This window comes from Podarcis pityusensis (genome assembly GCF_964106645.2).
Source record: "Podarcis pityusensis genome assembly, chromosome: 17".
Taxonomy (NCBI): domain Eukaryota; kingdom Metazoa; phylum Chordata; class Lepidosauria; order Squamata; family Lacertidae; genus Podarcis; species Podarcis pityusensis.
This window is the reverse complement of record NC_138042.1, coordinates 26,223,232-26,351,008: the sequence shown is the minus strand read 5'-3', so window position 1 is coordinate 26,351,008 and position 127,777 is coordinate 26,223,232. Positions and strand designations below refer to the sequence as shown.

The following is a 127,777-nucleotide window of genomic DNA, read 5'->3' as shown; positions in this document are numbered from 1 at the left end:
CCCACCTTTCCCAGATTTTACACACATGCACACATATTTTAATATATCTCTACACAAACACGTACATGCACACGTGTGTGTGTGTAGACACACGCATACATATACTCATGGGAGTAGCCAGGGGTCGGGAGGGGTCAGCTGCGCCCCTGAATCAAGTAGATAAATAAAAATACTTGTGGAAAGATTTGGGCAGATTTTTCTGGGCACTTGGGGTCAAAAGCGTATGGAATCAATACAAATCTGAGGTCCCCCCCCCCCACAGAAAGCCTGGCCCTCTCTAATAAAAATCCTGGCCATGCCCCCCCCCACACATGTATTTTATATATATACCCACACAAACACATTCTCTTGATGGCTGTAGTAACACAACCCTCTCTGTTGTAGCAAGAGAGCAAAGAGCAAAAGGAAGTACCTGTGCCATTCCAGAAATTAACAGAAATCCCACAAATCAATTAAAGGAGAAACCTCATATAGCACTGTAAAAAGTCTTGAAGGGGGCAGACAGAAAGGTGAGTTGGTGGGTAGTTTTTAAAGCAGGAAACCCCACACCACACATGCAAATCCCTCATTATGTCCTCTGTAAGGGAACCCTTTCCAGCGCAGAGCCTCCGACAAAGAAAAAGTGGATTGTTTGCTGTAGCAAAACTCATGGTGTTGCAATGGCACATTTAAGCTTAGTGATTAATATGGGTGAGATGCTTTTCTGGAACTCCTCCTTCTTCAAAAGATGTGGCAAATGGGATAGGATGGTAGATAAACCTGGTGAACTTAAGACAAGCCTGCTGGCTTTGGTCAATGGCTTGTCTGGTTCAGTTCCCCCATACATCAGGCTGTGAGGGGTGTATGTGGATTAGGTGTCCTTTCATCCAGCTTAGCCAATCTCCTGCTGGCTGCCAGACATGCAGGCAGAAGGCCCACTGGTGCAGTGATTGCTTCCAGATAGGGTTTGACCCTACTGCCATCTTGTCTTTTTTTGCCATGGCTGCCATGAGCAGCAGGCGAGTGGATGGAGAAGTGTTTTTTCCAGCAAGAATGGGAGTTAGAATCGCTTCCTTGGTCATGCTTAGCGCAGACCCACTGAAATCAATGGAACTTAAGACTGAAACCCTAAGCCCACTCACTAGAGAGAAAGTTCCACAGAAGACATGCCTAGGATTGTGCTATAAATCAGTCATTCTAAGCATAACGGTAAGTCTAGATTCAACCCGCTGAACCCAAGCTGTTTCCTTATCATTGCGTTTCAAAATCAAAATTTGTCTGAAATATCCTTTGTGGTTGAAACAGAGAGGAAGTACATCATGAGTTTCAGACTCCCACGTTAGGCAATAGCTTGCTTCTAAAAGGACAGAAGAGAAGAAAGCCACACAAGTTTCATTCAACAGCAGCCAGCTTCTGGAACACATTGAGTTAGCAGAGTAAGACTGAAAGTCCTATCCCATTCTTGTTGCATCCTCTAAAAGGATTGCTCCAAAGGAGTCAGGAGCCTTTATGTATATGCTTCCACCACCACTACTATGACTGTTGTTAACAATATACTGTAGTAAGAAGCGGGAAGTTTCCTTGTACAAAGCAGTTATATATCTCCAGTTTCAAACTGTAACCCCTTCTCTGAACTCCAGTGCTGCTTTTTTTCCATTTGCTTCCCACTTTCAGCTCAAGAAATTTAGACAGCAGCTTTGGAATTTTGCAGGGACCATTTCTAAAATGGAAATGGCATTATCAGAAAGATGGGAGAAGGAGGGGCCAGGGAATTGTGAGTTCTGAGGATTGAGTATGATGACTGTGGAGGAGCAGGAAGAATGTTGGTAGGATGGTTCACAAAAAACCTTATCAAGACAATAATTTTGAGGAAGAACTTGAAAAGGAAGAGGAGGTCTGAAAGATAAGAGATTGGCTGTTGCAAGCAGGAGGAGCACCAGAACAGAAAAAGGAGTTGGCATAGAAAGAGGAAGCAGAGTTCCAATTATAGATGGGGGGAAAGAGCAAAACAAAGGCAAATTAGAAAACTACAAGCCAAGAGAAAATTCAGAAAAGGGGCAACCAAAATGATTAACAGGCTGGAGCAACTCACCTGTCAGGAAAGGTTGCAAATAGGAATGGGCAACTCTGTTATTTTTAGTTTCTCTCAGTTTCTTGTTTCTCCTATCTTAAAAGTTCAGTTCTCCACACTACCACAGCTGTATGATTCTTCTAAAGTCCTTACAAAAATGAACCAGGATTTCAGTGTAAGTGCCTCCTAAGGTATTGTATGCATTTTTGCCCAATATACACATTTTTGCACAGCTTATTTTCCCTAATATTTACATTTCCCATAGTAAAATGCATTTCTGCACATGATTTTCACTAACATATATGCATTCTATGCACACTTTACCTTAGTATGTTTTGGTACATATTGGCTGGAGAAATGTATTGCAGAATTTGGAAAACTACTAATTTTGAACAATGGTTGTGTTTTGGTTTGCATTTGTTTCAGAAGGTGTGGATTGGGTAGACTGACCTTTAGTTGTGAACTGAATCAAATCTCTCCCCCCCCCCCCGGCAATCCATAGCTGCAACATGTGGGACTTTTTGTTTAGAGAAAAGGGAAGAAAGAGGGGACATGGAAGTGGTATATAAAACTATGCACTGTGTAGAGAAAACAGATAGGGAAAGGTTTCTCTCCTTCTCCCATAATACTCGAAATTAGGGACATCCAGTGTTGGAAAATTCGGGACAAACAAAACAAAGCAGTTTTTCACAAAGTGCACAGTTGAACAATTCACTCCTATAAGACATAGTAATGACCACCAACATGGATGGCTTTAAACGAAGATTAGACATATTCGTGAAGACATATTCGCTTTAAAAGAAGATTAGACATATTCGTGAAGCCACAATGGCTATGTTCTACTTCCACTGTCTGAGGCAGCAAGCACAATAAAGCACAAGACTCTTAATCTCAGGGTTATGGGTTCGAGACCCAGGCTGGGCAAAAAGATTCCTGCATTTCAGGGGGCTGGACTAGGGGATCCTTGTGACCCCTTTCAACTCTACAATGCTATGATTCTATGCTGGAAATGGCAAGTGGGGAGGGTGCTGTGGCACTCAGGTCATGCTTTTGGGCTTCCCATAGGGATCTGGTTGGCTATCTAACATCATTTATACTCCAGAAATCAATTATAAAACTTATAAAGAAAGAAATTAAAAAGACTTCCAATTAATCTCACTGTATTTTATATATAGTCATACTAATTTTGTTGTTTCTTATATTGTGGTTGTTTGTTTGACTTCATTATTTGTTTGTTTGTTGCTTGCTTGTCAGTTTTCCCATAAATGTATTTATTTTAAATCAATAAAGATATACTTTAAAAGGGGGGGGGGGGATCTGGTTGGCTATCATGAGAACACGATGCTGGCTCGATCCAGCAGGGCTCTTTTTATGTTTTTAAGAGAGGAGAAGCAGTTCTGGGCTGGGGAACTTTGTTCACTCTTGATGGGAAATCTAAAGCCAGTGTCACAGATATATCAGGAATAGCCACCGACTTACTGATATATCCGAATTGCATGTCCAACTGCATACCATTTTTGTGACTGTGACAGATGCCAATCTGTAGCTGGTAGAGACGTCTTAAAATAGAACACTCTTTGTGCCTCATGTTGTTACCAAGCTGACGTACTGCTTCATAAAATAGCCGCCTTCTAGGCCTGTCCTGCTGCATGGCTCAAGGAAGGGTCACCTGACCACCAACCCTTATGGATGAATCCATGCAATCCAGATCTCAGGTGGGGGGCTGGACGAGAAGGCATGTTATTGCCAACTCAAGCAAGCCAGCAAGCCAATGTATTTCACTACGCAAAGCAGACCCCTCTGCCTATCTAGGATGAATTAATTCGTAAATCATCTAGAATGCAATTCTTTCCATCAATGAATACCAGCATCACTTTATTTGTATGCTACCTTTTCCACACACACAAAAATTAGGCTCAAGTGGCTTACAACACTGAGACCGATACATCACAAAATCTGCCGTGAATAATTTCATAGTAACAGCAGTAATAAGCAGCGATATATTCAAAATGTAACAGCATACAACAACATTTCAAGACTAAAATGTAGCAACGTTATACCTCCTGGCAGTAGCAAAAATAATAAGGGAGGTTCAGCAGTTGTACCTGAGTCCTAAACATCCTAGTGTATACAGTCTACAAGCCTTCTGAGCACAGTCAAAATCCATCAAGCCTTTTCTTCTTCTTCTTCTTCTTCTTCTTCTTCTTCTTCTTCTTCTTCTTCATCATTTAGTATATTTGCATCTTATCTAAAATTGTTTCAAAAATGAAAAGGGAGACAAAGTATCCTTAAAAGCAGCTAGCTCACTATAATTTATTCACAAACTAGTTCAAGAGTGTTTTGGTCTTCTTAGCTAATTTTGTTTTTAGTTCAAAAGGGGAGAGAGGGAGATAACACCCCCCCTTTCACCATCTTTGTCCTCCTGGCAGTAGGGGCACTCATACTTCCCATTTCTACTGGGTGCTAATTCCCCCACCCCCCTTATTTTTATATGGAAGATGCAACAATGAGGGTGGGAAACACTGAAGGCATCTTCTGGGTAAATACATAAATAAAAAGAAAAATAGCAGTAGCAGCTAACATGATGGATGCAAACGCTTTGCTCCTATTCACATTCACACATGAAACATTGTCTGTTGGTGGTAAGTGTGGTGAAGTGTGTGTTTGTGGCAGGCGGAGGTTGAAAGCAATTTTTAAAAGGCAGGGTGATCTTCCCTGCTTTGAAGGGCCCCAGACAGAGGCATTTGCCAATGATCAAAACTGTTCACATTAAGAGAAAAGTTTGAATGCCAGGAAACATAATGTGCAGAAGTAATTCCACTATATTTTGTGTTGCATTTGCAGAGCACTTAGATCAGTGAAGATTCAGAGACTGGAAAGCAGGAAAGAGCCTGAGAACTAGAGTATTTGTTTTCAGGTCCATATACATATTTAAAATATGAATGCAGTGCATTCATATTTGCAAACACAATGCACTCTTCAGAGATCCAGAATTAATTGCAGTTCTCTGTAAAAACTTGCTGCTATATCATGTAGGAAACTGCCCTCGATTGTTCAAACTTGGGGCTTTCCAAACAAAGATAATTTTTCTAGAGATCATTATGTTTTCTCATTTTACTGATAGCACCATATAATGGAATTCTTTTGTCCCTACATAACAGAGGAGGATGAATATTTTAGACGAAAGCCTCATGTTTTACAAGATTGTAGATGGCATCAGGTTATGGTGAGCATAAGACAAGGTTAGGCAATATGGTGCCCTCCATACATGGTTGAACTACAACTTCCATCAGCCCCAATCCAATCAGCATAGCAAATGGTCAGAAAAGATAGGAATTGTAGTCCATTGACATGTGGAAGGCACCAGCTTGGCAGATCTATGGGGAAAAGTGGGGAAAGGAAGGACAAAAGAGCTTATCATTTCAGAACCATTCACATTGGTGTGGGGAGGGCAAGGGTTACTTTACAGTGATGGGTAGATTAGAAATATTTTTTACCTTGCTTCCCTCTGTTCAAAATGCCTTGCAAATGGATAAAAAGCCAAGATAGGTATGCAAGTTAGCAACAAAAAATGGCAGTGCATGGTGTTGATTGGCTGGCTCCTGCTTCTTCATCAATACACCCCTACCCAATCCATAACAGCATAGGCTCCAACTGCCCCTTGCAGGACCAGGCATTGGACTTTCCATAGCCCAACCCAAATACAGTCATACCTCATGGTACATCCACTTCATGTTACGTTCTTTCAGGTTACGTCCCGTGGCGACCCGGAAGTACAGGAAAGGGTCACGCATGCACAGACGCACAAACACACGCATGCGCAGAAGCGGAGAATCGCAACCCGCGCATGCGCAGATGCGCCATTGTGGGTTGTGTTCTTTTCATGTTGTGAATGGGCCTCCGGAACGGATCCCATTTGCAACCAGAGGTACCACTGTAACAAGAGACCAATAAGACTGGTTTTGGGTCAAAACAGGCCACAACTTTATTGAATACAGATGAAAGAGGTTTGGCTTGGGCATGGGGCACTCCCGCCCGCCGGAAGTGACGCATGGTCAATCCAGGTGGGGGTTCCTAAGACCCAATAGGGAGACCCCCGCAGGGACCGCCATCTGGGGGAGTGCCTTTGGCCCTGGCCCCCCTGGGCATGCGGACATGGCCACTCCCCCAGGATCCCTTTAACGGGATACCCCAGCGTTTTGAGGGGTAGGCGGAGACTACAACCTCCCCTCCGTCCAAAACAAAGGATTACCCCAATGCCCAGCCGCCAACCGAGCAAATGCTTGACAGGCTGGGCCCCAGGTGCTGGCTGCTTAAATAGGCAAGGGGTGAATCTGAGGGAAGTCCACCGTCAGCTCCGTCGGCTCCGCCCCTGGCACAGCCCAAGCCCCGGCCTGCACCCCCATTTGCCAAAGCAGGGAGCAGGCCAGGATATGGTTCCTGATACGCCAATCAGGAAGGGCACAGCCCAGGGTGGATAAAAATAATGATTTTTAAAATAAAAAAAAATTGGATTTTTAAAATTTAAATCGGATTTTAAAAACATATAAATCAGATTTTTAAAATAAAATGCTTTTGGAGGAAAAATAAAGATAGTTTTCTATTTTGGTTACAGTATAGTCCAAAGGCTATTCATCAGGAAATAAGGATTTGTTTTAAGTTTTTCATGTGTGCTAAAACTCAGTCTAAGGTTGTTGGGTTTTTTTTTTTAAAAAAAAACCCGTTTAACCACATCAGATAGATCTGCTATAATGTTATTGTTTTATTTAAATAAATGGTTTACATTATTATTAAGGAAATGATTATTTTTCTCCTTCCAATAAAGTACAGCAGAAAAGTTGTGCAAATACAAACAGTTAACTTCTTAAACATTGCAATAATTTCATAATTATCTGTCAATGTATTTCTAATTGTATAATCAAATCAGTTATTTTTTATATAACTGTAAAAACTACTCTGAAAATTTATTATTCCAAAAATGAAACCTTCATCTGGTTGTAAATATTAAGATTATACCAGCAAGAATGAGTCTTTCTGTAAAAAAAAAAAAAAAAAGATTTAAATCAAGTCTTACTGACTAGTGATTTAAGTCTTACTGACTAGTGATTTAAATTGATTTGTTTTAAATCTAATCCACCCTGGCACAGCCAGTTTGAATTCCCTCATCAGGGCCCCAGTGAAGCCTCCTCCGTCCTGCAATGCCGCCCGCATGAAAAAGGTGAGCTGGCTTCTTGCATTTCCTGATCCTTCATCCCTGGCTAAACCACTGTCCTTGTTTTACCCCTATTTTGTCTCTTTGGAAAAGACTTAGGGGAAAAGATGTGTGGCCACTACACTAGAGCAGTGTTTCCCAAACTTAAGTCTCCAGATGTTTTGGACTACAACACCCATTAGCCAGGGATGGTGGGAATTGTAGTCCAAAAACAGCTGGAGACCCAAGTTTAGGAAGCCCTGCTCTACAGCTCACTTGCTTCCCTTTCATCATCATCCCATAACCACCTGTCAAGACAGGAAACATTGCTGAGCTTGTGAGCTATAGCTATTCTGTAATAGCACAGGTTCAGTCTCTAGCCTAGCATCTTCAGTTAAAAGGAGCAGCCGATGGGAAACTGTGGCTCAGACCCTGGACAATAACTGCCAGAGTTGACAGAGCTGGACTAGATGGGCATCATTTGACCTGGTTTAAGTCACCTTCCTATGTTCCCTTTGCATCGTTGGTGGTGGGGCAATGACATTACTTCACACAATGTTTATGTCTAAGGGAGGGAACATAGAGAGAACATATATGGCACAACAGCAGCTTTCTGCTTCTGATAGGAACTAGTTTAGCTCTGAGTTAGCAGCCTGAGTAAACTTGCGGGGTGATGTCATCTTAATGGTTCAGTGGCAGCTATGCAATCCGTCCAAAGAAAATACAGTTTCTGGAAAGGCTCTTAGACCTTCCTCCCAACCTTATTTTTGAATTAACTGGGTAGTAGAGATGGGAAAGCGTTTTTCATTCTGAATGTGTTTGAGTAGTTCACAAACTAGTCGCAGATTATGCAAAACCCTGACTTTGATTATTTATAAACACCTTGGTCTTATTAAAAAGAATTCCGTTTTTGCTCTTAGTTTGAATAACTAAACATTTGAAATTAATGGGGGGGGGGTGGAATCAAAGAAAGATGTAGATAAGTTTTGAGATTACCTTTTCCTAAAAAAGCATGCTAATGGGAATGAAGGTTCTCGTTCATCAAAATTGTGCACGCAGGGGAAAAATAAATACTAAACACAAGTGTATGCAAGACCCTCCTTCCTCCTCTGCAATCCCCACCTGTAATAGTTGTACAGGACCGTGATAATATAAAAGCAAATGTATAGTCTTTCTAAAAACCAAATGCAGCACATCCAGTACATTTGATTTCGAAATCTGACTCTACTCTTGTTTTCACCCTTTCTGATTTATGAAATGCTTTTTGTTACGGCCTTTCGAGAATCAAATTCATATAAATATATTGAGTTTCCAGTGGAAAAATCTAACCACAAACTCTTAATGCCTTTCCTTTCTCAAAGTCTGCCTAGCAGTTCTAAAAGGCAACAAACGCTCGCTCAGTTTCCACCTAACTCTCCAACGGTTTCTACTCATCAACAGCACAGTTAGGAGGAAGTGTGAGATCACCTCAGGAAAAAATAAGTGCCACAACAATACAAAAAATGATGCTCTGAGCCCCGATGCCCACTTTCTTTCCAGAGCTTTTGTTTTAGTGCACAGCTTCTAGAGTTAGCATACCCGTGTGAGTGTGTGGAAATGCCATGCAGGTATCACGGCTGAGGTATGGAAAAGCTCAAACCAGAGGAGATTCTTAGAACAAAAATACTTAGATATTGCCTCTGCTATGAAGTATGATGTCATGTGGTTGGTCAAAAGGTAATGTTATCTTAGGTAACATTATCTTAGAGAAAAATGAATAGCTTTGTGGGACACACTTTATCTTATGGGCAGGAAAACTGTTGCCCTCCAGAGCTTGTTATAAAAGGTAAAGGTAAAGGACCCTTGGATGGTGAAGTCCAGTCAAAGGCGACTATGGGATTGCGGCTCTCATCTTGCTTTCAGGCCAAAGGAGCTGGCTTTTGTCCACAGACAGCTTTCCGGGCCATGTGGCCAGCATGACTAAACCTCTTCTGGCACAATGGGACACCGTGATGGAAACCAGAGCGCACGGAAACGCCGTTTATCTTCCCGCCGCAGCGGTACCTATTTATCTACTTGCACTGGCGTGTTTTCGAACTGCTAGGGTGGTAGGAGCTGGGACAGAGCAACGGGAGCTCAGTCAGTTGCGGGGATTTGAACCACCAGCCTTCTGATCAGCAAGCCCAAGGGGCTCAGTGGTTTAGACCATAGCGCCACCCGCTTTGTTATATTACAATTCCCATCGCCCTTGACTATTGGTCATGCTGGCTGAGTCTGACAGTGTGGAAAGGGAGGGCTTCTGCTAGAAATCACACACACACACAGAGAGAGAGAGAGAGAGAGAGAGAGAGAGAGAGAGAGAGAACACTTGATCCTTTCAATAGATTTGCATATCAACACCTGTGGTCCGGAGAACTGAAATTTCAGAAAGTTTTGAGTAAGTGGTAACTTTCCACTGTGTATCTGTGATGCAAAGGAAATGTTACTTCACTTTATATATAAAAAAGACACAACTTGATGATGCTAATCTCATCACATCCATTAGAATGTCAAATCTGATGTGTAAACCTGAGACCTGCTCTCAATCACCGGTGTGACTCACAACTAAGATGGCGCTATTTCTTCATCAGGTTGGCTTTGCATTGCACACCTGGTTCTCTCTCTCTTTAAGTTCTGCTCGTGTGTTGAGTAACATAGATTTCTCCTTTGATATATATGTGCCTTTCAAACTTTGAGATTTTCATAGAAACGTATTGTAATTGTACAATCACAGCACGTAGATGACAAACCAAGGCTGTGTCCACATTAAGGTGATAATGTGTATGTGGGTCAATTTTTCATGTGCACCTTTGTGCGCTACTTTTATGCCTCCGAAATCTATTTCAATGTTTCCTGTCCACACTAGTGTTCGCACTGTGTCTTACTGTCCCCTCTCGTCAGTTAGTACTTCTTCATCCGCTGGAAGTTCTAGAAAACCAATCTCCTTCATGAGCCTGTACCAAGATATTTGTTTACCTGTGCACGTGCACCCTTTTTAAAAAAATGTCAATGGATTTGCACAACAGTGAACTTCAAACAAAGCAAACATTTCAAGAATGTTTCAAGGTGTACAAAACAGTGGATTTTTTCCTCTTTTTTTAACAAACATGTTTTTCAGTTTGCTGGTTCCATACAAAACAACAGTTTCAAACGTAAGACTCTGTGTTACAGCTGGCTGAACAGCAACAGAGAGGCAAAGAACAACCAGTCAAGAGTAGGCGTGACTCCAATTTCTACACACTCACCCAGCACCAACAGCTTAGAGAAGAAAATCAAAAGTACATTTCTGTCAGGGACTGGGCAGAGGAGGAATGGTGGAGACCACCTCCACATCCTGACGCTTCCAGGGAGGAGGAAGAGGAAGACAGGACAGTGGTACCTCGGGTTAAGTACTTAATTCGTTCCGGAGGTCCGTTCTTAACCTGAAACTGTTCTTAACCTGAAGCACCACTTTAGCTAATGGGGCCTCCCGCTGCTGAGCGCCGCCGGAGCACGATTTCTGTTCTTATCCTGAAGCAAAGTTCTTAACCTTAAGCACTATTTAGCGGAGTCTGTAACCTGAAGCGTATGTAACCCGAGGTACCACTGTATATATTTACAACAGGGGTCATAGCTCACGGGCAGATGAGGGGGAAAGTTGGGAAATAATGGGAGAGGAGGAGAAGGAGGGGTGACAGCTGACAGATATGGTGTCTTTAGATAGCATTTCAGACCTTCCTCCCCCAGAACCTGGCAAGCCTTGGAAGTAGGAAAAGCAAAGAGCTCAAAGACAGAGGGCATGTAGCAGCACCCGTAGAAGTGACGAATGAGGAAGTGGGAGAGACGGAGGGGGTGGAGATTCACGTGGGACAAGGCCATTATTCCAAGAGGCTGTATCCCCAAGCCTCTCTCTGTAAATAATGAAATAAACAGAGGACAGTAAGAAACCTTCCCTTGTCTTTATACTTTCCTGGGCAACCAGCCGGGAGCCACTGACAGCATCCTGACAATTTCTCACATAGCACGCATGTCCAAGGCAGGACAGGGAGAGCAAATGAGATGGGGGAACAGGGGCATGAGAGAGAGTTTCTTTTCCCACCTCCTATACCAGCTGATTCTTCCTGAAGTGTCAGTTTTATTTCCCGACTAATTGAAACTGGAATTAGGGGGCGTGGTGATAGACAATACCCAATGAAAGACTGCCACATGTAAAAAAAAGAAAAAGACGGCCCACACAATGTGCTTCAGTGATACGAGATTTGAAAGGGGCTCTCTGTAGCTAGCGATCAGGTGATTGGTAGTCACAGGGGTCCTTCTTGACGGTGTGCCCCCAGTGCCAACCAGCTTATTGGTGCTGAAAGCATATCTGCAAAGGAGGTTGCTGTAACCTCGGTGGAACTTTGCCAGGTATCAGTCACTTGGTGTGATTGACAAGCCAGGGGTCCCACCCAGTGGAGTCACAACGGGGAGGCAGTGCGCCCCAGGTGCCATGTCTGGGGGGTGACAAGAAGGCACCCCGCAGGGGCTCACGGTGGCGCAAGCAGCCACCGCAGCCGCATGTGGAGGATCCTCCATTCGCAGCTGCAGTCACGAGCAGAGGATCCTGGCCCCAGCGGCCAACCGCTATGTACAGCAAGTGTGACGTCACATGCATGTGCTGTATGTAATGATGCCACACATGTGCTGTACATAGCGGTTTGCTGGCAGTGCCACTCGAGTGCCGAACAGACAGCAGTGGGATCCCTCCGTCGTCGCTACAGCCACATGTAGAGGATCCTCCGTTTGCAGCTGTAACGGCGACCGAGGGATCCTGGCATCGTCCGCACAGCGCTGGAGCAGCACCACCCGCAAACCATTATGTACAGCGCATGTGCAGCGTCACTACGTACGGTGCATGCATTGTACGTAGCGCCACAGCACATGCGCCCTACGTAGCGATGCCCTGCCCCGGGTGTCATGATGCCTTTGTTCGCCCCTGGTCCCACCCATCTGTCAACTGTGGGAGGTAGAGAAGATAAGTGTCTCACCACTAGATTAGGCAGAATGAGGCAGCTGCCTTAGGCGGCAGATGCCGGGAGGAGGAAGTGCAAGCGTAGGCTGGAGTGCGGAACTGCCCAGCCTCTGGTGTGTCTCCAAAGCTTGACGCCTGCTCTCAGATTTTGTGGAAGATACTGTTCTCTCCCCATTGTTTAATTCAGAATTAATTCCAGTCTAATTTACTTAAGGACATGGAACGTGAGAAAGTGATATCCTGTACTTTGCCTCGGGCAGCAGAGTGCCCGAGCTGGCTGGCCCTGAATTTCCTTTCAACTTTCTCAGAGCGTAAGGAAAGCCATGGTGGATCAAACCAAAGGCCCACCATGGTCCAACATTCTGTTCTCATTAGGTGCCTATAGGAAGCCTCTAAGCAGGACCTGAGTGCAACAGAATCTGGTATTCAGAGACATACCACCTCCAACTGTGAAGCTAGAGCAAAGCCAGCAAGGTTGTGTGCATGTGCAAGAGACTGCACACTGGTCATGACCCCGAGCTGAAAATGGTTTCGTTTAGCTTCCTTAATTTCCCTTGTGGAGCTTTCCTGCTTCACTGAAATAACTCCACGGCTTCATTCTTGGTCCTTTTGGAGTTTCGCACTATCCCTTTTTGTTTTAACTATCCTGAACAATTCATTATCCGGAGCACACTTAGCCAGCTCACTGCTCAGCCCTAACTCTAGGCCATTTATGAATCACACCCCAAAATAGCAATAGTTTGGAAGTGCCCTGAAAGCCAATAAAAGGAATCATCTTGGTTCTTTTGTCCTCCTTATTCCCTGGAGCCAAACACATGGAAAAGGTCACTCGACTTATTGCTTCTTGCTGCTCTTTTCCGGGAGCAAACTGCAATGAACACCTTAATTAAAGTGTCTTGACTGATGGCTCCTTAATTAAGCTGCTATATTAAGACTTAATTGTATAGGTAGGTAACTCACAATTTCAGAAAGTCCTCTATGCCTGGCAGTATGCATGACTTTGAATGCAACATTAATGTTACACGGTGTGAAACGTTAATTGAAATCCAGTGTTCTTTATAGTACATTCCAGTGTACACATCATGCAATCAGGTCTTTATATATGCATACAACTGGTGCACATATTGGAGTGGCCCTGTTCTGTGTGCCAGCTAGCCAGCCAGCGGCCAGCCAGCCAAGCCTTCTTTCAAGATACTCCATTGCATTCCTTTTCTCCCCGTAGTTTTCCAGGTCCCCCCCCCCCCATTGAAGACTCAGCGTTCTTTGGCCACTGAACAAATTCAGCTCTTATTAGACTGCTTTTTGGGGGCTGGAGTTGCTCCCTTGGGTTGTTTTTTTTTTTTACTCAAACTTTTCAACTACTGCAGGTAGAATGGCTTTGACTCGTCCCCCAGGACAGAATGTAGCAGTTGCAGGTGGGAGAAACAGCAGTCTGTCCCACCCTTGCAACCAGAGCTTGACACTGCAAACAATGGACCGTCTCATTCTCACGCAGGGATAGGGAACTTGTGGCCCTATGGAAGCGCTTGGACTCCAATTCCCATCCTCTCTGGCCAGCATGGCCAATGGTGAGGGATGATGGGAGTTGGAGTCAAACAGCATCTAGGGCCACAGGTTCTTCTAAGATGAGGTGGGCAACCTTTTCTCGGCACACAGCCAGGCTATTTCAATTCTCAGTCACAAATCAAATTTAAGAAGCCTAACTGGAAGCAAGATTCTAGCCAAATAATGTACAGTGGTACCTCAGGTTACATATGCTTCAGGTTACATACGCTTCAGGTTACAGACTCTGCTAACCCAGAAATAGTACTTCAGGTTAAGAACTTTGCTTCAGGATGAGAACAGAAATCGTGCTCCGGCAGCGCAGCAGCAGCTGGAGGCCCCATTAGCTAAAGTGGTGCTTCAGGTTAAGAACAGTTTCAGGCTAAGAACGGACCTCTGGAACGAATTAAGTACTTAACCCAAGGTACCACTGAACAGAAATTATGGAAATATACCAGGAAGGATGTTTGACAATCATGTGATTTGCATAACACGCTGATCTGAAGCCTATTTGCTCAGAAGTGTCTCATTGTTTTCAGTAGAATTTCCACATGAGTGCTCTTGGAGTCACTGTGTTTCATTGCTGACATAAGCAATGAATAAGTCTCCATGGGACATAAGCAACACACATCGAGTGCATCAAGTTAGACGAGAGCCAAGTATTTCAGACTGTATCTGTTAGTGTCAAAGATTGAAAGCAATCACGGGCACATGTTACAACAGCGATGGATAACACACAATCGATTCCCATCACGAGGACATGCAAAAGCATCGCGAGGAGGAGAAATTAAAAACTGACTATGCTAAAACACGGACTTGGATGCATCAGGCAAACAGGGATGCCTGTAAGGGTTTGGGCTGGTTGCTCTTGTATCTTTTAATCTATCACAACAGCAATCTAGTTCACTTCCTGCCCAAGGCAGAACTGTGTTAGCCACAGGCTCCTCCCGCCATCAGCTGCTTGCCATCCAAACCGCTACATCCCATAAGGGAAGAGCAGGAGCTTTGCAGAAGGATCTCTCCCAGAGCAAATGGCTCACAGTATTTAAAGTACCGTAACTGCTTTTCCTTATTGGGATGTCCCCATATGCCACCATCCGCTTTCAGGCATGATAGCGCCCCCCCCCCCCCATCTAGCTGCACCACTCTGAATTTTTTTCTTGGCTTGTGCTTGTTTCAGCTACATTCTCCAGTGCTCAAACATATGTGTCCCCATAGTTTTAAGTGAAGTTCTGGGTTTTAAGGGGGGGGGGCTGGAATATCTGAGCACATCTCTCATCTTACTTCTTTTTCAGCCTTGAATACAGTTCAGAACTAGGAATTGATTCCAGTTGTCTCCTGTACTGTTCTGTTCAGCAGGTGCTACTGCCCAGCTGATTTGTTGCAGGGTAGCAGTAGTTGTCTGCTGCAAATTTGTAAATGTAACTCACAGTATATACATAAAACTATTGCAAGGGGGCTGGGGTGGATAGAGGAATATTGGCAGCACAATATTCACACCCAGAGGTACCATTCGGCCAGGGCAGGATTTGTTAATTATTTAGTCATACTATTGAAATCAACAGACTTATCTATCAGTATTAGTGGGTGTACTCTGAGCACAACTGCCTGTAGTACCACAGAGTTTGGGGGGGGGGCGTAATCTCCAAGCCTGATGCAGCAACAGGCTATTTCCACAATGGCTAAGGCCACTCGGGAGAGGTCATGTTTCCTGCCTTGGACATCCTGCCTTCCTCGCACCCCGTTCCAGATGTTTGGGGAGGTAGGTGTCGCTCAGCCTGTGAAGGAAGGACACTTTGCATATCCTGAGATCCCCATTCTCAAAACACATTCCAGTCACATTCTGTTGGGAGCCGCCCAGAGTGGCTGGGGAAACCCAGCCAGATGGGTAAGGTATGTATAAACAAACAAACAAACAAATTTGTTGTTGTTGTTGTTTAGTCGTCTAGTCATGTCTGACTCTTCATGACCCCATGGACCAGAGCACGCCAGGCACTCCTGTCTTCCACTGCCTCCCGCAGTTTAGTCAAACTCATGCTTGTAGCTTTGAGAACACTGTCCAGCCATCTCGTCCTCTGTCGTCCCCTTCTCCTTGTGCCCTCCATCTTTCCCAACATCAGGGTCTTTTCCAGGGAGTCTTTTCTTCTCATGAGGTGGCCAAAGTATTGGAGTCTCAGCTTCAGGATCTGTCCTTCCAGTGAGCACTCAGGGCTGATTTCCTTAAGAATGGAGAGGTATGTATAAACAAACAAACAAATACTAGAACCAAATTCCAGTGAGGAACTCCAGAACAAAGTAATTACCGTATTTTTCGCTCTATAACACGCACCAGACCATAACACGCACGTAGTTTTTAGAGGAGGAAAACAAGAAAAAAAATATTCTAAATGAAACAGTGGGTGTATGATTTTTGTGGTTCATGCTGTGGCCGCAGACATGTGATCTGACAGTGAGTTTGGAGTAGCCCAATGCAAAAATCCTGAGGATCCATGTGGATCCATGCTTTGTAACCACGTTTTTGCACCATTGCAGCCCCAGGCAACAGTGGGTGCGTGATTTTTTTGGTACAGACTGTAGCCATGGACATGTAATGTGATCTGATGGTGAATTTGGGGTGACCCAATGCAAAAATCCTGAGAATCCATGTGGATCCGTGCTTTGTCACCACGTTTTAAATGGGGAGGGAAGGAAAGCAAAAGCCCCCACCCCACCCACCCACCCAAGCCAGACAGGATATACGAAGTATGATTTCTTTTTTATTTACGGTATTTCTTTTTTGGCCACCTCTGTCACTGCAACCTTTGCTCTGTGCTTGCACACTTTTGGGCAATAGGGCATGTAACACACTTTTTTTCATCTGCCAAGATGTAGAAAATCAATTTTAATGTCCCTATATAAAATGCCTAGTGAAGCAGAAGGGTATTACATCAGCCACTGTATTAAGGCTAAACGTCTGAAGAACAGCTCTCTATGGGGGGGGGGGGGGAGACTAAATTCCATTTTCAATCAATTGTTATTGTGGCAGCAATTATCAGTGTATAGCGCACAATGAGGAAAAGAACTTTAAAAAATATATATAAAAAACATTCTCACGTTATACTTCTTCAAAGAATAATGAAGGGGAGAGGAGAGATGCTGTAATCCTCCTGGCTCAGGAGATTCTGATTTACCAGCCGCGTGTAGAAAGTATAGATTAAGATATTTGATATACAGCATATAAATCCAGAGATTTCCATGTCTCACTCTGCAATCCAGCCTGCTGTTACTTACCAGCAGGGAAGCAGGGTTTCTCTTCCAAACAAGCATACTGTCTCCCTCCAGCAGTACATTGCTTGGAGAAGCTGTAATTTGGAGGGGGCCTGGGGGCAGGGCTCTCTGCTTTTGGAAAAGAAATGAGAAACCTACCATTGTAAAGCAAAAGTTCCCCCCCCACCCACCCAAGCCAGCCCTCTCTCTGTCTCTCTCTCCCACCTGCATGCTTTTGCTTTTCGGCTGCCTGCGAGTCCCTAGAGCATGGAGAGGAGGAAGTGGTGGGCTGGAGCCTGCACGCAGTGTGACTAGGAAAGAATTAGAAGGGAGGACTCGATCCTTTCCTTAACCCTCTGCTTGCCAGGAGGGCAGGGGATTCCCTGCTCTTTGTTGAGTTTGAGCAAACGCAGCAACAGAAGCCGGTGGGCAGTAAGACCCTGAGGCAGAATGCAGGAAAGCTTCCGCCTTCCCCCTTCCCTCCGCCCGCCCGATCTTATTTTTGCTTGATTTTTGCCTATTTTGCCCCTGCGCTCCGGCAAGTGAGCTCCAGGGACCACACATTCGCTCAATAACACGCACAGACATTTCACCTTACTTTTTAGGAGAAAAAATCTGCGTGTTATAGAGCGAAATTTACGGTAAGCCCTTCTTCCTGTCTCTTTCCGATTCATCCCTTGCTGCACCTTGCAACATCGGCTTCTGAAATAATAGTGTGCTTTGGAAAGCAAACCCTCTGTTAAATGAGCACATGAAACAGGAATGATTGCACAAGGGAGGGGAGTTTTGCAGCATCCTTCCCGTACGTGATACTTCATACCCTGATGCACCAGAAGGCTTTTGGAAACAGTTGTTGCAAGAGTCTTAAGTCACTTTGTGTATCTAAGAGTGAGTTGTACAGACTTGTTCAAAATACCAGAGATGACAATTACGATTGTCCTGTCTCTGGAAGCAGCACAAACACAAACATTGATTCAACACTAGGATGTGTCTAATCTAATGAAACATGAGTGCTCCTCCGCATGGTGCAAGGAAGCTTGTTGTCTTGACCCCTGCTGCCGGACGAAGAACTCGGACTCCTGTACTCCCCCCCAACCCCAACCCCCCAAAAACAACAACCCCAGAGTCCTTTCTGTTGGGGATAATTCAAATGGAAATTCCCAGGTGTCTAAAAAGGTTATTTATGCATGCCACTACTGCGGCCCGAGTTTCGTTAGCCCCCAAATGGAAAACGAGTGAGGTCCCAAGTAAAGAAGAATGGCAACTTAAGCTGATGGAATATGTGCAGTCTGTGGACTTACCATTTAGAATAAGGGGGGAGGACATTCATTTAAAGGAGATTGGAAAATGTTTATTGTATATATGGGGGGGACTGTGTACACTTGAAAACGTTGGCAGAATTAAGTTAAATTCAACAGTGTAAATAGGTCTTGATGGATATAATAATGGAATACCGAATGGTTTAGTTTATGTAAAATATGCAGGGATTTATGATATGCAAAATGAACCATAGAAGAAGAAGGGAAGTCATTGATATTTTAAGGATGTTTAAATGAATATTCTAAATTGTAAAACAGAAAATTTAATTTGAGAGAGAGAGAGAGACAGAGACAGAGAGAGGGAGAGAATGAACTCGGACTCCCAGTTTGGTTTCTGCCCAAGCCTTTAATGCCCAAATCATATCAGTACATAGACAAGGTGCAAGTTACAAGGTGCAGCAGATACCATACGTAAGAAGCACAATTTCCCCAGGGCAGACATTAAGCTTGGTAATTTCCCTGGGTCCCATGAAAAAAAAATGGTGCTATTCTGGCTATTTTCCATCCATGCCATCAGGACCTAGTGTATTGTCAGTATTTATTTTATCTATCAGGCCTAGAATTTCATCTCCTGTCACCACTATGGTTCATCAGACTCCCTTTCTGCAAATGTTAGTTCGGCCCCTGGGATCTGCCTTGTATCTTCTACTGTGAACAAAGATGCAGATAATTCATTCAGCTTCTCTGCAATCTCCTTATCCTCCTTTAGCATACCTTTGACTCCCTTGTCATCTAAGGGTTCCACAGCCTCCCCAGATGATCTCCTGCTACTAAGATATTTGAAGAACTTCTTAGAATCACAGAGTTGGAAGGGACCCTGAGGATCATCTTGCCCAACCCCCTTCAATGCAGGAATATGCTGCTGCCCCATATGGAGATCAAACCCACAACCTTGATGTTATCAGCACCACACTTTAACCAACTGAGCTTGTCGTTGGTCTTAATGTTTTTAGCAATTTGCTCCTCAAATTCTGTTTTAGCATCTCTCATTACCCTGCAGTGTGTCCATTTGAAACAGATGTAGGTGGCTCAGGCAATGTCAGGTGTATCCACACCTGCCCAATAACACTGCAGGTGGACATACGGTATACCAGGACCCCAATGACCACGCCCTTATTCATTCCCCCTGGGTATGTGCAGGGAGAGAAAGGCATGGATAGCCTAATCGAGGGGAGGGTTTTCACACACATATCAAGTACCCGCACCCATCCTTGTGGACAGCAGGATCCAGTATCAATCTAGATTGAAAGTAGCATGTTGAGAACAATCATGGGTGATTCCAGATTGAGAAAGGCTACATTTTTGTGCTACAAATGAATTAGTGTGTATGCAGCCCCGGACCCCAAAGCTATTAAGTCCTTCTGTACCTCAGTTGGTCATCATTCTTTGTCTAAAGATATAGAGAGCTTAAGCATTTGTGGCAGGACACGTTGCAGTGTCTATATAATATGGATTAAAATCAAGGCTGAGGATCAGGCTGGGCCTCTAATGAGATTGAAGTAACAAGCGTCTAGTTTTCACTGAAGAGGCAAACATGCCTCTCCATAGTCCCACTTCAGATTGAAGGTATAAATAAGTATATACGAATATTTAGCAGGGGGAAGGGGTAGGGAGCAGCCCCCATATATTCTGTAAACTGCCCAGAGTGGCTGTGGAAACCCAGCCAGATGGGCAGGGTATTCTTCTTCTTCATCATCATCATAATCATCACCACTGAGCTACAGTCCCCCACAACAGATTCAATTTAATATTTGGGTCTGATCTGTCTATTCCCCCATCCGCCGCAAAAAAAGTTTAGAGTGCTGTAGTCTGAAAACCACAACCAAGATATGGAATCTATTTCCCAGAAAGTACACTGTGAGCATTGTGAGACTTTGCAAAGATCTACCAGTCAGCCACTGCAAGTGCTTAGGAAGTAGGCGGCTGAATTTTGAAACGGCCGATGTTATCTCACAGCTGGAAGTGTGTTATTTAAGTAAACAAACAACTGAATTGTCACAACCAAGTTTGAATCCCGAAAGATTGTTCACTACTTCCCAGCCCCCTAAAGACTGACTACGATTTGGGGGAGGGTGTGTGTTCTTCCTGGCATGATTTATCTAAGAACTAGTTAAGAAAAGAATAAATAGGCTCGCTACATCAGACAAAAGATCCACACCCTCCAACATTCTGCTTTCTGTAGGTCTTGGAAAAATGCCTCTAGTGGTTCGCAAGCAGCGAATGAAGGCAGTAGCTCTTCCTGCTTTTAAATCTCAAGCACCTGCCAATCAGATGAATAAGTGAGACCTGCAATGAAACATTGTGAGTCTCTGTGACGGACCACCTGAATCAATCTTAGGGACCACTAGTGGTCCATGGACCACACTTTGGAAACCCCTGTCTTTAATCACACCAAAAGCTTTGAAGTCCACTCGAATTCCTCACCATGCTGGATGCTAAGCAAAGTGGGAAGGGAGAATATCTGCACTAGTCAAAAACTCATTTTTGTTTTATAGTTTTAGAAGGGGGTGGCTGTGGGGATGTGGCTATGGGAACTGTCATGAAAAGCACCTACACAACCAAATTTACTACCATTTCTTGTAATGCATTTGCCTGAAGGACAGGTATATTTATGCAGGGTACTGACAGCTGCATTTTGGACTAACTGTAGTTTCCGGGTCACCTTCAAATGTAGCCCCACATAAAGCACATTGCAGTAGTCCAAGCGGGAGATAACCAGAGCATGCACTACTCTGGCGAGACAGTCCATGGGCAAGTAGGGTCTCAGCCTGCGTACCAGTTGGAGCTGATAGACAGCTGCCCTGGACACAGAATTAACCTGCGCCTCCATGTACAGCTGTGAGTTCAAAACGACTCCCAGGCTAAGCTTGTAAACCACCTTACAAACAAGAAAGATGAGTGAGAAGAGTTTTAAAGTAAATAAGCATGAAAACAAACATTTTCTGTGCAGGTTGAGGTTCACATCTTTTAAACTCCCTCTTGTATCTTTCATTGACCTCATTTATTACATTTTGATCTCTCTGGACATGGTTTAGGCTTGAGGGGATAGCTGCAGATCTTGGCTGCAATCCTGCAATGCTGAGGCTGGAGTACAATTAGGTGCTCTCATAGCTATCAATGGGACGCGGGTGGCGCTGTGGTCTAAACCACTGAGCCCCTTGGGCTAGCTGATCAGAAGGCTGGCGGTTCAAATCCCCGCAACTGAGCTCCCGTTGCTCTATCTCAGCTCCTGCCAACCTAGCAGTTCAAAAGCACCCCAATGCAAGTAGATAAATAGGTACCGCTGCGGCAGGAAGATAAATGGCATTTCCGTGAGCTCTGGTTTCCGTCATGGTGTCCCATTGTGCCAGAAGCGGTTTAGTCATGCTGGCCACATGACCCGGAAAGCTGTCTGCAGACAAAAGCCGGCTCCCTCGGCATGAAAGCAAGATGAGAGCTGCAACGCTATAGTCGCCTTTGACTGGACTTCACCATCCAGGGGTCCTTTACCTTTTATAACAAGCTCTGGAGGGCAACAGTTTTCCTGCCCATAAGATAAAGTGTGTCCCACAAAGCTATTCATTGATCTCTAAGATAATGTTACCTGTTTAAGAGAACGTTACCTTTGGACCAACCACATGACATCATACTTCATAGCAGAGGCATTATCTAAGTATTTTTGTTCTAAGAATCTCCTCTGGTTTGAGCTTTTCCATACCTCTGCCGTGATACCTGCATGGCATTTCCACACACTCACACGGGTATGCTAACTCTAGAAGCTGTGCACTAAAACAAAAGCTCTGTTAAGAAAGTGGGCATCGGGGCTCAGAGCATCATTTTTGGTGTTGTTGTGGCAGTTATTTTTTCCTGGGATGATCTCACACTTCCTCCTAACTGTGCTGTTGATGAGTAGAAACCGTTGGAGAGTTAGGTGGAAACTGAGCGAGCGTTTGTTGCCTTTTATAACTGCTAGGCAGACTTTGAGAAAGGAAAGGCATTAAGAGTTTGTGGTTTAGATTTTTCCACTGGAAACTCAATATATTTATATGAATTTGATTCTCGAAAGGCCGTAACAAAAAGCATTTCAAAAATCAGAAAGGGTGAAAACAAGAGTAGAGTCAGATTTCGAAATCAAATGTACTGGATGTGCTGCATTTGGTTTTTAGAAAGACTATACATTTGCTTTGATATTATCACAGCCCTGTACAACTATTACAGGTGGGGGTTGCAGAGGAGGAAGGAGGGTCTTGCATACACATGTGTTTAATATTTATTTTTCCCCTGCATGCACAATTTTGATGAATGAGAAGCTTTATTCCCATTAGCATGCTTTTTTAGGACAAACACCAGCTCCCTCAGCCTGAAGAGAGATGGGTGTCACAGCCCCATAGTCACCTTTGACTGGATTTAACTGTCCAGGGGTCCTTTACCTTTTTTATAGCTATCAATGAATCCCATGCCATACCTCTCCATCTTATTATAAAGCACATGCATGCACAGCGAACTAAGGCATTTCATTCCTACATTTGGGACAGTTCCCAAGCTTCTGCATAGTGATAGCAGCAGTAGGCACTATATTTTCACTTATTTAATCAATTTATAGACTGCTTGATATTAAAAATCCAAGAACCTTGAACTTGGTTATCCACAGCACCTCTAGCAGCACAACAGGAGGGTACCGACCCGCAAAAAGCATAAAACTTCTCTTCTCCTTTTGCAAAGATCATTTCACTGAGACGAAACCACAAGGCATGCCTCAAATAAACATTCAGCTTGAGCACCTCAAGACAAACTCTGTTCGCTCCAAACGCTGTTTAGCTTTCTCCTTGCGAAGTCATAACAAAGAACTTCACAAAATGCAGCCTTTCCCTGTGTGCACGAAAAAGTGCTCGTAACTGAGTGATGGATATGGCTGGAGGTTTATAAGCAAGCAACGCGCCTGCTTTTAAATGGGATTAACGTCGACAGATTTGCAAACACACCATTCTCCCAAACCTTTATTGCCTTTTAAGCTTTTTTGGCATGTCAGCCTCCGATTCCTATTTCCTAACCATGACAGCTGAGGAGTCCTTCCCAATCTTACATTCATGATGAATTCTTCACTTAGTGGCTGAGAGGTGAGATAGGATCAGGTGCCTTTAGCACTGCAATTAAGGGAACATTCATCATCTCATCTGGGCAGCAAGTCTTTGACTTCCTATCTACAACTAAGGCTGCAGTCAGCTGTGCATGAGTGAACTCCCCGAAACACCCTGGAACTGACTCCTTTCTGTCTCAACATGCATAGGACTGCACTGCAAGACTGCAATCTTATGCACTTACTTAAGAGTAAGTTCCATTGAAGATAGTGGGGCTTGTTTTAGAGTAAAACGATACACAGGACAGAATTCAACTAATCTGTTGCCTATGTTGTAAATAAAAATATGCCCTTTTCCCTTATGGGGTATCCAAGAGCCCATATAGAGTCCTTACATAGGTTCCCTATTGGTAGGAGAGAATACCAGAGGCCAACCAGAGAATATTGAGAAGCAAAGCAGCTAGTAAGCTTGATCTTTATTGATCTGTTGCAACAGGGTGCTCCCCTCACATGCAGGAAAGGAGGAGGACCCAGAAAAATGCTGTGCAAGGGCTTATAAAGACTTTTGAAATTCCCATCCTATAGATCAAGACCACCCCCAGAAACCTCATATATACATCACAGCAAAGGTGCTCTAAAGCAGAAATTTGAATATCTCTTTGTTTATCTCTTGTCTGGCAGGTTACTTGATTGGATTGCCTGCGGAGCCTGGCCAGTCTTTTGTAATGACCAAAACTTAGTTCCTGAGCCAGGTCACAGGCTCACACCCTTATTCAAACACAGACATACCCTTAAGACAGGATTTGTGAAGGAGAAGACAATGGGGAGGCTTTTCCATTTTGACCTTGCAGAGAAAACATCTGGTCAGTTTAGGAATCAAAATGGCTCCAGGTTGGTCTTCCTGTGCTGATCTATGTATGTGCGGTTATGAACATTACCATATATCTAAGACCATAAAATTCCTATCACACCTACATGGAGCAAGCTCAACTCGACCAACAGAACTGTTGCCTCCCTCTCTTCCTCCCGCACCCCCTAAATCTGTCCTGCAAGGCTAGAGGAACCTCCTGAACGGGTCTAGGGGCACATGTAATAATAATATATAATAATGTAATAATATGTAATAATAATATATTATTTATACCCCACCCATCTGGCTAGGTTTCCCCAGCCACTCTGGGCGGCTTCCAACCAAATATTTAAAACAATACAGTATCAACCATTAAAAACTTCCCTAAACAGGGCCACCTTCTTTTAAAATAGTTGCTTATTGCCTTGACATCTGCTGGGAGGGCGTTCCACAGGGCAGGTGCCACTACCGAATGTTGGGAAATTTCCATTCCACCTTTAGTTGCAGACATGGAACTGTTGCATGTCACATGTCTGTTTACATACCAGCACAGCTTGCTGGGAACTTCTGTTGTGTGTATAGCTTTTGCTTTAGACTCACTCTCTGAAGAGACGGCAGTGAGAGACGACATGTTTTCTTTGTCCTGATTTATGCTTAATAAATCTTTAGCTGTTAGTGTGTTTTCGCAAGCGTCACGCCTGTTGTTTGCGCAGGATGCTCTGATAAGGTAGCGTGCTCAGGCTTTTAGAGCCGGAGTCGCTGATTTACATCACACCAGAGATCGGGGGATCATCATGGCTGGAAGGGCAGGATCCAGCTGGGGCTAGCCAGCTGGCATCTCAACCCCCGAAGGATGCCGACACCGAGAAGGCCCTCTGCCTGGTTTCCTGTAACCTCACTTCTCGCAGCAAGGGAACCGCCAGAAGGCCCTCGGCGCTGGACCTCGGTGTCCGGGCTGGACGATGGGGGTGAAGATGCCCCTTCAGGTATACAGGGGGAGGAAAGCCCTGTTGCACCAGCGGACCTCATTCCCCACACAGATACCTCACAGAAATATGCTGAATTCCACCCATAGGATTGGTCTGCACATACCAGAGAGTAATTGTGGACGATATTTAAAAGGAATCTTGAGTTCCGCACCCTTGCTACTCCCACATGTGAAGTTTTATTCAACGTTATGCCAAGCAGGTAATCTTGTGGTTTTATTGCTCTATTCTATTTGAATGTACCTGCTGTTGGGAAGAGTTATAAATTACAGTCCACCATCCAATTACAGGCACCAGCCCATCAAAGTTAAGCGTTTCAAAATCCCATTGATTTAAAGGAAGGGTTTAGGGCTAAACTACACATGACATGCGAATACATTTAAGAAAGTCCTTCCAAAGGGAAGGGGTGCTTAACCCTCTGCTGCCAGCCATTTTCTCACTCGCCCCTCCAGCTATTTCCCTCCCCCTTGACAATTACCCTTTTAACCCTCCAGATGCAGGGTTACTTTTGAAAACACCTGAAATGGTGTGGGGTGGTGGTGAAGGCAACTTGGAAAGTGCAAGTGAAGTCATCCCTCTCACCCATCAATAATCTCTTAATAATAATAATAAAATTTATTTATACCCCGCCCTCTCCGGCCAGAGCCGGGCTCAGGGTGGCTAGCACCAGTAAAATTACAGTAAAAACATAATGGGGGGGGGACCCCAATTGAAAATACAGGTTAAAATGCAATTTAAAATGCAGCCTCATTTTAAAAGTAGGCCATAGATTAAAACCATAAGGGGAGGGAAACGTAAGGGTCAGACTGAGTCCAAAACAAAGGCCAAGCGGAACAGGTTGCTTTTCATATATATATATATATATATATATATATATATATATGTGTATATCCATCCTTATGGAGCTTTGCGTGTTAAAATGTTGGTTTGCCCCAAAGCAACGTAGCAATTCCCCCAGTGCAGTGAAAGGTGCTGAAATATGTCAGCTTTATGAACAATAGTAGTTGTGCCAAAGACTAATACCTGCTCAGACACTCCCCCTATTTTCACACAGGGTGTTTGCTGTGCCAAAAAGCTTGAAGGGGGAATTTTCTAGCTATTCCTAGAAAACACAAGATATAATTAAATCTATTTATTTAAAAACACCCGGGGCTTCAGGTGTTGCTGGATCCAAGCTCTCATCAGCCCCACTAGCCGGGACAGTAGTCAGGATGATCAGAGTTGTAGTCTAGAAACATCTAGAGGGCCACAGATTCTGCATCCGGCATGTATAACGTCACTTCATCTGGAATTATTGACTACCCTGCAGTGCAATTTGATTTTCCTTACTAAAATTACCCCTGGCAGCATAATCCTCGTCCCTTCCAACTCTCCGATTCCATGACTCATTAAGCCTCAGGTGCCCTTCTTATACAACTTCAGTTTTAACTGCAAGTGTTAAAAATGTTCTTCAGTCTTCAATGTAAAAAAAGAGAAATTCAGTTTTTAAAATATGTGGATGACACCTGAAATATCTGTGTAGCTTTTGTTTGTTTGTTTCAATTGGTCTCTGTGACTATATTCAGGTTGGCTCCTATTGGAGGGCAACAATCATTCACTACGAAATATGTTCTCATTGAGACAAGCAAGGCCAGATTATGTCACGCCTGTGTTATTCGAGGTCATTCACTCCTCCTAACTGGGAAAAGCTCCCATTTCACTCTGACAGAGCTTCCTTCAGATATGCAAATAGGAGACACACCAAAGCATCTAACGCTGGGTGGATCAGCAACTCTAAGATTATTTCCAAGCTACACTGTGGTAATTTAATTAGGAAATGCCGGGACTGAACCTGATATTTTTTGCACACAAGGTGCATTGTATAGCCCCTCTCCAAGTTCTCCTTAGTCACATTCATGCCACTATTCTTTGCCTAACCTGCCAGCAGACCCAGCCCAGCCATTAGGCAAGGTGAAGCTGCTGCTTCAGGCAGCAGAAGCCCCCCCCCCCATGTGCTCCACCACTGGCGGAAAAGTACTGCTGCAATTGACACTGATTTGGAGCAAGATCGCATCCATTCTGGGCAAGATCTCAGCCCAAATTGGGACGACCTTCCCCCAAATGGTGGTGCTGCTTCTCTGACTGCAGTGGATGCAGCACGGCATGCAGCTGTGGCAGAGCAGGCGGTGGCGGGAGCAGGCAGTGGGAGCAGTGGCAGGGCAAAGCCACAGTTCTCGTTTTGCCTCAAGTGGCAAAACAGGATGCATGACCCAGGTGGGGCTGTTCTGAAGGCGAGATGAGATAACACCCTGTATGTCACCCTGCGCTCTTTGGAGAATGGGCAGGATACAAATTTAATAAACAATCTTCCATTACATGTTGACAATCCACACGTTCCTAGCGCATCAAAGAGAACACTTTAGTGCAAGAACCTTTTGCAGACCAGCGGCTGCATCCCTGCCTGAGCAACTGTCTGGGGGCTTCATGCCAATGTAGTGGTTTGCAATGGAATACTGTTTATTCAATTTGTATCCTGCTCTTTTCTCCTAAGAGCTCAAAGTTAAGTACAGTGGTACCTCGTGTTACATACGCTTCAGGTTACATACGCTTCAGGTTACAGACTCCGCTAACCCAGAAATAGTGCCTCAGGTAAGAACTTTGCTTCAGGATGAGAACAGAAATCGTGCTCCGGCAGCAGGAGGCCCCATTAGCTAAAGTGGTGCTTCAGGTTAAGAACAGTTTCAAGTTAAGAACGGACCTCCGGAATGAATTAAGTACTTAACCCGAGATACCACTGTACATGGGATCATGCAGCTCATCTTCAGAACAACCATCTCGGGCAGGCAGGGGCAGTGCATTCCATTTTGCTGCTGGAGGAGAAATGAAAAGTGTCACTTTGCACTTTGCTCTTGCTGCCACCATGCACTTTGCCGTGCTCATAGGCCCACCTGGAGAGGCCTTGAGGGACGCATGTGGCCCTCGTGCCTGAGGTTCCACACCTCTGTCTAGTGCAACCCTTCGCCCCGGATGTTCTGCTTTACTACGTGTCAGGAGTTTCTTACAAAGAAAATATGGCAGGCAGCCCGTTTACTTGCATCATGAAGTGGTACAAGAAGAATTCTACCATCACCCCCTTGATTTCTGAAGTTCAGAGAGAAGTTCCATTACTTATGTATGACTAAAATGGGAACACCCGTGAGGAAGATCTCAGAGAGCAAGAGGGAAACCACTAGGTTTGCAGAAGTACAATCTGAGAAGGAGCAGTCAAATGAATCCTGAGCATGCTCAGTGTCGCCAGGAAGTTGACCAACTGGGGGACAGGGAATAGAAAACGAGATGGGCTGGGGAATTCAACCAAGTTTTGGAGAGAAAAGCATGGATTGCTAGCTGCCTGGCATAGGGAAGAGCAGCCAGGTCTCAGTTGCCCTATTCTATTACAGTGGTACCTCGGGTTAAGTACTTAATTCGTTCCGGAGGTCTGTACTTAACCTGAAACTGTTCTTAACCTGAAGCACCACTTTAGCTAATGGGGCGTCCTGCTGCTGCTGTGCCGCCGGAGCCCGATTTCTGTTCTCATCCTGAAGCAAAGTTCTTAACCTGAAGCACTATTTCTCAGTTAGCGAAGCCTGTAACCTGAAGCGTATGTAACCTGAAGTGTATGTAACCCGAGGTACCACTGTACCTGATTCCACAAAATGTGTGGAGTTGCTCAGCTATTGTCTAAGACTGTTTACAACCTACCAGGGATTTTGAAGCAGAACAGTAAAACTGTTGCTGCTCTTAAGAAACACGTCTGTTATTTCTTCCCCTAGCAGTGCCTGTTTTTATCTGACTCCCCAACTAGGGTGTTGTTGTTGGTTTTTTTTAAAAAAAGAAAAGCAAGTCTGACAAAGCAAGAAGCCTCACCTGCAACCTGGAAAGAGGGCACCGCATAAGAGAATTTCTGCAAAATGGATGTAGGAAGGAGGAAGACAGGTTTGGGAGCATAAAAGGAGAGGGAGTGAGAATGGGAGTCTGGCTGTTGTTGGAGATTATTATCAAATATTTGCCCTAAATAAAAACGAGACCAGCTTGGTGCCCATCCCAACTCAAATAAACCCATCCCAGTGTTATTTGATTATAGGTCTCAGTGGGTGGCAACCCCACACATCCACCCCTGGCTTCAAGCCAATAGTTAAAAGTTGTGGGTGAATCAAAGCAGCCTCCCCCCCCCCATCACAATTTAGTCTTGCATTGTCCCTACATGATGAATATCCATGTGTTTCTATGCCAGTGGTTTTCAACCAGTGTGCCATGGCACCCTGGGATGCCTTAAATGATGGCCAGAGGTGCCACGGGCAACACTGGCTTCTGTCCCTCTTTCCTTCCCTCCCTCCTCTGATGCCTTCTCATGCCTCTGCTTCCCAAAGGTTTGCACAGCAGCCCTGGCTATAAGGGCTGCGGGGGGCAGCTCAGAGCCCAGGGATGGCAGCAGCAGCTGCCCAGAGACTCTTCAGGAGGGGAGAAGAGGCTGAGGGAACAATCCACAAGGATGGGTGTTTGAGGGTGAGGGCCTGCTGGCTCTGTAGGCAAGGGCTGACATAACTGGGCTCCTGAGCCCCACAGGGGTGCTGCAGAAAGAATGTAGTTGGTTAAAACCTCTGATCTATGCCCATTCAAACTGCCAGTCATTTCATGAATGGCAACTTCGAGACTGTCAGTATTTCACAGGGCAGATTCAACCTTATGCCAGGAAATTAGGTTTGCACAGTTAAGGTGGGTTAAAGTGTTCTGTTGCCCCAGCTCAGTCAGTAGAGCATGATACTCTTAACCTATGATTTAAATCCACTTTTTTAAAAAAAAGAAACTGACTTTTTGCTGTTAGGAAAGTGACAGGAACATGCATTGAAAAGTGTTGAATGTAGTAATGGTTAATGGCAAGACTTATAAAAACCATGCAAGCAAATCAGGATGAATGCTCATTGTTGCATGGCCACCCTGCAAATTTATCAGAACAAATGGACATTTGTTCAAGCAAATCAGGATGATATGCAGGCTGTCTGTAGAAGCCCTATCAATGTTTTTAATGCGTCTGCAAACACAAGTTGTCCCAAACATGTATAGAACCAGCGTCTAGATCTTGGAGACACCTGCACATCCACCTTGGAACTCTAAAATGGTTATCTCACACAGGAGATGTCTTGTTCATAACTAGTGATATCAACTAGAAAAAGTGGAGCCGGAACTCACCATGAATGCCTCCCTTGTTCTCTTATAATGGCAATGGCACCCACCTGAGAGGTGCCGGAACTGAGTCCCGATGAGTTCCGGCTGGGGGGTGGGGGGAAGCCCTGGATATCAATACATCCCCATAACACTTGCACAACTATAGGACTAGCAGCACAACAAAGGAGATAGCTGCAAAGAGCATTTGATTTTCCCAGGGACAACATGCAGTTTTGCATACAGTGGTACCTCGGGTTAAGTACTTAATTCGTTCTGGAGGTCCGTTCTTAACCTGAAACTGTTCTTAACCTGAAGCACCACTTTAGCTAATGGGGCCTCCTGCTGCTGCCGCGCCCGCCAGAGCACGATTTCTGTTCTTATCCTGAAGCAAAGTTCTTAACCTGAAGCACTATTTCTGGGTTAGTGCAGTCTGTAACCTGAAGCGTATGTAACTTGAAGCGTATGTAACCTGAGGTACCACTGTATTGTGAAAACACCAGAAAGACTTCCTTGATGATGAAAGTTATTGAGTGAGTAAGGGACTAGATAACTTAGGACAGGCGTCCCTTCAAGTCTGGCGTGCTCACCTGCTCCTAAGTCTGTCCCTGAAATCTGGGACATACTGGTAGCTGTCATTCATCACTCTGTCCCAACCAGCAACATGGGACCCACTTGCCGCCTCCTTTATCTGTGTGTTTCCCCTTCCTTCCTTCCTTCCTTCCTTCCTTCCTTCATTTCCATCGTTCTCTTTTTCTCATTCTCTTTAAAAAAATTAACAAAAATGAAAACAGTGATCATAGGCGCCAACTCTCTGGTGCCCTGGGTGCCCCAGCCCCCACAAAATTCCCCATGAAGGGGCCAGGCAACCACAAATTTTCGTGCCAGGGCCATGCACAAGGCATGGCACCCACGGCCTTGGGTACCCACTGTTGCGGGGCCAAGTTGGCACTCTTGACAGTGATGGTGCAGTTAGCATGATACCACCACATGTCAGAAGCTGACCCACTCTGCTGCTATTCCATTGGAGCTGGGTGTTACGTGTGCACAAAACATTCCATCCAGAAGTTTCCTTAAAAGGCAAGTGCAGGTTTCCTGGTGGGTGATCCTGATCTCCCAGCAGCATTTCTGATCAAGTCATGTGGCCTTGTCTATCTATGTTTGCCTGTATTATATCATAACGAGCATCAAATGCTTGTCTCATCTGAGCTTCCCAAATCTTGCACACCTTTCCCCAACTGCTAATTATACAATGTGCCTTTAAAAATGTTCTTTAAAGAAGACTGATAAATCTTTGGTTGCCTGGGCGTGCATGTGTGTGACGTTTATTCTGTTACGCTATGTTCAGTTGCAAAATAAAATGAAAGCCTTGTGCATTACTCACATCCATTTGATGAAAAGGCATTCTCCTCAGCATTTCAAAGTTTCTCAGGCTCTTATGTAAGAATTGATCGCAGGAACTGGAAATTAAGTGCCAAGCCTTAGTCAAACACAACAGACTGGGTGAAATGACTGCTTTGCCTTTCAGAGCATTGAAGGAAGCACGTAATTGTCCACTCCCTTTCCCCACAGTAAACTACAGGTAGGAAAGGACATTAGTTGACATGTCTCTTCTTGCCTGGTGATCAGGAGGCGGGGGATGGACGGACCCATAGCGTCTCAAGTTCTTGCTCAACAAACATAATGGAATTCCATTCATTTCCACAACAAGTTACAATCTCACACCCACTCACCTGGAAGTAAGTCCCATTAAATTCCATGGGATTCACACTTGAATAGATATGCATGGGATTTTCTCTCCTGTCTCTCCCCCCACCCCAGCTTCCTTTATATTTTATGCAACTGCTTCCTTCTCATTTCAAATGACTCAACTGCCTTTTGCCTTGTATTCTTTTCCTTTTCATTCTTTCCATGTTCCTTTATGGTTTTGCTTTTCTTTTTGCTTTTGCGTTCTTCTAGCCCTCTTCCTTAGGGACGCAGGCGGTGCTATGCGTTAAACCACAGAGGCTAGGACTTGTCGATCAGAAGGTCAGCGGTTCGAATCCCCACAACAGGGTGAGCTCCTGTTGCTCGGTCCCCGCTCCTGCCAACCTAGCAGTTCGAAAGCACATCAAAGTGCAAGTAGATAAATAGGTACCACTCCGGCGGGAAAGTACCGGTAAACGGCATTTCCGTGCGCTGCTCTGGTTCGCCAGAAGCGGCTTAGTCATGCTGGCCACATGACCCAGAAGCTGTACGCCGGCTCCCTCGGCCAATAAAGTGAGATGAGTGCCGCAACCCCAGAGTCGGTTACGACTGTACCTAATGGTCAGGAGTCCCTTTACCTTTAGCCCTCTTCCTTATTTGTAGCTCATTCTCACCCATTTCCTCTGGAACAAGCCCTGTGGTATGGTCTCCCACCTGATATTTAGAGGATTCCCCTTAAGAATGGAGAAGAACTGAGAAAATAAGAGGCACATAAGTGGTGCAGCCTAATTCCATTACATATCAATTTTGCATGCATTCAAATAAAACCCATGTTGTTCCTGTTTTTGTGAAAAACTTACATTTAAATAGCATGCACTGTTGTACACATTTCCTCCTAAAATACCTCCTAAAATTGGTAGAAATTTCTCTGTAACACATGTATTTTTGAACTGAAACTGAATCACAAAATTTGGCAAAGCTGACTGTGAGCTGCATTCTGACCCACATATACATCGAATTAGGTTGGTTCACTTTAAAGTGTGGACAAAATGAAATTCTCCTCTATTAAGCAATCAAGATGTTCTCAAACTACAATGCAAAGTAATACTTTCCTCCTCCACTTTCCATTTCACCTTCCCTGCCTCTTTATTGTTTTGGTCTCATGTTTTGTAGACCGTACTTGGTGCCAGATTTACGTATAAGCTAAACAAGCTGTAGCTTAGGGCCCCACTCTCTTTGGGACCCCCCCAAAAAACAAAGAAAAAAATGGGTGTACATTTCCAAAATATAAGATAAAAAACAAAATAAAACCTACATACAGCAACAGTGTTTTGTGTTGTGTAGGCTCCTATTTTGTTATGTGCAAATGGCTTTAGATACCTATAACGTCCATAAATTACCATAAAGCATATGTTCAACACAAAAAACAGCAACAATTTGTTGACAACATAGGGCAGCTGGACATATAAATGTCCCCATTACCTTCAGTAGCTTAGGGCCTCATCAAACCTAAATCCGGCCCTGACCATAATAGGCCTGCAGCTGGCCTTTGCCCCTAGTTTGGCTAAGGAGCCCATCCATCAGACAGCATGGAACTTCTTAGGCTTGTTGAAAACAGCTCACCTTCAAGGGATCAAGTCTGAAGGAAGACCCAGTTAGGTGTGGGGGGTTTTTTTGTCCAGGTCAAGTCGCCTTACCTTCACAGTAGGGCTCAACAACTTTGAGTCTCATTTCACCTCAAAAAACTTCTAGAAACATGGCAACCCTAACTTTATTATTTATACTCTGCCCATCTGGCAAGATTGGCCAATCTCAGGCAGGCGTGGAGGCAGGGTCCCCCCTGGGGGTGGGCCTGACAGAGCAGGGTAAGGTTTCCTTACCCTGGCCCTGGCTCCTGGTTTCTTCCTTGTTAGCAGAACCCAGACCCGGGCGAGGAAGGAGGAAAATCATGCAGTATGATGACGGATCCTGCTAATGAACGGCTGCGTGATTCAGCACCCAAATATCACTTTTGAGAAAGAGACTCTTTTCAGGCCCAACAGCATCCTTCTCTCAGCACAAGGAAATGGAAGGAGGCAAGTTCAAAGCAGTGGCTCATGAAAAACATAAGTATCTTCTTAGGGCAACTACATGTAAGGCAGGTATGGAGAACTTGTGATCTTCCAAATGATGTTGGAGTACAATTCCCACCATCCCAATGGCCACACTGTCTGTGGATCATGGGACTTTATGTCCAACAGCATCAGGAAAGTCACAGGTTCCACATCCCTTGTTTAAAATGTCTCTAAGTCAGGAGAAACTCAATAATTCAACCATGTGATGGATTTGATACCATGTATACAACTGGCCAGGGACGCGGGTGGTGCTGTGGGTAAAACCTCAGTGCCTAGGGCTTGCCGATCGCATGGTCGGCGGTTCAAATCCCCGTGGCGGGGTGAGCTCCCGTCTTTCGGTCCCAGCTCCTGCCCACCTAGCAGTTCGAAAGCACCCTTAAGTGCAAGTAGATAAATAGGTACCGTTTTATAGCGGGAAGGTAAACGGCGTTTCCGTGTGCTGCGCTGGTGCTGGCTCGCCAGAGCAGCTTCATCATGCTGGCCATGTGACCCGGAAGTGTCTCCGGACAGCGCTGGCCCCCGGCCTCTTAAGTGAGATGGGCGCACAACCCCAGAGTCGGACACGACTGGCCCGTGTCCTTTACCTTTACCTTTATACAACTGGTCATCCTCTTGCTGGATCAACAAAGCTGGATGGTGTGCTCCAATATCAAGCACAGATCCAGCCTACATTAGCAAATGATATCACCTAATTTGCCCTAAACCAGATGAATGTGCAAGAAGATTTGAGTGCACAGAGACTAACCTGATGGATAAGGGCTATAGTAAGGATAATGGTGTACAAGCCAACCTTTTTGTGCAATGGCGTGCAGATTTAATGATGGAAAAGAAAAAGGAATGCCTCATATTCACATTTCACAAATAGAAGACATTTGAAAGGTGTCAAATAAATGACTTGTGCTGTGACCCAAGAAGATCCAACACTGTGAGAGTAATAAAAATCCTTGAAAATAAAAGGATTTCCTTTGAAATAATGATAATGAAAAAACCTGACCTGCTAACTTTTCAGAGGATGGAGCAGAATTACAGGAATTTGTGAACAGGAAATCACACGAATATATAATTGTGAGGTTTCACAAAACAAATAATTCCATCCTGTTTCATTTCTTAAGAACTTGGACAAGTACATTTACCTTGACTTTTGTTTCCTTACTTATCAACTGCATACTGATGTAAAATCTGTTTCCTAGCTTTGATCACCATGACATTTAAACTAGTGGTTAAAAATAGCTGCTTTGAACCTTCCTTCAACCCTTTTTTCCTAACAATATTTCTTAACTTTATTTTTGGATTGCTCTAGTCTAAACTGCAATCAAATTCCTTAACCTGGACCTTCGCACTTTTATTCATCCTGTCCGGAAAAAGGTGAAAACAAGAGGAGAGGAAAGGATTTTCTAATGAATTGCAGCCTTGCTTATGAGCTCCAGAAACAGGCTGCTAATTATAAATGTGTTTGATTATTTAACAACATTATATACTGCTTGTTTGAAATAATTCCTCAAAGCGGTTAAATGAAAAGATAACAGTATCAGTAAAAACAGTTAAAAGCAAGTATTTAAAACATTTAAAAATAATTAAAACAGACCCTCCAAATGTCCCTATTTTCAAGGGATGTCATTGATTTACAGAAGCCGTCCTATTTCTGATTTGATCCCGGAATTTCTTACTTTTACTTAGGATGTCCCTATTTTCATAGGAAAAATGTTGGAGGGTATGAAGTTATCCGACCCCCGAGCAGTCTGAAGGCAGTCCTGTATAGGGAAATTTTTTTCAATGTTTAATGTTTTGTTATGTTTTTATATATGTTGGAAGTTGCCCAGTGTGGCTGGGGCAACCCAGTAAACTGTGTAGGGTATAAATAGCAAAATTATCATAATGGATAATGGATGTCCCTATTTTCATCGGACAAATGTTGAAGAGTATGATAAAATAGACTGAGAAGGGGAATGGCCTGTGCAGAATCCAGATGGCCAAATAGGCTTGAAAGGTGGCATTCAGACACTAGGCTTGAGTTTCTACATCCCTGCTTTAGATATTAATATACCCCATTATTTCAAAATGGGGTAAGGCAGCCCTGGCACAGCTCTGGACCTCTGCTCCAAAGTCCTATCTAACTGCCCCACAGGTTTGGAAGAGACTTGTTAATAGTACAACCGAAAGATGGGGGAAAGAAGACTGGGTAAGGTCCAAGTCTTTTTGAAATTTTGCATATTAAATACAGTCGTACCTCAAAAGTCAAACGGAATCTGTTCTGGAAGTCTGGAAACCAAACGGTGGCTTCGGATAGGCTGCAGAAAGCTCCTGCAGCCAATCGGAAGCCGTGGAAGCCCTGTTGGACATTCGGGTTCCAAAGAACGTTTGCAAACCAGAACACCCACTTCCGGGTTTGCGGCAATCGGGAGCCAAAATGTTCTACTTGCAAGGCGTTTGGGATCCAAGGCACGACTGTAAATAAACCCCAGCACATTTAAGAGCATTTATTTTGATGTGATAGTAGCCCACAAGAATTACAACCGAGTAGCACCACAAAGATAGACATCTTTTTCTTCTTCTTTTCTGTTATAAAAGGAAGGATTTCTGTCTTTGGCCAAGACGCATACCTTGCATGTAACCCTACATCATTAAAACAAGAGCCACTCGGGGCCACACGAAAAAGTTCCGCGACAAACGATGCCTGTGATGAGAGTCTCCCTTTTCATAAGCAAGCAAACAAAAACGAATCCAGCGGTTGCTTTTAAGATGGGGAAGGGAATATGACTCTCCAAGGACCCAGGAAAATGCAGGGAAAGCATTCCAAGGCAGAGAATACTTTAGCATCAGCAAGGATTTGAAGTCAAGCCTACAGAATCTTTCACGGCTGCCTGACCAGGTTCGGCTTGTGCGTTGGAACGACTCCATTTTCTGATAGGTTAGCACTGCAAGAAAAACATGGAAATTCTGGATTGATGAGGGTCTGACAGGAATGGATCCTAAACAGGGAGAAAGCTGAGGTATCAGAATACTCGGGTTTGCTGAAGTCTCTGTGTTTATATAAAACCGAATGGGCAATCCCCCTCTCCCAGAAAAAAGGAAAGAAAGAAAAAATCAGTCCAATAAGGACTGAGCATTTTCAATAGCTATAGACTTTCCAAGTGTCCCTATTTTCCAGGAAAGGTCCCAGATTTACAGAAGCCGTCCTGATTTGATCCCGAAATGTCCCGCTTTTCCTTAGGATGTCCCTATTTTCACTGGAGAAATGTTGAAGGGTATGGAGTTATGCAACCCTCAAGCCAAGTTTCTTAATACAACCCTGAAGCCTCTGAAGGAAGCCCTGTATGGGGAAGTTTCTTAATGTTTAATGTTTTATTAAGTTTTTATATGCTGGAAGCCTCCCAGAGTGTCTGGGGCAACCTAGTCGGGGGGGGGGGGGGATGTATAAAAAAATAAGATGATGATGATGATGCTACTGATGATGATGATGATGGAACAGGATGTCCCTATCTTCATCAGAGAAATGTTAGAAGGTATGTAGCTGCAGAATGTCAAATAACAACTGGGATGGGATGGAGAACGGGACTGACCTTTTAAGGCCCAGGATGGGAACATTTGGCAAGGGCCATCAATGCCACTTACGGAGAGAGACAGAAAGAGAAAGCGCATGTGTAGGATTGCCCCCCCCCCCTTAAAGATCAAGGTAAAAGTGAGATCCAGCAGAATTAATCTGAGCCTGGAGAAGCTCTGTGCACTTCTGAAGGGAGATAAAGGTCACAACCTTCAGCATCTCATGACAATGGCCACAATGAGGAGGAGCGGGGCTCAGAGTCTTCATGGACACCACCAGGGAGATACCCCAAGGGCAATGTCGTGCCCTTGGGCGGCAAATTGGGACCCCTGCCTTATGGAACAGAATATCCTGGAGGAGGCAATGGCTGGCTGGCTGGCTGGCTGGCTTGGAACCCTGAACATGAACATTGGAAACAGCCTTATATTGAGTCAAAGCCGGCTGTCTACACTTTCTACACTGAATGGCAGTGATTCTTCATGGTTCAGGCAGGAGACATTCCCAGCCCTAGCTGGAGATACCAGGGATTGAAGTTGAGACCTTCTTCCACTGACTTATGACCCTGTTAGGCGTGATAGTGCACTGCAGGGGGTTTTTTTGCTGTAGGTCCCACCTGTGGATTTTTAAACATTACAGAGTTGAGCTCTGGGAGTTTTGAGTCCTTTTCTCTGGAGCCCTTTCCTCAGTCTAAACTGGGGTGTGGACTCTGTGGCCCTCTAGGTGTTTGCTGGACTCCAACTCCCATCAGCTCCAGCCAACAGAGCCACAGATTGTCATCAGGGATGATGGGAGTTGTAGTCTATCAACACTTTGATGGCTTCAGGTTCCTCACTTCTGATCTAAACCCTCCACCTCCCACCAGCTACTATTTAGGGAGGGAGAGAGGCACAAACACATCTCAGTGCGTAAGAATAATAATTAACACATAAGATTGTTTGACATCAGAACTGACATAGTGGAATATGATTTTTTTGGAGTTTTCGTTTCAAGATGTACCAGAACACTTGTTGCTGACAAACAATTATTCATGCCCATTATTTTTAGTGAGCAGGGCACTAAACATTCTGAAGAGGGAACATTTATGAACCTACCATTAAATTTATAGATATTTAGCACCTTAATTATGGCAGAACAAATGGAAAGATTGAGGTGAAAGTGGTGCTGTGGTTTTGTAGGCAGTTATCATGCTCAAGTATAATCATGTGGTGCTCTTACGCACAAATATAATTGAAAGTGCTCATTGGCCGACACAAAACACTTTTAAAAGCATGCTGGGGAATATGTTAAAAGGATGTTGCCAAGTGAGATACCCTAAGATGGGCTTCCATGGAAATTAAATTATGAGATGCAAAGATGAGAAGGTTAAGTGGTGTAGTTTCTTGTGCTTAATTTAGGTCAGGAGTCAGGTCAACCACTTTGGGCCTATGGGCACATTTGGGAATTTGAGAGGATGCTATTTGGGTGCGTCCCCGCCTCTGGTTGCTTCTTTCTCCCCGCCCAGAGCCACTCTCTGTCCCCAAGACAAGAGAGAAGTGAGTGAAGATGATGGAGTTTATGGATCTGGCTGATCTCACCGGGAGAATCCGTGACCAGAAAGAAGAGGAACATCAAGAAGACTGGAAGAAATTTAAAGACTATTTGAATAAATATTGTAATATTAAAGATATGTAACCACTTGAAAGAAACAATTGGGCCTAGGATTAAACTGGAATTAAATTTATAAATAAGAAAATGTACGATAAGGAAAGTTATGTAATATGATTAGGACTGTGATATGGTCTTTTGAAACACTGATATTGGAAACTGCTACATATAATTACTAAGAAATTCGGATGGAAGAGATTCGAGGAAGTCAAATACTATGTTTATGAAGATGGAAGGTACTTAATTTTAATTAATTAAATGGTAATATGCTGTATGTATCTTTTTTTCTTTTTTCTCTTTTTCTTTTATTCTTTGTTTGTTTTTATTATTGTTAATCTTTTTTTTACTATGTTTATCTACTGAAAATAATAAATATTATTTGAAAAAAAGAAAAGAAAAGAGAGAAGTGAGTGTGTGTGAGGGAGAACATGCACACCTTTGCTTTGGATAAAGGTTGGGCAAAGTAGAATTAAAATGCATCCTGCACCCTGTCTTTACACAAGGTTCCCCGCCCCCCCAAAAAACCTGCCACCATCAAATCAAAATTTATATTGGTAGATGGCACAGAAAAATCACAACCCCAGTGCCTGCCACCATCACAATAACATTAATGCAAGTCATAGATCTTCAGGGATCTTCCACACAAGCTGGCTGGCACCTGCCTGTCTCGGGAGACAATGGATGAGTTGTTGGGACTCCAGCTCCCATCAGCTGCAGCCAACATGACCACGTCAAAAGAAAGTTGGAAGCTGAAGTTCAACAACATCTGAAGGGCACCAGCTGAGCAACCCCTGGAATGAAAGCTGAAACAGACATGTTTTAACCATTATAGCAATCAGATAGCACGCACACTTATCCAGGAAATACGACCTTTTAAAAATAATAATAATAATAAAAGAATTGTAAACTTGTTCTAAATCAGTTATTTAAACTGGTGCTCTTTCTGGCAATCTAAATTAAATAGCAGTTAACCACACAGTAAATGGAGTTTCTCGTATCTACTAAACAACATACCCGTTTCAGAAACACTGTTTTTATTAGCAGACTCTGAAGATACCCCATTAAGCATTCTTTTTTTTAAAAAAAGGGAAATAAAGGCCCTCTCCCACTCTTCCTTATTTACATCCTTCCACAAAGTGAGCTGTTTTTTAACCAAGGACAATAGTGGCTTAGTCCTAGCTTTAATACTAGGTTTCAGAGGATCAACAGGTACTGCAAGCAGCGTGACTTTGCGTAATAACTTGCTCTTATCCGACTTGTTTGTAAAGGTTCTCAGATTGATAAGATCCAGACAGCTAGCATTATTCCATGGGCAGTCCCACACAACCTTCAAAATATAGTCCCCGATCCTGGTCAAGGAAGGGCCAGCATACACATGTCATTAAATATGTTTTTGTAGCTAATATGTAGGTTTTTTAAAAAATGCACATAGCATCAGCTGGCGGAACTGACAATTAATGGAATCAGAGCAGGCCTGGAGAGAGAATATTTCCAAACGTGGAGTTTTTCTCAGCTACTCTGGAGGAAAAGGTTTAATCCCTCCACCACACCTACTCTGGTTTTATTAATTATCACGCACCTCTCGCTTGACGCATAAAAACATTGGCACATCGAAAATAATATTTAAAAACCTGTGCATTAGATGCAAACCCATATTTCTATATTCCTGTCAAGATTGACCCTGAGACTTCTGCTTAGAGGCAATGTATCTTAAAAACATTTGAGCATAATTAAGCCATATTAACTTTTGTGAATAGGGAATCAAGAGATAAAAGGAACAACTGGCAAGTTTGGCCTTGGAGTTCAAAACGAAGCAGGGCAAAGGCTAATAGAGTTCTGCCAAGAGAACAAGCCGGTCATCACAAACACTCTTTTCCAACAACACGAGAGACGACTCTACACATGGACATCACCAGATGGGCAGCATTGAAATCAGATTGATTATATTCTCTGCAGCCAAAGATGGAGAAGCTCTATACAGTCAGCAAAAACAAGACCTGGAGCTGACTGTGGCTCAGATCATCAGCTTCTTATAGCAAAATTCAAGTTTAAACTGAAGAAAGTAGGAAAAACCACTGGGCCGGTAAGATACAATCTAAGTCAAATCCCTTATGAATACACAGTGGAAGTGAGGAACAGGTTTAAGGATTTAGATTTGGTGGACAGAGTGCCTGAAGAACTATTGATGGAGGCTCGTAACATTATACAAGAGGCAGCAACTAAAACCATCCCAGTGAAAAGGAAATGCAAGAAAGCAAAGTGGCTGTCCAACGAGGCCTTACAAATAGCGGGGGAGAGAAAGCAAGCAAAATGCGAGGGAGATAGTGAAAGATATAGGAAATGGAATGCAGATTTTCAAAAAATAGCAAGGAGAGACAAGAAGGTCTTCTTAAACGAGCAATGCAAAGAAATAGAGGAAAACAATAGAATGGGAAAAACCAGAGATCTGTTCAAGAAAATTGGAGATATGAAAGGAACATTTCGTACAAAGATTACCATAATAAAGGACAAAAGTGGTAAGGACCTAACAGAAGCAGAAGACATCAAGAAGAGGTGGCAAGAATACACAGAGGAATTATACCAGAAAGATATGGATGGCTCGTACACCCCAGGTAGTGTGGTTGCTGACCTTGAGCCAGACATCCTGGAGAGTGAAGTCAAATGGGCCTTAGAAAGCATTGCTAATAACAAGGCCAGTGGAAGTAATGATATTCCAGCTGAACTATTTAAAATTTTAAAAGATGATGCTGTCAAGGTGCTACACTCAATATGCCAGCAAATTTGGAAAACTCAGCAGTGGCCAGAGGATTGGAGAAGATCAGTCTACATCCCAATCCCAAAGAAGGGAAGTGCCAAAGAATGCTCCAACTACCGCACAATTGCACTCATTTCACACGCTAGCAAGGTTATGTTAAAATTCTACAAGGCAGGCTTAAGCAGTGTGTGGACCGAGAACTCCCAGAAGTGCAAGCTGGATTTAGAAGAGGCAGAGGAACCAGAGACGAAATTGCAAACATGCACTGGATTATGGAGAAAGCTAGAGAGTTCCAGAAAGACATCTACTTCTGCTTCATTGACTATGCAAAAGCCTTTGACTGTGTCGACCACAGCAAACTATGGCAAGTTCTTAAGGAAATGGGAGTGCCTGATCATCTCATATGTCTCCTGAGAAATCTCTATGTGGGACAAGAAGCTACAGTTAGAACTGGATATGGAACAACTGATTGGTTCAAAATTGGGAAAGGAGTACGGCAAGGCTATATATTGCCCCCCTGCTTATTTAACTTATATGCAGAATTCATCATGCGAAAGGCTGGGCTGGATGAATCCCAAGCCGGAATTAAGATCGCCGGAAGAAATATCAACAACCTCAGATATGCAGATGACACAACCTTGATGGCAGAAAGTGAGGAAGAATTAAAGAACCTTTTATTGAGGGTGAAAGAGGAGAGCGCAAAATATGGTCTGAAGCTCAACATCAAAAAAACAAACGATCATGGCCACTGGGCCCATCACCTCCTGGCAAATAGAAGGGGAAGAAATGGAGGCAGTGAAAGACTTTACTTTCTTGGGCTCCATGATCACTGCAGATGGTGACAGCAGTCATGAAATTAAAAGACGCCTGCTCCTTGGGAGAAAGGCGATGGCAAACCTAGACAGCATCTTAAAAAGTAGAGACATCACCTTGCCAACAAAGGTCCGTGTAGTAAAAGCTATGGTTTTCCCAGTAGTGATGTATGGAAGTGAGAGCTGGACCATAAAGAAGGCTGATCGCCGAAGAATTGATGCTTTTGAATTATGGTGCTGGAGGAGACTCTTGAGAGTCCCATGGACTGCAAGAAGATCAAACCTATCCATTCTTAAGGAAATCAGCCCTGAGTGCTCACTGGAAGGACAGATTGTGAAGCTGAGGCTCCAATACTTTGGCCACCTCATGAGAAGAGAAGACTCCCTGAAAAAGACCCTGATGCTGGGAAAGATGGAGGGCACAAGGAGAAGGGGACAACAGAGGACGAGATGGTTGGACAGTGTTCTCGAAGCTACAAACATGAGTCTGACCAAACTGCAGGAGGCAGTGGAAGACAGGAGTGCCTGGCGTGCTCTGGTCCATGGGGTCACGAAGAGTCAGACACGACTAAACGACTAAACAACAACTTTTGTGAAACTTGCTTCAAACGAACATGCTTAGTGTAGTCATATAATTGCAGACCATGCTGAACTCTTCAGTTGAATACTTTTATCTCAGATCCTTCAGCTAGGGATGTCAGGAATTGAATAGGAGACGGCTGTGCCAGAAGAATATTCTCTACATCAAATGCAGGTGAAAAACAAGGCAGTATATTTCCTAAGCTCCATTTTTGAGGTAGGCCTTAAATAAATGGAGAGAACTGCTGTACTATGGAATTTTGCCTTTATTATTGTGTTCATTTCATAAGCTCCCAGGATTTATCTATGAACACAGCTTTGTTGTACTAGCTACCAAACAAACAGTGCAGTTGATAGTCCCTTCTGAATATATTTGTAGTGTGCCCTGACACCTAGAGAAACACAGTGTACACATAGATATATTAAAATCGAAGGCACGAGAATACCTTGAGGAAATAACATGCCTTTGCCACAAAGTAGCTCTTGCATTTACTAAAAATGAATTCTGATCACTCTCCTAACCACAGCATACTCAAGAGTCTTTCTTTAAGGGATCCAAAGTCCACATGATGTTTTTCTCCAGTTTTCCTTAGGCTTAGATTATTAGTATTTGCTCAGCTGCCGGAAAAATCAATATACAACTCAATAATCTTATTCCTCTTGGCAAAAGCAACAGGACTCCGAAAGAGCTTACTGTAAAGATGGCTGCCTACATTTACACACTTTGGATACCAGCTGCCATCTTCTTTCCTTCAAATGTGGACGTTTTCAAGCTAATATTGCACTTGCTTTGATTAAATTTAGTGTATTGGGGTTGTGGGGTGATTGTTACGACACTATGATGTCGTTGCTGTTAATGCTCCTCTGCCTGCTTTTGACTGTTAAGAATCCTAAACAATGTGTGATTCTACAATTATATTTTGATTGTGCTGTTTTACTGTGTTTTTGTTATTTGCTTGCGAATGGCTTTGAGTGGACCAGCCATCATGAAAAGGAGCAAATGATTACTTAGCAAACAAACGAGTGCATTTAAAAGTCTGTTTCCTCCTTGAAGTTTAGACCTCTCAAACATTCGATTCCTGAAAGTGAGACCTGCTCTACGGAACAAAAAATGCTCAAACTTCAGGTGAATTTTTGCTTCCAAAAAGTGTTCCATTTTATCTAAAGGTAAAGGTAAAGGAGCCCCTGACCATTAGGTCCAGTTGTGACCGACTCTGGGGTTGCAGCGCTCATCTCGCTTTATTGGCCAAGGGAGCCGGCGTACAGCTTCCAGGTCATGTGGCCAGCATGACTAAGCCGCTTCTGGCAAACCAGAGCTGTGCACAGAAACGCCGTTTACCTTCCTGCCTGAGCGGTACCTATTTATCTACTTGCACTTTGACGTGCTTTCGAACTGCTAGGTTGGCAGGAGCAGGGACCGAGCAACGGGAGCTCACCCTGTCGCAGGGATTCGAACCGCCCACCTTCTGATCGGCAAGTCCTAGCCTCTGTGGTTTAACCCACGGTGCCACCTGGGTCCCCTCCATTTTATCTAGTAGGTCATTTAACATTATTTAGCCTGTCTTAGGAATGTAAGAAGCAGCCTTATACTGTATAAGACCATTGGCCCATCTAGGCCAATATTGTCTACACAGCAGATGGAAAACCTGTGGCTCTCCAGATACTGTATCAGTAGTCCACAGTCCTCATTCCCGACTACTGGCTGTGTTGCCTGGGGCTGATGGGAGCTGAAGTCCAAAACTTCTGGAGACCACTAGGTTGGTGAAGACTGCTGTATATACTGTACATAAAGGTAAAGGGACCCCTGACCATTAGGTCCAGTCGTGACCGACTCTGGGGTTGCGGCGCTCATCTTGCTTTATTGGCCAAGGGAGCCGGTGTACAGCTTCCAGGTCATGTGGCCAGCATGACTAAGCCGCTTCTGGCGAACCAGAGCAGCGCACGGAAACACCGTTTGCCTTCCCACTGGAGCGGTACCTATTTATCTACTTGCACTTTGAGGTGCTTTCGAACTGCTAGGTTGGCAGGAGCAGGGACCGAGCAACGGGAGCTCACCCCGTTGCGGGGATTCAAACCGCTGACCTTCTGATCAACAAGTCCTAGACTCTGTGGTTTAACCCACAGTGCCACCCGCGTCCCTTTTCAGTACAGTACGTACTTGGTAGCAAACCTAATTGAACTCAATGGGGCTTAGTCATGAGCAGCAGTGTATAAGTTATTTCAAAAGTGCACAGTCCCTACATGATGGCCACCCCTTTCTAAGATTATACAACCTTCTGATACAATCATAACAAGCTTCTACTCTCTTTTTTCATATAAGATATATCTTTTTGAGAATCAGCAAGGAGACAATGATAGAGTAAAGGCTTTGCTCTTGTTTTCGCAGCCAATAAATTACAGCTCACAGAAAGCAAATGACAGAGAGAGAGAGAGAGAGCGCACAAAAGGGTTGTTATTTTTTCTCTTCAGAGTGTCCTCAAGGTCTTATGATATTCTCTCTAAAAGCTGAAAAGCTACAAGAATTCCAGATTGTAGCATATTTCACAGGAGGCGTTTAAACATTATTAGAATTAATATATGAAATCAATTTTTGACACAGTTAAAAAATTGAACAATTTTGTTGTTTGTCATCTTGCATACCTTAATTTTGATGAGTAAAATTTTCAGCATTAACTATGGACCAAATTTTACTATACCATAAATTCTTAGGTAATCCTTCCACATATTTCACTTTGCTTGTGATAGCGACTCTGGCAGCTAACCGCAAATAATCAATTCTTTTCCAAACTATCTTCAGCTGGCCTATTAATAAAGGGATTGGTATCAATTATTATTTTGTTGTTAAATTAATTTCCGGGAAAACCATCTCCCCAAAAGAGCTGCCACCATGTGTGGAACCATGTGTGTGTAGCCAGCATTTTGGGGAACAGATTGGGATTAATATGCAAAAAAATCACCAATGTATAGCACCACCTAAAAATTATTTTGATAGTAGATTCTTGAGTCTTTGCTGAGATTCAGCTCCAGCTCTTCCACAAATAGTGTCTACTCAATAAAGCTCTTCTTTTATTTTACTAAAACATTTCTGTTTCAGATTGCAGCGACGTAAAAGCTCAAATCAGCAAGTCAGAGGGCCACCAGGTAACTTACACCTTTGAAGGTTTTCTCTGAGGCCAAAAAAGGACAAGTTTTTTAATTCCGCCACAGCCACCCACCGACAAACATTTCTGTAGGCCAATATTGTGTCATTTCTGTTTGCAAGATTTGGCAGCATTGATACTATACTGTGTAAAGTAAGGTCAAGTTATTTTCCTAACCCAGCCTTCAACATTTCTTAGGGCAAAGGTATGTAAGAGAACCCCAGCTGATTTTTGTTTTGAACAGGAAAAACACCCCTTTGGGAAGAGGAGATTTTTAGAGCTGAGAAGCAGTGGGGAAGGAGAGGTGGCTAAATCTTTCCTTGCCTTCCCCAAGCTACTCACCCTCCCCTATGGCATTCCAAACAAATGTTTGTTCTGTTCTGTATATTTGGGTGTAATGTGCAGTTAGGCACTTAGGCTCATGTTACGTGCCAGACAGCATGTACACGTGCACAAAAGCAGGCATGATTACTTAACTCTCAAAGCGAAGCTACCGTATCTCCAGACTAGGCATGCTGTGTAAACATTTGCAAAGTTCACGTTTTGGCTTGTTACCTGTTTCCATCATGCCCGACCTTCATTTTTATCTCTCTCTCTCTCTCTCTCTCTCTCTCTCTCTCTCTCTCTAGCAAGAGTAACAAGAAGTCAACAATACAAACATTCCAAAGATATTGACCTAAAACAGGTTTACATCCAGACCATACAAGTCATGTAATAGAAATCAGTTCTCAAGGACCACTTACCTTCAGTTGATGGGGAGTGGCGATTGCAGTCTGGCATGGGCCATGGTGGCGTCAAAGGTAGTCTGTTGGCTTCCACGTGGCTGGTAGAGGACATCACTTCCCCCATTGGCGATTTTGGCTGCCGGGGCTGGACCCAGCACTCATTTGGCAGTTGGATTCCCCACCAATTCTGAACATACTCCAGGGCATGGTCCTCTTTCAAAAAAGTCTTTAGGTCTCAGGGCTGGCCCACTCCCCCCACCCCCCGCTCAGGAGGAGGATGTTCTGAAATACCACGTGTCCATTAAGGAACAGGAGTTAGCCACCAAGACCATGTCCTTGCATGTAGTTGCTACCACCTTCTCCAGCAAATTCCAATGGTTCCCCAACTCCTGTGATTGCTTCCACATGTGCAGGCTGCTAAAGGGCAGCCTTGGCTTCCATCACCAGGAAGCCAATTGCAGGCCCAATGGAGTGCACCTGTCACCAATGGGCAATGAGGTTTGGTTGCTGCATAAGTGCAATGGTCTTCAGGATTGGTTGCTGACGTGAGTGGTTTGGCAACGGGCTGGCAGGGATGGACCGACTCAGGTGGCCGATAAGTCATTGAGTGGGATCCTTAGTCAAGGTGGACAGAGGGGCTTTGGGAGCTCTTCCAAGGGATCAGGGTACCCCATTCAAGAAGTCCAGAGGAAGGTACTCCTGTTGGGATGCCCAGGCGGGGACTGACAGGCCACAACCCCCAAATGGTGATCTTGGAGGGGCCATTCCAATGTGATGATCCTTAACCTAGGATTAACCCTGCCCAATAATTAACCAGCATACAGGTTGGACGATTCAGGGTACACACCTAATGCTCACGCCGAAACCTACTGACATCTGTCATCAGTAAAGTGGCCCATTTTAATCCAAAATTGATCGGCCTATTATTACTGCATCTTCTTGTGTTCTGTCCCCCACCATTTGTATCTTCACTGCACCTGGGGCTGCAAGATGGGTGCTGTACATGGCGACTCCTGGTAAGTTCTTCATTGATAGAGCCTCTCCACAAGCATTCTTGAGGAGCAGGAGAAGGAAACAAGCCTTCCCCTTTATTGACGAATGCAATGAGAGGTGGCCACAGCTCACCAAAGTTATCTTTTTTAGTGACCCCTTTTGCTGCTGTTCTGTGTCTTGCGAAGCGATCTGATATATCCACTTCCCATGCATTATTGATCTGACTGCAAAAAGGAATTTTGGTTTTCAGTTTCCAATGCTGTGCAATTACAAGACGAGCAGTGGTCAGTAAAAAGCATAATAATTTCTTGTGCTGAAGAGGGTTATTCATATCAATGTCTAGAGAAAGAAGTGCAAGTTGCCAGGTTGGGTTTGAAGGATTGGTTTGCGATTTTAGCAATTGTTTTAAATACATTGTCCCAGAACACACCTACTATCTTGCACCCACAACCAGGCACAGAGAAATAAGCCCACGTCGCCATATTCTGCCCAGCACATAGGGCAGATGATATTGCTAATTTTAGCAAACCTAGATGGGGTCCAGTGCCACCTGAGAATGACCTCAAGGGATGCTTTTTGCAGTCTCATCAAGATCATTCTCATGGGGGATGGGGGCGGGTTGCCTAGCCAGATCCCATCCCACTTGTTTTCATCAATGATTTCACCAATGCCCACTTCCCATAACTATCTGAGACCTCCAGGGTCCCCATAGCATGATCTATGACAGTATTGTATATCACTGCGACTACCCTGTTCAGGGTCTATTATAGAATGAATTAAAAAATATAATGGGAGTTGGTGCTATCTCTCGCTAGGTGTTTTGCAAACCTCAAGCAAGCTGAAACCAGCCAGTGCCTCTTAGTTTCCCCTTGAAGTCCTGCCTTAGTGATAGCTTTACTGTTGGGGAGTAGTTCATGAGTGCGATAAAACCCATTTATTTCCCATTTTCTAAGCCAAGAGTATATCATGCCCAGCTTTTGAGAGGAAAATGTTTTTTGAATGTGCATTACAGATACAGTGGTACCTCGGGTTAAGTACTTAATTCATTCCGGAGGTCCGTACTTAACCTGAAACTGTTCTTAACCTGAAGCACCACTTTAGCTAATGGGGCCTCCTGCTGCTTCACCGCTGGAGCACAATTTCTGTTCTCATCCTGAAGCAAAGTTCTTAACCTGAAGCACTATTTCTGGGTTAGCGGAGTCTGTAACCTGAAGCGTATGTAACCCGAGGTACCACTGTACAGCATGTACACAGCATTGGGACTATGAAAACAGGGCAGGGGGTTGTCAAGGTCATAGTGGGTTTCACCCTGAGGTTGGTTGGCTCCATTCAGTTTGATGAGTCACGATTTGTGGCAGCCTCATCTATGGGAATAGAACCTTGTTGGTACTACGTAGCAAGTGGATGGCAGAGCCAGTGTTACTCAGGACTTTGACCTTGTATCAGGTGATATCAATGCGTCAAGGCGATATAATGCCTTAGTGGCATATGACATCAGGTGCGGGGCAGGCGGAAACGCAAGGCTGCAAAGGAACTCCCAAGTACAGCTGATGCCAGCAGGGCTTGCTGGCTGGTACAAGCCCTGCTTTTGGCAGGGATCAGCTTCCAGGAGCTCAAGTGGAAACACTCGAGTGCAGCGGAATCCCAGCAGAGCTTGCAACCAGCACCCATCAGCTGGTCAATGCTGGCTGCCAGCCTTGCTTGCCAAGGAATAATCAGGAGTACATTTTAAGGCTCCTGATTTTGCAACTGCTGTCATGTATGGGGCAGCTGGACTTTGGACTCATGGGCCGCATTAGAACTGCATCTGGGCCTAATTTGATAGCTCTTTCCTACCCCAACCCTGTATATTGGTGCTGCTCTTATATAGGGTAGGTGGGACTTTCCCCCCTTCACATTATCAGTTTGGCTAATGAGAATGCCCCTGAATATGGGAGGGGTGCTGTTCCTTGCTCATTTTCTCGTGTTTATTTATCGATCTGTCAGCTGCCCTTCGGTTTAGTTAAACGCCCAGGGTGGTTCACTAGGCAAATAAAAACTAGTACCTATTGAGTAAACACAGCTAGGTCACGTGGTATACTAAAGAGGGCTTTGACAAGAAGTCCAAACAACACTCACCTTTTTACAAATTAAATGGTGCCACCACTCCTGGGCGGTTGCTTAAGGCAATATAAAACAAAGTGTGGCATTTCCGGGGTGGCGGCAGAGGAAGACTGACTGCTGTGAGTAGCCCTACTGTAAATGTGAGAGAGCTAAGCTACAGAAAGACCCACAGAGAAGGGTCCTTTTAATTCCTGCGGCTGCAAACAGAGGCCATTAAGAGCTAATGCATGTGAAGCTCTTTTACTTCTTGCTTTTGAGGCGGTGCCAAAGCGTCGTTTCTTAATCTACATCTCTGGCATCCTTCACATACTGTGCAGCCCCCTTTCTGTTTTTTTTTTTTTTTAAATAATATTTATTAATTTTTTAAAGGGTTACAAAAAAAAATTAAAAAACAGCATATTTAAGAAATACAAAACATCACAATAATAGAAAAAAGAAGCAAGAAAAAAAAGAAGAAAAAGAAAAAAAAGAGAAAATACAATAAATCTTCCCATATCTTATCTTTCATTTGCTTATTTCCTTGACCTCCTCACACCTCCCTTTTTTGTATTCTAGCTCAATTAACTATTTCAGCAAATCCTTTCCCTCCTTTCCAGTTTTTGTCCTCTATTTTATCTTAATATAATGTAACTTTACTTTCCCTCCTTCACCGTTTAGCAATCTATTTTTCCTTAATCCTTTATAACATTTCTGCTAAAACTGCATTATTTCATTCCAACATCCTTCTAACATTCCTTAATTTTACAATGTTTCTGTAAATAAACTTTAAATTCCTTCCAATCTTCTTCCACCAACTCTTCTCCCTGGTCTCGGATTCTGCCAGTCATTTCCGCCAGTTCCATGTAGTCCATCACCTTCATCTGCCATTCTTCCAAAGTGGGTAGATCTTGTGTCTTCCAATACTTCGCGATGAGTATGCTTGCTGCTGTTGTGGCATACATAAAAAAGGTTCTATCCTTTTTTGGCACCAATTGGCCGACCATGCCCAGCAGAAAGGCCTCTGGTTTCTTCAGAAAGGTATATTTAAATACCTTTTTCATTTCATTATAAATCATCTCCCAGAATGTCTTAATCCTTGGGCATGTCCACCAAAGGTGAAAAAATGTGCCTTCAGTCTCTTTACATAGTGCAGCCCCCTTTCTGAAGCAATATTTGGTTTTGCTTAGCACGGGAGGTATGGTGGAAAGCCATGTGCTGCATAGCAGCATGTTGCCGTTCAGGCAAAAAGCTACTGGCAATTATATGATCTCAGTGCTGAAAGAATCCAGGCGTTTGAAAGCTCCCTGGTACTAAGAGCCACCAGGAAGCAGTTGCTCGGCCCTAATCTGGTATCTGCAACCTGAGTATTTGGGTCCGTCCCATTAAGAACACATTAACAGCGCAGATTCCCGCAAGGGTATGCCAGGCTCCCTTCTCTGAAGCTCTTCCTCCTGAAGGTCTTGCTTCTTGTGGCAATACAAGAAGCTGGTTTCAAATGTAATTTTTCACATGCTCACTTTTCTAAGGGAGTCAGTGACATTCAAGGGTTTCAGTCAAGACTGACAATTTCTGCAATGATGGCTTATTATTAATAGCCACCCATGCTGTAAGACAGAGATGACCCATGGCCCAGATGCAGCCTCAAAAACCACTTTAGTTGGCCTCCATGTCAAACTTTAAACAAAGTACATTTTTTAAAAAGCTTTTGGAATAAAGCTTGGTCAGTGGTAGCCATTGTGGTGCCTTCCGTATGTTGGAGACCACAAACCCCATAATCCCTGGCCGTTAGCCACAGCTGGTCAGGGCTGATAGCCCAAAAAATATCTGGTGATTACCATATTGTCTACTCCTGTACTGGGTAATAACCTAGTATATGCTGGTATAGAGAGAAAGAGAGAGAGATGCAGCAAAGTAAAGTATGGAAATATAGACTGTAAAACCTTTAAAATGTACCATTCCAAGTAAGTTCCAAAATGTCCCCTTAAAAAGTTCCTTTCGAAAGTTTTCCTCTTCCTCCAGCACAGGAAAAGACCACATGTTTGGAAAGTTTAAAAATGGTTTACTTACAAACTCTCCAAAGGTCAGATTCATGTGCTTTTCCATATACCAGTAAAAAAAAAAATTGCACAGGCAGTAAAACTTAGCAAAGTTATGTTGGCAAATTGTGTTTTGGAAGTTGGTGTTAACTATGGATAGCAAAAAATAGGAAGCAGAGGAGAAAAATCCTATGCATGGGAGGGATGCATACAAAACCATAGTTCAGGAGTGTTTATCACTGACCAACATTCTAGGGGCTGCAGGACAGCAGTGTGTGTAACTACCTACATTCTATTACATGTGAACCACTTTGAGGGTCCCCCCCCCCTCTTTTTTACAATCAAGTGGTATATACATTTTATGAAATATAAAATAAATATGCACGCATAAACAGGCACCCACTCACCCAGGTAATCCATGCAAGCCAACTAAGGGAAAGGGGTATACTCCCCTTGCTGGTCATCACATAATACGGGCTTCCTCAAACTCGGCCCTCCAGATGTTTTGAGACTACAGTTCCCATCATCCCTGATCACTGGCCCTGCTAGCTAGGTATAATGGGAGTTGTAGGCCAAAAACACCTGGAGGGCCAAGTCTGAGGAAGCCTGATATCATATGTCTGTCTGTTGAGGTTCTTTTGCCATTGACTCCAAATTTGGTGGGGTCTGGGGCAGGGGCTGATCTGGCTCCAATGCCTTGGGTTTAACCACCTCTGCCATAGCGGCACTCCAAATTGCCAAACCACAGTTTTGCATTATACATAGAGCCATAGTTGTCACTGTCACAGCTCTGAAATGCATATACAGTTTCTGTTGCTTGCGCAGTCTTTCAAAAGCGAAGCAAAAGCCATGCATCTATATTTAACTCACATTATAGTAAATGCGGTTTCCATGCTAACCTGATTTCAATTTTCTTTCCTGATGAGCTTTTTAAAGCAAATGTGTCAGCCTCTTGCACAGAGTATTGGGAAGGATAAAGAGGATTGAAAAAAAACACTCAACAGAAAAAGTAACATGCGGTAGAATACTTTATAATATAAATGATTGGTTTACATAAAGTTCTTAATCACATTTTCTGTATGTGTGTGTGTGTGTGACACGGTGGTGGTATTCTTATCACTGTAAAATGCCCCCCTATGGTTGAAAACCTCCCTCTCACATGTATGGATCATGTGCATTCTTCCCAAAACAATTCCACCTCTTGATCAAGTCCACTGATGCTCACAGAAGCACATACCTGATCTTGTTCATCCACATAAGGGGCCATTTTCATATTGTGATGTGGAAGCCAGCCACAGGGCTTAGCTGGTAGCCAAACCACCCATGAACCAGGCCAGTGAGGGGTTTTCAACACTGGAAGACTTGAATTACGTTGTCTAGAAATTTGATGCAAATGTTGAAACAAAGAATATTCCGCTGTAGTTGTACATCTAGATTTTTGGACTACAGTTTTCTTCTAATCCCATGGTTTGCACATAGTACTAAACCAAATGAGCGAACATTTGGGCGCATGGTGTAAAAATTGTGCCTGCTTCACTTGTCCTCCAACCTGTTGCTGACATTGTACCCAGGGCTAAACCTGTATACAACTCCAAGTCCATGGTTTGTTGCGCTCCAAGCAACCCATGAGCTGTAGCAAAACATTTGTTCATGGTTTACATTTTGTAGTTTTCTTGGAGGAGACAAACCAAGAGCCCAAGTTTGCATGTAATGATAAATCAAACCATGGTTTAGCTATGGGTAGTGCAGTGGCAGCAGGAACGGGGGAGGAGCAAAACAGCTGTGATTCTGGCTCTCTGTCCACTTGTCCACTCACACCTAACCATGGTATTTCTCAATGTTACCTGCAAGCAAGACTAGTGTTGTGATGTTGTCTCAAGGCTTTAGTGACCTGCTTCATATGATTGTTGTGAGGTAAATTACTGAGTCAGTTTTGGAGATAACATTACCTTCAGTCTTGCAAAGCTGGAAAACTATAAATCTAAATAATTACTCCACATCTTCCAACAACAGCCAATACTTGACCTGTTTTCTATTTTTGTGCGGGAAGGAACTGAAGGGATGAAACAAATATCTGCAAACCCCCCCCCAAAAAAATGGGTTTGAGTGTGGAGTAAGTAAGCCCTAAGTTAATTCCTGTTAATGGTTAAGGGCAGAAAAATGTTTTGCTTTGTTATTGTCCATCTTTTGTGGAACTTTTGAATCCTGCTTTTATTGCAGAGCTCATGGCACTGGCCAAAGATTTATAGTGATGAAACACAGAATTGAAGACATTTGCTTATGTAACAATGCAGTAAAAAGCACAAAAGCAACTGTAAAACTTCACACCAGAAAACTTGGCAAATAAGTCCTGAGACCTGAAGAACTGAGCAGGCTTTAATTTGGGACAATGGATGGAATTCAGTTTCTTGCTATGACACTTATTCCATCAGTGCAAGCATTTCCTCCCCCCACTTGCTGTTTTGGGGGTTCTCTTGACTCTCCAAAGCAGATCTGGAGGACATACAGGGAGAGGAGTGGGGCGAAAGCACCACTGAGTTAGAGGAAGTCTTTGCACTGGCATAAATTAGTGATCCAAATCTGGTCCAGATAACTCAACAGCTCCAGAACCTATTGGCTGAATTAAGGCCTGGAACTTCTTGCCAAGGCAGTTCTTCTTATTTCAGAAAAGCTAGAATGACCAAGCTTGGTCCAAACGACCCCAGATTTTGCAGCACTACCGCTAAACACATCATGAAATAAGCATTACATAAGCTGCTACAGTTTTCCGTCACAAAGTCCATGGGGGCAGACTGCCAAGATATTGTCATTTTGGATGGAACTCTGCACATAATCAGGTTCATGAAAACGAAAATGGATTTATAGCCAGATATCAACAGGGCCAGATGGTTGCACTTAGATCTTTATGGTGCTTCCTGCTACATTATCTGTCTCAGATAATGGCTTAAGACTTGGCTAAACATGATTTACACTTCTGGATTGGCTCCTACAGTAACCTCACACACAGCCGTTGAACATTTCAGGTGCTTTCTACCCTGCTGCAATCCCACAGGGAATGCATGAAGATGACGCAACAACATGGGTAGGGCCCCTCCCACAGGTTTTTCTCTATTGCCTCACTATTGCTTCCCAGAAAGGTGCTGAACATGCATCTCTGTGTGTGGTGGTGGGGCAACTACATTATCTGCCTTGGGCAAAGGCAGCACTCAATTGTACAGGATTGCACCATAGAAAAAGTAGGTATCACACAACGGCAGCTCCTTTCTCAGTCATCTGCACTGAATTCCAGCTCCAATTGACACACATTAATGCTGATGACATACCAAACTTAGTGCAGGCTGGATTTTTTGCCCCAAGTTGCTGCTGAACTATCTTTTTGAGCATTCTTTCATTTTGGGTGGAGCTAGGAAGGGGAATGTTGGTGTTATTAATGGAATGGCAGTTCAAATATGGGCAGAGAGCTGGAGTCCTGGGCAAGAAAAGAAGGAAATTTTTATGTTTTGCTTAGCATCTTACAAAATGGAGGAATTAACTATAAACCAACTGAGATTGGTAAAAATGTTCTCTCCTTCTAGATGGAGAGAATGGTGGGAAATTCTCTATTACAACGTCTCCCTATTACAATTTTTCTTCCGCTGCTTTTATCTCAAATCCTGCCCACGATTTCATTTGACTATAGTATTTTTCTTTTAATAGTCCACAAAAGGCCTCCATTCTTCTATAAAAAGTTCATCGTTTTGATCTCTTAATTTCGCTGTCAGCTTTGCCATTTCTGCATAGCTCATTGCTTTCAAAAGCCACACTTCCTTTGTTGGAACTTGCTCTTCTTTCCATTTCTGTGCATATAATGTTCTAGCTGCTGTTGTCACATACATCCATAGGTTGGCCATCTTCTTTGGAACCTCTGTCCCTATTATGCCTATAAGGAAATATCTTGGTCAGGGACTGGGCAGAGCAGGAATGGTGGGCAGAGGAGGAATGGTGGAGACCGCCTCCCCATCCTGACCCTACCAGGGAGGAGGAAGAGGAAGACAGTATAGATTTACAACAGGGGTTTGAGGGCAGTCACAGCTCAGAGGCAGATGAGAGGGGAAATTGGGAAATCATGGGAGAGCCAGAGCAACACCTGGCTGACACGTTGTCACTTGAAAGCATTCCCGACCCTCCACCTCCTAGAACCCAGTGAGCCTTAAAAGTAGGAGAGCAAAGAGCTCAAAGACAGAGGGCATGTAGCAGCACCCGTAGAAGTGACGAATGAGGAAGTGGGAGAGACGGGGGGTGGAGATTAACGTGGGACAACGGCATTATCTAAGAAGCTGGGTTCTATAGCCTCTCTGTAAAGTTTGGGATAAAAAGGACTGTAATAAACTTTTCCTTGTCTTATTCTTTCCTGGGCCACTGACAGCACCCTGACAGTTTTTTGGGAAGAGGGGTGCATTACTTTCTGAGGGGAGCAGCATATGCCAGGGGTGGGCAAGGCCACAGGCAAATGTGGGGGGAGCAGCAGATACAAATTTTATCTTTATATGGTAGGCTAATTTCATGCATGCTCCATCCAGACAAGCAAGATAAAACTATCAGAGTCCAAGGGTGCTTTTCAGGCAGGCAAAAGCACCCAGCGGAATGTATGAAGCAGGGCTAGGAAAGGGTGTGAAAGTCACAAAGGCCACAAAGAGAGGCGTGGAGAGTCAGTGGAGGGTCATATCTGGTCTGTGAGCATGGGGTTCCTCATACCTGCTTTGAAGCACCACAATATTTCTTTTCTGACTCTGCTGGAACTGACTACAGCACAGCTAGTGGGAGACAGACTTTGCATTGTTATTGTCATCACCACCAATGTTTTAGTTTAGGATTCATTCAGCCCCTCATTCAACTTCCTGTGGCCCTTACAAGCTATGTCATCATCAGTATGCTGATGACAACAATCAGCCTTACTTCCCATTGGTCCTAGATAAAGCGCTCTCTCATTATTTCTGCTGTCCGGCAGAAATAGAAACCTGGATGCAAACCAGTTGGCTCCAACTCTGCTCCAGCAAGATTCAGGGAGATGGTGGCTGGAATAAAGAAGCACTCTAAGGAGCTGGGAATCAACAGATGTGGCTTGCCATCCTTCAGTGCTGCTGGCTGCTATCTTGGAAGCATGCTGGGGGCAGCCTGACTGCCCGTTAATGACCACAATGAGAAACACTTTTCAGCATGTTTAAGAGGGCTGAGTGCTTTCCTGGAAGCGGCAAAAGTTCCTGCCTGTTTTCTATGTCCAGTGGAGTCCAAAATAGACGTCAGCAAAACATTTTAAGATAAAAAGAACTGGGTAGCATACCGCCACTTAGAGATAGCAGAATATAGCTCTCTACCTCCTAAGACATCTCAGCAAGCAATCCCCAACATCAACAAAATGAAAACAAATGCCAAATTCAGAAATCTGACTTCAAGGACCCCCAGTGTGGAGATCATCAAAATTAGCACATGGCAACTCTGGGCACCTACCAGGGTCCCAGTGACCTGTTACTTCTATCTTGTCTGGTGTTCCAAGCAGCAATAGACTGATGCATCTAGCCACTCTTGATTTCCTATAATGCCCCTGACTTAGTATCATTCTGGGGCATTCTGGGAAATTCCAAGGGACTTAACAATGGGTAAAGTTCACTGAAAACTGTTGCCATGTAGCACTGCTTCACTTCACTGGGTTAAAGGATAATGGGAAGTAGCTAAAGTCAACGGAATTCTGCCCCTTCGCTAACCCTGGCTCAGGTTGACATCCCTTAAATATTGACTCACCAGGGACTTGCCACTTGTTTACAGTTTACATTTACATTCCCATGGGCGAGGTCCCATTTGCATCTCCTCTTGGATTGTCAGGAAAGTCACATTCTTGTAGGGCGTGAGAACTATGTGAAGAAAGAAACATTTGTCTTTGGACTAGGCAACCTACACATCACACACTGTTTGCAATGGAGAGTGTTCACCCAACACAAAACCATAGCTAGTCTGCCAAAAAGCATAGCACTACCTGAAGCTTGTATGCAGGCATTTTTACATGTCACTGGAGGGGAATTATGCTACTCCCTTGGCAAAATAGAAAGAAAAATAGATAGTTTCCACCCCCTTCCCTGCAAATGACTGCCAAACAAATGGAGTCTGGAAATTCAAAAGATGGTAACACCACACCACTGACTTTGGCCTTACTAGATGTGACAGGGAAGAGAAATGGAGGAGACACAGGATTCTCTGGGGGCACACGGCACCTATAACCCTAACGTATACCATAATTATATTACAGAGATTTTACTTTTTGCTCATTGCGAAAACCAATGGTTTGCTGCTTACAAAAAGATATGGCAAGCACTAAAAGGGCTAGTTATTTTGACAAGATTTTGTGAGCTTCTGTTGGCATGCCCACTCCCTTCACCCCCCAAAAAAGCACAAGTAGTATATTTGACAATGAAAAAATGTGATACATTTGGCAAAAGTGTGTGTGTGTAGGGGGCTCCGTCTGGTTCAAAAGAAGCTGTCTCGGGTGTCCCATGTGCACTTTCTGCACACCTGTGTAAATATACTCAAGGACAGCAAGCACAGACATCTGTTTTCCTGCATATACACGCACTAAGAACCCCTGAGTGTCAGTTTGTGGATATGCAAAAGAATGGATAGACATGAGTCTAATAACTGTATATGAGATCCAGACAGAGGCTGTACCTAGTGTCAGTCCTACTCAAAGTAGATGCATTAAAAATCAACACGTCTGACTTAGGTCCATTTAACTGCTGTTTTAATTGCTATGTTGTTTTAATGGGATTGTTTTATTGCCTATTTTAAACATAGTCATTTATGTGCTAAAGCTTTAATGTGATTGTTTTATTGTGTATTTTCACTGCGGGGTATTTTTAATTATTTTGTATTTTAACAGGGTTGTACAATCAGTTTTTACGTTTTGTAAACCACTTCAAACTGGTTGCACTCTCAGTAGAATTTAGTTGTGTACAAAGTGTTGAATGGTTTCTTTAAATGTAAAGGTTCATCATTGTTCCACCCAATGTGTATGTCTTTAAGGGGCCAGAGCAAGGGCCAGAGCAAAATAAGGAGACCCAGCTTTACAGCTGTGAAACATAGCAGGTGCTGCTGAGTTGAACTGATTAAGCTGTGTCAGCAATTGGGTAGAATATATAAGGAGCAGCACCTAGCTCTCCCATTACCCTGGGGGATGGGTTGGTGGTTGGGTCTGGTTTGTTGCTGATACATTTAGTGTAAATGGAGTTTTTGTTTTTCTTAAAACCTTCTTTAAGTTATTTTTGAGTCCCTTTTTAATGCATGGTCTCCCCAGCAAGCTCTCTGCAGCGCTACCATACTGCAAATAGCCAACATTATCAACAGTATCAACATTTTTTCCTAAAACTCTGTGATTTTCTGACATTCAAAATTAAGAAACAAAGGCAGGAATTGGGATTGTGCTTACAGACTGTCCCCCTGACCTTTACACTTTCAGGGAGCCATTTGCACAGAACCTGTGATCATACTACCCTGGATATGTATGGGTTCATACACATACAGTCCATATCCTAACCAAAAAAATGTGTCCATGGGAGCTTATGACCCAGCACCTGCCAGCTTCCAAAGCCTGAGAGATGAGACTTTCTTGGAAGAGGTAAGGGAACTGGAAGGAGTTGCCTCTATTCAAGGCAGCTGCTACTTAGGACATTCAACCACTGGACCTCCATGATATATATCTTGCCACAGGTCTAGGCTTCCTCTGTGCACCAGGACACCCCACCACCACCACCAGTTATCATCTTCTGGACCCCAAGAACAAATATGATTAAACACTTGGATAGAAGCCACCATATAAAGTACAGTGTTTGTATGACACATTTCACTACCTTTGGTCCCAAAGATGAGACCTGATTTATGTACCTCTGGGATCAGAGCCTCTATTTATTAGAAAGGGTATGGCTGCAAAGTTTAATACAGCAACCCACAGTTGCTGCCTGGCTGGTGCAGCACCCATTCTATCCAGTTCTTGGTCTGTGCTTTAGTTACCTTTGTGGGCAGCACTACTGACGTTTCAGCAATGGTGTTGGGGACCCTGGCCTCAAAGCTAGCCTTCTCTCCTAGTTGGACAGCTCCTTTATGTCACTTATAAGCCCATGACTTCAGGCCTACAACCTTATGTTTTGACAGGAATGGGGCAATGGTGTACATGTGTCGGCTCTGTGCAAAAACAGCCTTTGCAGGCATGGGAAGTGAGATAGGTGGGATCAATAGGCTTGATCCTGAGCTCAGGTTCCACATGTTTCTACCTTAATCAACGCCTAGGCAGTAATGTGTCCGGAAAAGTTTTCTGTGTGGAAAACTCAGTGCTTTCTGAGTTTAGGTAAAAAGACGGGCTTAAAAAAATCTTTCTCATAAATAGCATTTGAAGCAGACAATGCTCATCAGAGCACAGTTTGCACAGCAAAGGTTGGGAGCCCTTTTCCATTCAAGGGCTACATTTCCTTGGAGACAACTGTCAAGAGGCAACATGGCTGGAGCCAAAGGGAAAAAATGAACAGGTCATGCATGTGATTCTTACCTTTTTACAGGAGGCTGTATTCCAGCCATTGGGGGGGGGGGAGATCAGAGGTTGATACATGCATACCTCTACCCAAGCAAACATTATCACAGTTGATAAGCAGACAAAAGCAAGAGAGCACCAAGCAGAGCCAGTAAAGGGGTAGCCTGGGAGAAGGGGCATGGTCAGGGCAAAATCCTGAGGAGGAGTGGTAGAAGCCGCCTGACCAAGATCCCATCAGGGCAAGCACAGAGGGAGAGGAATTGGATCCTGGCTCCTGGTGGTGGGAAACTGGCCACACCCCAGAGGAGGGGAAGAGATGGGAAGTGCTGGAGGCACGGAGCTTGAGAGATAGTGAAGAGGCAGAAACAGGCAGGTGCCCTAACACAGAGCAGGGACAGGAATTAGTCTAGGCAGTTCTACCACAGAGCCACTCTCATAGCTTCTCTGCTGACAGCTTGCAAGCCCCCCCCACTCCTAGAACGAGGCGTTTATTGCATGATGCAGAGCAGAGAGCCAGGCAGACACAGAGAGGGTCCCCTGGAGCTCACCATAGACAGAGGGAGGGGCCTGACACACAGGGCTAAGGAGTGAAGGGGGAGCTACAAGCCAGTCCAGACAACTGCTTCATTAAGACAGAAGCAACCTTTAGAAGTCTCGTCGTGTTCTTGTTCTGCTTTGCTTAATAAAGAAACTAACTGTAAGTTAGCCAAGTGTTTCACTCTCTTTCTCTGATCTGCGAGCGACCTTTTCTCCTTGCCAGCTCCCTGGCATAAGGTGTTCTGGAAGCGAGGTTATTAGACTCCTTCTAATATTACCTTCAGCAGTTTGGGGCTTTCTGAGGTCACACAAGAGGAGTCTGCATCAAGGTGTTACTTACCTCTGAGTAAGTGTCACTCTAACCCCTGGGAGAGAAGATGCTGCCATGGGAAGAAATTGCAATGTTGGACTTCTTGCATGGTCCTCCTTGGGTTTTCCATGTTGGTGAGCAGTAGGAGAATGAACCATGCTGCAGTGGTGTGATATCGTTAAAAGTAAGTTTGAATGGAACTTCCAGAGTCAGGAAGAATTCCCATGCTGAGAGCATATACAATGGAAGTATGCTGACGAAGCACTAGACGGAGGAATGTATTCTAAGTTAGGATACAACCAGACCTGGGAAAATGCAATCTTGTACTTTACAAAAAGATGGAGAAATGTGTGACGTTGCACATTTTAACTGCTTACAGTGGTGCCTCGCAAGACGAAAATAATCCGTTCCGCGAGTCTCTTCGTCTAGCGGTTTTTTCGTCTTGCGAAGCAACCCTATTAGCGGCTTAGCGGATTAGCGCTATTAGCGGCTTAGAAAAAGGGGGGGAGCGAAAAAAATCGCAAGACTCGCAAGACGTTTTCGTCTTGCGAAGCAAGCCCATAGGGAAATTCGTCTTGCGAAGCGCATCGAAAAACGGAAAACCCTTTCGTCTAGCGGGTTTCTCGTCTTGCGAGGCATTCGTCTTGCGGGGCACCACTGTAGATGTATTATTACAATCAAGCAGTATATAAAATTTGTTAAACAAGATAAAGATACAATCTACAACAGAAAGATGGCTTCCAAAGTGGCATGCATGTCAGCCAGTCAAATGGCCAAGTGACAGTCAATCTGGAACCACCATTAATATTGTGTGAACTTTAACACATTAACACTAACACACACAAATACACGCTCATTATTTCTAACTACTCAGGCCATGGCACACTAATTAATGGGATTAGTAATTCAGATAGTCATTTAATTAAAGACTATCTCCACCTTGCTAGTCTGCCAGATGGAATGTGTTGGCATTTTCTCTTCATTATGTATATACCACATATTAGTACTAACTTGATGCAGTAACTATGACACACATTCAGTCTCTCAGAACGCAAGACACATGTTCCCATTTTTATACTTAATCAGTGTTGTTGGAATATGTTTGTGTTATCACCTGAGCCTGACGGAAAAAGGACACCTTTCCCAGTTTTGGCTTCAAAACATTGTTTGAAATACGTAGAAATGTCATAAAGCAGCTATCTACCCTTTTCTATTGCCTTTTCTTCAAGAGGGGAAAGTTGCATGGTTTCCACCCTATTATTTACTGTTTTCTCCCCCTCCTGCCCAATTCTTGGTAGAGCCGGAATCAGCTGTAGAACAAGAATGGACTGTGAATTCCTCTTGCATATTTCTACGGCTGCTCCATGCCTTGTGTATCATTCCATTGGCTTTAGGACCAGCCATGGATGCCTCTGCACACCTTCAAAAATGTGTCTAAAAAAACAGAACAGAAATGATAGACATCCAGGATGGCTGTCAGGGACTGGGCAGAAGAGGAATGGTGGAGACCGCCCCCCCAGCCTGACGCTTCTAGAGAAGAAGAAGACATTTCAGAATTACAACAGGGGTTTGAGAGAGGTCACAGCTCAGAGGCAGATGAGGGGGAAAGCTGGGAAATAATAGGAGAGGAAGAAGAGGAAGAACCAGGAGGGCAACAGCTGATGGACACAGTGACTTTAGAAAGCATTCCAGACCCTCCCCTCTCCCAGCGAGCCTTGAAAGTAGTAGAGCAAAGAGCTCAGAAGCAAAGGGCCCTCAGTGCCACCCACAGGGGAGAAGTGAGAGAAAAGGGGGTGGAGAGTCACTCAGGGCAACACCGTTATTCCAAGAGGCTGCATTCCCAAGCCTCTCTCTGTGAATATTGAATAAAAAACAGATGGTAAGGACTTTTCCTTGTCTTATCCGTTCCTGTTGTGGGGGTTGGTTCCTCTTCCGCCTGATAGTGAAAATCATGAGGTTTCTAAGAAGCTATGGTGAGCTGTTCTCTTGTACAGCCACCTGCAATTGAGCTTCAGATACCACTGCAGTGCAGCAGCTGTCCCTATTTTTCACCTCAGTAGAACAGAAAAGAGGTGGACTGTGATGGACAAATGGACAATCTATGTCAAATCAGCTGGTCCAGCTCTGGTCTACCTTGCTCTGATCCAGCAACATACTACTTCTCTTTTAATGCAAGAGTGCCTTTGTAGGATCCTTCAGCTCATATTCATGATGCCTTGCCTATTATGAAATCCCAAGTGTGCAGTCTTGATTTGTAAATCTAAACATGTTGGTAGATCATAGCACACCTAGGATTTTTTGGCGGGGGATGTATGTTTTTTTCTAAAGGTACATGAAGCAACAGAATACTGAAAGAAGAAATGTCTAAGACTGAGGGATGACTCATGCTGGAAGAATGCATAAGAGTCAGGGATGTCTGGCATTGGAATGCATGGTGCTTGAGCATTTTTGCTTCCAAACTGCGAGAGAAGCTGCCTATACCTGGATTCAGATCTCTTGTGCAGCCATGAAATTTACTTTGGTTGCCTCAAGTGAGAACTCTCTCTCTCTATCAGCCAAACCCACTTCACAGCAAAGCAGGTACATGGATTAGGCACCTCAGTCGAACAAATGTAATACAGATGACGAGAACAGTTCCGGAGGTTGCATATATTGCGCTAAAAATATATAAATCTCAAAGTAATATCAAATGCTGGTGCCAAGAAGCAGAAATCTGTGAGGTACGGCTGAAATTCACTACCACAATGCACCAACTTGGGTGGATTTAAAAGAGGATTAGACAAATTCATAGAGGATACTAATGACTACTAGTCATGATGTACTGCAGCAGCAGTTCATTGTGCACTGAGGCTCTGCCCTCTGCAGGCCACTAAAGTTCTGCAATAAAAACATCTATTGGAAACTGCTCAGTGCATTCTGTGTTTCAAGATTTCACCAGGCATTGCCCATACCATCTTAAAAGGGCCTGAAAAGTGTCGTCCCTTAAAATGTTTCATAACGTATCGAGTGCTGTTAAATACTAGGTTTTGTCCTTGCACGGTGAACCTGTGAATGGTAAAAACAACAACAACCTCCCTATGTTACTGCAGCTTGATCAAATCTTATTGTAATTATTCCTAAATATGTTTGAGCTGATACGGAGCACTTTTGAGCCTCGAGTGGAGGACATGTAGACAGGTAAAAGAGCATTGATGGCTTTTCAGCGCTGGGCAGACTGTTTTGTTCTTCCAGGCCTTTAACATCACTTTAATATTTTTGACATCTTTAATATCTTCTAAATATTTAGCTTAATATTTTGGTCTCTGCTTTTATGGAGGTTGGGATATGTTTGCTCCCTTTGGTTATTTTACAGAGCAAGCCAAATGCCTGGTCCACTGTGAAGGGCAATTTGGATGGGGTCTGGATGGGTTCCTCTGCTGGAGTGACACCGCCCCGCATCAGAGCAAAGCAGGGCTCCACTGCACCTTCTGCCTGCCCATACAGGGGGAACTCGGCCAGCTGGCACTTAGCAGGTGTGAACCAGGTGCTCCCACAACAGCGTCCCCAGTGCAGCCTAGCCAGATGCTCCTCTCTATGAGCCTTGGTTCCCCATTACACCTGCCTGGGGGTGCCAGCTTTGTGTCCCCTCAAAAGTCCATGCCCAGGGCCGGGGGCCCCTCTGACACTCTCCCACTACGCCCCTTCTCTTAGTACACTTCTTTAATAAATAATTTTCAAGAAAATCACATCTTCTGAGGTTTGCATTTAGCATGGACTTTTATTTGTTATTCCATGAGGCATACATTGCCTTTCCAGTTTTCCTCAGGTGCTAAGAAGTGTTGATGAAGAAACAGTCCCACAGTCCCAACTTCTATGGCGACTTCTGTCTATTCAGCTGAATACATAAATGGTTGTTGCACATGGTAGAGAGGACATCGGGCTACCACAGTTAATATTACTCTGTGGCCAGAACTTTTGACACAACACATGTCAACATACATGCATACAAAGATACAAACCAGACATGCTTCTGCAGGCATCAGCTAAAAAAACCAAAAGGACACACTTTGGTTTGTGCAGCATCAAAACTGAGCGTGAGGTTTCCGTTCCGAATACAGTTTTGTTGCCACGTAAACCAGCGTTCTTTTGTTTTCAGAAGATGACCGATTAGGAAGACTTTTGGTGTTGGCAAGATGACAATGCAAAAAAGGCTTTCATAACTGACTGCAGAAGTAGAACGGGTACCTCAAGGCTCTGAGATGGCATTTGAGACACAGAGCAGAAACAGTGCTCCGGGCTATATGAATTACCGTATTTTTCGCTCTATAGGACGCACTTTTCCCCCTCCAAAAATTAAGGGGAAATGTGTGTGTGTCCTATAGAGCGAATGCAGGCTGCGCAGCTAAGCCTAAAGCCAGAACAGGGAGATGGAGCTCTGCAGAGCGCTCCGTCTCGCTGTTCTAGCTTGGGGTTAGCTGCGCAAAGCCTCTGCAGGGCAGCGGGGTGGGGAATTCCCCCACCTCATAGAAAAGCCCGCAGGAGCCGCGCATCCTTTAAAGAGCGCACCGCTCTTGGGGGCTTTTCCCCGAAGGGGGACAAGGGACTGACTGGCCGCGTCAGTCCCTTCTCCCTCCTCGTAGAAAAGCCCGCAGGAGCTGTGCGCTCCTTAAAGGGTGCGCGGCTCCTGTGGGCTTTTGCTGGAGATGGGGGAATTCCCCCACCTCCCGCAAAAGCAGGGAGAAGGTCTGGGAGAAGTGCACAGGCTGCATGCAGCCTGTCTGCTGCTCCCAGAGCTGGGGCGGGGGGGGGGTCATATTTTTTCCCTTGATTTCCCCCTCTGAAAACTAGGTGCGCCCTATGGTCAGGTGCGCCCTATGGAGCGAAAAATACGGCGCTTTAACAAGTACATTATGCATTATTAAATAAACATAAATTGACAGTTAACTGGAGTAATAACTTGATTCAGAAGATAAATGGGGAGGGGGGGGGGGCAGAAGAGAATATGAGAACAGATAGGCTTGGTGTTTTAAATGTAACCAGCCCTGGAATCTGCTGCTGAAGGATGGGTAAAGGTAAAGGTACACTTGACTGTTAAGTCCAGTCACATACGACTCTGGGGTTGCAGCGCTCATCTCGCTTTACTGGCCGAGGGAGCTGGCGTTTGTCCACAGACAACTTCCGGGTCATGTGGCCTGCATGACTAAGCTGCTTCTGGCGAACCAGAGCAGTGCACAGAAATGCTGTTTACCTTCCCGCTGGAGCGGTACCTATTTATCTACTTGCACTTTGATGTGCTTTTGAACTGCTAGGTTAGCAGGAGCAGGGACTGAGCAACGGGAGCTCACACTGTCGAGGGGATTCGAACCGCCAACCTTCTGATCAGCAAGCCCTAGGTTCTGTGGTTTAGACCACAACGCCACCTGCGTCCCTGAAGGATGAGTAGCAAATCCAATATAATAATAATAATAATAATAATAATAATGGCCAACTACCAAACTAAATAACTATGAATATATCTACATTCATCCATTCTATTCTTGTGTATGTTTTTCTTTGCACTTTTTCTCCTCTGTCAACTGCTTTGACCCCAGAAATGGTATTATTTATTCATTATTATATTTATATCCAGGAGCAACTCACCTAGTGGGGCGGAGCCACAGCAGTACCCTGTTGGCAGCCCAACTGTGCATTTGCACAGCCCCAATCTCACTGCTGTTACCTTGCTTCTCCCAGGAGGTGGCAGTGATGCTGCTGCTGCTGGGAAGCTCACTGTGGCTCTGACTGACCAGGAGAGCCACTCCCAAACCCAGGTTCATGGTTTGTCTCCTCCAGACAAACCATGATCTATAAACCAGAGAACTAACTTTGCTTTGTCCAGAGTTGCACAAGCCCCTGAGTCAAACCATGCCTTAGCTCACTGCAGCAAAAGCAGCAGGACTAGGGGAGGAACTCAGTGGTGACAATATTTTCTTTGGGGACCTGCATGTTCCCTCTGAACCGTAATTTGACTTAGTGTTATCTGCAAACCATTTCATAGCCTATTACAAGCTGCATAGGTGAAATATTAAATTGAAAGGTGGGGAATAAATACTACAAACAATAGATATCGTCCAGATATCATCTGCCCCACCCCCCACCCCACAAAGTAAATAACAGCTTAAGGTGTCAATTTAAAATAGAGGGGGACTTTTTTTTGCTTGTTTTTTTTTAAACAACAACAACAACATTGCAATGCAGAAAAAAGGGAGGCTTCAAAAGAAATTATTTGCAAAAGCACTCCAGTTTTCTATTATTACGCCTAAGGCATTCTGAATGTAAGAACTCTTCTGTTAGAGGCGATACTCAATTCTCGATTCCTGAATTTTGTTTTAGGCAACCAGACAACCTTTAGGGAACCAGACATCCTGACATGATGGCAGAGAGATTATTTGTCACTGAAGGAGCATTCATTCTCATTTGTTGTTAGGGAGGTGAGATGGCATTATGTCAAAGCAATTATTACCCCCACACTTGCCAGTGCATTTTCCTGTCACTTTCCTTACACAAAATGTGTGTGGGTATGTTTTGGGGAGGAGGGGGAAGTTTTGTGGCACGAGAGGGCCAAACCAACCTTAATTGCCCAACCTGAATTTGCCAGCATGTGATTGAATCCCACCTGAAAATAGCAACCATCTTAATTGCCACAAGCTGTTTGCTTCCCCTGCCATCATCTGCAGATAGCATGAGAGCAGAGGACATTACCAGTAATTGCCTGTGTGCCCTGCTGGTTTAGGGGAGACAGCTTAAAAATAACAACCCAGAATTTTCCAGCATGCTTGAGATCTCCTATGTCTGTAGGGATTCCCTCCTGCTCTGTCTTTTCCCCAGTTTGTTGCCCTACACCAGGGGTCGGCAACCTAAGGTCCACGAGCCACAAGCAGCCCACGGGGGTCATTTAACCTGCCCCCGAGCCAAGCTACCAAGCTACTCCGCGAGTCCCCGTGTGCTGTGCTAAACCGGCACAGCGCAGTGTGGGGACTTGCTTCCGCGGTGCCGGAAATCGCATCTGCGCAGACTCTGGAAATCACATGCACACACGAGATCTGGCCCACGGAGGGATCTCCGCTGGAGTGAACTGGCCCATGTGAGGTAAACCTTGCCGACCCCTGCCCTACACTTCCATAGGTATGACCACCACTTCACTAACAGCAGCAACGAGGAAACAGCAGTAAAAGCTTATGCAGATCTGGAAAATCAATTTCCAGACATCAAGATGCTGCCCAAGTGATAAGTGATCATATCAGGAGACTTCAGCTTAAGATGAAATCAGCCAGACCAAAGAACGTGTCAGAGCAGTAGGTCTTTTTTTATTAATACAAAAAGGACAAAGCTCATTGGAATTCATGTATCTACGTAAGATATCTTACTGCAATGTGGAAAAGGGAAGACGATAGGACACGCCATTGTCTCTGCTAATACTGATTTAATGAAAAAGAGGGATTAGCAAGCTCACTGAAGCCTGGGCAGCATTCTAGAAATTTAGTATTATACAGCAATTGATACGAACAAAGCAAAAAGCATTCTAACCCTGAAACGCTAATGACATCTGCATGTTTACTTATCGCTGTAAGCACGAGAGATTAAAAAAAAGTTTGCTTATAGTGTATAGTGGTGATAATAAAAGTTTATATGTGTAGGTCATATTTGATGCACACTACACTGAAACCTAGTTACTGTATCACAAAAACTTAACCTAGATCTGTCTAAAACTTAACATCGAATTCTTAGTGTAGAACTGCCCTTGAACACTACAGTATTAGGAGACATTTTGAGAAGGTAGTTTGCTAGGAATACTTTACACCTGTGTTTCGGTATCTGCATTACTTCCCTGGTGTCTGAACAGAACTTTGCTTTAACAGGACAAACAGCAGCTGAGGAGAGAATTAACTCTCCTCCCCCAAACAATAGCCCCAATCTAGATTAGAGTTCCCATTGACTGCTTTTTATGCAAGTTTAAAGAGACAAAAAGATCAAATCACCGATGTCCGACCTTTCAGGTAGTTTCGGCAGTTTCAGCCCTTTGTTTACTGCACAGAAGAACCTAAAAATGGAAATCTGGAATTGTGATTTCTGCTACAAAGCAAGGTAGTACTGAAAAGCAGCCAATGGGTTTGGCGTAGGAAGCCATTTTGGAAGACACCGGACTTTGTCAGTCCTTCACACTGTTAATTGGGAATGATTCAATATCATTGTGGAAAAGAGAATGGTTGGCACTATTTCTCTGCAAAGTAATGAGGCAAAGGTCAGGATAGTAACGCACCAAGTTCTATTTTGTCACAAAACAAGGTATCTTCTATTCTAAACCATTTCATTGACATTAAATAATTCTGACAAAAACAGCTGTGAGTCTTGTGTTTCTCATTTCACCCCACACCCACCATATTTAGAGTGAGCCAGCAGGCTTCGCTGTAAAGAAACTAAAAGTGGACTGTACTAATTAAATTCAATTACAGTCAAGCAAATGTTATGGGGGGGGGGATGGACAGTCTTGTGAATGGGGGGCTGCTTAGACTTTTAAAGCTCTACAGGACAAAACACAACTAAGAAGACACCACATATCTAGACACCGGGCATTTGAGTTTGTGAAAAAGAAACATTCTGGACTTAAAGGGGTGCAACCCTACAAGAGGCAATAATGTACAATATGCTTTTGAACATCCATTTTCATGATTGCAACCCTCAGCACTGAACTTCAAACCACTTTTAATCTCTTGAGCATAAAAAGTAAACTTGACAGTTCAGCTAACAGAACTGCAGACAGGGAGATAAAATCCACAGAAATTTGGCACACGCAATCATGAAAATTGCACCCAAAGGCGTGCTGCTGCTGTTTGGGTTTTTTAAAAAACAATTCAAGAGACTAATCCAGAGCTGCTGATTTGTGAATAGTCTAATCTGCTCAAGAAAAGACTATGAACATAGCATAGTTTTTTGCAGCTTTTATCCCAGAATATATTAGTTCTACCCCAAGACAGCTGTTATCTGTCCCCTACTAGGTCAATGCCATCAGAAACAGAAAAGCTATAGTAGTTATCCATAGTAAACTCTTTTCCCTCTTCAAATTATAGGTAACTGCAGCTTTCTGGAAGTAATCAAAGCTGTTATATTTCAAGGAATAAGGCATACTGCATCTACAAGATTGAAGACTCCCCAGAAATGCACTTAATACTCAAAGCATTATACTAGGGAAAGCTTCATGATAGTATAATAATTTAATACCTGAGGTTCTGAAAGCTTTCACACTACAAGTGACGATTCTTGACTGTATGAGCTGCCTTCCAGTGACTTGTATGTTCGTTTCAGTTGGTTTATGAGATAAGGTTACCAGACGTCCCCGTTTCCCAGGGACAGTCCCCAGGTTTACAAATCAGTTCCCTGACAAAATCCATCTATTTAGTAGGAAGTTGAAAAGTGTCCCCGGATTCACTGAAAAAAATCTGGTAACCTTATTATGAGAAGAGAAAGAAAATGCAAGCCCTTCATTTCGAACTCATAAAACCTATGGTATGTTGTCCACTGTTGTTCATCTTGTGCATGCATTTAATTACGTTTTTATCCTGCCCTTCTCCAAGGAGCTCAGGGTAGTGTACGTTGTTCTCCTTCACAACCATCATGGGAAACAGGCCACAACAACCCTGTGAGGTGGGATAGGCTAAGAGATGGCAACTGGCCCAAGGTCACCTAGTGAATTCATGGCTGAGTAAGGATTTGAACCTGGCACAACCAAGTTGTACTTTGACAGTAATCATTACAGCTATAGCGTGTCTCAAGGCGACTCAAAATGCAATTTTAAAGTCCATTTTAAAAATGGAACTAATAAAACCAGTGCAAAAGTAAAAACAAAACAGAGCAAGACACATACAGTTTGCACAAACACAAGCATACATGTGAATCTACAGCTGAAATGTACTTAATTAAATATATTTAATACTTTAAATTATTCTCCCGAAGTTGTTGTACAGGCTGCATTCCCCCCCAAAATTCTGGCTTGTATAAGCCTAAGTGTGGCCTAAAGTAAAGGTAGAGAAACTGTAATGTAAGATGAGGACTCAGGAACCATGCAGAACTTTGATATACTTCGGTTGTTTTTGTAAAAGCATCACCCATCATTCTTGACAGGTGGCACTAGTTGCCTGGTGAGTTATTCATCGTGTGAGGTAGCACGTGTTTTTAGATAGTAAAAATATGGGTGTCCATGTCAGGGGAAAACATCTATCAGTTGGGGGCTGAGACGTGACAAATTTCAAAATGGCAGTTATTAACTATGCTGAAGTGACAAACAATAGAGAAACAGGAAGGAAATATAGTGCTGATGAAAAGAATGTGCGTCATTGGAGATCAAAGAAGAAAAAAATCAGAATCCCATCTCCATGCAAAAAGCATTTCGAGGGCTTAAATGTGGTCGACGTTATGAGGTTGATGAGTGTGTACTTTCCATTGTAAAAGAACAAAGAGAAAATGGAATGCCAATCAGCTGCAAAGCATTTGAATTGGTGCCGGGATATTTGTGCAAAGAAGTGGCTTCTTACTTAAATGTGGGACATCATTTGCTCACTGGTTGTCTTCCAGTTTCAGTGAGATGTTCGTCCAATACCAACGGCATGTCCTTGGCCTGAGGAGAAAACGCAACCATTATCTTAGCCAAATTAGAAATGCTGACAAAATGCCATGTTCTCTGATATGCCAAGCAGCATGATCATGAAAAAGAAAGGAGTGGAATCTGTCCATGAAGAATGGGGGGGGGGGGGGGAATGCACCTTATAGCAGTGTTAGCTGTAATAGTTGCATGCCACCCCAATCTCCGAGGGGTGTGATATTCCAGGGGTTACACAGGGTTTGTGTTTCCTTTGGAATGAGAGAGACTGTGGACAGAGACTTTGGACAGGAGAAGCTGTGGTGTCTTCACAGCATAAATACCCCAAGAGGGATTTGCTTCCGCCATAGTCACAGCCATGAATCCCAACACAAATCAAGCATAGCTCTGTCCAGCCTCCAGCCTGTCAGCTTCTAGTTCACATAACTCAACTGTCTGCTCTACCTTTGTCTTTCTACCTACCAGTGAGTTGAGGGAGGAGGGCCCACCCATTTGATATCTGACACAGAGCCACTTCCTTTGTTACCTTAGTGGCCCATACATTACCTCACCAGGAAGCTAGCCTGCCTGTTCCAGGAACTGAATCCATGCTGGATCCAGGAATTAGGCAGGGCCCAGGCATGCAGCCTACTCCCCCACCAACTCATCGCAATATGTTATACTGAGAGGAAAAATACTTCCAAAAGAAACACTCCCCACCAGAACAGTTGTGGGATGCCCAAAAATAGGGTGGATAGCGACTATTCTGTAAAAAATGGGGGGGGGGGGAATGCTAGTGGTAGATGCATTTAGATGGCATCTTACCCCCAAAGTTAAGAAGATGGATAATCAAAATCAGATTTAGTAGTTGTTCCAGGTGGAACGGCATCACAGCTACAAGCCCTTGATGCGGTTGTGAATAAGTTCTCCAAAGGAAGGACTCTGATTTGTTTTTGTCAGGAAATAATGCCGTCTCACCGAGCATAAAAATTAAAAAACCATTGGTGGATTTGCTATGCCACTGGATTTTAAAATGCGTGGGAAAGAATACCTCCTGAATCTGTGGCTTCAAAAAGTGATGCCTTTTAATTGCAGCGGATAGTAGTGAAGGTGACATATTGTGTGGAAATTGGGAAGACAGTGACAACTAAAGTGACAAAGATGAAGAGAGCTGTAATAATTTAGAATCTCTATTTGACATGAAAAAGTTTAACAGGAAATATTTTTTAAAATATTTTAAATTATTTCTCAGTGCACACTTATATCTATTTTTTTCTTTCTTTCAAAGAGCTCTCATATTTGGACCAATTAGGCTATGCATAATTTAGTAATAATTGTCAGGAATTACAGTGTAAGGCAAAAACTACCTATGAGAGGAACGAATATATGCTACCCGTGAAGCATATTGCTGAGATCATATTTGTTCTACTTGCTTTGTTTTTATGCATGGTTAGTCAGCTTTTTTTGCAGAGTTGCCTCAGAAGACTAATCTGCTTTTATATTCGATGTATTAAGCCTGGTTTGTGCACATGATGAATTACTCATAAAATATTTACATATATTCACGCTTCGGTGGATGTTCTGGTTAACTTGCACTAGGACAACATACAAATCGAGGGAGCAAATCAGGCGTAAGTCCTCTATATGCTGTCACATCTAAGGAAGGCTTTATGCAGATGTTCGCAATGTGCACGTGGTCCAGAACTGTGATCAAACTGGTCCACCTAATCAGTCCATGATCTCACTTGATGATCACATGTTTGCATAGGAGCCTGCAATGAAATCAGTTGTGAAGAGTGAAGAGCTTTGGTGGGAACTCACAGCACAACCCTAACCATGTTTACTCAGAGGTTAAGTCCCACTAAATGCAATGGGGCTTCCTCCCAGTCCACATAAATGAGTTTAGCATTACAGCCTATGTGCAAACAATTTAATCTGCATCCAACCCACAGAGCCTGCATTGGTTACACGTGATCTACAAAACCAAAGTATACCAATGGCGTGGATCTACCTGAGCTGGGCTCTGAACATGCTGGCACCCATGTAAACATAATATATAATGTGCAAAATTGGGCAGGAACACAGGAAAGGGAGGATCCTGCTCTCCCATCAGTCGCAATGTCTTTATAGGGATAAAGTAGATCTTGCACTGATATCTTGACTCAGTAAAATCTGTTGAGAAGCTTGTCCTAAATTACAAATTATGCATATGATCCAATCGATATTAAATCACCTGAAAGACTTAAGACTGCATACCAACATGCATTTATTTATAAGTGCTCTTGAACTCAATAGATTTATCTCCAAGAAAACATACACTGGAAGAATGATGCTCCATGCAACAATCCCCATTCCACACATAAATGTGCACTGAAAGAGTGGCAGCGCGCGGGGGGGGGGGGGGAGTCATATACAGTACAAAAGAGTCAAGAAAACTTCTAAAACAGCAAGTAATCTGCACACTTTTACTTAGATTAGGCAATCCATTAAAAAAAAAACCTGTTAGGAGTGCTAGGTGCTGGCTTTCCCCCCATTTTCTTCCTCTTTCCATGGAAAGAAGAACAGCATTCATCAAAGAAAAAGTTTGTGTATAATTTACGTTCCTTAACGTCTTTGTACAGGCCGCAGATTGTGGTTGTAGGGAAATGACGGTTAACCCTGAGAGCAGGGCCTGTCGCAGGCTGCAAAGGCCTCTGAATTGCTGTGGTTTGGAGTTTTAAATACTGTATAGACATCACTTTGCAAGTGTCATACCTGCCCGCTATGCAGACAACATCTGTACACACAGAGGATGTGTCCTCTGCGGCTAGTGTGCATTAAGTTTCCTTCCTACCTCCCCCTTTCAACACCCACCATACTCCTTTCAAAAATATAAAATCATTCAAGTTTCTTGTCATATCGCAGGTACAGTTACTTATCTTGCACTCTACGTATGCCCAGAGGCTTCCTTCCCTTGTACCATGCAGGCAATGTCATGATGACGTTATTGCTTTTCTTTTGCCAAGGAACTCCCAAGTATGTTCAGAGGCTGCCTATTCTGGTGTGATGCATGGCTAATTACTGATTGCATGGTCTGTTTTATTGCATTCATTGTACTCGATGCTGAGAATCTGTGTGCTGGCAACAGGCAGGCAGGGAACAACACAAAAGTTTAATTTATGGAATCCAGAGAGTTGTTTTGTTTTTTTAAAGGCACTTCAAGGTTTCAGAACATCTATGTTATACCAATTAATTCCACTGCAGTCATGATGGTTTCTGTAAAGGCAACGCACCAAACTCATGTACCGTACCTCTGATCTAAACACTGCCACCCTAGCAGATCAGATGGTTCTTGGTGGGAAAAGCTTATAGCAATTATAACAGTAAGTTGGATCCAAGCTTTGGGATTTCAATAAACTGGAGGGGTTACTTTTAAAATCATAATAAATGCTACAGTGGAAGCCAGCCCCTTTCCCAACTGTGTTTGTGTTGAGACAGGAAGAGTTAACGGTGAGGCTATTTTGTTTAAAAGAGCACAAACATTTAATGGAGGCTGTTTCTGCAAAAACATTAGTGATTCCTATGCAACTCTCAAAAAACAGAAATATCAGTATACTGGTGAGATACAAGGATATAATAAAGTAGAATATACTCTATTATTTTCAAGTTGGTGCGGAACATTAAATAGTGATCATTGCCAAATCAAGTGAAAACAGCCTGGTTTTCCTTGAGCTTTTCTGATCCCCCCCCCCCCAAAATCATGGCCTGGGAACTGTAGTTTACCCCTCATGGATCTACAATCCCAGCATCCTTCGCCAGATAGTTCCCAGGATCCTTTAAGAGAAGCCATATGATGTGAAATGCGACTACTGGCTGAGGAGCAGAGAGAGAAGCCAAACCTCTGGCATTATATGACTACAGAATAATTTTTTTTTACTCAGAAAGCGTTTTGGCACCACTCTGCAGGCAGGGCCGGATTTAGGTTTGATGAGGCCCTAAACTACTGAAGGTAATGGGGCCTTTTATATGTCCAGCTGTCCTTTGTCAACAGCAAATTGTCGCTGTTTTGTGTGTGTTGAATATATGCTGTATGGCAATTTATGGACCTAATAATAGGTATCTAAAGCCATTTGCACATAACAAAGTATGTATTTAATCAAAGTAATTGTTGAACTGAAATACAATTAAGAAGAAGTATATTAATAGTGAAATAATTATTAAGCACTAACTTAAAATGATTTTTTATTCAGGACAAACTTAATAATGCAAACACACTGGCATTTGGCAATAACAAAAGTTCCTTTAGAAACACAGTTCACAAAGACTCATAATCTAGTCTCTAGAAACTTGCTATAACATGAAATAATAATAGGTGATATATGGTGCAAACTACTAATAATTATAAATAGCTCTTTTAATATGGAATTAAGTGTTATAACCTGTACAATCCAATTGCAGTTAATACAAGCAGGCGGGGCCCATTACTTACATCATAGGAGCCTACACAACACAAAACGCTGTTGCTGTATGTAGGTTTTATTTTATTTGTTTTTTTATCTTATATTTTGGAAATGTACATCCAGTTTCCCCTCCCCCTTTAAATTTTTTTGGGGGGCCCCAAGGGAGTGGAGTCCTAAGCTATAGCTTTTTTAGCTAATACGTAAATCCGGCTCTGTCTGCAAGTATTGGCCAGCTGTCTTGACCAGGCCATTTCCACCTTGTGTTGCTTCCTGAGAATTTTTACCTAATAATAATAATAAAAATAATAATAAAAACAAAATCCCTCTTCCCCTTCTAGAAGAAGAAGAAAAAATCCCTCTGCTGAGGGAAATTTCCTTCAGGCTCTAACATTTACCTGGTTGAACTCAGGTGCAACAGATAAGTGGATGAGCTCCCAGCTTACGGTCAAAAAAATAAAATGGCTTCTGCTTTCAAATCCCACTTAATTTAAGACGACACGTTCCTGCCTGGTGTGAGGGAGGCTTCAAGGTGGCTCAGAAGCCCCCTGTTGGCCTTTTTGACTAGTTAATAAAGAAAAAGAGCATGCTGGGGCCTAATTTTTATTCGTTCGCTGTGAGGAAATTCACCCACCCATTTGTGCTAAGGAGAAAAGGGGTGAGGCGATGATATGAAGATCCCTTTTCAAAAGATCGCAAACGGTATACGCTCCACTATTTCTCTCAGTAATACGAATCGGAACAAGGAGATTTCATTCGGTCATCCAGGGGACGGGATGGGAGAAGCGCTGCTCTTGTTCCCGTGTGCAAGAAGAGAAAAGGAGAACTTTGGTCACCTTTTGCAAGATGGCGGACATTGGGCGCTCCAAAATGGATCTTCTGGGTTGTGGTTCTTCTCCATTTTGCACCCCCTCAGCTCTGCACCCTCTGTGGGTCCACAGCACCCAATATCCAGCTCTGAGAAAAGGAGGCCGCCGGGGTGGAGATTGCAGCGTTGCGTGTTCTTTTAAGGAATTGTTTTGCTTTCCACATATATATATATAATTTTTGTTTATTTTCCATTTAATATTATACATTCACATCGTCGTTATCCACTATACTGCCCTGGCTCTTAGAGCCTATCAACTTCCTTCCCTCCCGCCTCATGGCTTTCAAAATTAATCTTTATATCTTTGCATTTTTTACATTTTCCAATTCTAATTACACTCATTACAGAATGACTCAAAATTTAAATAAATATAGAAAGATAGGAAATTTCTCATTACAAGTCTTTCTGAGTAAATTTATGTGATATCTGAAAGATTATTGTAAGCAATTAACATCACTATCAGAGCTGTCTGCAGACTTGGACTTGTTTTGTTTTGCTTTCAGGCAGCCAAACATTTGACCAGAAAACATCATGTTTTCAGCCTTGAAGTACCATGCAATAGACTACTTACATGAGGTACAATGCCTAAAGCTTGGCATTTTTTGCTCTCTGGGTAGTGTGATAGCTGCATTTAAATATAAAGACCACTTGCTAAGTCACAGAAAGCAAGTATTTGGACTGTTTCGATTCACTTTTATTTTATTTTGACAGCATGGATTTAAAAAAATAAAACAAAATCTGGCAAATAAATAACTGCTCACGTTTCATACTGTGAGGAAGAAAAATATTGCTTTTTCAAAACGTCGCAAGGTTGCAGCGGCTAGGTAACCGCAGACTTGCTTAATACTTATATTTAGAATGGCTTGTGGGTAGAATGCTCATTAATAGGGCAGCTTGCAACTGAAATATGGCTTATTATTATTATTTATTGAATTTATATATTATCTGTATGCTTCAGCAGATGTAGAACTAAGTTACACCTGCTAGTGGTTACGATGTGGTTTTAACGCTTGAGTCAAGGCATAAAAATAACACAATTATCTGAAAAAAAAAAACAGTCTGAGGCAGTTTACTGATTATTTTTTATAGATTCTTGCGTGCACATAAAATCCATTTTTGCAAAAGGAATACATTTTTGTGGTTTAATATGTTTTACAATTCACTTAATTTGACTCTTAATGTGCACATAGTGGTGTTGATTGTAATAATAATATGCTGCCCATATTGCAAGAGCCACGCTCCATGACTCCCAACAAAATATTAAAAACACAATAAAATATCAACCATTAAAAACTTCCTTGGCATAAGTGAATGGATTTGCCAGCAGTATCTGATGTGGTTTTTGAAAACTTTTCAACCAATTTTAACTTGTTTCATTTCTATTGCTTTATTACAGTGCCCCACTATAGCATTTTGCAGTGTTTAATGATTTGAAATAAATAAAACAATCCAATTAAGGTTAAGAAATCCCTATAAAATTCAGTAGGAATGTTTAGCATGTGCTCAGGTCTCTTCTATTTAAATCAGTGAATCTTTGCTTGAGTTTTAGGAAAGTAAAATTTGAAAATGTAGGTGTTGGGTTTTTATCAGTTTAAATGTGCATGCATGTAAAGAAACTGTGTACTAGGGAAAATAGAATGAACTCCAAATAAAACCACTGAATAGTTCCAATTGGGAAGCAGGGTACTACTTAATATGAGCAAAAGTGGAATACTGTAGTTGCACTCATAATGATGGCATACATTTCTCTTGTGCAGAAAGTGGCTAGACAGAGATTTTCCTTTGAATTGTTCGCAATTCACATCCCTCCTGGTTTATATCAGGATAAAAATTATTGTCATAACAGAAACTTGGCTGATGATACATATAGGAGACCCTGGACAAGAGGTATGTTGTATCTGGCTTTCACATTTAAATTAAATTTTTAAAAAATTAAACAATCAGCTACAGATGAAAAAGAAGGATCATGAGAACTTGGCAAAGTTACAAAATGTATGTGGACAACTTTCTTGTGTTAGAAATACATTAGCCATTTTAAGCATCCTTTTGACTGATCACAGCAATTCAGTACAATCAGATGATCAAAATAATTGTTCGCACACCATAGACATAATAGCTATCATACCCATATTGTGTTGTATTTGTGGGAGTGAACACTGATTGATTTAGCTGACTGAATGGCACAGAATGCTATTCACAATCAATCCAATTATTCAAATAAGGTTTATAGTCCAATTACTGTGTGTGGAGGGAAAAGTCCAAGTTTGTCCTAAAGCAAATCTTACACAGGCCCTAGGGATGGGGTAGGTTTGTGGGCAAGCTGAAGACTGGGCATTGTTACATTGGGTAAAGAGTCCAATGAACAAGGTGACTGAAGGAAAGGGCCAGGGCAGAATATGAACTGAGAAACTGGAACCAAGAAACCAAGGATTTTTCGTAATGATTTTCATACTGTTTCTTAAGTATTTTTGTTTTGTTTTGCTGTAGTTACACCTGACCTCACTCAAATTGATATGGATCGTCCTGTGCTTGATCTCTGGAATAAATATCTTGGCACAGAAGACTTCTTGGAGGAGTGAGTCCTCTTCGTTTATCATTACGTAGTTGTTGATGCGCTTGTATCCAAGTACAGTGGTACCTCGGGTTGAGTACTTAATTCGTTCTGGAGGTCTGTACTTAACCTGAAACTGTTCTTAACCTGAAGCACCACTTTAGCTAATGGGGCCTCCCACTGCTGCCGCGCCGCCGGAGCATGATTTCTGTTCTCATCCTGAAGCAAAGTTCTTAACCTGAAGCACTATTTCTGGGTTAGCAGAGTCTGTAACCTGAAGGGTATGTAACCTGAAGCGTATGTAACCCGAGGTACCACTGTAAATGTGTTTAAGATGGGATGCATGGGCTTTAAAAACAGAGTCAACATTACTGCATATCTTGTATGTTTTAAAGTAATGGACCTTGAGCTGTGCAGTACGTGTTCACTGTTCTGGAGGTTGACTACAGTGTACCATCTGCAAAATGCAGATAATATATGACATCTGCTTTTCAAGGAAAAATCAGTTTGAAGTCCCATCTTGTTCTTTAATTGTGCTGTGTTAATAACTGAAAACAGAAAGCGCCCCTGTTGTTAGTGTGACAATATATACAGGAGCATAATGAAAAAATACCTTTGATGCAACTGAAATTTCCTGGTGTGAAAGGCCTGATCCTGCAGTTTTCAACTAAACCACATTCTGTGAAAGACTAGATGAGTTTCTGCACTCTTTAAGAAAAACTAATCACTTTCACAAACTGTTAAATGCCAAGGCCAATTCAAGACAGCTTGGTGTCTTAAGCAGAGCCAAAAGTGCAATTGATTCTTAATGGACCTACTGTAATTTCAATGGGTGGACACAAAGCAAAACCTAGTTGAATACCACCCATAACCTTAATCTCAGCATCATGGGTTCGAGCTCCACGTTGGGCGAAAAAAATCCTGCATTGCAGGCGGTTGGACTAGATGACCCTTGTGGTCCCTGTGATTAATTTCAGTGACTCTAATCTGAGTTGAATACCATCCCATATAGGGAACTTGGACAGCAATAATTTGTTTGTTTGCTTGTTTATTGCATTTATATCCCAATTTTTCCTCTAAGAAATTCAAGGTGGTCTACATGGCTCTACACTTCCTCATTTAATCCCCACAACAACCCCCTCCATACACACACAGAAGGCGGAATGAGGTATATAAAAGTAGGAAGTGTGAGGAAGAAATAAACCAGGTTGGCTCCTCCTCCTCGTTTATCACATTTGTCTTCCTGCAGTCCTGTCCTTCATGTGCATAAGGACTGAACTATATCCTGTTTTGCTGCTTTGCACTGTTTTCCTCGAGAATTTATATCATAAGTTTTCCACAGAATTTTGTACAAAGAAAGCAAACCAAAACCAATGTACATTCTCTTATGTTATAGTATAGTCCAAAAAATGAAGTGAGACACTACAGAAGTAAACAATATTTATTATTATTATTATTATTATTATTATTATTATTTATCCACCCTTCACCCTAATGTCCCAGAGCACATTACAACATTAAAACAGTTTAAAACAATTCCACAGGTTGACTTTGTTCAGTGAAATATAATGAAGCTATATTTAATGAATGAAATGAAGTTTTCTGAGATGGGGGACAGAATCTTAATCAGTATGTTAAAATTACATTACAGAAAGGTGCATTAGGGGTTATCCAACTTTGTCATTCATGAAAAAGCCTTTTTATGTCTTCAGGTTGATACCTTTTAGCTTGATATATGAGAGACATGTTATTTTATAACATTCACATAAGAGTCAGTTAATGCTTTTCATAGGATGACCTTGTTCCTTTTGTCTCCTGCATTTAGTTAATTCTAGAGATTGTATTGACTTTCTGCTGACACTATTGTTATAAAGCCAAGAGTTTACTCAGAGAGCCAAGTAAATTAAGTTTCAGACATACAGTGATAGAAACAGGCAAAGTCAGTAAAAGAGGGCAACTTTAAAAGGAAGAGGCGTAGTCTTTAGATCAGATTCTTAATTTAGAAAGCGCAGAGGCAGAAAGGCACATTAAGTCATCACTACTGTGGCCCCATTCTATGCTGTGGGGTTATGAGACACATACATTTTTCCTCTTCAGCAATTTGTCATTGGTCTAATGTCCTTAAAATAACTATGGACAATGACTTAATTCTATCTTCTTGCTGTGTGTCACCTGCAGTCTCTACTAGCACAAGCCTCAATGAATGATACAGTCGTTGCAATAAAAGCCTGCGCTATGCATGAACATAGGAAATCTTACCCTTCTCTGAAATACACATCCTAGCTGGTACCACTATTTCCCCCTTGCACCTTTCTCTGGACTAAGGCCATGGGAACATCCCTAACAGTAAGATAAGGTAAAGGGACCCCTGACCATTAGGTCCAGCCGTGGCCGACTCTGGGGTTGCGGTGCTCATCTCGCTTTATTGGCCGAGGGAGCCGGCGTACAGCTTCCGGGTCATGTGGCCAGCATGACTAAGCCGCTTCTGGTGAACCAGAGCAGCGCACGGAAATGCCGTTTACCTTCCCGCCAGAGTGGTACCTATTTATCTACTTGCACTTTGACGTGCTTTCGAACTGCTAGGTTGGCAGGAGCAGGGACCGAGCAACGGGAGCTCACCCCGTCACAGGGATTCGACCTTCAGATCAGCAAGGAAACAATAAAACCAACAAAACTGGAGTACTACTGGCAACAGTCTCCAACTGCACACGGCTATTCGCAAACACAGTCAAGCTGTTGATGTGAAAGTCCCAAGTTTGTCCTGACGAGACCCCTTTCTCCCTCTAGCCCCAGCAGAAAAGAAACAGTGACCACAAAGTATTTCAGACAGCCCGCCCTCTCCTCCTCCCACCAGGTTCCCATATCCTGAGTGGAAAAAGGGAAAGCTTATATTTATGATAGCTCTCCTTCTGGATGTCTCAAGGCAGGAACCTAACAAGGACCTCTTGACAACTGATCAGCTTGCTGCCTACCAGAAAAACCCCATAATTGGTGTCTTATTATCACAAGTGACCATGCACAAGGTTACAGTCGTTTTTCCTGTATGTCTCTAGATAGAGGCTTTTTTGGCTATTGAGATAATGCCTAGGCCAGTGGTGGCCAAACTTGGCCCTCCAGCTGTTTTGGGACTACAATTCCCACCATCCCTGACCACTAGTCCTGTTAGCTAGGGATGATGGGAGTTGTAGTCCAAAAACAGCTGGAGGGCCAAGTTTGGCCATACCTGGCCTAGGCAGAAGGACTATCAGAGCCCCCCTTCTGCTAGTTAAGACCAAGTGACCTTATGTGAAATTACTGTGCTGCAACATGGAACATGTGATTAGTGCAGCAGCACATGACAAGTGTTTGGGTCCCAGCCCCTTCTGTAGCAGGCCATAGTAGCTGACCAATATGGATATATATATATATATATATATATATATTTCCATCAACAAAAAAGTATTAACTTTCCACTTTTCAGGAAACCCACTTCAAGCACTCTCTTCCATGTCCATAATGAAGATATTGAAATTGTTCCAAGTTCAAATCCTGGTTCGCCTTTTGACATAGAAGATGCTTATGTGCTTATGAAGAATGAAGACAGTTATTTAAATCCTAAATATGCTCCAGTGGAACTTGAAGAGCCGGAAGAAGGTAAATGAGCATTCTGTACTTCACATTTCAAATACTGCGTTTTTTCGACTATAAGACGCCCCCATGTATAAGACGCCCCCTATTTTGGGGGGACTCAGATTAAGAAAATGGGGAGAGATGGCCCAGAGTATAAGGTGCTCCCTAATTTTTGACATTATTTTTTTAGGGAAAAAGCCTAGTCTTATACATGGAAAAATATGGTAATTATCAATACAGTGCTATCTGTTGCAGAAATGTGAAAATTGCACATGCCAGAGAACCTGCTCGCCCATGTGTTATATATCAGTTACTATGTGGCTAAAAAACCGTGGAGCTACCTGTCTCGAAAGCTACTGCTGTTGTGTAACTTGCCTTCTCTTTTGCACACCTCCCCTGCCTTGATTTCATGCAAATCCAGGGTTGTGGTGAGACAGTCAAAAGTCTCTGGTGGGGGCTGCACTCTGACTTTATGCAAATCCAGGTATGTGATGTGGCGCTACAAATCCTACAATGGGGGCTTCGCAATAATGAACTAGTGCAAATGCAGTATAGAGAGATACAGATTTCTAAGACACTTTTCAGGATATGAATTGATCTGCAAAGCTATGTCATTACTTACTATTGTATATTTATTTCCATTTCTAAAAAGGTTTTTATATTGAAAATGAATTTGTTTCGATGGACTATTTAGCTCAATATGCTAAACATCTACCTACCCCGCATATGCTCTTGAGCCGAATAAACAAATTCCGTGTACAGAAACCTTTCAGTGTACAGGAACCCCTTTTAAATTTTCAAGGAGATAAGATAACGGAAGAGGACATATTCAGGTATTATGTAACTAGATGTTGTGAAATAGGTGATATACATGATTAATATCTTAATATCTGGCCACAAATAATTTTTGTGCACATTTTTATTATTACTGATTTTGATCTTTTTAAACTAAGCTCTGACTTACATAAGCTTAATTTTATCTCATTGATCTTTCCACCCTTAATTCACCAACTTTTATAAAACTGCCAAGAACAAACTGGTTTTGCATGCTTATCTGGTTTTGTAAGGGGGGAAATGTGTATTTGTTATTTAGTTGTAAAACAGAAAACTAAAAGGCATTTACTTGTGCTTTGATTTTAAAAGAGAGTGTTTTGCTTTCAAAATGAATGTGACATCTGAAATGAATGTGAAATCTGAAGCAAAAGGGAAAGTACACCAGGACAATTTTGGTAAAGTTTCCTTAAAGAATGAGGAGGTATGTAAGTTACTTTATTTAATCAATGGCGTGTTTATCATCCTTATCAAACTGCTATGCAATGATTTTGAAATTTACTCATGCAAACTATTTTAAAGTCATTTGCCATGCTTCCAAAGATACCTTGTTTCTATATGGCTTCTGCCTGCCTTTCATTAACCTTAGATAATAAAAAGGTTGCATTGATAGAGTAGTAGAAGAGTAGTTTATAAAATCCTATGTGCTCACATATGCTAAAGCTCGGTGTGCAGCCAGAAGCTGGTGATAATGTTGAGCTTCACAGCATATAAAGCAGAGGTAAGGAACTTTTTCATCCTGGTGGATAGGATCCTGTGTTCCTTCATCCCTAAGGTGGCGTTGAACCAGCTACACTCCTCAGTTGCCTACTGGAAACTCTGGAGTGAAGCCAATCCCAGTGGGGCATGAAGTCAACTGATCAGCACTGACATTAGGCCCTGGTTTTGGTGGGGGTTGGCCACACTCTGTAGTTACCTAATCCAAACAGAGCTTGCATTTGTTGCAAAATTTAAAAGCTGCTGGCACAAGTCCCACTTGCTAAGGGACAATCTAGGTTGACTTTTAAGATTGTTTGCAGCTGTGGTTTATCTGGCCAATATGGGATGCCATAAATGGTGTGAGATGTAGGATGTGTGGATGTTGCTAGGGAGGAAACGACCTTGAAGGCCAAATTAGGACCCCTGATTAGGCCTGTAGTCCAAGGCTGAAGGGAGGGGTTAAATCCTGCATTAGGTGCATGTGACTATTCCCAACAGGGAAAAGGCTCGCGCAAACCAAAGCAAGCAAGATTTCATCCCCACTCATCCAGTTCAGTTTAAGCAACCCAGCATTCCTGTTTGAGCTCTTGACAATTGGGACTTAAAAGGAGCGCATATCCTGATGTCATAGTGATGTCAGATGATTAACAAGTAGGTATTCTACCCACCAGTTATATTTTGCCTGCCAGTGGATGAGGAAATAGTGATCTGGGCTACAGGCCAGGAAAGGTTTTCTACCCCTGGACTCCGCCACTTTTCCTGGTCAATTGGCACCCATTAAAGGTACTGAGATCTATGTGCTGAGGCTATTAGATTTGTTTTACTTCTGTGGAAAACTAATAAATGATGCTTTTATACTGAGGTAATATATAACACTATTAAATAATTTTATACTTATCCAAGATTCTTTTAAAAATACTTTGCTAGTTCAAATATAAAACTCTTCAAGCTGCTTTGAGAAATATTATGTATGAAATAACTGTTTCAGGTTTTTTTTAATCTATCTAGACAAATAGTGAGAATCTCACATGCTTGGAGCTAATCTCTTCAGAAATTCAGGAAATTATAGGAAATGAAAATGAGAATCTTAAAATAACCAGCGAAGGTAAGGATACAGAAAATGGTCTTCTAGCCCTAGTTCTTGGGTTTGATATTGCCTAGTTTCATTATTTTGTTGCTGGTCATTTTAACTGGTGAAAACAAAATAATCAATTCTCATTCTTTGTATTCTACTGAGAAAGACAATTCTTTCAATTTCATGATAATGTCTTTTTCAGACCTTGAGGTGAAAATTACTCCTGAGACAGAGAATTTGGAATCTTGTCCCCCACAAGAACTTTGTGCCAGTCAGAGCAGAAGTGTACTGGAACTCAGCAGGCCAGGTAGGACTTTCTAGACAGGCAAATCTGAGACGGCTGAGATATTTTGGAGAATAGCTATAGATCTATAACAGGGACGTCCAACTCCCAAGAGACTGCAATCTACTCACAGAATAAAAAACTGGCAGTGATCTACCCCTGTCGGGGGGGGGGGGAGATCAGGTCAAAGTTGTTGAGCTTTTTTTAGGGAAAATTTATTCGCAAAATGTGAATACCTATAGTATACCTATATCTACTATAGTACATCTGAAGGACCGCCTGCACCCCCTTCATTCAGCCCAAACACTGAGGTCCAATTCCAAGGGCCTTATGGCAGTTTCCTCACTGTGAGAAGTGAGGCTACAGGGAACCATGCAGAGGGCCTTCTCAGTAGTGGTGCCTACCCCGTTGAACTTCCACCCATCAAATGTCAAGGAAATAAACAACTAACTGACTTTTAGAAGATATCTGAAGGCAGCCCTGTACCAGGAAGTTATTAATGGTTTGTGTTTTACAATTTTATATAAGTGGTACCTCGGGTTAAGTACTTAATTCGTTCCGGAGGTCCGTTCTTAACCTGAAACTGTTCTTAACCTGAAGCACCACTTTAGCTAATGGGGCCTTCTGCTGCCGCCACGCCACCGGAGCATGATTTCTGTTCTCATCCTGAAGCAAAGTTCTTAACCCGAGGTACTATTTCTGGGTTATTGGAGTCTGTAACCAGAAGCGTATTTAACCTGAAGCGTCTGTATCCCGAGGTACCACTGTATATGCTGTAAGCCACCCAGAGTGGCTGGGAAAACCCAGCCAGATGGGCAGGGTATAAATAATAAAAATATTATTATTATTATCTTCTTTTATTTTTGCATTCTGAATATCTGAAGCAGGGTTGACAGAGAAATGTAATTTAGAAATCTCTGGAGCTCTGCATGTGTAACTCTAAGGCTTCATATAAATGTAACTATAAATAGTGATTGTTCTCAGATATTTTTTGTTCCTGCTGCAGAGTGATCTTAGCTTCTCTTCAGATTTTGCAAGGGAGAGAGCAGGTCTTCCAGGACTCACAGCAAAGATGGTTTTTATATACCTTTGCCTTTATTTTAAAATGTGCATTCTTTCCCTTAATACCTTTTTTGGCTGTGGCTCCGATCTGGTGGAACGCTCTGTCACAAGAGACTAGGGCCCTGCGGAACTTGACATCTTTCTGGAGGGCCTGCAAGACAGAGCTGTTCCACCAGGCCTTTGGCTAGAGCACAGCCTGACTCCCTCCTTTGGCAATCTTCACAGAACTCTAGCCCAATGGTTGCCATCAATTTGATTTGAATTAGTTTTATAATGAAATGATTTTAGAATGTTGTATCATTTTATTGTTGTTAGCCACCCTGAGCCCAGCTTCGGCTGGGGAGGGCAGGATATAAATAAAATTTATTATATTATTATTATTATTATTATTATTATTATTATTATTCTCCTCTTGTAGGAATTAATGTGAAATGCATGTTTTCCCATTTTTCACAGAGCATCAGACTTCCGTACCTAAATGTCAACAGCTTTCAGCTATAGAATTTCAACCCGACTACTTGCAAGGAGGTAACACCCCCATGGGTGAGATGGCCAAGGGAAATTCCCCCTTGGCCTGTGACCATGTGGGTCTGGCTGGCCAGAAAGGAGGCAGAGAGCAAAGATCCACAACTGACGCCCACCAGGGAAGCAGTGAGCGTCCATTGTCTGCACATGAAGACATATTGGAGTTCAGCCACCTGGAAAAAGATGACTGCACTAATTTAACAGAAACTTGTGCCAGACCATGTGTTTTAGAAGAATTGAACACAGATTTAAGCGCTGGAGACGAGGTTCTTCATGCCAATGTAGAAGTGGTCTCAAAAATGTCTACCTCTCAGATGGACAGTGAGTAATGGGCATTTTGTGAGCTGTTGTTTTTTCCCCACAGAATGAAATGACAAAAAAATTTGGCTTAATAGACAGTCTTACGTTTTGTAGTTGATAGTAAAAACAAAATAATCAATTTTCATTCCTTGTATTCTACAGAGAAAGACAATTCTTTCAATTTCATGATAATGTCTTTTTCAGACCTTGAAGTGAAAATTACTCCTGAGACAGAGAATTTGGAATCTTGTCCCCCACAAGAACTTTGTGCCAGTCAGAGCAGAAGTGTACTGGAACTCAGCAGGCCAGGTAGGACTATCTAGACAGGCAAATCTGAGACGGCTGAGATATTTTGGAGAATAGCTATAGATCTATAACAGGGACGTCCAACTCCCAAGAGACTGCAATCTACTCACAGAATAAAAAACTGGCAGTGATGTACCCCCGGGGGGGGCGGGGGAGAGATCAGGTCAAAGTTGTTGAGCTTTTTTTTAGGGAGGAAAGTAAAAGGTGCTCACAAACTTGTTTTCAAAATTGGACATCCCTGATCTATAGTATACCTATATCCATAGTACATCTGAAGGACCGCCTGCACCCCTTCGTTCAGCCCAGACACTGAGGTCCAATTCCAAGGCCCTTCTGGCAGTTTCCTCACTGTGAGAAGTGAGGCTACAGGGAACCATGCAGAGGGCCTTCTCAGTAGTGGTGCCCACCCTGTTGAACATCCACCCATCAAATGTCAAGGAAATAAACAACTATCTGACTTTTAGAAGACATCTGAAGGCAGCCCTGTACCAGGAAGTTTTTAATGACTGATGTTCAGCCACCTGGATAAAGATGACTGCATTAATTTAACAGAAATGTGCTAGACCATGTGTCTTAGAAGACCATGTATTTTTGCATTCTGAATATCTGAAGGGGGGGTTGACAGAGAATTGTAATTTAGAAATCTCTGGAGCTCTGCCTGTGGAACTCTAAGGCTTCATATAAATGTAACTATAAATAGTGATTGTTCTCAGATATGTTTTGTTCGTGCTGCAGAGTGATCTTAGCAAGGGAGAGAGCAGGTCTTCCAGGACTCACAGCAAAGATGGTTTTTATATACCTTTGCCTTTATTTTAAAATGTGCATTCTTTCCCTTAATACCTTTCTCCTCTTGTAGGAATTAATGCGAAATGCATGTTTTCCCCTTTTTCACAGAGCATCAGACTTCCGTACCTAAATGTCAACAGCTTTCAGCTATAGAATTTCAACCCGGCTACTTGCAAGGAGGTAACAACCCCATGGGTGAGACGGCCGAGGGAAATTCCCCCTTGGCCTGTGACCATGTGGGTCTGGCTGGCCAGGAAGGAGGCAGAGAGCAAAGGTCCACAACCGACGCCCACCGGGAAAGCGGTGAGCATCCATTGTCTGCACATGAAGACATATTGGAGTTCAGCCACCTGGAAAAAGATGACTGCACTAATTTAACAGAAACTTGTGCCAGACCATGTGTTTTAGAAGAATTGAACACAGATTTAAGCGCTGGAGACGAGGTTCTTCATACCAATGTAGAAGTGGTCTCAAAAATGTCTACCTCTCAGATGGACAGTAAGTATTGGGCATTTTGTCAGGTGTCTCCCCCCCCCCCCCGCAGAATGAAATGACAAAAAAAATTGGCTTAATAGACAGTCTTACGTTTTGTAGTTGATAGTAGCAGGCAACAGGGCTGGCATCCATGTGGATGTTGGGTACAGGGCTGGTGCATGCCTACATTGGTTGTTGAAGCACAGTTGAATGAACATCTGAATAGAGTTACAGATACAAAATATGGGAAACACGGAGAAAACCTTTATATATATATATATTCTTCTTTTTAGAATGCCTTGAAGAGACAAGTTCCTTTGCTAACAATAGAATGGAGTCTTCTAGTGTCCCTGATTGTAGTGGAACAAAAGGTTCTTGTTTGTCTTCTCAAAAGAAAGAGAGACTTCTTCCAATGCTCTTGGAGCCTGCATCAGGTGTTGATCTACAGCACACAACATCTACTGTAGGTGACAACAGTGCACCTACTGAGAAAATCAGAAAAATGAAACTGCAGACTGAGACAAGAAAACCAGGGCATTTTGGAAACCCAGAAGAAGAAAATGATCAAGTCCAATTTGTCAGTTATAAGGAGGCATCTACTGACGCAAAGAATGCATTAGGAAATAACATGCCTGATGGATTTGATCTGCCTAGGAAATGTAGAGATGATTTTGACCTTTTGAGCAACTTTATCATGCTGAGGTCTCAACATATGATCATGCAAAACGAGGAACCAAACAATGTGGATATTCAAGCAGAAGGTAGCTTAAGGCAGTGATCCGAAGGTTTTGGGCTGGAGGGGGAACCAAGGTGGTTTAATCACCTCATTCAACACCTTGCAAAGCTCTGATGGCAGAGCAAAATTAGGTGGGGAGAATGTTCCTCCACTGGTTTCTGGAATTCAAAAATACTTTTTAACAGCTTTCCTTACCATTGTTTCCAAGGGAAGAAAAGGCTGAGGGGCAGACTTAGACACACTCAGAAGTGTTTCTAAATTTTCACCTGCCTTGAGAACATGACAAGAGACCCAGCGACTTTAGGATGCCTGACTCCTCCTGGCATTTTCCCTTAGGGGCCCTTCTGATGTCAGAGATCTAATTTGGGTTGGGCTAGAGGGTCAGACAACCTGTCCCAATGGGAGAGGGAGACTCCCAACCTTCTTTGATGCTAATGCTCTTTCTCTGTCCGATGGGCAGATCTGATCTGTTCTGTGACCCCTGGGGTGCCCTTCCAAGTAGCATAGGATTGCACCCAAAGTGCTCTTTCACAGAAGCCATACTTGACATAATTCTAGGCTTTACATATTTTCCATCAACTGAGAAGTTAGTCTATTTCTACAGAAGAAGAAAGAATTAAGCAGCAATCCTATAGCCACTTATCTGAGGTGTACTTCTGAGTTGGAAAGGATTGCATTTTTGCATAGCATACACTCTCTATTTTTACTTTAGCTCCACTTTTCCCAAAAAATGTTGCCCTGGGTTGAAAAGCCACTGTAAAAATTGAGCTTTCTAATCCAAAATAATTACATTTCCCCCCTCCAAGTTTTAAAAATATTTTTATTTATTCAAACTTAGCAAAGTTAAGCATCAGTGCCCCCTTGCTCCTTTATCTAATAAAGTTACATCTGGGTATAGCCTGTGTAAGCCAGCATATTCAGAAAGAGACATACGGTAATTGGAGGCAGATACCACTTAGGGCCTATCTACACTACAGGCTTAAACAGCCATTCCCTCACCAGAGGAAACCCTTCAAGCTCTAGTTCTATTTGGGGGCAAGGGAACTAGGGGTCTCTAACAGAATTCTCAGTACCCCAGCAAAACTACAATTTCGGGGAGTCTTTTAGGGTGTGGAGGCAGGCTGGTAGCCATGAGAGTTATTCTAATATTATCCTGTACGACTTCTTGCTCTGTGTTGGGAAACCACAACCAACCACAACTTTCAGTGGCATGCACACCAAATGAAAAAGCTGTGCATGTGATTGTCGCATCTGATCACCTAAATGTGGGTCACACGTCACTTCCAGTATGAAAGTGTCTTAAAATAATACTTTTTTGAAAGGGGTGCAATGCACTCTCTGCCCTATATCTGTCGTTGTTGGGCACAGTCATGCTGTTCTGACTGGATCTTGTGGAAAAGCAATTAATGAATAATAATAATAATAATAATATCTTTATTGTCATAATTAATGAATAAGGCCTTTCACCTTTAATAACTTACAATTTGCTTCCCTTTAATGCTTTGCAAGAATCTGCTGCCTGAAGCAGCCTGCCTCACTTAGTCTAATGGCAGAGTCAATCCTGCCCTCAGCAGCAGGTTGGGTGTGCATTCCCATTCAGATTATTCTGATGCAAGCCTGAAATTTCTCCATTGATCTCCTCCTCACCACACTTAATTCCCATTAATCACAGCTTCAGTGATTAGCCCAGCTAATAACCTTATCATATGAGTGGAGTGGACTGGCTTATAAGTGCATTGGGCATGATGCACCGGTTGTGACAGCGCATGCTTTACAGGAATTTGTAACAGTTGATTCCACAGAATAGTGAGTTTGGGAACTTGAGCTGGATCATAAGATCTCTTACTGTGTCATTACAAGCCGCAAGGAGAGTAGGCAAGGCATTATGATAGCATAGAGTTGCACTAATCCTGTTTTTTCTTTGCATCAAAAGGCTCTGGTGCAATGCCATATCCATCCTACTCTTTCCTGCCCTGTGGAGCCTTCTCTGAAACACCCTAACAAATAACACTGGCATAGACTAATCCCTGTTATTAGGTGTTGTCCTGCCTAGATGATAAGATAAATGAGTGTATATAAAAGTGTAAAGGGAGATTGCTCACAAAATGCTAACTACCTCTTTGTGACCTAGTTTGAAAGTGGGATTAGTTAAGTATGTGTGCACATATGCCATTTTAATTAAGATCTGTTAACATTCAGAATCAATTACCGTATTGCACTTTCATTATTTTGTTTTCCTGCTTTTTAAAACATCATTAAATGCAGAGTCACAGGAACTGATGACCTCTGTTCTATGCATACCAGAGTGGAACATCTGTACTTGGTTACTGCATTACCACCTAGCAAGCTCAAGCTGAAGCAACATCTGCATATTGATTGCTGCCATTGTATCAATGTTTTAGGGCTTCTTAAGATGTTAAAGACAGGGACGTGAGTGGTGCTGTGGTCTAAACCACAGAGCCTAGGGCTTGCCGATCAGAAGGTCGGCAGTTTGAATCCCCGCGACCGGGTGAGCTCCCATTGTTTAGTCCCAGCTCCTGCCCACCTAGCAGTTCGAAAGCATGTCAAGTGCAAGTAGATAAATAGGTACCGCTCCGGTGGGAAGGTAAACGGCGTTTCCGTGTGCTGCTCTGGTTCGCCAGAAGCGGCTTAGTCATGCTGGCCACATGACCTGAAAGCTGTCTGCAGACAAACGCCGGCTCCCTTGGCCTATAGAGCGAGATGAGCGCCGCAACCCCAGAGTCGTCCACGACTGGACCTAATGGTCGGGGGTACCTTTACCTTTACCTTTAAGATGTTAAAACCTTCCTTACATGATAGGTGTCCTACTATATATAGTGCGTGGGGAACTTGCTGAGCGCAATCTAGTCTGTTCTTGTAGCCTGCCAGTTGGATTAGCATAGATCAGTCTGGGATTCATCATAGCCCCCATGTGGCTTTCCAGATTTAAGGTATTTTGAATCAGTTCACCTGACAACTGCACCTGGAAGTGTTCTCCAAGAGTAGGCTGTTCAGAGATTACAGTATGATTTTAACAGGGGGGGGGGGGGAGTTGCCTTTTTGCTCAATTCCTGAATGTGAAATAGTAAAGTATTCAAGGTAAGGGATTGAATTGTCTTCTAGCTTGTCCTATAACATTTGTGGGGTTTTTCCCCCTGTTGTTGTAATTCTTAAATTCTAGATGCTAAGGAGAAGAGCCCAACACTGGAAAACAATATCAGTCCTCTTACCCTTAACGAAGCAGTTCCTATGGAAAAGCAAACAAAGGAAAATGAAGAAATAGTTTCCATTCAGATTAAAGCATCAGGTACTGAATATTTTAAGACACCTGGTAGTTAAAAGATTCTTTTATGGGTGGTATTTATGCTGTGGTTTCCAGTGTTCCAAAGAATTAGAAGATCAACAATGGCAAGTTAAGCTTTCATGAAAGGTAGCTTGCTCATCACTACCAGTCTTTAGATACATACTTGGGTGTATTCTGCTCAGTAGGGTTGCTATATATCAGGAAGTTGTTGAGCTTTTTTTTAGGAAGCGCCACCTTTTGGAAGTCTCCCCGGACATCAATTCCGCCTTTGAAATCCAGGTGAACTCCAGGAAAATACTGTTCAAGCTACTTAGCAGAAAAAAATCAGCATAGAAATGGTTCCCAGAACGTAGAATGGTTGCCACACTAGTATATAATTCACATTTATGAAGCACCGTAATTGCTTGTGCTGATTAATGCTAGGAAGCTGGTGCTTGTATGTGCAAATTTCATTAGACAGTCAAAAGGTGTCATGATGGTGATGTTGTGAAAGACTTAAGAGAGAGAAAAGCTTGTAGAAGGTAGAATTGCCATTTTTATGAGTTAAAAGAAGATGGCCATGTGGACATAGAAAGCCCATAGAGGTGTGGATAAGCCCTTTGCTTACATGTAGCATGTCCAACCTATGACATTTTGCTGCTTGAGGCAAAGGACAAGATGGTGTGCCCCTCGTGCCACCTACATGAAGCCCATCAGACTAGAAGTTGCATCTTACTTCAACACTGGCAGCAGCACAGTACACCTGCAGGCAACAGGCTCACTTAAGAAGACTTGCCGTTGGCTATGTGGCACCAATAGCTCTGTCCTCCAACACTACTGGTGCTCTCCTATTCCCACAATCCCCTGCCTGAGGGGGCAGCTTCCCTTTGCCTAATGGGTTGGTTTTGACGTAGAGCCTGTAATATCTGCATATGTCTAAAGTGTCTGCATCTGAAGATGCAAAGTAAACTTTGGCAGTCCTGGCACGAAGATAATAGATAAAGATAAAACTGAAGCAAAATATTTCTACTGTAGAATGTTCTACATTTGTTCTCTAATAAGGTAACAATGATGCCACCTAGTGTTTATCTACAACAAAAGGCTTATTTGGAAAATACCATATTTACTAAATACAACATTAGAAAATTTAAAAAGTCTGTGATTTGAATTCTGTATTGAGGGCTGTTAAAACATTTTGCATTCTCATCAGACTACATTATTTAACCATGTGCTGCCAACCTGAATTTTTTTTGGGCGGGGTTTGTTTTCTCCAGAGAGTCAATTTCAAGCATATCATATCCTTGAAGCTGCAGTGACACCAGTTTTAAAAGAGCTTGTGAGTTTTGGCGTGCCTAAATGGAAATTTCGCACCCTTAATTTTGACACCACCAGATATTTTTTAAAACAGCAGGAGAAAGTAATCAGTGATACTTTTAAACAAGGTGTGACTGGTAAGGACAGATTCATACATTGTTTATGACATTAGCAGGGTTATTTGTATTACTCAGGGATAAAGGTAACAGTTTATAACTTAGCAGACGGGGTAATTGTCCTGGCAACTATTATTCGGGGTTTCTTTCTGAGAATCTTCTACACACAATCATTTTAATTCATGGTATTAGGAACAGAATTGAAATTTCCAAGGATGCTGTAATAGCCTCTTTCTTCAGAACGGACATCATTTGTTCACTTGGCTTTTAAAGAGAATCCAAATGATGTTGCTGCTAAACTGCAGCAATCTAGTGTTTTCTGTATTGTCTTTTTCACCAGATCTGGAGTCATTTTTAAGACAATTGCAGTCATGTAGCAGTTCATTGTTGTTGTTGTTTTTAAAAGTATTATAGAAATATTGCAATTGCAATAATACTAAAAAAGATACAATTACTCTAAATGTAAGGAGGAAGCAAGTAATGAAAGCTCTTACCCATTGAGTAGGAACTGACTAATGAAAGGGGCAATTCAGTGCCCTAAGTGAATAGGAATAAGTTAGTTAATGTGTCTGTTGCCAAGAAAGAGAAACCACTGTAAAAGAAAGGGGCAAGGAGGAAGAGGGCAATAAACCGGCCAGGAACAGGGGAAAACGGGGCCTTGTATGATGCCAGTAGTGACAGGCTGTGGAATATTAGTATGGAGAATATAGGGGAATGTGGCTGTATATGAAATGCCATGTGGAACCACCATTTTAATACTTCTTCCAACTGCAGAAATGTATTGTAATGACTCAGTAGCACTAAAGAGCTCTAGTGTGGAAGCAATCTAAGGGCCTTAAATGCCCCCCATATAGAGCTCTGTCATTAAAAAAAGGTAAGAAATGCTATTCCCACATTTACCAAATAATTCTAATATTTATGGGAACACTCCTATGTAAACTGTACATTTCTGTGCCTTTTTAATAGGTATCAAAGAGGGGAGAGAGATTGCAGTATTCAAACATGCTGTTGCTCTTCATTTACTGGTAACAGTTCGAGACCTGTTATTAACATGTAACTTGAACACTGCATTAGGTTAGTTTTATATAATCATCATCATCATCATCATCATCATCATCATCCTTTGTAATTTTAATAAAACACAGCATGAAAATACCTGAACACTACTGTAGATCGTTGAGGCACTAGTGACGTTGTAAAAATCCATTCATATTTTATATCATTTTGTTGACAGATCTGTATGAGAATTCAGTTCTTCATTATTGTTCCAATTCCTCACTTTTTTAAACATGTAAATATTGTGAGGGGGGGCAGGGAATTGCTGTGAAAATGTCTTGAATGTAAATTCTTTTTTATTTGTTCGTTAATGGTATCATGGAAAAATTATATAGGTGGTGGAAGTCTAGTTTCCTGTTATTGGGAGTAGAAATCTAGCTATCTGGAATTTGTCTTTTGCATGGATCTGTAGCCTAATCCAGCAGGCAGCAAGGAGGCACAACCAGCTGGGAAGTGCCCTGGAACTGTGATTGCCTTGCCAATTACTGCTCAACTCCTCTTTGCTTGCTGTGCAGGAGGGGATAAAAGGGAGCCACCATGGGGAAGGAGAGAAAGGAGCACTTAGGGGAGCAGGGCTTCTAGTTGGAGAAAAAAGGCAATGGGAAAGGGGGGCTACAGCCGCTCAATCTCCCGAAAAAGCATCACTCCTTCAGATTGTCCAAAGATAGCAAGGACAATCTGCTGAGAACTGTATTGGATGGGTGAGCGATAAGGTGAGGTCCTCATCTTCGCTGCAACACCTAGAGACCTGATGAAGCTCTGGGTGTCCAATAAGTTTTGGCAATAAGTTTAGGACTTTGCTCTGAAGCTTTCTGGGACTTTGCCCTGAGGCTTTCTTCTTTCCCAGTTCTAATGAGGGAGGGGCCTAGCATATCCTTTGCAGAGCTAGCCCTGTATCATCTTCTAAGTATGTTTCAGTATCATATTCATTTCATCAGAGCATGAATTAACTTAAGGCTGTTACTCGTCACAGAAGTACTACATTTTGTCCCAGCATGGTACATTTCCCTCCTCCAAAATATTTCTAAAGGTTGAAAGGGAAGAGTTAATATATGTTGAGTCTGGAAGATTTGGGTGAGGGTGGCTGGTTCAGCATTACAGAATGCAGCCTTTAAGGGCAACATTGGCCAATCTTTAAATTACCAGTAAAACTATCGTGGACCATAACAATGTTAAAAGTCTGTGGCAGATGCATACACTGTATTTTTGGTTTATTTTTACAGCAGTGTATGTCACCTCCAAATGAATCAAGTATTTATATGGTTTGAGGGAATATGTTTATTATGCTTAGGGCTGTTTCTGTGCTATATATTTTTCTTTTGGTGTTGTTTTAATGTTAAACTTGACGGTTGCTTTGTGATTGTTTCATATTGGACAATAAAAAGAAACAAACTACTAGTTTGTTACAGTACTGTTGTTGATGATGATTTTGTAAAGCATGTGATTGATGTAACTAATTTTAAATAGGATATTTGTTCAACGCAAAAGATAGATATAAGGACTTCCTGGACTCCAGGCTGGATAATATTTGTAGATTGTTGGAGATTGTGCAGATTTCCATGCAGAAGCAAGAAGTCAACCCCAAGATAAAAGAACTACATCATCAAATGTCCAAATGGGTGCAGAGTAATATGAATGATCAGAATAAGGTAAATAATATCCAAAGCTGGCATATCTGGTGAAAACCAAAACTGGAATTATTATACAGAATTTTTAGCATAGCGTGAATTGCCAGGGAAGGAAAGTTCACCCACCTGTCAAAGTGTTGGAGAAATAATTCCCCAACCTTGGGGTAGGGGTAGTCTGCTCAGCAAAGGCTAGGACTGAGCATCTACAAATACTAGTTTTTCCATTGCCTTGCTTCTTATTTTTTCTACATCCATTAATCTACTTTTGCATTTAATCTAAATTACTCTTGCTTCTTGTGATTAATCCTCAAGTCCTGAAAATATCTACCACTATCTCAAATTATTGTCAAATATTTTAAATATCAAATACAGACTGATCATTGTGTTGTTGTTTTTAAAATGCATACAGTACTTTATTTTATTTTTTATGATGTGCCAGGTAGTAATTGTGACTAGAATGGGTTTTGATGAAGAAACAGATGTACTAATCAACACCATCAGTACAGTGCACGGTAAATGTTATTTTTCATATTGCTTGGAAACTGTATATGCCCTAATGTTTGCGTGCATGCATGCTTGCTTGCATGTTTCAATTCAAAAGTCTTGGATCAGAATCTCAAACTCCCATATTATTATTATACATTCTGTAGTTCTCTGAGCAATGATGATTTCTCTGTTTTAGTTTCCTTTCAACAAGATAGAGACACCTGCGGTGATTTCATGATAGGTGTTTATTTAAAAACAAGCACAGTGAGCATTGAGAGCCAGGTAGGACTACTAGAATATAAAGTTGCATCAGCTCCTCCACAAGCAAGTGTGATCATCTCTTGAAGCCCCACAAATGTCTTCCTAACTAAAAATCTCAGACCTAGATATGTTTGTTTCCCTCAAATCTCTGCAACTTTCTCCAGCCTTCACCTCAGGTTGTGGAGCATGTCCCAGCCACCAGCTATCAATGTTCAATTAATAAATCTTTCCAAATCAAGCAAAAGCCATTGAGCAGGCACCTCTGAATTGCTGTAGAAACATTAGATGGTCGTTAGGAAGCAATCTGATATACAGATGATGGTCACTTCACAGTCATTACAGCATGATACTTTCTGCCTTTGGATGAAATATGAATGAGACTTTTCGTAGGAAATACAACCCCTTTGCACGAGCTTTTCTATAGAACTATAGTTATCAGCTTCAGAAGAACCAGGATATTAAGCTATGGTTTGAAGTTGACTTAATATCCAGACGTGTTCAGAAGCTGCTAACCAGAGTTTCCTGGTCCAGAGGAAATTAGAAACTATGTATTGTAAATGGAAAAGTTTCCTATTTATTTGCTGTCTCACATCAAGGGGCTGAATGTATGGAAAACAAAGGCTCATTCATATCATTAAGACAACAGATGATCATCTGAAGTTGCCCTTTAAAGATTAATAATAACTTGGTGCACAAAATGTAAAAAGAACAGAAAACTTCCCAGTACATTTATATAAATATTAAAGATAAAGTAAATATCATTACTATATGCTGGTATTTTTCACGCTCTCTTGTCTGATGGAACCTGACAAATGTTATTATTGGTTATTATTGGCCGTATGACAATTTCCACAGCTTCAAATGAACCTTTAACTTGAGTCACTAACTTGCAGCTCTGTCTTCCAACAGGCTTGAAAATTGTGTATTTAGATTCTGAGGAAAGAGGGACTTTTCTAGAGAGCCAAGATGTAATAAGTAGGTGAGTATTCTTCACTATTAGAAAATAGACTGGGATCTTGCAATTATTACAGAAAGGATTTGTAGGATGTAACTGAAGGTAGTCATACTAAAACTTCCCCACCTTTGCTTCGTTTGCAGTTTGGAAAGATCCTCTTGTGTGGTTGTATATAATCAGAACATTGGACCTGATTTCCCTTGGACTCATTTTTCATTAGTGGTGGAATATAATTATTCAGAAAAATCATGCTGGCTTGATATTTGCAAAAATCTGAATGTTTTTTACATAACTTTCATAACCACTGTTCCGGAAACATTTGGAATCGGTAAGTGAATGTTTAAATACTAAATAGATGATAAAAGTCAAATAGGTTTGGGCATGCTTCATAAAACGTGATCCAATATCTTTTCAAATGGTTACATAAAATTGACTCCCGGAAATGAAAGTCGCATAAAATCAGATCGTGCCCAGGGTTTCCTCCCCCAGCTATACAGCTGTAAAGGCAGAAAAGAACTAGTGCTGTGCTCTGATCTAATGGGAAAACTAATATATAGTGTTAATATAGCATTTTTTAAATATATTGTTTTGTGCTAGTCAACTCTAATGGGGTTTAAAAAAAATATAATTCAGCAATCTTAATCTTTTACTTATACATTAGTTCAGTAATCCTTACAGCAACCTTGTAAAGTATGTCAGTATTCATAATACAGATTGGTAGCTGAAGCTGAAAGATTGTAGTTTGCCTGAAATAGCTTTATATAGATTGAGAGGAGATTTTATTCCAGGACTGCCTGACTCACAGTTCACTTAAAAGCAGCATGATCATGTGCATATCTATGGCATCTCCATTATATATATTTAGGTGCCAAGCAATAATGCTCTTCTTCAACCAGGGCTTTGGCTAATTAATATTCTAAAGCATTTTAAATGTGTTTGTGGGAGGGGGGTTGTTGTTTTCTGTTTTAACTACTCAATTGTGCTTTTATCTTGTGTTTTTATGAACTGCACTGAGACCTTTGGATGAAAGGTGGTATAGATATCTTAATAACAATAATACTAATAATATTCTTTAGAAGAGGTTTCTCCAGATAATTTTGGGTGTGTCCTCCTGGAACTGCCAATTCCATATGTTTTTCTGACATCTGAGGGCCTTCTCAATACCCCAGAAATCCTTCAGTTACTGGAGTCCAAGTAAGTAGTGAGCATCTTGCATTCTCTTTGCGTTTCCATTGTCATAGCTTGCAATTCCTCCTCAGCCTGTTCTCTATGGCTGTTAATAAGGATTCAACGTTAATAATCACTTGCAACCTACTTCTCAATTAAATGTGGCCAGTTGAGGATGAAGGAATCTGTCAATTTAGGTTTCTCACAGCTTCTCATTTTTCCAAGGCTAAATTCACTTTTCCACAATTCCTCAGCAATTTGCATTTTAAAACATTGCCAGCGTTTGGGTGCAAATTTATCCTAATAAGCACATTTTCCTATCGATTTTTTTCACTAATATACACATTTTTGCAAACAGTTACTAATAATATAATGCATTTTTGCATGTTATTTTCACTAATATATGCGTTTTTATGCACATTTCCCCTTAATATATGCAACATGTAGGTTGGTTGTATTGCAAAATTTGGCAAATGTCAATTTCAGATAATGGCTGTTGTCTGGTTTGCATATTGTTTTTGGAAGTGTGAATTAGATCCCCCCCCCCTTAAAATACAAGCAAAATATAATTTATTCCCGTTGGGGTGGGGTGGGGGGTTGTATGCCCTAGCCTTTTGTCAGGTAATTCAGTAGCAAGCAATGAACTGGCAGAGGTGTGCGATGCTGGAGAGGTGAGCAAAGTCCTCTTATAATTTAGCAGGGCCGGATGACATGGGCAAAGAAAGACTACCATGAGAAATAATGCTGGGACATTCAGTGCAGGAAGAGCACAATTTTAAGTATTTCAGTTGGGTTACTGAAATGTACACAGCTGGTCTACTAACAGGGACTAATCTGTACAGGTACAATATTACATTTATTGAGAGGAAGTGCTGTGAGGCATTACAGTTCTTTGGAAGCACGGACCGTTACATCGTGATGACTGTAGATGAATGCACTGCTATCGTTATTCAGGTAAAAATATGTGGCAGTTAAAGATTTTTCCCTTGCGTATATGCAAAGTTTTATGCTGTCCTGGACACTGAAGGGGTCTAAGATGTTTCACAGCTTAGTAATAAGTTAACATTAGAATATGTCAAATAATACGTAAATCTTGATAATCTGTTAGCCAAGGGGGGATTGTTCTGTTGTATACCTACTAAATATATTATGTATTTTGCTCTATGATCCTGTGCATATCTACTCAGAAGTGAACCTTATTGAGTCAGTGAAAATTGCTGCTGGATAAGTGAGTACAGAGATGGCCACTTACCCTGCTCTGGGTTGACAGCGTTGGCAGCCCCTCACAGGCTATCCTCCATTTCCCTCATAGCAAGGAATCACATCCCAGCGGCCGACAGTTGTAAAATCCCTCACTGGCCACATTACAGGGCAGAATAGCCCAGCAAGGCTAAAGTTTAAATTGCCCAATCATGGGCTGCCGAGGGGGTGGAGCCTGTTTGGTGGGCTTGTGCTCAGAAGTTCTCACTCTGGTCTGCCAATTAAGCGAGTACACAAACACAGCTTTAGATCAAGTGGGTGATTGTTACTCAAGGCATAAACTTTATAAAGTGAATTAATGAAGGTTGTCAATCAGACTTTTGAGCCTGTAAAATTACAAATCTCAGATAAATGGGGGGGTAATAAGTATAAGACACCCCCTTGTATAAGACGCCCCCAATTTTTTTGAACCCAAAATTAAGAAATCAGTATTTCTTGAGCTGTTGAGCTTTTCTAGGGGGAGCTTACCCTTGAGTTGTTTACTTATCCATGTATAAGATGACCCCCAATTTTTGCCTAATTTTTAAAAAGAAAAAAACCATTGTCTTATACACGGAAAAATATAGTAATACTCATGTGGAAGCAAAAATATTGGTGGTTCTTTTTTTCTTCTAATCCACACTTCAATACTGCATGAATTAGTTGCAGAGTTTAAGAGATTCATGACATTTTAAACATTTAAGGCACACTCACTGATTCTGCTATGATTTACAGTGGTACCTCGGGTTACATACGCTTCAGGTTACATACGCTTCAGGTTACAGACTCCGCTAACCCAGAAATATTACCTCGGGTTAAGAACTTTGCTTCAGGTTAAGAACAGAAATTGTGCTCCGGCAGCAAGAGGCCCCATTAGCTAAAGTGGTGCTTCAGGTCAAGAACAGTTTCAGCTTAAGAACGGACCTCCGGAACAAATTAAGTACTTAACCCGAGATACCACTGTAATAGGCATCTGTAATACGAATCTCAAAGCACACCTTAGCTTAATTATCCCTGTTTTATGGAAAGTGAAACTCACTTTCAAAATTAGGAGTGAAATCCTGTGCTTCAACCATTTTTGATGATAGCTATAGTCTTGCATATACAATCAGCTCCTTGCTTTATACTTATTTTGTTGCAGAACATGGAAGAACTTGGTTATGAAAAATCTTCTGATAGCATTGTGTTAAGGCTTGTGGTTCTGTCACTCCAGTACAGCTCCTGTTGGATTATTTTCTACTCCCAAGAAAGATTAAATTCAGAGTAAGTTCATATCTTTTGTTTGATCCTAGTTCATGAGGTTTAGAAGCATGCCATCTTTTTTTTTAAGAAGTGAAAGCTCAAATTTGCAATATTTCTGCCAAGGCTGTAGCTGTAATAATAATAATAATAATAATAATAATAATAATAATAATAAATTTTATTTATATCCCGCCCTCCCCAGCCGAAGCTGGGCTCAGGGCGGCTAACAACAATCAAATAATCAAACAATCAAATAATCCAACATTCTAAAACATTTCATTATAAAAATTAATTAAAATCAAATTAATGGCAACCTTTAAGCAAAATTCTGTGCAGGTTGCCAGAGGAGGGAGTCAGGCTGGGCCCTGACCAAAGGCCTGGTGGAACAACTCTGTCTTGCAGGCCTTGCGGAAATGGAGGAGATCCTCTAGACCAGGGATGTCCAACAGGTCAATCAGCTCCTTTTCCTTTGTGTTGGCCTAAAAGCATCTGGTCCCTCCCCCTCCCTCCATTTTCGCATAACTGCTGGAATGGAAGACGGAGTTTTTACTCGTCTTACATTTTGCTCTTAATAACGGGGCTTTCCTCCCTAAAAAAAGCTCTTTGACCTGAACCCCTCCAAAATGGAATTGTCCTCCCTTTAAAAAGCTCAACAACTTTGACCTGAACCCTCCCCAAAAGGGGTAGATCACTGCCAGGCCCCCCCCCCCCGTGAGTAGATCACAGTTTCTTGGGAGTTGGACGTCCCTGCTCTAGACCTTTCCCCTGAATGTTCAGTATGGAAACAATAGTCTACCTGTTGTTTAAAACATACCTGTTCCTACCTTCCAGCATTCTGGCAATTGACTGCAAACACTTTGATATAGCAAACACTAGACACTTACTCTAAAATGTTTATTTTATTAATATCTCATACAACGGAATATCCTTAAATATATTTAACTATGTTATGGTTAAGTTATTTATCCCAGTTCTGTGTATCCTCAGTTGCCCCCACCACAAAATTGTTGATTATGGGTCTGATTGCTGCACATGCCTTAACAAAAATGTTTTGACTGCTGCTGTTCGGGAGCTGAATAGCAGCACGTTAAGAAGTGCAGGCCTCTTAAAAATGCTGCAGCCTAGCCAGTCACTATAAAGATGTTATTCCTCACTAATTATTTACAGGACAACAGGGTCATTTCTGCATCCACATTCACTTTCCTGGTGCAGTCTGACTTTCTTCAGATCAGACAGAAATAGCTACCTTAAATGCTCTTTCCTTGTGAGGTTATGGAGAGAAGTCTGGGTTGTATGAATACTACCCATTCTGAGATATCTTGCTTTGATTCTTGTGGATACAATCCAACTAAGTTTTACTGGGAATTGACCCATTGAAGTCAGTGGGCATAACTAATTTCAGCCGGCCTGCTCTGAGTAAGACGTAGTTAGATACATTTGTCAGTTTTGCAGTTACTGAAGTGTCTTACATTTTTAACTTTGTTATTTTTTACTGTATCATGTAGTTCTGCCTGTTCAGTTTTTATTGCATCCTTTCTATAGGTTAAGAAGAAGAATAACAGTGAATCTATATTTGACCGTACACCACTTAGAGATTTTATTTAAATGGTATTAAGTGGTATATACTGTAAATGTTTTAAAATAAATACATATATCACAGAAAGGAAAAATATTGGAACAAAGTAAGGATACATAGGGAAAGAATTCTGGCATGCAGTGTAAGCCAAATATATACATTTTATAAAAAGAGATAACTCTAAAGAATATTAATGTTGTTTGTACTTTATCACACTGTTTCCCCAGCAAATGTTCAGGTAACTTAATGTTCAATATTTTATAGATTTTGAACACAGATATTGACTAAGTGTAATGAAATACTACTTTATTTAGGTATAGTCTAGCTGGAAAGACTCTGCATCACCTAACCTTGATTTATGGAGCCTTGGTTTCATTTGCACAGAAGTCGGAAGACTTTGACGTCAAGGTAGTTTTTGTAAAATATATTCTTTAATGTTGCTGATGAAACTCCATTAGCAGAATATTTGGTCCTTCATGCACAGACAAAAGATAGGAAATTGGTTAGATTTTAATATCTGCTTGTAACGAAATCTCAGAGAATGTGTGGGATCTGATAGTAACCTGGTTTGCATGAAATGCTAAGATATGGTCTGTTTGCACACCCAAACCTATCCTCACCAATTAACTATGATTTGGTAGTGATCAACGAATTGGAATATAAAACCACTGTTTGAAGTTGGCTTATGAATTTCAGCTTGTGCCAATCATGTTTTCTTGTTGCATCTAACCCCACTATGCAAGCATAATCCTGGTTAGTGTTGGTGCCCCGCCTCAAGATGCTCACCTGTCTAGAGAGAAATGCGGCAAAAGTGATTAGCAAACAGAAACCAACATTAGGTGAAACAAGACTCCAAAGATTGACCCTGCTTTGTTCAACAAACTATAGTTAAAGCAAACCATAGTTTTGAGTTACAAGTGGATGTGGCCACAGTTTTCAATGTTTTCAAATAAAGCTGTGTTTCTTATGTCATCACTTGGCTTCCCCCACCCCAATCATTTGGTTCTCATTTGTGGAGCTGAAGGCTTAGAATGAGAGTACCTGATTCCTCGAGTGCTGGATTCCTCATTTTTTTACATAGCCAGTTGGCACCAGTGCAGATTGAATTTTCTTGTGTCATACCCTACATTCCCAAATGTGTGCTACAAAACACAAGCAGAAGTGCAGGAAGAAGGTGCAGATGCAGTCCAAAGGTATACTCACTCAATAAGTTAAGGTACAGGGCAATTCTTCTTGCCAATCTAGCAGTTCAAAAGCACGTCAAAGTGCAAGTAGTCCAGCAGTCTAGAATCACTGTACTGAGTAATCTTGTGGCAAATTTATATCACACAAGCTTCTGCTATCTATTGTCACAAGTATTGCTTGTTTGCACTGCCCAGGCTCTGTCCATTGTAGCTGGCACATGATAAGTTTCAAATAATTCTGGCATGCAACAGGAGGAAAAAACACTGTGGTCTGAACAGAAGTACCTAATGCCATGTTACCACTAGAGGTCAGCAAGCTCAGTTATCACAATTCAGCAATCCATTATTAATGTAAATTCTCTAGGTTTTTCTTCATCTCCCTCTGCCCCCCCCCTCCTGATTTCCCCCTCTAAATAATTACTTTTAAATTGAGATTTATTATATATAAATATAATATTTGTCTTTGTCTTTATATCTTGCTGTATGCTTATAATGATGAGGAAGAGATCACTGTCTCTTTTCAATCTTTCTCAAATTTCACATTATTTTGTTAATGGAAGTACGGTAAACCTGCAACTTACTTAGGGGGTTATGTTCCAGGGATCGCAGCTAAAGCCAAAATCGCATATAGTCAAAACATATTAGATACAATGGTGGGAAGACATTTTTCCTGGAACCTCGCCCCCCCCCCTTTTTTTTGCCATACATGTAAAACTGAATGCACACAAGTTAAATGTATGTAAGTTACAGGGTTATTATATTTACTCTAGAATAATTAAGGATTAACAACGTTTTGGGGGCTGTTGAACACATTTGGAATTCTGAGAAAGGGCCCCATGGGCACCACCTTCTCTGGTTGCTTCTCTTCCCCCCTCCCCCGGTCATCCTCTCCTTATCCCCCAGACAGAAAGAGAGAGAGAGAGAGCACTCATGTGTTCTATGATATGATGGGGGTTTTGAGGGGCATCCTCAAATGTCCTGGGAACCAGGGTAGCTGCTATAACACAGGTGTAATATGATGTTAATGCCTAGCTTTAGTTACTGCAGAGCACATTAAACTGTTAAATTACTAACTCTAGTTTCTCTATAGGGCTTGACCACATCTGAGCATGATTTAGCTGTTAATTCATTTCCCCCCTCCATTCAAATTAGAACAGAGTAATACACATGTATTTGAATTCATATATGAGAAGAAACTTTGGTCTTTCCTGTTCATACAAGAAGCCATTCCCTTTTGTGCCTGTCCCTGCCTTTAATTTGTTCATTCTATAATGCTAATTAAGTAGTGACAAAGCATGTGAGCAGATACCTGCATGAGTACTTTTCGTGGTTTTTTTAAAGTCCTGATTAAGCTCCTGATGTTCTACTTGGAAAAGAAATGAAAGCAAATGTAAATTCTTAGTTCAGGCTGTTGCCCGATATAGCTGGGGTAGAATTTTTTAATGAGGCACCTCTGTGTATAGAGCTTACTGGAAAATTGATAACTGAGGCCTTGGCTATCTTAATGTTGTATCTAGGCTGACATTGTTAACATGCAGCATCAACCTAGGCATTAAATTGCCAAGGATTCTTGTTGTTTTGTTCCATTTTATTTAATCTCTGTTGTGAATTTATAACAACATTTTAGGTGGTTCTTGCACCAGGAGTTGAAGAGACAGCCCTTTTGATTCGTCAGATTGCTGACCACATTCTGATGACTTCTCAAAGACATCCTCAGGAATGGCTAGACAAATCCTGGCTTTCCGTCTTGCCGTCAGAGGTGTGTTTCTCTTAAACATATAGGGAACCTGTGGCCCTCCCAAATGTTGCTGAAGTACAACCTCCCACCCTCCCATCATCCCTGACCACTGGCAATGTTGGCTGGGGCTGATGGAAGCAGCAGCTGGAAAGCCACTGGTTCTCTTCTCTCCTTACAAGGGACAAGCAGTTCCTGTTTCATTGCATTTCTTTTATCCTTAATGTGTGTAGGCTACAATAGCAGGAAACACTATTCAAATGCAGCTGTTGCACATGAACGGATCCTCCAGCGGATAAGGACTGCAACCCACTTTACATGGTAGGCTGCGGTCCTTCCTTGCTAGTGGGTCTTCCAGATGGAAAAATGCAATCTGCCCATCTCTTATCAAAGAAAGGAATAAATCGCTGTATGCTGCTGGCTGGCTAAAAGCCATCCTATTTGTAAATAAATGTATGTTTTATATAATGATGTAGTTACTTTCTGGAAGGAAGATCCTGAAGCAAAACACATAAATGAGAGAGGTGACCAGACTGAGATGTTGCCTGCCTTACCTGATCTTAGTTGATTCTCCAGGAAAACATGGCTGGAGGCACTGGCACACACTGATTTCTCACGGCAAATGAATCTGATTTATCCTCTTTCATTACTGTTGCTTTCAACATGGCAGATGCAGGCAGGGCAGAAAGGGAACAAGCTGTTTTTAATGCCTTGTTGAAATTGTAATTTATAATGTCTCTTTCGCAGTGCCAGCTTCCTGGAAACTGGCTTAATTATAATATTGTTATGCTTGCCCCAGTTTCCTGAGTGGTGAGAAGTTCCAGGAGCTCAGCATGCACCTGGATTTGGTTTCCTTCTAAGTGGAGGGACTTAAAATATTTTGTAATATTTGAATTTATATTATTTTGGGCATAGGTGGAGGTGCAGTTTAACTCCTACAAATGGTAAACTCTGCTGCCTTACATCGGATCCCCAGAAAGGCAGTTTTCAAAAGACACTTTCTAAAAACTAGCCCTTTGCTTCTTTCTTTGTTCCGTTCAAAAAGCCCAGTCTTTGCTTATTTCCACTCACTAAGGTAGGTAACATCAGCTTGAGCAGCGGAAAATAAAAAGGATTACCTTTGCCAAAATGGCTCTTGCCTTCCAGAGGCGTCTTCAGCTATCTTTTTACTTGTAGCCTCTCTAACAGCAGATGTGCCTGCCAACTTGGCCCGCTAACCATTAAGGTACATTTGTAGGCATTCTGGCCCCAGGAAACCTCTTTTATCCTACTTTGCAGCAATCAGTTAGCAAACTCATAAGCTATTGCCTTTGAACTCAAAACAAAGCAAACATCACTTGCAACTGTCCTTGAAAACATAACAAAGTTAATTCTGGTTTTCCCCCTCAGGAAGAGAAATCCTTGTTTACATTTCCATGCATGAATCCTCTAGTGGCTCAAGTCATGTTAAAGAAAAGCTCTTCACTGGAGTGGCTTCTGTCAGCAACTTTTGACCAGCTTCATGCGCTTCTCCCTGAAGTGCCTGAGAAAGTTCTGAAGGTCAGATATTCAGGACCCCTGCATCTCCTGTGTACTGTGTGTGACTGTGTTTATATGTGTTTATGCAAGAATCCAGTACTTTAGGTTTGTCCAATCAGTGGCATAGCGTGGGTTGCAGCGCCCAGGGCAAGCAAGCCACTGACACCACCAGGGTGCCTCACCTGAGCCAAGCGGGGCCACCTCACTGCACTGCCTGCCCATGCAGGTGGGAGCCTGCCCGGCCAACATGACCCTTGGCAGGTGAATCCCCCTGATACCCACAGAGAGGAGTGCTGGGCCAGGCCGCACTGGAGTTACCCCTTACCCTCCTCCCTCCATTAGTGCTGGCTCATTGTGGGCCTGAGCTGCTCTGCTGCCTTCAACAAGGTAGGGCAAGGATCCTCATGGAAGCTGGCGCCTGTATGTGGATGCCTGGTTGGTCCCCTTAAAATTTTGCGCCTGGGGCCATGCCCCTCTCCCCGCTATGCCATTGTGTCCAATTGATGCACAACCGCCATGTGGGTCCTTTTGGATATGGAAGAGGGAGGAATGGGGGTGTGGCAGAACACACTGCTGACACACACGGGGCCCAGAAATGCACCCCTTGTGCAGAACGGTTGCCGCCTATATAATTTTGAAACAGAAGGGTGACAAGAAAAATTCCTGACGCTGAATTTATTTTTTTACAACTTGATCCGTATTATATGTGTTTCTATAATGCATGCCATCTGCAGAAACCTGCAATTTAAAGTAAATTGGCCAAGACTGTTTTGCGAATGCTGCATGTCCCTTGCCAGGGCCAGCCCACCCATGAGGCAAGGTGAGGTGACTGCCTCAAGTGGCAAGATCCACAGGGGCAGCAGATCCAGACTCCAATAAATGTATTGGTGGCGGCGGCTGCTGCTGTTCACTCTTTGGAGGCCGGATCATTTGCCTTTTTGGCAGGCCCCCTCTGAATGCTGCCTCTACAGCGGCCCCTCGGTCTCCTTCGACTCTAGGAAGGAAATGGTGAGGGCTATCCTCTGGGGGTCTCTTGAATCTGCACCTACCCAGCATGAGCGGGCTCCTTCCCCTCCCCTTGTAATTCCCACTTCAACCATCAAGTAAGGTTGATTTGAAACACACACACCGTTATTTCCAATGTAGATCTTCACTCACCCCTTCTTCACTGGCAGCAGGGAGACACTGTTTTGTGATTCACCTCAGGAGCCAAGATGTCTTGGCCCAACCCGGCCCCTTGCAAACCCATTTATAAAAGGTTCCATATCAAAAGTGTAGACATGCACTGATATAAACCTAATTCTGTGTTGTTACCATAGTTTGGTTGCCACTGAAAAAACTGCCACAGCATAGTTAGGCCACAACAGTAATGTTTGTAATTTCTTGTTAATATTATTAACAAGACATCTTCCACACCTGTATTGGTAGCCCTGATGATGTACCTCGTTTATTACATTGTTTTTACTGGGTTACGGATGTTGCCATTACAGTGTGGGTCTTCAGCTGTGATTTTCCAGTGGCAACTATACCACAATGAGATGTTGCCATTACAGATGCAAGCAGTGATTTACCCTGTGGCGACTATACCAAAACTATACCGTTTTAGGCCATAGTTTTAGGAATCCTGCAATTGTCTTGCTCTTTTTCTCATGTGTGAATGTTTAATGCGATAATGCTGCGTTGCATTTGCCAGACAGCTGCCACCCTAGTGTTACTGGATATTTCAAGATGAAATCCTGCTTATACCACCTTAAGATGTTCTAATACACCAGAACTGTGTTCAAAATGCCATCCTAAGTCTTGATTTGATAGCCAATAGAATTTTATACTTGAACTAAAGCATTAAATCTTCATATAAATTCAGTTTCCCCTTTAAGGTTTTGATGGTGATGTCATTTTTATGCACATTCAGATTGGCGTATTCCCTATCACTGGATAGTTGAAAATGCTGTGGCAATAAAAGCTTCATGTCTTTCTAGTGGTGTAGACTTGAATCTGCTTCTTCCATTCCAGCACTTTAGTGACATCACATCACTGTACATCTTGAACCCTCCAGTAGAGCCAAAACTTCCAGAAGAAACTGTGTCACTTCAAAAAAACATAAAGGGCTCTATCAGCTCTTGCTCTGAAATTCCCTTTTCCAAGGCGGTGTTATCTGGCTTTCAAGGACACAGTCCCTTTACTGAATATTTTGGAAACTATGGTGAAGTACAGAACAGCAAAAATTGTTTCCCAGTTTACTACCAAAATGAGTCCTATACTCCTCTGAAATTAGGTGGAAAGCACAGCAGCTTAATAGCACCTTCAGTACCATACCAGGAAAAAGTTTGTTTCTTTAAGGATAATACAGGCATAGAGCAGCAACAGTACATCCCATTTGCGAAAAAAATGGAAGTGGAAAAAAGAACAACTTCATCACTGCTACCACCAGATGATCTGAAAGGACGTCCCCATATTAACTTTGAAGCTACAATGCCATATTTAGCGTACAACCTGGGTGGAACAAATATGTATCTTGAAAATAGCGCGCAAAACAGAATGTACCGTTCAAAAGCTTCAGGCCAAATGCTTGCTTATCAAGATATTGAAAATGTACTGGAGGTGAAAAAGCAGTCACTTGTAAAGCAATGTGAATCTAGCAAGGATTCCAAATCTTCTTGGCATCTTGTCTCTAGCAGAGAAGATTGTCCAATCCAGCAGAATTCTCAGAGTTTTCTAGGAGAACTTGGTGCAACAGGATATAGTGGTCCAAAATTTCAGTTTGAGGAGACGTTTTGGGGTAACCAGTCATCCGTGCTAGCAATGGATTCATCTCCCCATGATTCAAGTTTCAGCAAAGAATTATCTAGTCCAGATAGATTCTTTAATTTGGACTTTCCAATAACAGGAGAGTACACAAGAAAGAAAAATCCCAATGTGTTATCATCTAATCCAAGAGAATGCGTTTCAGCAGGTAGAGTAAAACCATAAAGCACTCTTTCCTGCCACTCTTTTCTGATTAAGTGAAAAATAGCTTTTCCTTACTATTTTTCTTACAGCTCCATGCCCTTTCACCTGCTATTGCTCAAAATTACGGAAATTTTATCAGAACCATGAGCAGTCGTTTTGTTTAATGGGATATTTGGCCATTCCTACAGAATGAAATGCTGGACCTAGTCTTAACTCTTAACCTGAATGTGTTTGATTCTGTTGTGTTGATGCTTTAGGGCCAGCTCTCAGTTTACTGCTTCAGGCTTTCATTAAAGGAAGCTTCCTCTGAACAGAGGAAAAGTTAATTGAAATCTGTGGTGTTGCTCATATTGTTGAACCTTAGGGAAATTAGGGTGATTATGAGAGAGTTGTAAACAATGCTTTCAACTGGCCCTCGTGGATTAAAGTTGAGATCTGAGTAACTATACTTTTATGTACAGTGGTACCCCGGGTTACATACGCTTCAGGTTACAGACTCCGCTAACCCAGAAATAGTACCTCGGGTTAAGAACTTTGCTTCAGGATGAGAACAGAAATCGTGCTGCGGTGGCGTGGCAGCAGTGGGAGGCCCCATTAGCTAAAGTGGTGCTTCAGGTTAAGACCAGTTTCAGGTTAAGAACGGACCTCCGGAACAAATTAAGTATTTAACCTGAGGTACCACTGTACTCTCTTTTTATACTTATTTTCTACCGAAATCTACTGCTTTGTTGAGCGTTGAAATGCTCAATTATAATTCACATTTCTTTTTTAAAAATTGAGATCTGTGGAATGACCAGACATTAATTAGGTGTTTAACCATGGAAAATAGCCTCTTATGACAAAGCCTTTAAGGATTCAGCCAGTCTGACATTCTTACTGTGCTTCACTGTTTCCTTGCTTCTCTGGGCATATTAATCTTAACATGTTTCCTTTTGATGCATGCTTCCTCATGTGAAGCTGTAAGCTTCATTTTAAACATTTCCCCCTTAATAATGTTGAATTTGTGCAGCTGAACACGTTAATAAATCTGGTTAAAAACCTTTTATTTACAAAGGAATATATCAGTTAATGCCTTAGAAACACTCGAATGCTGCACCATTGTTGAAAATTGGCAGATGTGGGAGTCCATGTAAGCAGCTCTGAGCTTTGTAAAGGAAGAGAAATAACTTAAAGAAATAAATAGTATGGTGTTAAAGCCCATAATTACACAATCCAAGATGCCATTTCAATGTTGTAACCTTGTCTCCATTTTAAGCTCTTACACACCATTGCTTTAGCAAGCAATTAATTCCTTTTTAAGACAGAAATTCAGGGCACCATGTAGCCAACAGTAAGTACTTTAATTAATCCAATGGGAGTTAAATAGAAGCTAAACCCTCTCAAACTGAAATAAATGGAACTTAAAGTGCTCCATTTTGGCTAGATCACTCCTTTAAATGCCTAAGCATGCAGACTTTTTCTTACTGCTGGATGGGATTAATGAGTTAGATCTGCATAATGCCTACTAGGTAATTGCTCACTTCTACACTTTTTTTTTCCTACAGCAGGTTTAAAATGCACCCAGTTACCACAGCTGAAAAAAAGACGTCTCACCTATGAAAAAGACCCTGGGAGAAGCGATGGTCAAACACGTCTAAAATTCCTTTAAAGGAAATGCAACCTCACCTTTCACACTTCTGTTTATATGTGATATACTTTAAGCAGTTTTAAAACAATGTTTTAATTTATTGTATACTTACTTTTAAACAGTTTTTAATATTTTCTTGTAGTGCTTGTTCGAGGGTGGGTTTTTTTGGAGATTGTAGAAAATAGGTTAGATAAGCCTGGAAAATTATTACACAAAGATGTGGTATGACGATTAAAATAAAGCACTGCATACTTAAATTATACATCATCTTTATAACTCATTCGGAGCATCTCTAGAAGGGGGGGGCCTATATTTTCAACTCTGCCTGCAGAATTTTGAACATCTGTCAGGGACAAATGGCAGTTGTCCTGATTTGAGGCCAACAGACCAAGTTGTCACCCGTAGCTACCAGTGGATTGCTGCTAAGTCCATATTTCAAGACTGGACGGGAAAGGGGCACTTTCTAGGAATCCAGGAAGAACTAGAGGAGAGAGGAAGCTCCCAGTTGATGTAGACCTCCTCCCTTTATTTGAGGCTGAAGGGGAGATGTAAAGTGGTGGTTGTCATGAGAAACCAGCTTGTCACTCCTGCCCAGGGCAGTCTCTTTATTGGGCCATAAATAAATGGTCTTAGAATATGTCAAATATCTCGGGGGAAATTCAGTGTGGCACGTTGCCAATTGTTCTGACAGTACAGGCTTTTCAGCTTGCCAGATGGAATGATCCTCCCTCTTCTACATGATCTGGTACTTCTCCTCATGCCCCCCCCCAAACCTGAGCCAATTTCAGGGGGGGGAGGGGGGAAGTCCCGTTGCTTCCGCTAGCAGCACTAGTTACAGTGGTGCCTCAGGTTACAAACACTTCGGGTTACAAACTCCACTAACCCGGAAGTAGTGCCTCGGGTTGAGAACTTTGCCCCAGGATGAGAACAGAAAATCATGCGCCAGTGGCACAGCAGCAGCGGGAGGCCCCATTAGCGAAAGTGCGCCTCAGGTTAAAGAGCGGTTTTGGGTTAAGAACAGACCTCCAGAACGAATTAAGTTTGTAACCAGAGGTACCACTGTAATTGAATCCAGCCTCTGAAAAATATTCCTATAGATCTACAGTATAGGGATCATTGCTTTTAAAGGCCATTGAAGTACAGTCATACCTCATGTTATGGCTGCTTCAAGTTACGTGTTTTCAGGTTGTGGACCATGGGAAACCCAGAAGTACCGGAATGGGTTACTTCTGGGTTTTGCCGCTCGTGCATGCGCAGAAGTGTTAAATCGCGCTTCGCGCATGCACAAAAGCACCAAATCACACCTGCGCAGATGCGGTGCTTCAGGATGCGAACGCTGCGGGTTGTGGGCGTGCCTCCATCACGGATTACGTCTGCAACCCGAGGTTCCACTGTAGTAATAAATAATCATAGTATCTTATATTTACAAGCCTGGAGGCGTCACTATTTTGGGTCCATTTTTGTGGTCTCTGAACAGCCAATTTTCCATTCCCACAGATTTGGCAGGGTTCTTTTGCTGATCTGAGGAATTTGCTATTTCAGAGTTAAGAGATACCAAATATAATCATAACCAGCCACAGGGCGGGAATGTTTCAGCTTTCTTTCTTTCACAGTTTAAGAAACATTCCTGCTCCTTTTCCTTGAGTTCACCCTTATTATGCACATATCAGAATTATAGTCCAAACCTATAAAAAGTACATGAAGGGGGGAAAGGTTTAAAATATTGATATAAAAAACAGCTTAGGGGTTGGTACATTTTTAAAAAATGGCAAGCATTTTTAGAGATTTTTTAAGTTTCTCATTTTGACTCGTCCTCTAAACAAATCCTGCAACTTACTTTCAAAAAGGAACCACAAGACAAAAACTGGCTTTCTCTCCTGTTTGAATTGCAACAATGTTATATAATTCAGCAGTGTTTTTAAAACCGCATAATTAGTACTTCTTTATTTGAAATACAGGGAAAAAGAGAATGTCATGTGTGAGCAGAGAACAAAAATAGTTTTTTGAGAGATTTTAGATGCCCATAAGGGTTTTTTATCTTAAACATATTATGAAGGAATGCTGTGACTCAAACTGTTTCCTGGTATTTGCTGAGGTTGTCTTCCTTTCCTCACCCAGTGGAACTGCCTTCCACTTTTTTCATCCCCGTAAATCATAGGTAGGAATTTTTTTTCAGCCTGGTGGACCAAATCCTTATCTCCACCAGCCCTGTGGGCCAAGTGTAGCAGGTTGGCAACAGTGCCTTTTGAAGTTTCCAAGTGGAAACACATTTCAAAAGTGCTGTCTCTTAGCCCCAATCATCTGGCCACACCTTTACTTGCCTTCCACCTGACATCACATCAGATGCAGGCCAGGTAGGTGTGGTTTGAGAAAAGCAGCCTTGCAGGTCAAAGCAATGTAAGGCAGCTATCTCGGGTGACCAGTTTTGGATGACTTGAAGGGTTGCAGAAACAGGTCTGACCAGGGACAACTACTGGGAAATGCACTTGTACAGGTCTCACTGAAATATTGTTGTGTGGCGATGCACATGGTACAAAAATCCAAACTCGGTTGTTGGCATGTAATGCTTTCGGATGATTGACCGATACTGGAAATCAAAAGGAATATCACCTTCGGAAGAGCCTCGTTTTCTTTCTCTTCTGCATGCATATTAGGAATTATTACTGCATTAATTACCATGAATATGATAAAGCAGGCCACTTGCTAATAGTCATTTGCTGACACCATTAGGATAAGAAAGAATTGGATTTTATGATTTGTTCCACTTTGAAGCTGAATAATCTTTTAACAGGAGAGATTTTAACATACACACTCAGGAGTATGACTAAATTTCTCCTGGGTTTAGGGGCATCCAGGGGACCAGCTTTGGATTCAAACCATTTCCTGGGACACTTCCACCCATCCCCTTTTTGATGGTGTTGGAAGAGGGAGACGCCAGCAAAGGATCGCCCTCTCCAATGTCAGAGCTGTTTCTCTGACGTTTGGAGGGTAAATCTTATGCAAGGACACCCTGCCTGGGCTATAGCTGAGAAATAAGCAATCTTATGCGCACTTTCCAAATTCCTTCAGTGGATATCAGATTTATTTTACACTGAAAACTCCCCCATCAAAAATATTTCTGTTTGTTACCCAAAATGCTTCCTCTTTCCATACAACAGTGTCCCAAATAGTTAGGGAAAGAAATTTTTATTTAAGCTTCTAATATATTAATACAAACAAGGGTGTGTAAACAGAATATTCTTATTTAAAAAAGTAAACAGTCTGTGTGTGTGTAAAAGTGCTCGATAAACAAAAATCAAAGGCACCCCACCCCAAAAACACATTTGTACAGGTCCCAATAATGTTGCAAGCCTTGAAAAAGTGACCTATAGAAGTGTTTATGTAGTGTAGTGTAGTTTTCTTGTCTGTAATTACCTGCCGAGTTACAGTTTAGACATTTCAAAGAAACAGTTTTCTGTAGAAGCACAATAAAAACTAAAGACACACTAAACCTAGTATGGGGGATTTTGGGAATTCTATCTATGTGGCAGATGGAACCAGCTATTTCTGTATTCTCAATTCTTTCAGGAATAGCAAAAGAGCAATGTTTTATAAATAATATTTCTTTCCATACTGGATAGATGGGCACTCTCACTAAAATGGGTTCACTCCTGCCAAAATTTAGAACTTTCAAGTCTCCAATTTCAAAAAGGAAGTTAAGAATGTTATTGAACATGTCCCATTGAAATTAATGGGAAATGGAGCCTGATCCTATGCATATTTACCCAACAGGAAGTCCAAATGAGGTGAATATGCACAGCATTGCTGCGTTAAAAGGATTTACCTTTGGCTGGGTCATGCCTAGTGAACATTTTTATCAGAAAACGCAAAGCGGCTACTAAGGAGGTACCTAGTGAGTGTCTCATTCAGGCACAACAACAGAGCAAGAAGTCATTTGGTAATTTTCTTTTCCAGAATGTAAACATCTCAGGGGAGTAAGTGTAGAAAAGAAGCTGATTCAATTACAAAAGGAAAGCCTCTTCCTTAAAAAAATGCTTTACACAAGTATTAGTAAAAGATCTAGTCAGTTACAAAGATAGTCAAGCAGACTAATAAATATCTAAAGATACTGTTTTGGCCACACAGAAGTAAGGGCATAGACATGTTTGTTGAAAAGAAGGCTGCCAGGATTTCCTCTCACGTCTGAAGAGAACTTTTCAATAACCTTCCCTGCAATATAGGAGGGGGAAAAGCTTTATCAAAGGGTTGTCTTCCTCTTCACAAGTTAATCACAGAAGTAAGAATCCTATCACTGCAACAGACAAAAGTTTGTGCCCATGAAACAGCATGCAAAGCATCTGTCTGCCCACAGAGACTCACACTGCTCCACCCATGATATCCCTGATCATTTTATTTAAACATAATTTGTATGCCATTTAATTTTTTTAAAACCCTCTTAAGTGGTAAACAAGGACAATCACGTATTAAAAACAAGCATTAAAAACAAGCTAACATGACATTTCAAAACAGATAAAATCAGCAATGTTAAAGCTGTTATACATGGTAAAATCGCATTCTAAAATTAGATGCATAAAATATTTTTGGCAGGTGCCAAAAACGACAGCAAAGGTGCCTGCCTATTATAAATGGGCAGAGAATTCAGGGGCTGCCACACTGAAGGGTTTCTAAGTGACTGAGTGGGGCTGGGCTGCTCAGTGTCAGGGATGGACAGTATACTTTGCTCTCCATAAGATAGGATCCCCAACTGCAGTGGTTTACTCTCCCTGCATCCTGCCCCTGTTATATGAGCAAAAGGGAATCGGCCAAAGTTGGGAGAAATTAATAGTGCACTCACACACTCAGGGATGTCAGTGGGAAGACTCTAAAACCTGTTGCCTTCCCCTACTGACAAGCCTCTGAAGATCAAGCTGAGTCCTGCCTGCATCATCCCATCTTGGATTGAAGTCCAAGGATGCTTCCTTGCGATCTGCTTATTGCATATTCTCCCCTATTTATTTGCAAGGAGATTATATGATGTTGGCTACTTAATGAGCATTGAAGTCCAGTCTTTTGTGGATGTAAGTTTGTTGCACAGCAGCTCCAAACCAGCTTTAATTGTGCAACATGAATTTGCTGCTATGTGACTGAACCCAACCTGAAAAAAGTGGCCACCTGGCAGCGCCCAAGGGTTCTTAAAACTTGCTGAAGTCTAAGATTCTGAACCAAGCTGGAAGTAAATTGTTCGTCTCAAATTGAATCCAGAGTCCCCTACCGGTAGATGCCATTTTTATTCTCTACAATTTTACTTGGTAAGAGTTACATACATCAAGCCCTACACACTCTCAAGGAAAAGGTAAGATGATAAACTCATTTCCAGACTGTACTGCTTTGGACTGCAGAGGAGAGCTCCTCTACAATGACACTATTCAATGCATATTTTTTAAAAAAACCAAACTACCATGTTATGGGGGAAATGATAATTTCCTATATGTAGGGAATTGTTTTGTATGGAGGAGCAAGTCATTTTATGAGCTTCCACCTGCTCTCTGAAATGGTACCTTTTAAAAAACAGGTTTTCTTCCTCATCCGAGAACGGCACATTTGGTTGCACAACTCAGGAATAAAACACTGTACCCTAACGTAGATTCTAATGATATGGTTTATGCCAAAGGGGTGTGTGGCTCCTGAGATTTTAATTTTTCTTCTTTGATCAGCAACTGCTTGTGCCACATTACAAATGGTTTATGTAACTCAAAAAGTATTTTGCAATGGTTTCTGTAACTTTAAAGGTATTTTGCAGCATGGGCATGGCCGGGGGGAGGGGGCGCAGCTGCCCCGCCCAGATCAAGTAAAACAATAGAAATATTTAACTAACTGACCAATCGCATCAGTTCTGCCCCGCTCCCCCACAAAAATCCTGGCTACGCCCATGTTTTGCAGTGCAGCAATTTGGGTGTGCCTGCTATTTTGGGAAACAGAAGCCCCCAAACTTGTCTATTTAGTTTCATGTCCTCCAGAGTTCATTAGATCCTGCCCTGTGCTCTTAAGAGAGATGCAAGCTTCTGCAAGGATCACCATACCTGTCTTCAGAGCAACGCACAAGACCTGGGCTCTCGAAATGGGTTGCTTCCCGCAGGAACGCCCACAAGCAAGGCATCTTTGCAAGCATTCTGCATACAGTACTGCTGAAGCTCTGCAGCTGCCTGAGAGACCTGGAAGAGAGAAAAACACAGGAGAACGTAACAGAGGGTTCTTTTTTAGAAGTCGCATGACATTGTTTCACTGCAAATGGAAGATGCAAAACCTGAATGTCATTCACGGAAACTGAAAGGCAATAGGTTTGAGGCGTTATTTCCTTGTACACCGTGTAATAATTACCTGCAGATTTTATTGCTGCGGAACATAATGACAGTTATTTAGATAGATGCTTAGGACTAGTTAAAAAATGAAGGCTAAGTAAGTTTGCCTGTTTATTCCTGGCAGGGCTCCTGCAGCTTGAACAGCTGCGAGACCATCGAATGCAAGTGGAGCCCTGCCATTCATATAGTTTAGCACCCTGTTTCCAACAGAGGTCAGCCAGATGGCTCCACGAAGTACAGAAAGAGGGTATGAAGGCAATAGCCCTCCCTGTTCTCCCCAGGACCTAACAGTCAGAGGTATACAGAGATATTGAATTTAGCTTTTGTGCCTAATAGCCTCTGACAAGAGTTGGGGTTTGCAATAAAAAATGCAACCACTCCATTTTATTCCGCCTCCGTGTTTTTCATCTCCCCTGCCAAACAGCCAGTCAACATTCTGCGGCCACTGAGCATGCTCAGTCTTCACGGGTTTCTCTTACATGCCCCGCCCCCAACCTTCTGCAAACGTTAGGGTTTACCCAAGCCTGCTGATACCTCCCCTCTTTTGCACCAGTGGTGCTTCTTTTGGCTACAATAAGCAACGGCACCTGCAGCCTGAGTGCTGGGAATGGAAAGAATGACAAAAATACCCAACCAGAATTGGTCTAACAATGTCATTGGCTATAAAAGCTAAAGGGAACTCTGGGAATTCTGTTTGGGACATACAAAGCCTGTTCATATTGGATTTGGGATGCTTCCAATGCCCGTGGTATAAAAAGGCATTGCAATTTTATAGTCTTTGCTTATTTTTATGCATATTGTATTTTAGGTTGGTTTTATTCTTGTTTTATTTCTGCTTTAATCATTATTTTTAAAAGCTGCATTGAGTTCAGCTTTTGAAAAAAGTGACTACCGTAATAAATGAAATAGCATTTTCTTTTTCACACATATTCTGGTCCTCATCGGAGGAGCACCAAGCGAGATAAGGAACACCACTAAATCCTACCTTAGTGCTGTAGTTTCCAGAACATTGCCCCATTAAGGGTAGGAGCTGTAGCTTTTTACGAGGACAAAAGACAAGCCTTAACTGTGTTAGCTTGGGAGCAGGTGGCAAAGTCCCTGGAGCACGCTGAAAATAAATTAATAACCCTCAAGCTCTGTCTGAATCTCTTAGCAGATGGCTGCATTTTAGCTGCAAAAAGGTTAGCAGAAGGAGAGTGTGTGGTGTGCTCCACTGATTAGCAAATTATTTTACTGCTTTGTACCTGGCTGAACTTTGCGCAGGTATTGGAGGAAATTAAATTTTAATACAAGGCAAATGTAAAGCTTTGGAAATTTGTGGTAGGGAAAAATCCTCCCCTCCCTTCTATTCCAACACCTTGAATTCGTTTTATATGAAAATAGTTGAATAGGTGTTTTTCCAAAAATAAAAATAAACCAAAAATAAACAAGAAATGAGCATGTCTCATTGCATCCAGCTTTTCTGCAGGGAGAGCTTGCTTTTATAGTCAAATGCCTGTGTGGACTCACATCAGAATTCATGGAGATCTTCTGTGTCATTTACATCGCAATCTATGTCGTTCTGTTTCCTCGTGAGCTACAGTGACATGGCGCATACCCTCCAGTCAGAATTCAAAAAATTTACCCAATGGCTTATTAAATTCCATCGCCCAAATTCTTCCTAAAGTGAGAGTTAACCTGTAATAAAATCTCATTCCACAGAACAGCAAGAAGTACACTGTTCATTAAATTGCAGTGGTACTTTGGTTTAAGAACAGCCCTGTTTACGAACTATTCGGTTTATGAACTCCGCAAAACCATAAGTAGTGTTCCGGTTTGTGAACTTTACCTCGGTCTAAGAACGGAATCCGAACGGTGGAAGGGCACCAGCGGCAGGAGGCCTCATTAGGGAAAGCGTGCCTCAGTTTAAGAACAGTTTCGGTTTAAGAATGGACTTGCGGAACAGATTAAGTTCGTAAACCGAGGTACCACTGTATTTCTTATTTCATCATTATCTACACAGCAGCCCTGGTGTACTTGGGATTCCTACAGAGATCATGAGCACAGGGAGGTCTCTGCCCCACGGAGCTCGCCATCTGAAGTTTGACAGTTGGGAAGGAGAAACAGAAACAAGGGGCAGAGGCGAGATGGGATTGTGCTTGTGAGTCAACCAATGAATATTTCATGTTAATGAACTATATATAAATGATTAATAATAATAAAAGACAACTACATCCTCCTCCTGACTACTACAACCTAGTTGTGCAGATACAGGCAGTTCCACTTTCCCAGCGGCCTATTCAAAAGCAAATGACCGCCTTATTCTACATCATCCTGCCAGGCCAAATTAAAGCTGAGTTTGTGACATCTCCGCATCCCCGGGGCACAAAAACCTCTGAGTGGAAGGTGCATTTATTAATAAGTCGGCAAAACACACAGATTACAGCAGCACTTCCCTGCCAACGTGCCTGCAGAAGTAAGAGGCCGGGCCCAGCATTCATTGTGCACCATGAATAGCATGGGTGAGCAGCTGAATATACCACTGACAACAGTTCAAGCTAAACATAGGAAGCTGCCTTATGCAAGCGACTCCTCACTCATGCGGGAGTTACATTCCGGCACCCCATGTGCATAAATGAAAATCGCGTAAGTGGGGAGACCCTCTCTGCTGCTCTTTCTCCAAAATGCTACTCTCCAAAAATCAAAAATGCTGTACCAAAAATACCTACAACTGGAATTGAAGCTCTGGGACTGGCAGGAGGCTGGAGGAAGAGCAGGAAGGCAGCAGCTGCTGCGCTACCACACACATCAGCTGTTTGGCGGGGAGGCTGAGCAGCCTAAACAAAGCCCTGCTGCGCCTCCAGTCTCTTTTCCATCGATCGTGCACAAGTGTGTATGTGGGGGGGATGCCTGTACGAAGTTAGACCATTGGTTTTTCTAGCTCACTATTGCCAGTGTCCTTCAACCTTGGGTCTCCAGAATTGTTGGACCACAACTCCCATCATCCCCTGCTAGCCTAGCCAATGGTCAGGGATGATGGGATGTGTAGTCCAAAAACACTTGGGGGACCCAAGGTTGACTGGCCAGTGGCTCTCCAGGGTTTCAGACAAGGGGCATTCTTAGCACTTCCTCAGGATCTCTTTAGAGCTTGTTTACGTGTTAACAGAGCATTTAAAAGTGGTTTTGCCTTCCTGTTTTCCTCACGCCTTCCTGATTTCCTCAGAAATCAAAATGGAGGTATAAGCAGTAAAATATAAGTGTCATGCATCAACTCCATTTGGATTGTCTCTTTTAAAGCTTCAAAACCCAAATGTGCTACTGTTCGTATCCCCATTTTATCCATTTCTCTGAAAAAAGTATGGATTTTTGAAACTATCTGGAGCAGAGTACCCTCTTTTGAAGTACCGTGTGACTGAATGCCATGTAGTACAATTCTATGAATTCAATGGGACTTACTCCCGAAACACCCAGAGGGCAAAAACTGCTGTGCTGATTTACCTAGGAGTAAGTCCCATTGTATGCAGAGGCTGATGTGTAAGGTTCAGCACTGTAGGCAAAACTTAACAAAGATACAGCTGCTTTCGAGATTTCTGGGATCTGCTGCTAAAAAGTAAACTTTGCAGAAGGCGGAAGTAAATAAAGCACCAGAACGCCATCAAATTCCTAATCAAATGGAGGATCATTCCCACAAAGTCCACTACCCTGTCTCACCCTGATACATAACTCGGAACTGACTCTCTACTTCCTGTTTTATTCAAGTAAATAATGTGTTTGAAAACTTAGGCATGTCTACTTGGAAGTAAACCTCCCTGAGGGGCCAAGGTCCCTTTGTATAGCAAAAGAACTCACCTCTCTCTGAGACCCCGAAGAGCTGTTGCAAACTAACAGCAGGAAACATTGGGGCTAATGTTTGTGTGACCCAGTAGTATCAACCATGTTCGACAGGACTAAAAACTAAGTAGGGGTACAACTCTGAACAGGACTGAAAACCTATCAGCTATGTGTTGGAGAACCTGCTGAATTTAGTAAACAGATACGCAGCCTAAACAAGCCTTTCAGGATCTGGTACCTTTCAGATGTTTTTGATTACAATTCCCATCAGTTCCAATTAGCATATCCAATGGTCAGGCATGATGGGAACTGGAGTCCAAAATATCTGAAAGGCACCACACTGGGAAGGCTGAAGTCTTCTCTTTTTAGATGCTGCTGAGAAAGAGAGAGTGCTTTTCAGAGTTCAATTAGATTTACAGAAATTGGTTAATATTACCAAGCAAACTGCAAGGCTAGGATTTTGCTCCTAGCTGTCATTATCCTCTCTTTGAATCAATTTTGTGTCACTGATGTGCTCCCATCCAACTTGACACAGTCTATTCCTTTGTCTTGTTTTATTATCAGTTTTGAAAAGTTTGCTTTCTGGCTTTTGTTCTTGTAATTCCATGGGAGAGCTGGTCTAATAAAAGCTCTCTGAGCCTGTGAAAGTATCCACTCAAGAGGGCATTTACACAAAGGCCATTCCTGTTGACAAAACACTGCGAGCCTCTTCTGTGATCGCAAATTAGGGGGCGCCACATCTCATTCCTACTATCCACAGTGCGCCTCTTTGGGAACAAAGGCGTATTTCAAATAGCGGAGCCAGAGTGGCAGCCAAAAGAATTAGCAACCAGGCAAAAGCCTTAAGCTCAGCTGCTGCCAGAAATGAAAAGTATAACTCTAAACCTCCTTAAACGCTACAGAATTTATGAGATGGTTTAGAATGGGCTTCAGTCGCACATTCTCTCAAACATATGATCGCAAGGGTTGCCGAAGATTAAATCATTTTTATCTGTCAATTTTCAGCATTTCCCACAAATATTCTGTGCCCCGAGGATTTCACAAAATATAAGATTTAAATGCAATGGCCACAACCAATTAAATAGTTCAGTACAAAACTACAGTATAACACTGACAGCTGTTCGTTCAAAGCAATAAAACACTGATAAACAGTCAGATAATTAACAGTGCGCTAAAAAGACATCAAAAGTTTCCATGTGCCCAACGCATACCAGCAAGTTAATTAGCAATATCCAGTACAAATAAACACCAGCGTTAGATCCACGTTTAGCAATCTGGCCATTCATAGTAGGAAAACTAACCAAGATACCTCGCCCATTTATTTATTTTTAAACTAGCAGCAAGAGAGGAAAATAAAAAACGCTACGAAAACAAAAACCCTTGGAAGCAAGCCGAGGGAGGCCTAACTCTTATCAGTTAAGGACGCCAAATAAAGCCCCATTTTTGTCAGATGAGACCCCCCCCCCCCCGTCTGGCTCTGAACGAGCCAGCGAACGGCCTCTCGCCCAGCGCTGCAAAAGCCAGCTGCGAAAGTGCGCGTTTTGTTGCAGGCCGAGGAAGATGCCCCTGCCCCTCTGTGCAATCGGAAAAGGACACAAAGCTTCCCGATTCCCCGACGGCCTGACTTGCGATTCAGCTCCTCTAAAAGGAGCGGCGATGGGAGAGCGATGTCTCCTCCCTCCACTATACCGAGGACAAAGGACGCCTCGGGGTCTGGAGAGCAAATGGAGCCGCCGCGCGTCCGGCTCTCAGGACGCCAGCTAAGCAGCTCTGCTCTGCTCACCCGGATCCTCTCCACGCCGGCCTCCAGTTTCAGCTGCTCCACCAGGCGCTGCATGGTGCTGAGGCTGGAGTTGGAAGACATGCTGGCAGCAGCAGCGGCGGCGGCGGCGAGGAAGACGCGAGCGCTCGGGGTCTCTCTGGCGCGCGGCGCCCGACTTCCCTTGCAGTGCCAGCGCCGGCCGAAGCTGCGCTCCCGACGCACCAACCGAGCGCCGAGGGGGAGGAGGCAGCGCCCAGGCAGGCTCCCCCCACGCAACCCCCCCACCCGGGGTTGCGCCTCCCGGGCCCGGATGGAAGGCGAGCGCAGCCGCTTGGCGCTTGGAGAGGAACGCCTGGAGGTCCGCTACGTATAGTCTACTACTACTACTACTACTACTACTACTACTAATTTATTATTATTTAATAATAAAGTATTATTTATTTATATTTATTTATTTATATAATAGGTTATACAATAACCTATTAAACATTAAAAGTTTCCCTAAACTGGGCTGCCTTTAGATGTCTTCTAAAAGTTTGGTAGTTATTTTTCTCTTTGACATCTGGTGGGATGGCGTTCCACAGGGCTGGCGCTACTACCGAGAACACCCTCTGCCTGGTTTCCTGTAACTTGGCTTCTCACAGGGAGGGAACTGCCAGAAGGCCCTCGGTGCTGGACCTCAGTGTCCGGGCAGAACGATGGAGGTGGAGACGCTCCTTCAGGTATACTGGACCGAGGCCGTTTAGGGCTTTAAAGGTCAGCACCAACACTTTGAATTGTGCTCGGAAACGTACTGGGAGCCAGTGCAGGTCTTTCAAGACCGGTGTTATATGGTCTCGGCGGCTGCTCCCAGTCACCAATCTAGCTGTCACATTCTGGATTAATTGTAGTTTCCGGGTCACCTTCAAAAGTAGCACCACATAGAGCGCATTGCAGTAGTCCAAGCGAGAGATAACCATAGCATGCACCACTCTGGCAAGACAGTCCGCGGACAGGTAGGGTCTCAGCCTGTGTACCAGATGGAGCTGATAAACAGCTGCCCTGGACAAAGAATTGACCTGACTTACAGACCCGCCAGGGCACGAGTCTAAATTGCACACACAAAGCAGGTTGAAGATTGAGAGGGCTGCCCTTGAAAACCCAACCCGCGTTCCTTCGTCCCGGAGTTTTGGGGGAGTAGAGCAACCAACTTGGCTAAAACATTGGGTGGGTGGGTGTCACGGGCGTAGCCAGGATTTTTGTTGGGGAGGGGCAGGACTTTATTTGGGGGGGGGAGCAGAATCAACTTGATCCATCAGTTAGTTAAGTATTTCTATTGTTTTACTTGCTTTAGGGGGCAGCTGCTGTGTCAGGTAAGCGCCCCCCCCGCCCCACATCATCGATCACAAGATGCAAAACAGACATACCATATGAATGGCAATGCCCATAGGAGCATAGGCATAGCCAGGATTTTTGTCAGGGGCCCCCC

At 42.7% G+C, this 127,777-nt stretch overlaps 2 protein-coding genes and 2 long non-coding RNA genes across 9 annotated transcripts; 1 reads left to right on the top strand and 3 right to left on the bottom strand.

Annotated features, from left to right (window-relative positions):
- Positions 1-10,870: 10,870 nt before the first annotated feature.
- On the bottom strand, positions 10,871-32,422 carry LOC308466355. Its single transcript, XR_013980792.1, has 3 exons — positions 31,814-32,422; positions 31,020-31,179; positions 10,871-11,149 (listed from the first exon to the last, which is right to left on the bottom strand). It is a non-coding gene; the product is annotated as an uncharacterized lncRNA (long non-coding RNA).
- A 21,124-nt stretch (positions 32,423-53,546) lies between these two features.
- On the bottom strand, positions 53,547-75,104 carry LOC308466316. Of its 4 annotated transcripts, none has more exons than XR_013980729.1 (5): positions 74,079-75,104; positions 72,479-72,561; positions 61,962-62,195; positions 58,315-58,424; positions 53,547-56,455 (listed from the first exon to the last, which is right to left on the bottom strand). It is a non-coding gene; the product is annotated as an uncharacterized lncRNA (long non-coding RNA). The 4 variants fall into 4 exon arrangements; XR_013980730.1 differs by having other exon boundaries at positions 61,962-62,090; XR_013980732.1 differs by lacking the exons at positions 53,547-56,455; positions 58,315-58,424; positions 61,962-62,195 and having other exon boundaries at positions 70,796-72,561; positions 74,079-74,294; positions 74,756-75,099.
- Positions 75,105-75,149: 45 nt separating this feature from the next.
- On the top strand, positions 75,150-114,661 carry SHOC1 (shortage in chiasmata 1). 3 transcript variants are annotated; one of them, XM_080986662.1, is made up of 29 exons: positions 75,150-75,634; positions 77,393-77,660; positions 78,330-78,402; positions 79,584-79,713; positions 80,314-80,401; positions 83,838-84,010; positions 84,639-84,819; positions 85,130-85,241; positions 86,525-86,621; positions 86,794-86,898; positions 88,393-88,782; positions 88,966-89,070; positions 89,962-90,351; positions 90,621-91,088; positions 94,239-94,370; positions 95,621-95,797; positions 96,743-96,850; positions 98,300-98,481; positions 98,900-98,972; positions 100,117-100,186; positions 100,306-100,490; positions 101,239-101,356; positions 102,172-102,283; positions 103,710-103,831; positions 105,701-105,794; positions 108,198-108,329; positions 109,695-109,844; positions 111,837-112,776; positions 114,317-114,661. In XM_080986662.1, the coding sequence occupies exons 3-29, from the start codon at positions 78,358-78,360 to the stop codon at positions 114,418-114,420; spliced, it is 4,983 nt and encodes a 1,660-aa protein (XP_080842788.1). In that variant the 5' UTR covers positions 75,150-75,634; positions 77,393-77,660; positions 78,330-78,357; the 3' UTR covers positions 114,421-114,661. The 3 variants fall into 3 exon arrangements, with proteins under 3 accessions (XP_080842788.1, XP_080842789.1, XP_080842790.1); XM_080986663.1 differs by lacking the exons at positions 75,150-75,634; positions 77,393-77,660; positions 90,621-91,088; positions 94,239-94,370; XM_080986664.1 differs by lacking the exons at positions 75,150-75,634; positions 77,393-77,660; positions 90,621-91,088; positions 94,239-94,370; positions 95,621-95,797.
- A 2,908-nt stretch (positions 114,662-117,569) lies between these two features.
- Positions 117,570-126,536, bottom strand: GNG10 (G protein subunit gamma 10). Its single transcript, XM_080987058.1, has 3 exons — positions 126,331-126,536; positions 120,459-120,590; positions 117,570-118,608 (listed from the first exon to the last, which is right to left on the bottom strand). Exons 1-2 carry the CDS (start codon positions 126,409-126,411, stop codon positions 120,465-120,467), a joined length of 207 nt encoding a protein of 68 aa, XP_080843184.1. The 5' UTR covers positions 126,412-126,536; the 3' UTR covers positions 117,570-118,608; positions 120,459-120,464.
- Positions 126,537-127,777: the final 1,241 nt, after the last annotated feature.

Excerpts from the sequence above, each read along its gene's own strand:
- SHOC1 (XM_080986662.1), top strand. The coding sequence starts at position 78,358 with ATGTTTTCAGCCTTGAAGTACCATGCAATAGACTACTTACATGAG. Across the intron at positions 86,899-88,392 it reads ACTGGAACTCAGCAGGCCAG|AGCATCAGACTTCCGTACCT; the intron begins GTAGGACTTTCT and ends CATTTTTCACAG. Across the intron at positions 89,071-89,961 it reads ACTGGAACTCAGCAGGCCAG|AGCATCAGACTTCCGTACCT; the intron begins GTAGGACTATCT and ends CCTTTTTCACAG.
- GNG10 (XM_080987058.1), bottom strand. The coding sequence starts at position 126,411 with ATGTCTTCCAACTCCAGCCTCAGCACCATGCAGCGCCTGGTGGAGCAG. Across the intron at positions 120,591-126,330 it reads CCGGCGTGGAGAGGATCCGG|GTCTCTCAGGCAGCTGCAGA; the intron begins GTGAGCAGAGCA and ends TCTCTCTTCCAG.